This window comes from Zophobas morio, unplaced genomic scaffold, assembly GCF_036711695.1.
Source record: "Zophobas morio isolate AGI-343-1 ecotype UQ-CSIRO unplaced genomic scaffold, CSIRO_AGI_Zmor_V1 ptg000002l, whole genome shotgun sequence".
Classification (NCBI taxonomy): Eukaryota; Metazoa; Arthropoda; class Insecta; order Coleoptera; family Tenebrionidae; genus Zophobas; species Zophobas morio.
The window spans coordinates 24,609,161-24,753,339 of NW_026972107.1; the positions used below are offsets into that span (position 1 = coordinate 24,609,161).

Here is a 144,179-nt window from a genome sequence, read left to right on the forward strand (position 1 = left end):
TACTCCATAGGCCCAGTGCAGTACATCATAGTTTTACTTGTGGTCACCTACATTTAAAATTTCAAATTTGGCGCTACAACTAGATGGCAGCAGTGAGGAGGAAGCAGTACGGGACACGACGGTATCTAAACAGAATTTTAATAAACCGCTCGTTCGAAGAGTAAAAATTAGTTTTACTAAAAAACCGACTACAATTTCAGGAGTGGGATGAACGACCTTAACATCGAAATGACCAATGTCCGATTTGTGTTTGTGAAGTGCTGATTCATGGAATAGTTACACGGATAAATGGTAGAAGAGTCAAGCACGTGGGAAATGTGAGGTTATGTCAACTCATCACGTTTTTCATAAATGAGAAGATGGCAAGAACCCTCCAAGAAGTGGAGTTGTGTGACGACGCTATTAAGAATGGTCCTTATGCATCGGTACGTACGCTATACGGCCTTGCCTTTGACGACGGTAGTCGGTTGAACAGAAAGAAGCTGTGTCAATGGACGGGTTTCCCTTTTGAGATCGCATCAGATGACTTCAATGAGAAAGTGGATGAGGTAGTGCAGAATTTTACGATCGCAGAACTTTGTGGAGTCGGCCTTCTACTGGGGTTGAATTGTGCAGGTACTCACCAAGAAGTGGCCGAGAGAATTTGTTCAGTGTTGACTGATTTTGATCTGTTTACACAAGAAAGAGTTGTTCAAGAACAAGAGAGTGAAGACGAGGACGACGAAGATGATCCGGTAGACAGTGATGATGGTCGAGCAGGCGCGGCAGCAGTCCCTACGTTCACCATGTCTTTCAGAGACATCGAAGATTCCGTACGCACTTTTAGTGGTGATGACAATTATGCAATCGAGACTTGGGTCGCAGACTTTGAAGACATCGCTAAACTTATGAAGTGGTCGGAACTGCAACGACTAGTTTTTGCGAAGAAATCATTAACTGGGCTTGCTAAGTTATTTATTCAAAGTCAGAGGAATTTGGGTACATGGAAGGACTTGAAACGCAGGTTATTGAGTGAATTTTCCAAGAAGGTGAGCACTGCTGAACTGCATCGCATGCTGAATAATAGAAAAATGAAAAAAGAAGAATCTCTCCAGGAATACTTGTTGAAGATGCGTGAACTCGCTTCAAAGGGTCAAATTGAAGAGGAGTCAGTAATCGAATATGTCATTCAAGGTATCAACGATGATCCTGAACACAAATTTTTGTTGTATGAAGCTAAAACTTATGTCGACTTAAAGAAAAAAATTGAAGTTTATGAGAAGATTAGAAAGACCCGTATACCTTCGACTCAATCTGTTGGTCAACGTTTCCGAAAGCATAACGAAAACAAAGGAACTTATTCTCCGGGGTCTGTAGGAGCGAAGTACAGTAGTAAACCCCCTCCAAATCAGAACATAATTAGAAGATGCTATAATTGTAATGGTGTGGGCCATTTCGCCTCAAATTGTCCAATTCCGGTGAGGGAAAAGGGTTCCTGTTACAATTGCGGTTCAAAGGAACATCAGAAGAGGAATTGTCCAGGGAAGAAAAAGGAAGACAACACCACCAATGTGATATCAACCGAGACACAAGATCCCTATATGGTAAACGTTAAGATTAATGTTAAAGATGATTGTCAAACCGAATGTAGCTATAATTTGAATTCATTAATCGATACAGGTAGCCCAATTTCAGTTGTAAAAGTTCGGTATGTCACCGAAAATAATTTCAATGAAGGTCTAAATCCAAATTTAAATTTCGTGGGTGTGAATGAATCGAAGCTTGATATTTTGGGTATTTTTAACACGGAAGTATTTGTTAATGAAACTGTTTTACCCATAAAATTCTATGTAGTTCCTAATAGCACCATGTCCTTTAACGCTATATTAGGTAGAGATTTTCTCAATACCAAGGGTTTCACGTTTACGTTAGGAGATCATTTAAAAATTATTTCAAACGAATTTGAGAAAGTAAATAACTTTGACGAAATTTTACATGTCGATTTTAAGGTAGGTGAAGAAATAAAAAGTAACAAAGAAGTACAGATCAATCCTTGTTTAGATTATGATAAAAAAGTGGAAGTTTTGGAAGTGTATGATAATTTTTATTTATGTAATGACTCGCCAAAGATTGATTGTAATTACGAAATGAACATTTGTGTTAAGAATGATCAACCAATCTCTTTTAGACCACGGCGTTTATCCTTTTCTGAAAAAGAAAAATTACAAAACATGTTAGATGATCTATTAGAACGAGGCATTATTAGACCTAGTAGCTCTGATTACTGTAGTCCAATTGTACTGGTAAGAAAAAAGACAGGTGATTTAAGGCTTTGCGTTGATTATCGCGAATTAAACAAAATTACTATTAAAGACAACTTTCCTACTCCTTTGATAGAAGACAATCTGGATCGACTTCGAAACAAAAGATATTTTACGACCCTTGATCTTAAGGATGGTTTCCATCATGTTCATGTAGCAGAATCGTCGATTAAATTTACTAGTTTTATCACACCTTTAGGGCAATTTGAATATCTTAGAATGCCTTTTGGGTTAACTAATGCCCCAAGAGTTTTTAACAGATTTATTAATTTAGTTTTCAATAAATTAATTCGAGCAAACAAAATTATTTTGTACTTAGACGACATTCTAATAGCGACCAACAGTTACAAAGAACATTTAGATATTTTGAAAGAAGTATTTGGTGCAGCCTCCCAACACAATTTGCTTTTTCGAATTGATAAATGTGCTTTTCTTATGTTTGAAATTTCTTATTTAGGATATCTAGTAAACAATGATGGCATCAGACCTGATCCGAAAAATGTCGAAGCAATTTTGCAGTATCCAATTCCTACAAATGCTAAGGAAGTTCATAGGTTTGTTGGTATTGCTAGTTATTTTCGAAAATTTATAAATGGGTTTTCCGTCCTTACAAAACCTTTATATGACTTGTTAAAAAAGAATGTTGAGTTTCGGTTTGGTGAAAAAGAACTTGAATCCTTTGAACAAGTAAAAAATCAATTAGCTTCTTATCCTCTTTTAGCTGTGTATGATCCGCATACCCAAACAGAGTTGCACTGCGATGCATGCACATCTGGGTTTGGAGCTATTTTACTTCAAAAACAGTCGTCGGGAAAGTTTCATCCTGTTTTTTATTTTAGTCGTAGGACGACCGAAACCGAATCTAAATATCACAGCTTTGAATTGGAATGTTTAGCCGCTATTTATGCTATTAAACGATTTCATATATATCTCTTCGGTATACATTTTACGATTGTCACAGACTGTGATAGTTTTAGGCTTACTCTGAATAAAAATGATATTAATGTTCGAATTTCTAGGTGGGCACTATTCTTACAAAATTATGACTACGAATTGCAATATCGTCCGGGAACACGGATGATCCATGTTGATGCTTTAAGTCGAGCCAACAATATTTTAGTACTAGAGGAAAATACACTGGAACAAAATTTAGCTATTTCTCAAAATTTAGATTCGAGTATTCAAAAGGTTAAGTCTGAACTCGAAATCCGCGAAAGTACAAAATTTGAACTTAGGAATGGACTAGTGTATAGAAAGAGCAAAGGAAAGCTTTTATTTTACGTTCATTCGTTGATGGAAAGTCAGATCTTAACTATGTGTCATGATAATTTCGGTCACGTTGGCGTGGACAAAACTATGGAGTATCTAAAACGCAGCTATTGGTTTCCTAGTATTAAAGAAAAAGTGAAAAATCATGTTCGAAATTGTTTGAAATGTATCACCTTTTCACCCATTGGTGGCGCTGTGCCGAGTGAGTTACACAATATCCTTAAGGGAAATAAACCCTTTGTCACCATACATATTGACCATTATGGTCCATTAGAAAAAACTTTGACAGGTAAAAGATATATTTTTGAGATCATTGATTGTTTCACTAAATTCGTAAAACTGTATGCAGTCAAGAGCACCAAAACTTGTGAAGTAATCAATCAGTTAGAAAATTATTTTAGGCACTATAGTGTACCGTTACGTATTGTATCCGATCGGGGATCCTGTTTTACCTCTAATGAGTTCGAAAAGTTTGTTCAAGAACATATGATTCAGCATATTAAAGTCGCGACGGGGTCACCAAAATCAAACGGTCAGATCGAAAGAATCAATCGAGACTTAACACCAATGTTGTCAAAATTGGCTATTTTAACAAACAAGTGGGAGAAAGCTTTGGGAACAGTTGAATTTGCTATTAACAATTCGTTTTGTAGATCCACTGGTAATTCTCCATCCGTTTTATTGTTCGGTATTAGTCAAAACGATCCTAGCGATCCTTTAAGAAATTTATTGGGCGCTGAAGCTGAAAAAGAAGATGACTTAGCCGAGGTTCGAGAAAAAGCTCAGTCTCAGAATGAAAAGTTACAAGCATACAATAAGCGCATGTATGACCAAAAACATAGACCTCCTAAACCGTACAACGTCGGTGATTATGTGATGATAAAAAACATAGATGTTACACCAGGTATTAATAAAAAACTTTTACCTAGGTATCGTGGTCCCTACGAAATCAAGAAGTCATTAGGCAATGATCGTTATTGAATTACAGACGTTGAAGGTTTCCAAGTAACGCAAATCCCATTTGAGGGAGTATGTTGTCCTGAGAATATGAAGCTTTGGCTTCAATAAGTTACAAAGAGATTAGTTTCATTTGTTCATTATTTCAGAATGTTGTGTTTCTAAGTTTTGTTTCCACCTCGTTCTAGTTTTGACGCTAACATGTTCGTCTTTTAAGCCCGGTTTTAAGCGATTGGGTTTTCTAATCCATCTCTAATACCCTTATGATTTTTATGTGTCCTGATTACTTATGTGATTTATGTACTTTAGATACTTATGTGCGTCTTATCATTATGTTATTTAGGCGTTATATTATGTATTGAATTTATGTGACTTATGTTTTTAACATTTTATGTTTCACTAACTTATGATGTTTGTGTGACTGAAGTTTTAAGCACCTTATGTTTTCTGTCACTTATTATGTTACGTACCTTATGTTTTACTTTGTGTAACTTATGATGTTTGTGTGACTGAAGTTTAAGCACCTTATGTTTTCTGTCACTTATTATGTTACGTACCTTATGTTTTACTTTGTGTAACTTATGATGTTTGTGTGACTGAAGTTTAAGCACCTTATGTTTTCTGTCACTTATTATGTTATGTACCTTATGTTTTACTTTGTGTATATGATCGGGACGATCATAATGTCAGGATTGGCCGAATTGTGGTCACCTACATTTAAAATTTCAAATTTGGCGCTACAACTAGATGGCAGCAGTGAGGAGGAAGCAGTACGGGACACGACGGTATCTAAACAGAATTTTAATAAACCGCTCGTTCGAAGAGTAAAAATTAGTTTTACTAAAAAACCGACTACATACTTTACATTTATAGCCACATATCTTAGGAACAAAGCGTTTCTCTGAAAATCAATGAAGGACAAAAATCTTAAAATAATCCAAAGAATTACCTTCTGAACTTTTTCCGCATGTTCACTCTGTATATTGATACACTTAATAAGAATGCTCCAAGGCATGCACAATATTTTATTTTGAACCCGATAAAAGTTTTCAGTTTCATAAATATACCTACTTATTTTATGATCTGACTATCCCGGTCATTAATTTACTTCTAGATGTTATTTTCCTCAAAAACCTAAAATAACTTAATGAATAACGTTTTTCAAATATTTCTATGTTGAAGATGTGATCGAGAATACAATGATTCAGAATTGACTTGTTAGACTTTAAGTAATAATACTTATACAAGGTGATTGCGAAATACATGCAAAAAAAAAATGGGGAATAGCTCACAATATGATTATGTCACTGGGTAAAATTCACGGTCCTAAGTAGTAGGCAGTGTCTAGAAAAAATTATTTGAAATTAAATGTAAATTGTTGTACGCGCCGCTGGACTGTTTTGTGACCTACATAATTACTACAATGAATGGAACAGAGCGAGTTGGATTAAGAACCAAAAAAGTTACTTTATCAGGCACTTTTTTAATCGTAACGTGAAAAACACGAAAAGGGCCAGTTAGCATCGAGCGGTCGGTGAAATCGGTTTATGGTGGAGTTTTCCCATGCAGATTGTGTCGAAATGGTAATTGGTGTGCGTGAACATTTGCATCAGTGGTACAGCAACTCCGAGATCATGGTACCTTCAACTTCAAACTCACGATCGTGGCCGTGATAGGACAGAAAGAAGAAGTTCAGCAAAATTTTTGCGGTGGCGTCATCAATTTTTTAGGGGAGATGAGCAAATACATTTTGATCAAAATTTTACCATGCTTATGATAAATTCAAAACATCTCCAAGATTTCAAAGCATTCGGTTTTGTAGTTCCTGATTAAATCAATAAAATTAATTCACATTTTCATTAATTTTTTTGAGTCACCCTGTATATGCAAATCCAAAAAATATGAATGGAATAATAAATCACAACTACAGACTAATCATATTTTACACATTTAAGATAGGATTTATTTATTCAGCAAAATTTTGAGGTGACGTCATCAATTTTTAGGAGGGGATGAGCAAATACATTTTGACTGAAAATTTACCATGCCTATGATAACTTTAAAACATCTCCAAAATTTCAAAGCATTCGGTTTTGTAGTTCCTGATTAAATCAATAAAATAAATTCACACATTCATTAATTTTTTTGAGTCACCCTCTATATGCAAATCCAAAAAATATGAATGGAACGTTAAATCACAACTACAGACTCATCATATTTTGTACATTTAATATAGGATTTATTCAGCAAAATTTTGAAGTGACGTCATCAATTTTTTAGGGGGGGACGAGGAAATACATTTGGACTATAAATTTATTATGCCTATGATAACTTTAAAACATCTCCAAGATTTCAAAGCATTCGGTTTTGTAGTTCCTGATTAAATCAATAAAATAAATTCCCGCATTCATTAATTTTTTTGAGTCGCCCTGTATATGCAAATCCAAAAAATATGAATGGAATGATAAATTACAAGTACAGACTCATATTTTCTATATTTTCGATAGGATTTATTCGGCAAACTTTTGAGCTGACGTCATCAATTTTTTGGAGGGGATAAGTAAATGTATTTTGATTAAAAATCTATCATGCTTGTTATAACTGTAAACCATCTGCAAGATTTCAAAGCATTCGGTTTTGCAGATTCAAAAGTAAATTGCAAAATGTTGTTTCATAATTTTGATTTTTTTTCCAATAATCTGGACCTTTCGGGTAAAAACTCAATTCGGAGTCATAAACTATATGTATAGGACTATGTTATTTTATACAATTTAAAACTCATTTATTATGTACAATTTTGAACTGACGTCTTCGCATTAGTGATGGGGATGATTAGACAAATTTTGGTTAGCGTTTTACCATCTACATGATATTCCCAATATAAATACAAAATTTTGCAACAATCGGTCCAGTACTTTCGGAGATTATCTGTCGAATAAAAATCCGGGACAGCAGACAGACGGACAGACGGACAGACAGACGGAAACGGGAGACCTATTTCTTCGTCCTCTAGGGTTCATGAAAGGCCGAGAAAACGTAAAAGTAGAGAGTCGGCCGACGGACTCGATTACAATACTTCCTTTGCTTAAGCTCGAGAAGTAAAAATATATTTTGGATCATAATCGCACGGTACACTTATACTTTTCAACGGTGTAATACCTTTATTAACAAACGGTTTATGTTGCAATTATTTACGAGCTTTTAAATTCGCAATTCAGTCAAAAACACATAATTAATTTAGAGTGCTTACATTGTGTTAAGTTCTATCTATGTAGACAATCGTACACTATAACGTACATAATTCCTAAATGGATTATTGACCCTAAACTGTTACATGAGAACTGAAGTTAGTATTAAAATAACCCGAGAAATAACCCAATGAATTTTTGCCATATGTTTAGTAAACACCCTGTATTTCATACAAGCAGTAGGATACATTTAGTTTAACCACTAGAATAAGTTTCGTTCATTTACACTCGTTCGAAACAAATTCTGAGGTTCTTATCATTATTCTTGTGTAACTTCACAACTCGTAAATATCTCATTGTATTTCTCCATTTGCAGTGTCAGTTAAGTACTACCTACGACATGCGACAGTGGAATAAATGTCATTTATCTCACTCATTTGAGCAGTTAACCAACTAGCTCTTCATATAATAATATATTTTTTTAATTAGTTAATTTAATTTTCATGAAACTTTTGAGTCCTAGATAAAATTTTGTAAATTTCGCGTAAGCTAACGCGTTATTATCATACTCCTGTTATTATACATGACCGAATGTCGTCACACTGGTATGGTAATAGTATTTTTATCGTACTTGTAGCGTAAATGACTATTTAACAAAATCTCTGTATTTTCATTGATACACTTCACGTAGATTCTAAACCGCCTTGAAGATTGCACAATTCGTATCGTACTTCGTTTCATTGGCAGCTTGAAGTAGCTCATGGCTTTGAATCTTCGGTTGGTCGCTCAGCACAAGTAGTAATCGGAATTTTATGTTTTCAGTGAAACCTTCAGCGGTGGTGGAAATACGGAAAGAAAAATAAATAAAACAGATGCAGTAATAGCTGGTAGAAAGGGTTAGCCGCATAGGCGTTTATCATAATAATAGTTCAGTGAACTAGTGAAATTAAAAGAAATAATTATCGGTACGACGTACCGAAGAAAGTGAATATCTTAAACCAAACAGAACTAAAGGTACCGCCGGTGCAGTTAAACGAACAGATCCTTGCAAAAATGCTGTGCCATAAGCTGATAATTTTAACCTTTTTTGTGTACTTCAAGTCATCTTCATGCCAAGACAACAACGTGTGTCCGACTATTCGCGATTATATCACTATGAAAAATAACAACAACTGCTGGTACAACTTTGCTGCAGACATTAAAGTGGTAAGTGATGCTAACCAATCAATCCTCGGTCACCTACATCAACTAACTGGTTTCTTAACATCTGCCTTCACGCAGCCTGAAATTATTCGAAGATCTGGATATCCCTTTATGGAATACAGAGTTCAAACCAAAGATGGTTATATCTTAAATGTGTTCAGGATACCTAGTGTTCGACAGGACAAGGGTCCTGTTTTTATGATGCATGGGGTTCAGAGCACTTCTGGCATTTTCGTTAGTTTGGGACCAAACTCTCTCGGTAATGCGCCCCTGAACTATTGTTTATATCAGCAACTTTAATTATTTCTTGTAGCCTTTCTCCTCGCAGACGCCGGTTATGATGTTTGGTTGGGTAATTATCGTGGCACTGAATATTCTGAAGGTCACATCCGTTTAAATGTAACGCAAAGGGACTATTGGAATTACGGGTATGTCATTTAACACACATTTTCTACAAATTTTTACATTTGCACATTTCCGCATTCATTTACCTAATACAGTTTTTTGAGACAGTAAAGCAACAAATTTTGCGTAACTGTCATGTTAGAACCTTGGATTTATCAGTTTAAAAATATAACTTAGTAAGTAAAAACTACCTTAAATAAGTGCAATTAATACCAACATAGAAAAATAAAAATATAGGACTACTTATCTATTAATTATCTGTGAATGATTTTGTAATTATGTCAACTATTTGATAACATGCGTGTATAGTTACACGCAACACATACAGAGTCAAGTAAAAACTTGTAAAATTAAACATAAATAGCAATAAATGTCGTAACCACCTTTGAGAAAAATAAATATGCGTATTAAAGCTTTATACAGGGTTAGTCACGAGAGAATTACTTCTGAAAATTATTTTTACGCAACCCAAAATACGAATACCATATACCATTTGATACTAACTGAATTTAAAATGAAATGCTTAATCCATGATTGCTTTGAGTTTGGCAATCTCATTTTGACAATTGTGGAAAATGAGGTTACGCGAGTGTCCATGGTGGTACCGCAGCCAGTCGGAAATCTCCTCCGGCGCCGCCAATAAATTTGTCAGTGTGCCTCTTGATCTTTTACAACCGATTAATCATGAGAAAATTATTTCTAAAAATTCCTTTTACGGCATTTTATTCAAAGGTTACAACACAAACTCAAACAAGTAAGTAAATAATTTAACTACTAATCTGTTAAAAATGTTGGGCATTTTGGGGAGATGCTACGGCTTTTTTGTAAATGGATGGCCGAAGAAGTGCAGAGGTTGCAGATTTGCACTTCGAAGAGGCTCTAGGTGACGCAGAGATGGCGAATTAACACATGCACATTAGCGGCGAACAACATTGGTAGAGCACTTACGGCTTCAGTATAGCCCAGATTGATCTGACTGTATGTCGTTGATCCAATGGGGCTTTAGAGGCGAGTCAACGATGAAAAAAAATGTTAAAAATTAATTAACGTCAAAGTGACACTGCCAAAGTCAAAGCAATCATGGATTAAGCATTTCATTTTAAATTCATTTAGTATCAAATGGTACATGGTATTCGTATTTTGGGTTGCGTAAAAATAATTTTCAGAAGTAATTCTCTCGTGACTAACCCTGTATTTATGCCAACTATTCGCAAATTTCATTGTAACCTTGTGTAGGTATTTCGCTTTTCTTACATACGACGCGACGGTCTGCTCGAGGGGAGGAAGTAGAAAACAAGATGTTTCTTTGAAAAACAAAGAAAGTATTTCTTTTGCTTCCTCTGCGGAAATGCTTTCGTGTATTTGATGCAATTAACAATTTAATGCATTTTGGAATAAATGAATTTCTTTGGTTCGGCATGCAGACTTTGTAATGCATATCACCATTTACTTCGTTGCAGTGTTCATTTTAAGGAAATGCATTACACTGACAGCCTAAAGAGCAATTACATTTTCTATCATTATAGCCTACATTTTAAAGGAATGTAATAACAAGCAACTACGATGAGTGCCTAAACAATACAAAATTAATTTATCTATTAGTTTTTATTCTGGGTTAGTGCGAAGAAAATTTTCGCAGAGGTGTTCGCGGTTTTTTCCAAATTTCTGCTAACGCATGACTTTGGTTGTTCAACAGACCGTAACACCGTTCATGACTTTCATACACATCATGGGTTTTGTCTATGAATAATCCAATTGCTATCCACTTTCGCTCCATTTTTCTCATTACCTAAACGCAAGTACACACCTTCAGAACATTTCCTTCCTTAGACGTATTTACCGTACCACGCTATTAGGACTATTTCTCAAATACCACAATTGCATGTGGAGGAAGTGTTGCATGAAATCCTTAACAACTACAAATTCTCACGGCTGGTGGATTCGGAACGAGAATATCTGATTTTTACCCTAGGTTTTGCACTAAGAGTTCGACTGTTCTTACAGTTATATGCAATGCCAACTGCATGCAGATTATTTTTATTATTGCTGTAGGTTATTCCAGTTTGAGTTGGCAACGTGTAAAACCCATAAACATGTATTTTACATGAGAGATTTTACGGAGGCGTTGTCAATTATTAAACACATACTGATTTTCTTAAGAAATTGATGCACGAATCCATCCATATCTACCACTATTAAAATTCTCTTTATATTTATTAAATTAAATTTTTGATGATTCTAATAATGTAATTTTGATTGCATGAATGTCTTTAATTTTTTAAAAAAGCTTCCTTTGTTCTTTTCATAACACGTGTTTTGCAATTTTCAGCAGGCACGATTTTTTTTAGTGGTGAGAATTTTGAAATTAATACACTACAAAATTGTAATAAATACTCAGAATTTTTGGAAGTACAACATTGATAAAATGTAACAAATAGTCGACCGCGATATGGTTCGAATGTCAAAATTTTTACTTCATAGAAAAAAAAATCCTAAATAAATCGAAATAATCTTCCAAATTAAAAATTTTACTTACAGAAAATTTCAAAACACGTTAAGAGTTTGGCAAAAATTTTAATAAACAAGAATGGAATTTTAACAGGATCATATTGACTATTGTACAGATTTATGTATGTACCGCCTTGTTCAGGCAATATGTACGTTGTTGAAAGTTTACACCTCGTTACGTATGTTCAACTCTTTATACAATTTTATCTTACATTTGCTGGCAATTTATTTTCTTAACAAAGTATGCTTAAAAATGACGCAATGAGACAGCATTACGTTTACAAAGTTATACTTTTAATTTTTAAATACTTTAATTATAGAGTGATAGCAAACGGAAGTATTGAAAATAGGGTCATTTTGATTAATTAAGTTTATTACACTAATAGTAAAATATTCTCTGACACAATGGGTGCTGACTGCATTACTCACGTGCTTGTCGCAGATACGGAAAGAAAGTCTGTTGTACTACATTTTAAATATTTCCAATAAATAGTACAAAAATATTCATGAAAAGTAAAATAAAGATTGGTTGGATAACACAACGGCTCGTACAGTTAGTCCGAATCTTTGAATTAGTGATTAGTACTTACATTATATAATTAATATATTTATCCTACTAAAAGTTGCTAACTTCAATTCAAAAATTTATTAGTACATAGTTTAAAAATTAATATATTGGTCAAAATTGATTATGCCTGTTTCTTGTTACAGTACTATACCACGAAGTTACCGTTGTACAATCTAAGTGCTGTGCATTATTTTATTCTTTTAAGCTTTTAGAATTGGAGTTGATTTATTTCAGTAAAATTAAAAAATGTGCAGCGTTCTGACACTTTTGCTCTGATTAAATGGTCATAGTTATATTACCTAAATAGTAACGTATTACAGTCGCATTTCAATTCGTGACTAATTAAGCTTAAAGTGATTATTTCCTGTAGTTGACAAAAATTATTTTAAGTTATTGCACACGCAAATTTATTAGATCAACCTTGGCATATTTTCAAAATAATGAGTACATATTATCGACAACTGCAAATTTTCTAGTTGAAGGAACTAGTTTCGCATTTTTACAACTTACATGCGTATATGGAAGTAGTTGCATGTGTTACGAATCAGTCTCTAAGGATGGTGCGGTTATAGTATTATTTGCTACATTATCCATTTTTTTATAATAAAAACAATTTAAAAATATTTGGGTCGTTTTGCTTTTACAACTTCGCTCGTGTTTTCCTTGAGATTGACCTATTTTCTCACTTAGACTAGAATATAATTGCATATCCCAAAATACTTACAAAATGGTTAAGCATAATTATTACTCAGGACTAATTTGTACTAAATTAAGAAAATAATGATGGTCTTAAGTTAATATTTTTGGATCATGTGTTCCTAATTTTTATTGCTGTAATGGATCAACCACAAATAAGCATTAAAACAAGTGACATAATATATCTGCTAAGAAAATATTTGATAATACATCATGTGCCACAGGTGATTTTTAAGGGAAAGATAGGAGTATTTATTAAGACCTTTTTGTTTTTGTGTCTACACATAAAGGTAAACTGTATCTTTGTAACTACGTCTCCTTTGATTATTTTTTATATAAAATATCTAACTGCAACAATTACTTAGACAATAATCCTTTATCTTAAATATGTTTCTGACTTTTGTTTATTTTTATGTTAACCTAGGCTTAGTACGTTCTATGTACTCATTTGCTTTTTTGCTGCCTACCATATTGAGCATTCTATAAAAATTTCCTATAATCTGTCTAAGTATCGACATACAGATGTCTCGCCTACTTACTTATTCAAATAGTAGTACTTCGTTCTGAATTTAAAAAGTACAGGTAATATTTTCTTCGTTAATAGATGTAATTGAAAAATCTAGGTGGAAGTCATTTACTTTACAGTCCTTTATGTTGTCATGTTAGTTTTCCATTTGACCACATTTGTCGTAACTTTTCTCCTTAACTTCACTGTTGATTTATTTCTACAGGGTCTTCGTTATCTATCTATTTTCGCCTTTGATTCTTGAACCACATCTGCTGCTGTTGATTAAATTTTCATTACCGTGAAACATAAGAGTTATACTTGAACATACGCAACCAAAAAATCTGTGCAACATTTTTACATCAGCTAGACTATTTTTGGTCCAATCAAGTCACTCATGAATTTGTAGCATTTACAAAATGAAACATGTTTAAACTTTAGCACTACATTATGGTATATACACTAGTGGAGATAAATTAAGCAACTTTCCAAAAACATACTTTATTTAAAACAGAAGGGCCAACCTGAAACGGTGAGCCAGTGATTTGACATATTGTAGTAATACACTAAAATAATACATTAAAGAGTCAACGTCGTTTAAGGTGTACACTATCGAAATGCAAACAAGAATAAACGAAAAATGAATAATTTGTTGAATAACCTTTTTTGTCTTATTTCTTACTTCACGATATACTGGTGGCATAGAATCATTCAATTTTGTAATTATTTCTTTGCTAACGCCTTTCCACATAATTTCTACACCTTCAAATAATTCGTCTCTTGCAGAAAATGTTTTATCAATTATCAACAAGTTTTCTTTTTACCTCCTCCCACACGTGTTGGATGATATTTAAATTGAGTGAATGAACTGGTCACTTCGCCACTTCGACGTGTTTAAATTTAAACAAAGTCTTGTTTTGTATTTCGAGCGAGTATTTTGCTGAAATACGAATTTTAGTGGCATATTGTCTTCTACATATGGCAGCATTATCTCATTAACAACGCGCGGAATTGTGTTTCATACGCTCGATCCAGTGCTGTCGCGGCGATAGTTTGATTACAAATATATTTTTCTTTTGGACTATATCAACATAATATAACATTTCAAGATCACAAATCTGTGGTCATGTGTTTGAAAAATTAAAAAGGGCATCGAGTATTTTTATTTGAAGTAATATAGTAATATAGAAGTAGTTTTTTAACAAGCTGTAAACACTCCAAGCGACGCACTGGCTACGACCTTGTGGACCAGATCAAAGCGTCCCCGCTACTCGCCGTAAAACACACCTTGCTTCAACTGGGGAATTGCATCCGTAAGATATTTTTCCGCCCAGTGCTCATTAAGTATCTTTTCGTACACCCCAACAGCCGTTTCATTGATTCAAAATACTGAATAGAAAATCGTTTTTATTTTGCTGTATGGGCTTAAACAGATTCCCAACAGAACATATTGCAGTTACAATAAAACAAATAACTACATAATATTAATTATGATATTTTCTCGTAACCAATGCTAATCCCTGCCTTTCTTTCTTTTTCCTCCCTGTATCATCCACGCTATTCTTTTCCCACCTGCAACCAAAATGTCTCTTTTATCTGTCATACGCTTTTTCAACAAGTATTCTACAGTTTCTTCCATACACAATCTATACAGTCTATCGTTTTCATTCAACCACTGTTTCCTCTTTCTTCATTTCCACACTGGAATCTCGTCGGCATTTTTTTCTCTTTCCTGCTTTCTCTCTCCAAGCACCAGGATAATTCCTTTGCTACAACAGCTTGATATTTGTTATTCATCTTTTGCTCATTTTCATCCGTTTCTCTCATTTTTACTTCTCGTGCTATCCGCTGTCCTCGGTTTCTTTACTTGCATTGCGGATCCACTTCTTTCGTAATAATTTTCACTGTCACTCTTTACACCTTCCTCACCTTTTTTTACATTTTGTCCAAAACATTCGTTCTCTCTCTCTCTCTTTGTGTGTATGTGTGCGTGTCATTTTCTCTTCATATTTCACTTTTAATTTACTCGTTTTTGTTTCTTCTCGCACTAGACTACCTAGCGTTGCCCAAGCAACTCCTAAAACCAATTTTATATATTTCTCTTGCACACTCCACGTTTACTAAGCTATCAAAACGATTAATTTGCTTTCTTACGTTCCAGCCGGATTTTTTTCTCCTATACCTACCTACTCCACAATGTATTGCTTTTTTACACATTTTCTTTCACTTGTCTTTTATACATTCGTATTCGTAACACAAACTTCAAATTATTACTCTATTTCACTTCTTCTAGTACCATTCACTCTTTTCCTTTCTTTTGCTCTGTTCCTAAAAATCATAATTTTAGATTTATTTGCATTCACCTCTAGGCCCTTTCTATTCACATACCTTCCTCCTAGCCTCATAATTTCTCTCAATCCTCTTTCATCCCCAACTGGTAATACCAGGTCATCTGCGTACGCCAAAGTCCATATTTTCTCTGTACCCACCTGCTTGCGCTTTCTTTAATACTTCATCAAGATCGCGTATATAAGCACCAAATAGGCTGATAGTCAGTGGGCAGCCTTGTCTCATTGCCTCCTTTGTCCTTCGTCTTCCTTTTTACTGCTGTGACCATTTCTTTATAGATTTCTTTAATTGTCCCCACCAAACTTGCTTACACCTTTTTTTCTCAGACACAGGACTCCTACAAACGCCGCTTTGATGTATACGAACAGCGTATACATTCTTCTTTATTTTTGTGGCAACCTTTCTTTCGTCACGTTGTCTATCACCCCTCGCTTGTCCATCCGAAAGCATACTTCTTTGATTCATCCCTTCGTCAATCTTTCTTCCAGCACCATTGTATACAACTTATACGATGTGTTCAGAAGGGTTATTCCCTGGCAGTTTGTCTTTTTACTCCTATCCTCTTTTTTATGGATGGACCAAAAGAGTCCGTCTCTTCACTTCCTTTCTCTCCCACATATCATTCATTACTTACACAAGACTATCAATCATACTTGAAATTCCGACCATCCATACTTCGTGCTCAAACCCATCGTCTCCTACAGCTTTTTTCTTTATCAGGTTCTTTAGTTGGTCTTCAACTTATTTTTCTGGAATATTATTAAATCCTGTTTCTCGTTCTGGTGGCGCCCCTTTTATTTGTTGTTCACCTCTTTTTTCCTTCTGGTAAATTCATAAAATAAATTATTCACTTTTCTGGTATATCAGTTTGCTACTTACTGACTTTCTTCCTGATACTTTTTTCCTTATTGATATAACTATTGCGATACTTCGTTTTCTGATCTCACCATTTTTAGTTTTCTTTCTTATTCTTTCATTACTCTTTTTTCCCGTTTTTTACATATTTTAGCTTTATTTTTCCCCATTGTCGCAGGGGAGGCCTTAAGTTCACAGCACTTCCGTTGAACCATCTTTCTCCAGGTTTTATCGTTTTTAAAAACTTCTTCCGACATTTTAGGTTTAAAGTTCTTTACCACTTCTTCATTCCGAATTCTGATGTCCCTTTCTTGATCATCATCTTCTTTCTCTCTTCACAATTGTCTTGAATCCTTGAGTGTAACTTTGTCCAATGGCATATGACCCGCACCCGATTCAATTCTTTCTTCTTTCTTAAAACGTTATCACTTCCTCTTCTGTCCCAGTATTTACAATTGTAGAATCTATCACCGTTTTTATATTTTGTGCTACCCATGTCCATTCTCTATTTTCATTTTCCTCTTTATTTCCATTTAGTATTTCTCACCTCATGTTTTCTGCTGTTTTTTGTTATTTCCATGATAATTTTTGCTTATGAGTTTTCTTGTATATGTTTTAATTTTCTTCTCACATATTTGTGCTCATTTTCAACCCTCGTATCTTGGAACCTTACTTTCGTCTCTTTTCATTATACAGTTTCTGTTATTTTCTTCTATTAATTTATCTGTTTACCTCTTTAGATTTTTCATTTCTTTGCCGTAAAGGGTAAATATATTCCCTATTTCCTCCTTAATCACTGTTTTCCTTTGCATAATCCTCTCCTCTTCTTCTTCTGTGTTAGATCTACTCTTTTTTCTAATTCTTTTTGTTGCTTGTCATTTTCATCACAAATTTCCTGGTAGTGAGGTCCTTATTTTTTCCCAGTGGTTATCATCTAGCCAGATTCTATTTAACCGTTTAACTTATAATATCAAAGCGTTTTATATAAAACCAAAAACCAAAATTTTTATTCATTAGGACCTCCACATTCCATTGTTCAAAATCTTTCGTTTTTTTCCTGCTTTTTAAACTCTCCCGGTTCTTACTACTCTGGTACCGTAGCATTTCACTTCATCTCTTGTATTCTCTTATAACCTACCCCACCAAATTCCCTTTTCCCTTCTCTTCCTTCACAAATTCGATGACTTTCTTTTGTATTTTCGTTATTTTTTGTTAAAACGTCATCAATACATATATTCACTCATTTTAGCTTGTTTTTCTCTTCATTACCTCAAGTTTTTTTTCAAAAATAATTTTGAGACGATCTTCTTTTGGTTGCTCACTCCCATGGTGTAAATATCTTACGAGTATATTTTCACTTTCAGTTCCAGATATCCTTCTATAAAATGTTTCCATTAATTTGTTATCGGCACTTTGCCTAACCCCGAGATCACTGTGTTTTGTCTTTTATCTTGTGTTATTTGCCTTCCAGTTGGTTTTCCTAAGTTTGCAGTTTTTTCTCTTGGCCCTCGTTTTCCCAATTCCTTGTCTTAATTGCCTCTTTATTCTCGTTGAATCCATGATCCGTCTCTACTCGCATTTCTCATACTTCTCTTAATATATGCTTATCATCCATTGTTTTTATATTTTTGACTTTCGCTATACCATTTAAAAACGTTTGCTGCCTCTTCTGTGTTTCGTTATTCTTTTGAAATCAGAAGCTTCGTGGTCGGATGTTATCCTCGTATAGTAGTGGAAAATACAAGTGCGGAGCTAACTTTTAAAGCCCCCCATAGGATGACACCTACAGAGGAGCGTGTTGAAGATGAGTACAGCTTAACGGTACTGATAATCGGACTGTTTATATGTAAAGTCTCCCAAATACTACAAGGTTATATGGCTGCTGTAAAATTAGGGTGTTGTGAAAACGACAATGGAACAGTTAATAAGGAAAACCCACAGTTGTAAATCTTTGCGAGTGTACCTGCTCCCGACTGTTGAAAAGATTGAGTATTTTTCGAAACATGAACAGACAAAATGTTTTAGTGGATTACCCGGAGTGGATTACACTGAGGCGACAAGATATTGAGACTAATCCTTGATTTATGACACTTGGCTTGAACCAGTAACCAGAAGAAATTATAACATCGCATTATTAAGTTTAGTGGGGCCATATAACCTCGTAGTATTTGGGAGACTATACACAGGTACATTTTTGTAAGTGTTTATTAGTAAATAGAAGAGTAATAAACATTATTTGACAAAAATTCATATGTATGTTTATGGTAATCCTACGGCGGCTTAAAATTTAGATCTGCCACTTTTGCTTCCAAGGAGTATAAAACCTTTACTACATAACGGCGATGGATAGTTTTTGTAGGCACACATCTTACTCCTTTTTTATCCATTACAACTTATATTTTTTTGCGATTTTCCGGGGCTAAATCGTCTTGTGATTTGTTCCGTTTTGCTTAAATTTCAAAAATTTCTTTGCTGAAATTTGATGACGTCATCACAAAATTTTAAAATGGAAAAATTCACGTGTAACATATGCATACTATGCTTTTTTACTTTTATTTTAATGATACACATATCTTTATTTTAAATTACAGGAGTTGCAAAATCAAATTTTGTAAATTTTCAGAAAAGCTGTCATAGCAAGGGACGTTCTGTCTAAATAAACTTAGAACAATTTTTATTACATGGTTTAAGACGAATTTACAGTATTAAAATTAGGTACATATTCGTAATCTCACATCACCAGTTGCTACCGATTATTGCGGCAACCATTTAATTTTCAGATTCAAATATAAAGTTTTCAAAAAGAAGGCACACCCTCGATCTTATTTAAGGTACAAGTGATTAATGCACGTTGGTAAATGAAATAAATTCAAGATTTTAGTGATGGTCTTATGGTTCGGAAGTTGAGTTTCTATGACACTTTCAACCCTGTAACTCTCAATTTGAATATCTTTCAGGAAAAATATTTAAGTAAATCGCTTCTACCATAGCTAATTTCAATTATCCTTATAGCTACGCTTATCATCTCAATTTTACAGTAGAACTTTTTGTTTAGAAACAATTAGTCTTACAATTGCGTTAAAATTCTCCAATATTGAATATTGAGAAAAGACATTCGATTACTCGATGTGCTATGCTATAATAACTTATAAATATTATAAACTAGCTGACCCCGTGAACTCCGTTTCACCTACAATTTAATTTTGAATCTGCAAAATCGAATGCTTTGAAATCTTGCAGATGTTTTAAACATATGATAAGCATAATAAATTTTTATTCAAAATATATTTACTTATCCCCTCCAAAAAATTGATGACGTCAGCCCAAAATTTTGCCAAATGAATCCTATCTAAAATGTCCAAAATAGGATGAGACTATACTTGTGATTTATCATTCCATTCATATTTTTTAGTTTTGCTTATAGGGGGTGTCTCAAAAAAATTAATCACTGAGTCAATTTATTTTATTGATTGAATCAAGAATTGCAAAACTGAATTTTGAAATATTGCAGACGTTTTGAAGTTACTGTTTGACATGGTAGGTTTTCAATCAAAATATATCTGTTTATCAAGCCCAAAAACTTGAAGACGTCATCTCAAGATTTTGCCGAATAAATCCTATCTAAAATGTGGAAAATATCATCAGTATATTTTCGTAATTTATCATTGCATTCATATTTTTTAGATTTGCTTTTACAGTGACTCAAAAAAATATATGGATCAGTCAATTTATTTTAGTGAATAACTCAAGAGTTGCAAAAATGAATACTTTGAGATCTTGCAGACGTTTTAAAGTTATTGTAAGCATGGTAAATTGTTAAGAATATTTATTTATTCCCCCCAAAAAATTGATGGAATGGCTCACTCGATTTTCGCAGATAATTTTGGGAATACAATACAGTTATTTTTAGTATTACACTGCACCAATCCAAGGTGGTATATCTACGTGTTGATAGTAAATGTTGATTAGGTCATCGCAAAATTGTGTGAAGAAAAGACTCAACTCGAAAATGCTGAATATGTTTCATTATACTTTTGGTGCGAAGGAAGTTCTGTCGAAACAACGTTCGATCAATTTTTTGACAATGGTTGATATAAATAAAACTCAGTAGATGCTCATACTCGAAATACGAAGTATCTACTCGAATATCAAATCAAAATATTTCTAGTTTTTCTAGATGATACTAATACTTCAGTAAGTAACAGTTGATGCTCAAGTAGCATCTCGATACAACAAAAAAGGACAACAGTGACAGTGTTCAACCATCAAGGCAAAAATCGAGTCACCAAAATATAAGTTAGTATGGGGTAGACACCTTGAGATGGGAATCTCTATGGCCAGTGTTAGAAAAAACGCACTGCACAATTTATGAATAAATAAAAGTTAATTACATGAAAAGTTTTCGATATTCCTGCTCCTAATGTGTTTTTCAAACTGAATGCACCTTTTGACGACGTTCCACATTCATGAAAGTCACCATGTTTAGTTAAAATTCACTCTTACAACGATCCTACTGATTTTCTAAGCTACTTTACAGACAGCTCAGTTATTTGCCACGCCGATGTTCATTTCTAGATTAAATGCTCACAAAACGCGTAGATGTTCAGTTTGTGTTCGGGGAGATACAATGTTTCCCAGTAGGTACTCAGTACATAGAGTAGATGCTCAGGTATATAAGAGTAATAATGAAGTAGGTACTTCGTACTTCGAATATGAGTATCTACTCAGTTTTATTCATACCACTCAATGTCTCGCTTCAATGTTTGATTATGTTGATTATGAGCACAACGCTGATCAACTTCCATATCCGAATTACCCATGAAATAAATCATTGCGGTTTGCACCTGAGGTAGTTCGTCGCACATTTGATTGACTTCGTGGACCTATGTGAGGTTGTCGTCTTCTCGGCATTTTAATGAACTTCATAAAATGACACAGAATTATTTTCACAGTCAATCAAATCTGTAAATTTTGTCTTGAGAATTTTAAAATATTGAAAACTTCAAATTAAATCCTCGAATAACGGTAAAGTTTGAGGTTTTGTCGAAACCAACAAAGTGAATGTAGGTAAATAGAATGGCAGATCAAAATTAATAAGAAACTTTCGCAATGTGTAATTAAATTCACTTTAACCAAGACTTTTCTTAAAATAAACGACGTTTTTTTTTACGAAAAACAAAGAACGATTGGAAATTCAATATACTTTTCACAATTGCACGGAAGAATTAGTTTTGTATGACACGTCAGTTAGACGACAGGTCCGTCAGAAACGCCAACTATTGAAATTAATTCGAAGTGGAGATTCCCATACAAAATTTTTAGAATTTTTTTATTTTTTAACTGTTCTTTTAAGTTTTCCTTATTTTTTTATTTATAAACCATCTCCGTAATATAAAAAAATCTTCAAATCGGTCAAGCCGTTTTTGAGTCTTAGCGAGACTAACAGGAACAGCAATTGATTTTTATTATATAGACGATTCAAAAATGGGGGTTGGTGGTAGAAAGGTGAAAATTTAGGGTTATGTGTATTTTTTGATGCCAATTCTTAAAAAAATAAAAAAAAATTTGTCCAAAAAATAGACAAAAATTTTTTAGGGTAGGCCACCCTTATCACTTAGGGGTTTAAAAAATAGTTTACAACCTATTGTCAGACCTACCGAATAGACACAAAAAATTTCATACAAATCGGTTTACCCATTTCGGAGAAGTTCGGTTACAAACATTGTGACGCGAGAATTTTATACATAATGCATTATCATTTTAGAACAAATTTCATTACCATAAAAAAGGTTATACTGACTCGACCTTAAAAGATAGACATATGCTGTCGCGGACTTTTCTTTAGAACTTTTAGAGGGGAACAATTTCGTCATACATGATTTTTACGTAACTTTAACCGTTTAAGCAGCGTAAGCAACGGAAGCTGTGAAAGGAGGAATAATTTTCCCGTTTTTCCGAATTTTTCATTGCTACTTCGCTCCTAATGATCGTAGCGTGATTTTATATAGCCTATGTGTAGATATGATACATGGACTATCCAACACAAAAAGATTTTTTGAATTTGAACCAGTAGTTTCTGAGATTAGCCTGTTCAAATAAACAACAGCTTCAGCTTTATTATATAAGTATACATAAGCGTCTAGTTGTAATTTACTTTGAGTTTAGTTTTACCAACTTATTTGGCAAATCACGTCGGCAAATATTTTGTGTGTTTGGGTGTTGTGGGGATAATAGTTTTATTATTCGTATCATAGGAAAGAAATAATAGTATTCACAATATTTTCGAAAAGAAAGTTGCAGCAATGCAACAAGCATAGATTCGTTGGGAAAAACTTAAAAGTTAATGTTTACATATTGTGTTCTCGATTAGAAAAGTCTGCAGCTGTTCAAAAATAAAATTATAGCGTAAATTGTTAAATAACACATCACTGTTCCATTTTTGCTTAGCATTTTATCACTGTTTAATATAAAACATACTTATTTTTACATTTAACAACCGTTTTAAACAAAGACACTGAGATGTAAATTCCAACCGCAAGATTAAGAAAACCACAACACACCAAAAACTAAATAATGTACGACGTCCTCTTAAAATGTAAGTAAATGACCACAATATTGAACGCTTATATTAATTTCAGACCACGACAAAAGTGTCAATGATTAAAAACACCACGCTCCATTTCATAGTAAAAAACAAGGTTCGGAAACACCCAATATAAATAATTAATGCTGCTTGCTCTACTAAATTTGTTTTGGAAGTAGTAATTCTGACGAAACAGAAATAGTAATTTAACGTGTATAACCACGTTTGGTTGTGTCTAGAAATATAAATTCACCTTACATTATTATTATCATCAATAATAATCTGTCAATAAAGCAGTAGACTACGCATCATAAAAACTTACAAAACCTGAATAATGATTCATTTTTGAGGTTTCCCGAAGACATGCGTTAGATCGAGATTTTTTTCTCGGTTACTTACGGTGGAAAATTTGTTTTAACTATTAATTTTATTTCCATTATATGAAACAAATTTTTAAATCTGCGTCTGGTATGGAATAAAAGATATGAACTTTCCTAACCACCAGCTGCTAACCACTAGATAATATCTTTTGTTATAAGACCTAACTGTAGTTAATTAGATCGGATCGTGCTTATTCATTTAAAATTGCAAAGCAGTGTAACATAGTACAAATAAGGGGACATGAAACTGCAGTTCTTCCGGTATGCCGTGTTATTTCTAGCCAGTCCACTTTCAACTCAATTGTAAAAATTCGTTTTAGATCAATATTTTCCAGCATTTGATTTCCGTTGCGATCAGCGTGCTTCACTTTCTACGTAAAGTAGAACCATTTTTGAAGCGACATCGCCTCGCCTTTCTTTTGTATTTTACTTCTCATTGCAACAGATTAGAGATTAATGCACTCATTTACGTAACATACTCACAAAACGGTAACTGGAATACAGCGTCTGCTACTCCCTTTTCCGATCATTGAAAAATTTGGAATTGCACAAGTGAGAATTTGTAATGGAACTGTGGTTTGCGTAATTAACGAGCCTAGTTTGCGTTTTTCCTTAATTTAACATTTACTTATTTTTGTTGATCCATTTCTACTTTCTTGAATATTGTACCTGATTAGCCTTGCGCAAGTAAATAATTGTTAATAAATTTGCAGAGTGGATGAAATCGCTTTAATCGACCTTCCAACAATGCTGAATTTGGTGAGGTACAATACGTGGAAAAAAGGTAAAATTATTTATATCGGACATTCTTTGGGGACAACGGCAGCCATGATGTATGCTTGCGAGTACCAAGAACATGCCAAAGAAGCTGTTAAATTGTTCATATTTATGTCTCCTGCTTACAAATTAAATAGAATGAGGTCGCCTTATCGTATTTTTTTCCCATTGATGAAAACAGCTTTGGTAAGTAAATAAATGTTTACAACTGTTTTAATATTGTCATCATCCATTGTACTTCGGTGATTACTTTACCATTATTGAAAAAATTCAATTGGAGCATCCATTTTCCTTCGGGAAAAAAGGGAGGCAGTACGTCACTGGTCGGGGCCATGTCATTGATATAGTACACATCCTGCAACAATTTATTTGTTATTCAAAATTTAAATAATCATATTTACCTTAGGAAATGGGCAACCTGTTAGATTGGAATCCTTGATAAGACTAAGCGCCCCGAATTTATTTGCTTTGTACAGAGTGCAAATCCCCATAGAAAAATCCACAACGGTTTTTTTAAACTCGTTTCCACGTAACTGCCAAGCGCTTACCTTTAACTGTTTTGATTCGAATTATTACGTACCTATTTAAATAACCAAATAATATATTTTACCCTCACGTGTTCGTCTGAAGTTATGTCTTGAAAAGTCGTGTATGTAACGTTAAGAGCTGCAAAAGTTCGACTTTTCTTGTAAAACTTGAATGAAGTGAATTTGATAAAGCTCTCATCGCATCTTACCAATTTTGCGAAGTCGTTTTGTAAAACGACGCCTGCCTAGAATTAGCTTATTATTGTTTTGATGATTTCAGGAACTTTTACCTTAGTTTCCACAAGAAAACTTATACCGTCGATAATTATAAGAAACAAAATCTGTACGAAATATTTCATTTCAATTAAATTATATTTGCTGGTATTTAGAAAGACTGAACAAGTTTGAAAATCCAAGCATCGCTTGTCTGTTAATTAAAAACTGACATTATAAATGTAATGTTTTTTTAATGTTCCGTGATTGCTGATAAATCTAATCGACAATTTCAGCCAAAATAATTGTCATAAAATTGTTGATTTTTATCAATGTATGACAAATTATTATTTTATTCTGTATTATTTAAATTAAAAAATCGTGTGGTTTTGCAGACTGCCTCGTATTTATTTTAAAATTATTTGTCCTAATATTTCCCTCAGTGAGGTGCAAAGTTTTTGAAAAGATTTTCACACGTTGTCTGATAATAATTCCGACGGCTCATGTAGAGAACCAAAAGAATAAAAAGTTATTAATTTTTTTTATTATAAATAAAACTTTACCACACATTTTCAAATTCTAACCAGATTGAATATAAAAACAGAAACAAATTTTAAAAACCTCATTAAAAAACAAAATGCCAGTAAATTTAAATGTTAAAGGATTTCAAAACCCAGTAATTAATTGCTACATTAATTCCAGTTTGAAAAACTTACAGCGCGCAATTAAAAAAACAGAAAATGAGACCGTGTTTCGTTGGAAAAATGCAAAATGAACCTGAAGTATTTAGTGATGTAAATACCAAGTGGCTATTAATGTTTGTGGCTTTTTTTGTCGGGTTGGTAACATATTTAAAATTTCATGATCTCATACCTGTTTATCAAATTGAAATTTTGCTCATCAAGTTAGTAGTGGTCATCTTCTCATCACGCTTGTTACGCGTCTTCATGTCAAGATTGACAAACTGTTGTGAACTGACAGGGAACATTACTGCCAAGGATTCAGAATTGGCAATAAAAAATTTTGCTTCAATTATTATTAATAAGTAGTCACCCGGTAGTTTTATCGTTTATTTTTTATTTTCTGAAATTTTTGAAACTTATAGTTCAAAAGTATACCTCATAAAGAAAAAAACAAATTTTTCGTCTGTGAAAAACTTATTTCAGAAGATATTCGTTTCTTTTATTAAAAATAAAAAAAAAGAAAGAAAAGCTTCGATTTAGACAGAATTCTTTATACTCAAATCGTATAAATAAAAGCGACAAACTCGTTCGCCAAAAGTCACATAGGATCAAAATAGTATATTAAAGAACGAGTTTCATAAGGCAAATATTGAGGCACGAATTCAAGTTTATAGAACGAGCGGCGAAGCCGCGAGTTATATAAAGGATGAGTGCCTCAATGGCCTTATGAACGAGTTATTTATACTATTTTTTCTACCGCATACGTTTTTTCCCAAAATTTAATTAAAATTTGCATTTTTTTTAATGTGGGGACTTTTGTCGTGGTTGGTGATGGGTTGGTCTGACACTAACCACGAAATATTTGAGGTTCGAATTTTCACAACAACAATTGTAATTCGCATCAATTCGAGTTTTCGTAATTTAAAATTGGTTAAAATGTCTTGCGAAGAAGTTACGCGTCCGGAAACGTGAGAAATTTTAAGTTTAGATTTGCCACTGACATTCACCTGACATTTCTCGTCATTGCTACCAATCTTACCGATCTAAATTACAGCAGATCTATTAAAGAACGCCTTTCGGCTATTAACGAACTGCTGTGACGTCATTTGCGTGCGTTAATAGCTCTATTAGAAAACCAAAAAACGTGGGCGGTAGAAAAATGTTTTTATCTACAACTGCTTTATACATGTACATCCCATTTCTTCTATTATCTGCCACAACATTTTCCCTTCTTTGTTATTTGCTTTATCTTTTGATCCTCTTTTCTCTCCCTTTTCTTTATCTATTATTCTTGTCCCCTTGTCGCCCAATCTTGCGTTAAAATCCCCTCCTATAAGTATTTTTTCATCTCCTTTTTCTTTTGTTTCCTTTTCTATGTTTATCTTGGTTCCCTTCATTTTCTTGTTATAAACGGTTATTATTTCCCATCGATTGTTATCCAGCTGTATTACTTTCTTCATTAGTCCGTTTTTATTATTACTTCCCTTTTCCAATTCTTGCTTTTTTTTTCGAATTCCCATTACTATTCCCCCGCTTGCTCCCCCCTTTTTCTTATCCTTTGTCGCCCCTTGACACTCCCACACATATTCTTGTGGTAGTGTCTCTTCCAATTTCTCCCAGTTTTCTCTTTGTAGGTACCCAAATCTCTACTAGCCCCACAACATCAAATTTTCCCACGTAGTCCCAGAACTCCTTTTCCTTTTTTTACAACCCTTGGACATTCCAAAACAGTACCTTCACCCATTTTTCTCCTAATTTTGTACCAGCTTTCCTTTTTCCGATTTCCCTATCTGCATCCTTTATTCCTTTTCCTTTTCCTTTTCCTTTGCCTTGTTTGCTTCCCTTTTTCCTCGTTTTCTTCCTTCTCTTTTGGCTCTTTACTAAAAATTTTCTGCCTTCTTAAGTCTGCCCTCTTCTTCATTCCATTTAAAATTTCTGCCGTCTACAGTTAACTTTTTATATCCCATTCGAACCATTTTTCCTTTATTTCTCTCTTTTGTTGCCTCTTTTTTATCTTGTTTTGAATTTTTCTTTCCGTTTTCGTCAGATCATCATTTATGTAAATTGACGACCCTTTTAAGTTCTTCTTGCTTTTCATTACATTTATTTTTTCTTCTCTGTTTCGAACTCCACTACATAAACTTTCTCTGCAATTTTGTACGCGCTTTTAACTTTACTCTCTACTTTGATTTTCTCTTCTAAAAATTTTGTCACTTTTCGAATTATCTACTTCAGCTCTCCTGTTTCTATTTCCAATAAAAGTTACAAGTATCCAAATTACTAAAATTTATATCAAATTGACACTGAATTTGACGCTGAGGTCAAGGCAGACCTTTTATTATCTTATTAATGATTGTTGATGATGGTTTAATGATTCTTCTCGAAATTTCGAGTTTATTATTCAGAGAATCCTCTATGTATCCTTCCACAACACAATTCGAACACTAGCCATCGTGTCTCTTTACAACTGTTAAATCTGCCACAGAGTCTGCTAATAGAGTTGCACTCGAACGCCTAAAACTATAACCCGTGTATTCTTCTGGATTTTGAAGGCCCGGAAATTGTCAAATTTTTCTGGGAATTGTTAAAAATGTGTTCAATCTTATAGCTTGCACCATGTATTTTTTGTTCTTGTAATTGATGAACAACAGTTTGTGTGAAATCTTTTAAGGGCCGTAATATTTTGTACTTCGAAAAATGTCAATAGCAGGAACAGACTTACTTCTATTAATTATAATAAATGTTCTGGGTTTATGAATCTTCGTGTCCGGAATTTGGATTACAAGTATGCTAACGGTGCCTTCAACATCGTCGACTGACATATGAATCTCTCCATTTCTTCGAATGTGACGACCTTAGATTTCTTTGATCTGTGCCTTACAGACTGTTGTTTTAGGAAAGCTGATACTTGATGAAATCTATAAGTTCTATTACAATGTATAGTTTAAACCTCATAAATAATAATCATTGCGATGCGATGTCACAAACCTGCTTATATCAGTATTTTCCTTCAGAGATAACATTTTCTTCAGTTTGGAATAATACCACCATAGTGGCGAAGATTTAACATTTTAGATCGTTTCGAAATATAAGCCAAAATTATTCTTTTGTCTACTTCTTTCGCTTCCTCCATTCACAAAAATTCTGTTTTTCATATGCATGCTTGAATTTTGCTGGCACCACTTTAGTGATAGCTTTCAAAGCTTCGTCCAGGACTGCTGAGGTTACAAAAACTTCATTTTCGTCTTTATCTTCTAAAATTCGAGACATTTTTGTCTCGTAAAAACACAAATGGCAAACAACTTTAGAGTAATGTAAACTAGTTGTTAAACTGGTTGTCACGAAAATTAGTTTTGCAGTCTCCACGATTTCTCGATTGAGATTTTGATTTTATGCATAAAATTCGTCAAACTAGAATAAAAACATACAGGGTTATTCAGCTAAGATGACCTATTTATGTTTTTAACCACAAAAATTGGTCGGTTTTCTCGTTATTATCGTAAAGAATGCATAGGCATTTTTCTGACCCTGACGTTTCGATACATGTAGCAAAGTTTGATAAAATTTAATTTTGAAACATGTTTTGTAATCCAGATTCAGGTGGAATCGGTATTTCGGGTTGCCTATTTTAAAAACATAAATGGGTCATCTTAGCTGAATAACCTTGTATATATGCCGCGTGAGTTAAACATATTTATTCACTCAAAGAAATGATCTCACTCCCACTGCGTGCTCTGGATCTCAAGATCTTCTCATTAATAAACGTATGTTTAATTCACTTGTCGTATAATATTGTTACGATGAGCGGCGTGGGTAAAAGTCAACATTTTTTTTCTTAGTAACTCGAATTTACACGACTAATTACATAGAAATTATGTATAAAATAAACCCGCTCCAGGCTTGTCTTTATGCGAACGCCGCCCGGCCGCCGCACATACTAGAAAGGCCTCGATAAACCCATAGACGTCGTACCGGGGCGGCGTATGGGTTTATTTCGTAACAATATTTATTAATGTTGTTGTGGTTATTATTTTATTTATATCTGGCGATTTTGTTACAACTCTGTGTTTGGTAAACTGTTACCTAAGTAATTTAACTGAATATATAAAATTCGTAAAATCTTCATAAGTTTTTTGTTATATAATCAGAAAACACCTATCTTCATTTTATTTTTGATATTCTTCTTTAGATTCAAACTCACAGCTTCATCGAAATACAATTATAGGTGAACATTTGTTTTGATAGAACGGTAAGTTATATTTGAACAAAAGATTCACAAAATTATACTTAACTGTAGAAGCTATTTCTAATAAAATTGATTTCATTTTCCTCAGAAGTTAATTGGGTGGAAAGTTATGATAACCATTAGACAATTTCTTGAAAAATACCACACAGAAATATTTTGTGTCGGTCCTACAACTGTACTAGAAATCCAAAATTTTTCAAAGTTTTTAATTGAAAGGCCATTGCTTGAATTATATTCATGAAAAGAATTTAATGTAGGTATGTATCACGTATTACATATACATGATACATACATATTTAACGCAATAATAAGTATGTAAATAATCAAATATTTAACGATTTAAAGTAAGGCCTACAATCATGACAATATCCAATATTAACAAGAACTTACTCTTCTCGTCTTTCTAGCCTGAAAAGATTGTTAAGTGAGAATCCCATATCCTAAATAAGAGTGTACCAGGTCAGAAAATGTAACTTTTAAAATATTATGTACGATGGACAAAATTGGATAAATTTTTCTTCGCAAAAATGTATGTTTCAAAATTTTACTCACTATGTAGTTTATATGTTTATGTCATGGTAACGTTGTGCCTAAAGTAATTCCGAAGAACTTGGTGAATTTTTTTTAGAATTTAAAAATGAATTATTTCTCTTTAGAGAAAATCACGTTAACCGATTTATTTTTTCTAACAAACAATTTATTAGCTAAAAATCAGAGCTTTGCATGAAAGTGTATATTCGCTTTCGCATTCGCTTTTTGACTGTTAGTAGTGACTTAAACTTTATTTGAAGGATAGGACAGTGTTAGCTTAGTTTCAACTGGATTGAAATTATAAAAATTTATGTATGCGTTCATAAACCATCCATCCGATCGCAATGCAACTTTGGTGAGTTGTTCAAACGTCCGCCAAGGTTTTTGAACTAATACAATCATTTTCCAATGATTCGTTGGTGTGGTTTCTGCATATGAGTGCGCATGCTCGGTAGAATTGAACTGACACAAATCACATTTCGATTGCCGTTGACACTAGATAGGTAGAAAATAAATTATACGTTATCACACGCATTACTTTGTAATTAGTTATAACGTTTAATACTTAATTGATCAGCATGTCCCAGATAAATTGTTTTTGTAAAAAAAGCGTTTTCCTATTTACAGCACTTACATAAATTTTTACATAACACTGGTTTTCTTATTATTGTACAAAGTTCTATTTCTACTTGGTTAAGTAATGCAGGGTTTTTTCTTAAAACAAATAAATTGCCCTTTCTATAAACAAAAACCTAATTTACAATGTTCTAGTTTTTTAAAAAATAGTACACTATGACTTGTAGTTTTTATTTTCTTTGAACCTATTTATTTATTTTTAACGCATTGATTGTTCTTTTGAGCGCATATGTTTATCTTCCCTCTTTCTGATAAATGAATAATATAATATTTGTGTTAACCTCGTTTTCTTTTTTGTATTTTAATCAACTTCACTTTTCTTGTTAAGTCTCTGTTGTAAAATTTCTATTTGTAGTAACAAAAATAAAATATATTAGGCCGATTATAACTGGATGTTGTCGCTTTGCATTAATTTCGAAGAGTACGGTCTAACATTTTGTTGTAGTTATACATTTTCTTTTGAAACGTTTTCCGTTACTGAAAAAAATCATTGTAAAAACAAAATAAAAACAGGAACATTTTCATGCACCATTTGATAATTTTCAAATATGATCACCTGAATTTTTTTCAAAAATTTTAATAAAAAGTGTGACTTATGGTGATTCATTGCCTATTACCAAAGTGACGGGAACATCATCGGTAAGGAATAAATATCCTCAAACTTGCGGCTATAAGTATATTGTTTACTACGTAATGATCAAAATTGCCACAACATGTTAAGCTGTAACTTTTATTATTATAAAATAGCTTTCTTGCATTTCTTTATTCATGTTTCAGTAATTATAGTTTGTCCTTTTGTACACCCATTCTTTATTTTACACTTTCCTTGAATCGTTATATTTTATCCATGTTATTATTTTTCTTGTAAAAGTCTCGTGTTTTTCGTAATATTTACAATTTATGTTAAAAAAAAACTGCATAATATTATATCAAATGCCAGTCAAGTACGAGTATATATTAAGTCATGTACGGAATAAATGCACTGTATATACACTCAGATAGTAAGAACATTAAATCTTTCACCTTTTTTTGGCCCAGATATGACAACGAATCCGAAGTAGTTGTAGCGATTATAATTTTTGTTTTTAAGGTCAATTTACCCACTTTAAAGTCTAACAAATCCTGTTGATTATTTTTTTCATATTTATTTACTACCGTACATTTTCTGTCTATTTTGTTTTTTTTTTTAATACTATGTGACCTATTTGACAATTCTTAACAAGTTAAAGTATAGGGTCTTTTTTTTATTAATTAAAAACAGTAAAAACTAATGCCGAATCTAAAATAATATTGTTGATGAGTAAATAGCAAGGTCTGTGTGACAAAATTTGCAAATGACTAGTTGAGTGCGGTCATCTCTTTTTGAATTTTCTTTTGTCTATAAACGTCCAACAACGCTTTCAAAAATTTTCGAACATTATTAACCTAGAAAAAACGTCTAAACAAAGGAAATGAAGCAAAAACAGCTATAATAAATAATAACTGTTGTAGTATAGGACGACTTAAAATGTTATAAAATAATTAGTAACAAAAATTACAAGTGAAAGATATTAGCTAGTATCTGATCTGTTACGTTGTTAAATTAACAGCAAATGCCTGTTATAAACATCAAGTAAAATCACACAACAGGTGCGGAAATCTTTTCATGGATTCTAAAGTAATAATTTCCAATAATGTCTGTGTCACGCGCTGCTGGCGTTACACACATCAAAAAGTACTAATATAATCAAGCAAATTACTAGTTGGATTAATCGCATAGACACATAGTATATGATTATTGATGTAAAGATTTATACCTTTTCAGTCACTCTCCAACAACTTGAACGTTGTACAAGTATTTTCTCGAGGATACTCTAACCAGCTTACACGACCGACATGTCTCGCTTCCACATCTTTAATGCTGTTATGTCTCAATATGATCAACATGTTTTTGGGTCCATTCACGCAAATCGCTCCGGTAAATGTGAAAAGCTACTTTTTGCCCTAACATAATTAATTACTATTCGATAGGAAACCATTCCAGTGCTTTTTAACCAGTTACCAGGCGGCACTTCGCTAAAAACTCTCACTTACCTATCAGAGGCTGTTAGAGGTAATTTTAGAAAATTTGATTATGGTGGAAGAAATTTGTTCATGTACGGAAATTCAACTCCTCCTGAATACAACATCTCTAGGATTGAGGTTCCGGTGTTTATTTTTTACGCATCGCATGACTGGGCGACGTCTAAACCAGTAAGATTTTTGTACATGTAACAGCCTTATAAGAGAAGGAATTTTAATTTTTTTAGGACGCTATGAATTTATATAAGGAGTTGCCCCCGGCTGCTAAATTTGGCATACAAGAAATTTCGAATCTGAGATTTAATCACTTTGATTTTCTTTTCGGCAGAAACGCTAAAACTTTAGTATACGATAAAATTATTCAGATTATGGACAATTTTCCAAATAGGGTTACTTTTAGGTGATTACATTGTACGAATTGTGATTTTTAAATAATATAAGAATTGTAAAGTAAATATGAAGTTAATAAATATTTCATTTGTATTGAGTTCATCATTCTTTCACGATAAAGCATCCATGATATGTAAGTTTGCGAAATAAGTCAAAGAAAACAGTAGGCGCAACTTTTCTAGATAGGTTGTACTATTTTTCTTATAATATAATTATTTATACTTTCACTGTACGAAAAAGTTCGTTATAGAAACACTGACTTTTTTTCTGGTATTTATGTGTGTGGTTACCATTGAATCATGTATTTTAAGGCAAAAATTAACAGAACTTTCATCACTTTGCGTTTTCAGATATCGCTGTACCATAAAAATTTAAAGGCGCAAAATAAATTAGAGCTGTATTTTTTCTTTTAATCAAAAGCATTATAAAGCGAGTTTAATCAAATTTGGAATAAAGTAGACTTATAACCATTAACGAATAAGTACTGAAAAAAAGCCCGTCTTAATTTGTTTGGATGTTTTAACTCCATTAATTTTTGTCAGTACCAAATCAGAATATACTCGTACACACACAAAACACGGATTATAAACGCACTAATTTTTGAAACAAGTTTCCAGATAAATTAAGGCGGGACTCATTATTTTAGAGATAATAAAACGCTAAATCCCTGAACACATAATACACTGTTAGGAATTGTTAACCAGGGGTCAAGAGTCCGTTTTGAGAACCGTTCACGAATCTTTGATGGACACTAACAGTTGCCTGAATGTTCGTCGAAAACTTTTCAACCAATATCAACTCCAGCCTAGCGGAGATATCCGGATGAGTTTCTAAAAAAAATATTAAAATAAAAAATTGGTCTAAAGAGTTTAGACAGTACTTCCCTCGCTTTCAGAACCGTTACAGACTCATCATATTTTGCACATTTAAGATAGGATTTATTGAGCATCCTATCTTAAATGTGCAAAATATGATGATTCTGTAGTTGTGATTTATCATTCCATTCATATTTTTTAGATTTACATATACAGGGTGACTCACAAAAAATAATGAATGCTTGAATTTATTTTATTGATTTAATCAGGAACTGCAAAACCGAATGCTTTGAGATGTTTTAAATTTATAAGCATGGTAAAATTTTGATTAAAATGTATTTGCTCATCCCCCCTAAAAATTTGATGACGCCGCCGCAAAATTTTGCTGAAAAAATGCTATCTTAAATGTGTAAAGAATTATGAGTCTATAGTTGTGATTTATCACTGTATTAATATTTTTTAGATTTGCTTATACGGAGTGTCTGAAAAAAATTTATGACTGAATCAATTAATTTTATTAATTAAATCAAGAATTGCAGAACTGAATACTTTGAAATCTTGCAGACGTATTTGTCTTAAACTGCAAGTACTATACAGGGTGTTCCTTTTATCTGTTTACGCTTGACAATTTTTGCCTAGGCAACATATTATACACCCCAGAGACGACTTCGTCCAATTTAATTTTTTTTTCAATAAGCAATCATAGCAATCACAAAGAAAATGACAAAGATGTCAATGCCAAATAATGACAAAATTGAAAAAATTAATACTCGTTTTATTTTAAATTACCCCGCTATAAAAATGTAATACGAAAAAAACATAATAGGCATGCAGTCGTCACATTTCCGACAGGGAGGGAAGTACTGTCTAAATTCTTTAGACCATTTTTTTTTTCTTAAAACTTGCTATACTCCTAATATACATATTGTTAAGCAAGTTTTACTTTAAATTTTAGTACAGTTAAATGGTTTGTGTATGACTTAAGAATACATCTGTATTTTTTTATTTTACAATTTTCTACAATATCAACAATTATCTCTGAAACTCCTTAACAGTGTTGATATTTTGATAGAACATTTACTACCACTGATCTTAGTTTTTTATTTAACATAATATTGAGGACTACAATAGTAGAATAATGAAAGTGGAACTGAACGTAAAATAAAGCCTATTAACAAGTTAAGTAAATGGTATCATACTCTCGCTCTCTCTAAATTTATTAAATTTGTTTTATTCGTTTTTCAACATATCTTGGTTAAACATTCATTATGTTGAGGCCTAATCTCAGGTTTATAAATGCCTCAGAAAATAATGCACTAGTAAAGTGCAATGAACCTCAGACACACGTTCTTAGTGACATTAATGCTCGGCCTACCCAAACGCAGTTTCGGGGAAGATAAATACAACAATGTGTGTCCCACTTTTGAAGATTATTACACCATTAAAAACAATTCTAGATGTTGGTACGATTTTTCTGCAGAATTTGATTGTGTAAGTTTGATTTGCTTTCAGTCACCTATTAAAGAATATATTTTAGCCGACTGTTATAAGACTTAACGGTTATCCTGTAATTGAATACAGAGTTCCAACTTCAGATGGGTTTATTTTGACAATGTTTAGAATTCCACCAAAGAAATCAACTGCTCGAAAATATCCTGTTTATCTGCAACACGGTTTATCATCCACTTCTGATTATTTTGTAAGCATAAAAAGAAATTCGTTAGGTACGTTGATATACGCTTTTATTTTTTATAACATTTTCGTTCTAGCTTTTGTGTTAGCTGATGCAGGTTTTGATGTATGGTTAGGTAATTATCGTGGAACTCGGTATTCTCAGACGCATCAAAATTTGACAGTTTTTGATCCAGAATATTGGGACCACAGGTACTTCTGATAATCCAGAGTAGAAAAAATATACACACAATTTTTGTAGTATGGATGATATAATAACGTATGATTATCCTGCTTTATTTAGTACTATTTTATCAAACACTAATTCCAACGGAAAAATTGTTTACATTGGACACTCACTAGGTACTACTTTGGGTTTAATGTACACAGCTGAGTATCCTGATATTGCCAAAAACAACCTACAAATGATGATATTTATGTCACCTGCTTATACTTTAACAAATATGAAAGCTCCTTACAAGCTGATAGCACCTTTCGGACCGGCGATTATGGTACGTAAAAACAATGTATCAATAAAATAAAATAAAAAATATCATTTCGCAGAATATTGCTCAAGAACTAAAACTACTCAGAATTCTATCTCAAGAAGCAATCACGAGTGGTGTTTTTCGAGTCGTCTGTTTGGAGTCACCACCTTTAATGCAACTGTGCATGCAATTAAACAATCTTTTTTGGGGGCCAAACACACAGTTTACCGCAGTAAGATTAATTGGCAATAACATCTATATCTTTACACTTTTTTATGTAGGATCTTATTCCCACATATTTCAATCATATACCAGGAGGAACATCCCTGAAAATCCTAAATCATGCAGCTGATTTAGTTCTGGGAAATTTTAGAAAGTACAACTACATTGAAGATAATTACAAATATTATGGTAGATTAACACCTCCAGTTTACGATATCAAGAAAATGCAAGTACCGGTTTATATATATTATAGTACTCAAGACTGGGCAACTACAGAACTGGTAAGTTTTTAAAACAGCTTTTCGTAATAGAAAGTGTGCGATATTCATTGAATATTCTGAGCGTTTGCAGAGAAACTGACCTTAACAATGATTTGTGTGAATGAACTAATGAATACCTTTAAAAAATGTAGGTAAAGATCAACGAATTTTGAGTCGTGCACTGTGATAATACTTACTATTGTTAAAGGTATATGAAAACATTGTAAAATTGCGAAATCATCTGAAATCAACTTTAAACATTTTGTTATGTATATAAATTGTCCCTAAAATACGTTTTGTCTTAGCTGTAATATTTGTAAAAATCTCTAGTATGCTGTATGTTGATAAAGATTTTAGTTTTTTCAATGTTGACAAAGCAACTTTTTATTTATGCCATAAAAACTTTAAAGTAAATTATCTTTACAACTTCTGAATATATTTTAAGACAAATGCAGTATTGTCAAAAAACTTTTCCTTATAATTGAGTCGATTTTTAATTCTATTATTATAAAATCAAATCACGTAAAAATTAAAATACAGCCGTTTACACATATGTTGGTTAAGTACAAAGAAGTCCAGCAATGACTAGAGACAGTGCACCTAAATAAAATTTATTTAATCCATAAGTTTCTTGTAAGTACAAAAATATTTAGGTATTATAACAAAATAATTAAAAAAGCAAGTTACAACAATGGACTTTACCTGTAAAACTGGGAGATAATCTTTTACGTCTATGTGATTACTTATAAAGTTATTTCACAAACGTTAGAGGGTAACACGCGCTTGACACACATACAAATGTATTACTTAGTCTGCTAAATACTGGATTTGACATTTGCAAAAGGGTACCTACCCAATTTTGACGACAATTTTTAATGTTTCTTTTAGGATGCCCTAAACCTCTGGCAGCAATTACCAAAAGCTGCTCAACTTGGAATCAGGCGGATAGACCTCCCGGCTTTCAATCACCTTGACTTTGTATACAGCAGAAACGCGAAAATTATTGTTTACGATGAATTAGTGCAAGTTATAAATAAATTTATTAAAAGTTATATTTGTATTATTTCTAAATTTAAAACAAAAGAAAAAGAATTTTAGATGTTTTCAACTTTTTTTAAATCGAACTTCTGAAACTCGTGATTTTTTTATTGTTATTTACTCCGAATAGATAAATTACAATACATCTGTGCTTATGAAGAGTACGTAACGTACGGTGATAACAGTAACAACATGTGCGTATGAGTTATAAGTAAATGTGTCGTGTTTATTAAAAAAAAAACAAAACACGCGTTTCGATTTGTGAAGTATATATATGCTGAAAAATATTATAACTCACTCAGGGTAAAAACTCTACACGGACTCATAAATTACTTGTGTAGGACTATGTTATTTTACACAATTTAAAACCCATTTACTATGTATAATTTGGAAGTGACCTCATCACATTATTGGTGGAGATGATTGGACAAATTTTGGTTAACGTTTTACCGTTTACATGATATTCCTAATATAATTACAAAATTTGATAATAATCGGCCCAGTACTTTCGGAGATTGTCTGTCTAATAAAAACCGGGATGCCAGACCGACAGACAGACAGACAGACAGACAGACGAGCAGATAGACAGACAGACGGATAGACAGACCGAAACGGGAGACCTCCTTCTTCGTACTCTAGGAGTCATGATTGTCGAGAAAACGTAGAAAGTCGACCGACGAACTCGATTACAATATTTGACAATAAAATTGATGACGTCACCTAGAAACGTTGTTAAATAAATTTTACTTTAGATATATTATATAACACTTAAACGTCCTTTTATTTATTTATATACAGGATGAGGCACTAAATGGGATGATTGCAAATAGAAAAGAAATCTTAAGGACTAAAATTGTACTATCGACTGCAGAACGAAATAGACCATCACGTGGTCTGCGCATAATGTCAATTTATTTCGGTCGAGTCCATTATTCGTCCGAAAGGGAAAACGTCTGTTCAGTGAATATATGTATTATTTCTGTCCAATTAAATACATAATAGTATTAGTTTTAAGAATGTAATGTAATGATTATAAAACACCGTTGCTCCACTTTTCTTAATTTTTTTCTGGAATGGAATTATTTTGTAGAAAGATAAACAAAGGTACGCGTTTTGTTGTGGTATAAATAAAACTGAGTCTTAGTATAAGGAGTGGTTTTAATATAAAATTAAGTTAAAAATCATTAAAATCTACATTTAAATTTATAAAAAAATAATTTGACCAATTTTTGTAAAACATGCAGTTTCACTTTCAACAAACCAAAAAAAAATCTCCTATTTCTTATCTGTAGGTTGTTATTTCCAGCCGACCTCCCTACATAGAGATCGCAATGGCATAGTTTAAACGTTTTCAAAAACCGTGTCAAAATTTGTTTTTGATTTACATACATTATTTACATAAGATAGAAGTAACAACCGCCTAAGTAACACAAATTAGAATAAATATGGAGCTTCCGGAATTAACATTCAGCATGCAACAGCGTTTTCACAACTACATATTATATTAATAGTTTTATCGTGATTGAATGGACAAGTTTTGTCATACTTCTGACGTTTTAATAATTAATTACATTAATTCAAATAATTTGCTAACTATTAAGCTATTAGGTAAATACTCATTTAGAACAAAATATAGCAACTAATTTGCAGCGAAAATAATGTATTTCATATGTACTAAAATAGTTATTAAGTTATAAATAATTTTGCTTGTAAGTAAGCAAAATATTGTATTTCTCAGACAATTAACAATCTTGATGGGTCATAATAACCATGAAATTAAAGTTAATTTTTTGAAAATAAAAGAAAAGGGGTGCTAATACAAGCGCTTATGCTATAGAATATTTGTCCAATTTATCAACTGTCTTTTACGTTTTACAGACAAATAAACGAAATAATGGTGAAATCAAATGACGGTCAGATATCAAACACTGTAAATCAAAATTATGGATCTATAAATTTCGAACGGACGCTATACGCATTGTAAGAACGACAAAAACATCACTCATCATTAATCATTGTTCTGGACAAAATTATGTACTTTTGTTAACATTTTTACGCGCAACAGTAACCTGAAACAGCATAAATATCAGTGGCGGCTCGTGCCCTTTTAAAATGAGGGAACACAATTTGATTGGTACGTTAAATATGAAGATATAAAACAGGCTGTTATTACCAATTAATAGACGAAACTGTGTGACGGAAATAACTTGTCCACATACCTTTGATTTTAAATCGTTACTGAGGAGACACACGAAACAAATTGTTGTCCCTAAATTTTTCACTAAAATTTTATCGTCGTAAGACAGAGGACGATTTAGTATTCAATTAAATTCATTATTTTTATTTAAAATCAAACAATTTCACACGTACAGAATGAAAATGAAATCCCACAACTGAGTTACTGCTAGCGGTCACTGTTCGACCAGGACCCGATTCCAGCCAAATACAGCGACTAGACGCATGGTTTCTATGGCAACGGTGTAAACAAAACGTCTAAATGAGTCATGATTTGGTCTCCGTTTTTATCAGCAACATATCATATACGCAAAACACAACATCTTTAGATATAAGTTTTGATACATTTTATACAAATGGAGCGAGATAAAAATTTGTTTCGATAATAATTATGACATAAATTTCAGGATAATTTTTTAAATATTGAAAATTACTGTTTAACTATGTCCAGAGTGTTTGTAGACGTAATTTTGAGGGCGCAGATGCCCTTGTGCCGCCCCTGATAAATATTACTGATCTGTGTACACATTTCCGATAGCATTTTTCAAATAGTATTTTAATTAAAGTTTGAAAACGAGGCATGAAAAATCGTTCTCTTTTGAAAAGGATTAAATTCGTATAGTTTTGATTTGACGGAGCATAAGTAGTATAAATCTGAGGTTAAGATCAGTATTTAGAAATTTTTTGTATAAATAATTTCGGTATGGCAGGCCTGATGTAACGAAGCGAATTTTCGTGACGCGTACCGCGAGAGCCGGGCGTAAAGCCGCGATCGTCGCGCCGCCGCGGCGGAAGAGGATTCTGCCTTGAAGCCTCAAAGAGTGAAGAGTGTTGTGACTGTGTTGAGAAAAAGAAGTTTAAGTTTTTTGGGTCGTCTACCCGTCTAAGTAACAGTTTTTTTTTTAATCACCGCCCCCAAGCGAGAAACCGTACCACCGTCACAGGTTTTTTTTTGTCGTTACCGACTAAAGTCGAAACAGTCGTGCACGCGTCGTGTACCACCACCGCGCTACCCTCCCGGGTCGCCGTACCGTCCTCGCGCGATTTCTAGGTACAAGGTCTCCGCCCCCAAGTCCAGGAGAAACCCGACCTGAAGAAAGTCACCGCCCAGGAGGAACGACTTTTTGTTTGTTTAATTTTTCTTGTAGTTAATTAAGACCTAGACGTAAGTTTTATTATTTTAGCCATGTAGCTGGTGGGAGGAAATCAACCGTATTTTTTGTTAAAATATCTCTTGCCGTCTTATTTTATTCTCATGTTTTCGCGGGCGCTCACCACCTGAGATCCGTATCTCCGGCTTGAGAGCAATCCCGGCGCTCCCTCCCCCGGAGAGGGAGCTGGCGCCCGAGCGACCTCCGCTCCTGACCGAAGGCGCCACTCCTGGCGGCGTGAAGGTCACCGCATAAGCTTAGGTCGGCCAGACGTGTTTGTTAAATCAGCGACACTAGTCGGCTCAAGGCTTGGCACCCAAATACGCCGCCACCACACGTTGTACTTCAGATAAGTCAGTACATAATTTAAAAAAAAATCCATTCCGGGCTAAAGTGGAATCATTTTCCTGCACGACCACATTCAGAACAACTTCTTCACCCAATACGTTGTTAACACTCATTCGTAAAAGTAAACAATCCCTGAGGAAATTATATATACTCACGAAGAGTACATACGAAACGTCAAATTTTCCGAAAGTATTGTAAAAAGAGAAAGATCAGATTAGAAAATGGTCTAGTAATGATTTAAAAAAAAAGTAATTAGCACGTCCCGGAGTGTGAGGGAAAGTAACAGAAACGATTTCTTATTTATTCTATTTTATTGTTAAATATTACGTAAATATAGGTATTTTGTCGTGAGAGAATATACTATATATAACTGTAGTTATATTACCTTCTTGTAGTTCTAAGATTTTAAAATAACGCTAGAATATTATTCAGTTTATGTCACCCATTGTTGTGTATATTTTTCGACAAACTTTCCCGGTAAACAACAAACAAAGATGAAAAAATGTATTTATCTAATTTTTGAGGATATCTAAAAATCTTGTGGCAAGAGTGGATGTTGGAATTTGAACGTGACTTGTTCGTATTTCTAGAACCCTTTCGAAGGTACAACAGTTGTACAAAATATGTCTCACTAATAATAGTCCCAACATGATGTAATTTGAACTTCGACACTTTAGTTTGATTAATTTAAAAATGGAAGTTTGCATTTTTTTTAACAAAATAATCACACTTTAGATAAGTAGTTAACTAGCAAATTTTGAAATAACGTTGTCATGTTTTTGTTGGGGATGAACAAACAAATTTCGGTCAGTTTTTAACGATCTACATGATAACGTGTCTAATCAAATCGTCAACAGACGGACAGAAGATTTCAGTTTGGTTGCTGATTTTGTCAGCGTTATTGGGATTTCAGTATTACAAATAGTAATATGCTATTATATTTTTGCTTTAATAACCATCCCTTATTTTTTAATTTAACGTCCAGATTTATGAAAAAAATAAAAATTGTAAAAATTTCAAAATTTATGTTAGAAATCACAAGACCGAAATGTTGTTAACGACTTAATGTGTAAGATGGTAAATCGGTAATCAAAAAACCGGCAAAAAAACGACCACCCTGTTATTATTGTATTTATAGAACTATTTACTATGTACGTACAAATTAGCTAAAAAAAAAGAGACAAATGAATACAATCACTAGTTAAAATATCATTTTTAAAGAGGTTTTGCAAATCTAATCGGTCATATCTAAATTATGTACAATATTATTCGTCAACGCTAATAGCTTATTGGTGAATCCATATTTTTTAGAGTTTTACTTTAACTCAAAAATGGTTCGTCTAATTTTCTTAAAATTTTGGGAACACAGTTCTTAGCAATATTTTGGTGGTTTTCAAAGTGACCAGTTTTCTCTAATTTAGAAATGACTACCACTTACTTTACCAGTGATGACGATTGGTTTAAAAGGTCCACAGGGTGTGATTTTCTTAATTTTATGAAGACCTGAAGTAGTTCATAGCTTTGATAGTCATTATTCATCACCGGTCATGTTCGAAATTTTTTAAATTAAGTTTTCAGTGAAACCTTAAAGTTTACAAACCTGCAGTAGTGAAACTACAGAAAGAAAAATATGTACAAAATAGAACTTGTGGAAAGAGTTTTATGCGTAGGCATTTAATCATGTCATGGTTCAGTGAATTAGTGAAATTAAAACAAATAATTAACGATACGATGTATCAAAGAAAGCGAATATCTTAAAGCAGTGGAAATTAAATTAATAAATTTAACCTTATTTGGATACATCAAATTATCATCATATCAAGAAAATGCGTATGTCTAAGTATTTGCGATTACCTCACTATGAAGTACGACAACTACTAATACCACTTTTCTGTAAATATTAAGTGAGGTAAGTCACGTAATTTATTTAATATACGCTAACCCATATCATTTAACTGGTTCTCAGTAGTTACATTAACACATTCCTGAAACTACTCGAAGATCTGTTACATTTTTGTCGAATACAAAATGATTTTCCATTATATTATTACAGTATTTAGAACACAAACCGTCTAATAGGATATGGATTCTGTTTTTGACTTGTGTAATATTCTAGAATTCTAAGCCTTTTTGACATTTTTGTTAGTTAGGATCAAGCTCCCTCAGAAATGCGTCCCTGAACTATTAATTATGGTATCAACTATAGTGTAATTATTTCTTGTGGCCTTTCTCCTGACAGACGCCGGTTCTAATCTTTCATTGGACAATTATCGCGGCATTGAATATTTTGAAGGTCATATAAGATTATATTTACCGCAAAGAGTTTATGAGAATTGGAGTGTGGTGGTTAAAGAGTATTTTCTAAGATTCCTTGCACTAACATTTTCTCCGGATGACTAGTTTAGTAATGCGGGGTAAAAATTAAAAATCAGATTTCTATAGCAATTAATCTTACCGATTGCATTTCTTTCCTGCAATGACGCTCATAATCTTAGACAGAAAAATTACGTTATAAGAATAAACTTGCAACACTCTACAAGTTTTTCAGCTTTCGGTCTAGCCAATGTCAATAGTTATTTTTTCGTATTTCCTGATGTTCCTTGACTTTCACTGGAATTTGTTACTGCTTTTGTAATTGCTTGTACCAAGAATAATATCAAAATTGATTTGAGCTCTGAAACAAAAACAGGAATTTAGAGATTCTTAACTTTCAAAATTATTCAACTGTGTTATACTGGCTTGTCTTCTACAATGATTTTTACTAGAAATCAATAAATTTGTATTTAGAACCAAAAAATAAAAAAAGTTTTACTTTGTCTTACGCTTTACAATTTTCAGGACAATGGTTTTTATGTAATAAATATAATTCCAGATTTGATAATACTAACAATAAACTACTGCTTTGGAGAAATAATCTTGAAGGTGATCACAGGAACATAATGAATAATTTTTGAAGTTCGGTTTTGAACACTTGAGAGAATAAAGTTTCTTTGGATATTTTCCTTTGCAACGAAACGACTAGTGTCTAATGGCGTTAATATAACACGAAAAAGAGCAATGTAAAAAATATCTTTCTATGACAAAAAGTCCTTTTGAGAACATTTAATAAAAATGTCTTCAGTACATTTTCAAAAAAGCTAAAAAACACTATTTTTGTTTCTAAAACTAACAACTAGTTATATAAGATCTTTATTAAAATAAACTAATTTTCATAAAAAATATAAAATACTGACAACATTGTATGAGATATATACGTATTTCTGCGTGCTACAGCGACGATAATAAGCTAGCTTACCTTTTTTCACTTTTCTTGTGTAACTCTATTTTTAAAACAACACTGACTCTGTTTTGTTTTCCTTTCTTAATCTGCTTCAGATTTCAAACTAACACAGTAGTTACTTACGTAACATACTAATAAAACGTTTTGCAATTAGAATATAATGTCCCACGAGTCCGTTTTTCGATCATTCAAAAATATGAAATTGCACAAAACACAATTTTGCAACGAACATATATCTCATGCGTAATTAACCACTCTATAGCCTGCGTTTTTAAATTAACATTTGCTTATTTTAGTTGACCAATTCGTACTTTCTTGAATACTGTACCCGATCAGTGTTCCGGAAACAACTAACAAACAAATTTGCGGAGCTGAGAAAACCGTCTTAATAGATTTTGTAAGATTATGAAACCAGATTAAATGAAAAAATGGAAAAATGAAAAAACTTGTAATGAACATTCCATGAGAATAACAACCATGTTCTATGCATGTTTTACAAGAACGTGCCAGAGTAACGAATAATAAATTCATATTTACGTCGCTTATCTACAAATCAAGTGGCACGGACTCGTCCTGGTTATTAAAAAAAAATAGCTTTGGTAAGTGTAAATAATTAATTTTTAGGAATTTTTAAATATTGTCGTCGTATACGGTATTTCAGTCATAACTCATAATTTTAATAAAGCAGGAAGGACAATGATTTCATTTGTAAAAATAATTTTACTAATGATGGTTAGCTTAGATTAGAGTCCTTGCCCAGACTGAGAATTAAGTTCGCGTTAATGTGCCACAGAAAAAAGGCTATTATTTTAACGTAGGTACTACGACTAAAAACTGCTTGTAAAATCTTTCGATTTACTAAGTTCATAAACAATACACAAGGAAAGTAATAGTAGTGCATATTAATTTTATTTCACCTCTTCAAAATGTATTGAGGAATATTTTAAAATAAAGACGGATGTTCTTAAGTTGGTGTCCTTTTATGCCTTTTTTTTTTTGCTTCTAACAAAAGACAATTTTGTAATAGAACTAAGTATATATTTTATTAGGAAACATTTTAACAACCAAAACAAACAAAAATCGATTTGTGAATTTTGGGGTAACATATTCAAGATAATCAGATTGAGGACTTGGTTCAAGATTACAGAATTATAGAGTTAGATATATTTTATTACGGAGTAGTTTTAAACATTTATTTGCTAGGTAAATTATCATTTTTGTGATTCAGTTATATTGCTATTTTGAGTTTTGGAGCTATTATTATATGAAGAGGTGTTACAGCGCAGTTAGTACGGCTTCCTGATTTATTTTGAAAGCATAAATAAAAATTATATTTCTTGGTACAGGTTAAGGTACCTTCACTGTCTTTATTAATGCACATTAATTATAATATTTTATTGTTTTTGTTTTCTCTTTGATATTAATACTCAGCCTCTCTCTTCTCCGCTTGTTCCGTGTATATAGTGAATTGATTTTTTCAATGACAGATGACTGAAATGCTTGTATGCTTGTAGAGTAAGTATATTGGTATTGATTTTGAATAGTGTCTAATTTAAAATTATTTATTTTCTTGTTTCTCCGTGTATTGTGTATTAGATATGCTATTTATTTCTAAATTTATAATAGTGTTTAGTAAAGTTTCATTTTTAATATCAAAATACATACAATAATTAGTTTCTAATTGGAGTAACACAGTAATTAATGTTACAAGTCCGGGAACACATATTATGACAACAGTATGAGTGAGATGTTTAAGAACGAGGTGACCATGAGGGGCCGGTCCTGAAACGAATACTGTAAAAAAAGTGTTCACGGACGTATGTGGTTATATATTTTATTTCATATTGCCACCAGTTTTATTTAAATAAAATTTTGCAATAAAATATTTTCGCAATTATCTACCAGACAGGAAAATTGAAATTTTGTCATTTTTTGTGAATTTCATATCAACGGCTTTTTAGCAAATCATTTTACAATTTGGCCGAATCAATGTTCTTTAAATTTTATAGAATAACAAACTCCTATAAAAAAAGTAGCCATTCGTCCGATGGACTCGATTACTATACTACTTCCTTAGCTTACGCTCGGGAAGTCAAAAATCAAAATTTTTCTTTGAAATTGCAAACCGAATACTCTGAAATCTTGCACACCGAGTTTCTTATTTAAATAATAACATTTCATTGTGCAAATTTTATTTTTATGAACAGTCCTATATACGTTAATAGTAAAATATTTGGATACATTATGTAATTATTTGTTAATTTAAATAAAATTACGGGCATTAAACAAATATAAAACTTTGTTGTACAATTTTAATTCTCGTTTCCAAAATCCTACATGCACAAGGTTAACAACAAGGGTGGATTAATAAAATCTGTGTGTTCCCGAGCTTTGTAATACGTACGGCGTTGATGCGTGTCATCATTGCTGACCGTTTCTCGTTTCTCGTTTCATCGAGAAAAACGTTAGGTTTAAATTAAAGAACACGGTCGGGAACGATAATTATTCAGTCATCAAGTCGAGTCCACTAGAGTACAGTCAAGTTGCGCGGGAATTATTTGGTACATAATCATTGTGTGATCAGTTGTGTAAATCTGAGTTATTAAGAAATACATTGTTGAGTTTTACCCACGCCGATTTTATTCACCGTTCAACGTAACACTAGTGTCGAAAGTGAGATGTGAGATTAATAACTGGTTTTCTGATAACTTTCGAGCAAAATGGACAAGAATTCTGGATGATTTATGCCTGTTGAGACTAGAACTTAGCTGCGAAAATGGATAAACAAGTAAAGCAGATGATGGCTATCCTCACACAAATGGACGAGAAAATGGGCGCAATATTGAAAAAAATGAAAGAAGAAAAGGGCGCAAGAATGGACGAAATAAATCAAAAAATGTATGAAAGAAATGAAAAAAATTGATGAAAAAAGAATAGAAGAATTGAACGAAAAGATGGAGATGAGAAAATGAATGCAACAATGGAAGAAGTGATCGGAAAAATGGAAATGATGGACGTGAAAATAAATAAGCAAATCAGCCTAACTGAACAATATCAAAAGGATGTGTAAAATGTGGAAAATATTGTAGGACGAAAAATGGTCTCAATGGAGCATAAGTTAAAGACTGAGTTAGAAAAATCAGTGGAATGATAGAAGATAGAATGGAGAGTAAAATGAAGAAATTTGAAAAAATAACAAAAAATGGAGCAATTACAAGTTCAGGTTATGTGACGTCGGACGCCTTGGTAATAGCGTTGCGATGTGCAGCTACAGTTACAGACACAACAGTGTCCTAACGGCTGCTCTGGATTTGGGGATGAACATCTGAGACAGGTTTTTGCAGCCCAATTAAAGACAAGAATACAGAAAGTTGGAGAATCTCTACAAGAATTTGAGGCAGATGTCAAAAAAATGGTACAACTAGCATACGCCGAAGCACCACCGACTATTCAAGAAAGGCTTGCGACAGAAACCTTCAAAATGGCATTCGCGACATTGGAATTAAGAAGGTCTTACAACCATCAAGGTATCAGACATCATCTGATGCCTTGATTCATGCACTGGAAGTGGAGGCGGCCTACAGTTCTTCACTCCATGCTACAAAGTCAGTGTAGAGAAGAAAATTGCCAAGATAGGTACGATAGACAGCAGATATATTCTAAAAATTTTATTGGAGAAAACATAAAATCAGCAATTGATCAAATGAACGCCAGCACAAGTCTTCTTTGGCTTATGATTTGGAAGTCTAAATGCCAATTTAATTTTATCTATAATTATACTTTATAAGTAAACTTCTTGAAGTTTCAAAGTTTTAAAATGTGAATCTTTCTTGTCTTTATTTAACAAATAACTGTTCAATTAGTACAGATTTCGTAAAACTAATACCTACAAGAAATGTAAATTATACTCGTATTATAAATTCTATCAAAAATTAAAGCCAAATATTTTGAAAGTAGTTTAGCAATTACGTAAGTACAACTATTTGTCTCCTGTTGAACTAATGCAATTACTACATGATGTTACAATAAATCTTACCGTACTTAAGAATTTACCATTTTAAAACAATGTAATTATAGGAAATCCACGTGTATGCTGAGAAGTAATAATTCACTCGTACTACAATGAAACAAATCAATAAATAATTAATTATGTAATTGCAATTAATCATAACAGACATTAAATGCTAACACCATCTACTGTACGTCAGTTGTTTTTAGTTTATCGTAACCATACGGAATTAACTTTCACAATGTTTTCCCTGCGTAAGGCAAAAATTCCAGGCAATAATTATTTTTCAGGCTTATGTTCTCGCGTCATGCGATACTTACATTCATATTATTTACCCACATCAAGGACATTTCCACAACCCACTATAAATCTTTACCAGAATAATATTTATTAGTTATTAGTGCACTTACAATTGAATGTAAATGAAATGTATTGAACAGTAAAGTAAAGGGTGTAACACTCTCTCTCATATCTAAATTCGTTTTCCTACCTATCTTGGTTAAATATTCATTATGTCAAGGTCCAGTCCGAGCTTATAAATGTCTCAGAAATAATGTACCAGTAAAGTGCAATGAAACTAAGATAACATGTTCTTGGTGATAGTATTCCTAGGGTGCCTAGCCCACTGTTGTTTTGGACAACAAAAACCTAACAATGTGTGTCCAACTTTTCAGGATTATTACACCATCAGAAACAATTCCAGATGTTGGTATGATTTCTCTGCAGAATTTGACACAGTAAGTTTCTCTTGTTCGATATCAGCTTTTTAAAAGAATGTTTTAGCCGACTGTTATCAAACTTAATGGTTACCCTGTAATCGAATATAGAGTTCCTACTATAGATGGCTTTATTTTGGGGATGTTTAGAATCCCATCAAAAAACCCGGACGCTTGGAAGCATCCTATTTACCTTCAGCACGGTTTAGCTTCAACGTGTGATTATTTCGTAGGCATACAAAGAAATTCCTTAGGTATTTTTGTGGACGCTTTTATTTTTTTATATAACACTCAGTTTACAGCTTTTGTGTTAGCTGATGCAGGTTTTGATGTATGGTTAGGTAATTATCGTGGAACGCGGTACTCTCAGAGACATCAAAATTTAACGGTTTTTGATCAAATATACTGGGACCATAGGTATCTCTAATCTAACAGAATTAAAAATAATACATTTGAAATATTTTTAGTATGGATGATATAGTAGCATATGACTATCCAGCTTTGTTCAGCACGATTCTGTCAAATACCGATCCCAATGGAAAAATAGTCTATATTGGACACTCGCTAGGTACTACTTTGGGTTTAATGTACGCAGCTGAGTACTCTGACATTGTTAAAAGTACCATGCACATGTTGATACTTATGTCACCTGCTTATACTTTGGCGAATATGAAGGCTCCTTACAGACTAGCAGCACCTTTTGGATCAGCGATTATGGTAGGTCAATATCAATAAATAACCAGTAAAAAGTATTACTTTACAGAATATCGCTCGAGAACTGGAAATATTTCGTCTTGTATCTCAAGAAGAAATACTAAGAAATGGTGTCCGTCTCATATGTCTAGAGTCACCACCTTTAATGCAATTTTGTATGCAGCTGTATAATCTTTTTTATGGGCCAAACACTCAGTTTACTGCTGTAAGCCTCATCTTATGTAACTATAATAGTTTTCAAACTCTTTTATTCAGGATCTTATTCCCACATATTTTAACCATCTACCAGGAGGAACTGCATTGAAAGTCCTAAATCATGCGGCAGATCTCGTTCTGGGAAATTTTCGAAAGTACAATTACGTAGAAGATAATTACAAATATTATGGTAGCTTAACACCTCCGATTTACGATGTTAAGAAAATTCCAATACCGGTTCAGATATATTACAGTACTCAAGACTGGGCAACTACAGAACCGGTGAGTCTTGAAAAGTTTACAATGTTTACAGAGGAAAGGCCACATGTGTCCGACATTCGTTGAATATTATAGACACGCTACAGGACATTCTGAATGTTTAAAAAACTAGCCTTGACAATTATGCACGCATGTTTGTGGACAGAATAATGTGGTAACCACATGGGTGCAACAATATTAAGTGTCAATAATTTTGATTAATGCGACAACTGGAAATGAGAAAAATAACAAAAATTTTTGTCAAGTGAATGTAATTAGCTGCGTGATGTCAAATGTTTTGCTAAACAGTTGGGTTGGTCATTAAACTGCTCCAAGGACGATAGACACTACCTTCTGAGAATGGAATTCATTTTTAAATTTCAATTGATTATATATTATTAACGGTTTAGGAAAACAATTGCACGATAAAGAGGAGAACCAAAATCATTATGTAGGAATGCCAAGAAATTTATGCTTCTTTTGTTTTTTTTTTTTGTTGTTTAAAACCATAAAAGAAAAACTAACATTGTTGATTTTAAAATTTGGAAACTAAACAAATAGTTAAAATGAAGCGCTCCAAATAAACGTTCTGGAATAATAAACAAAACATAAATGAAATATATACGTTTTTAAGGAAAGAGTGTGGTTAAACATTTTCAACAAAAGTATCATTCCTAACTGAGAGTTTTGTTCAACGACAAAAACTTATTAGCATGTCTTAATAAAAATTACTTTGACAACCATTGGGAGACACAAAACACCAAATGTGTTTTGATTTTCATCACCAAGCAATAATACTTCCCAAGCGTAAACTAAGAAAGTATTATTATAGGGTCCATCCAACAAATTGCTACTATCATTCTTCTCGACGTTCCATGACCTCTATAGTATGAAAAAATAGGTCACCCGTTTCCATCTGTCTGTCTATCATCTGTTGTCTGTGTCGGTCTATTAGATAGATTGTTGTAACATGTTACCTGTAATATGCAAAATTTGTCTATTCATCTCCACCAACAATTTGATCACGTCACCTAAAAATTTAACTTGGTAAACGCTTCGATTTCGTCATGGGACAATTTTTTTTTCTTACACTGTGACTGGTATTAGCTATACATTTTTTAAGTTATAGAAGTTATCATAAAATAGTTTAAATTTCGCAAAATCAAATTTCATAATTTTTCGAAGAAACCGGATTGTCGGAGTGTACTTCAGGGAAAATGGAAACTCAGTATATATAACCTTAGACCATTTTTTTAATCTCAGCAAAATAAGATAAATGTTGCTTCACAGTTGATTAAATTTAGTTACTATTTCTTGGCTAATCGATATAAAGAAACATTTTATAAAATTTTCTTGATTAAAACTAATATTTTATGAACAACAGTTACGTTGTTAAGACGCTGTTGTGTTTAATTATGAACATTAAACTCTCCGAGTCTAATTCACTGCTAACCCGTTTTTAATCTCAACTAATATAGTAAATGTGTCAGAATACCAAACTAATTGCAATGCCCGGATGTTCGCCTATGGTAATCTGTTCATTAGAGTGTTTTATTACTTTTAAAGGAAATAGTTCAAACGGTAGTTACTTTTTACATTGTGAATAAATCATTACGAATAAAATTTAGAAATTCCAAAAAGTTATCACTTTAAAATATTAAATATTCGAATACTTTGCAGTCGTAATAATAATGTGCCGTTATACCACTACTCTAAGTAAACAAAAAAACTGAACCCATATTTGTAAAATTTATGTGATAAGTTTTGCGTTTCCCCCCATCGAGATCTCGTAAGCGACACTATCTCAAAATTTTTAATTAATTCACAACAGTCGATGTGAGATAAAGTTTTCAAAATTCACTTCGGAAACGACATATGAAAAAAAATTTTTGACCAGATTTTTAATTCGACGGCTTATTCTATTCAAAAGACAATTAAACAAAATTAAAATAAAAAATGCACTGTAATATTAATATCCATATAAAAAAAATATTGCTCCAAACAAAATTTATACAAATTTATTCAAATGTATAAAATGTATGTGTAAATCATGTCATTATTAATTAGTTTGTACTAATGGTTAGTAATATGTAGTAACATTGTTTATTTTCAAAATATGACGAACATATAATTTAAAATAACTGAACAAGACATTAAAAAAGTCAACTTCGCTATTAACAGCGATGCAGATGCATAATTTATTGTTTCACTTCTGACATGAAATAGAGTAACATTCGTGAAGATGGACTGAAGATTGTCTAGTAAACTTCTGTAATAACATTATGAGAAAATGGATGAGAAACACATTTTTTGAGCTTATAATACATTATTTCAATTCTAAATGGACCTCCAACAATGCAAACGTTTTCCAAAACAAAACAAATAAATGCTAAAATTTACAGGGTTAGTACTAAAAAAGAATGAAAATCTTTTGCGAACCTCTCTCTAAATGTTGGCTAAAGATTTGCTGACATAACGTATAAAAAGGACAGTATTTTAAAAAATTATAGAGAAACCTTGTACTTGTACTAAATTACCATGCCATAAAATAAGAAGTAGGTCTTGTGTTTGTGTAAGATAATTTCCTAATAACAATAAAATATTTGTATGCAGTTATGTTAATGACATTTTCACATTTCACCGCAAAGCAAGCAGAATAATCATCGAATTAAGGTGTCGTATTTTTTTTATTTGTATGGCAATGAAGCACAAACTAAATAGTTCGTCTTCGTAACAAATCATTTTTTAGGTTTCATAAAAATGAACCCCAAGGAACTTAATACTTACATAATTTTTCTGGATAAGAGACATAACAGAACCAGTGTAGTTTTACTCATAGATTGTAGTAAGGAAGAGAAGAAGTATGGAAAATTAGAACAAAAAATGCAGACTTTCCACATCTAGGAAAAAGTATATTATAAAAAATAGTACACCTTTTTCTTGTTTTATAAGTAGATGATAATTTTCTCTTGTACGACAATTCAAAAAAGTGGTTAATATTAAGAATAACAAAATCAAAAAATTGACAATGTGCCTCAAAATTTGATATAAATTATCAAAGCATATCGTATTCCTGCACTGTCCGATTAACGAGAAATTAATGTGATCATGAAACACTTTATTCAGCTGGAAGTTTGAGTAATTTTGATAAAAAATGACAACTAAAGTAAGTGTTACTTATACAGAGTTCTATATTTGGTTCAAATATACAAGGAATAATTCAATACGCAGGTAAGACTTATATCACACACGTTCTTTTCGGAAGATATCTGTGGTATTAAACAACAGGGCAAAAACATTTATTCAGTATAAATTCTTTAAATATTTTTATTGTTTATGGCAACAACCATAACATTGAACGTCGCACTAATACGCGAGGATAAGGAGGATTAGCATTTCAACATTTCCATCCATTCTCAAGATATAAGGTTGCAGAGTTTTATCTGGGACACCTCTATATGAAAACTTCTGTTTTATTCTAAAGTATATTTCTCATTTCCACACTGGCCGTATTTATATTAAATTTACATTAAATTACACTAAGTAACTATCTAAAAATGACATTGAACGACATTATTACTATCTTACATAAATTACGAAGCAGTTTATTAGAAAAAGTCGGTCACAAAGGACTACCATCATCTAGAAAGCACACAGTGATTGTCAAAGAAATTTTGTTTAGTAATTTTGGCAGTGATTTCATCAAATTTTGAATAATATAAATATATTACTAATTTTTACACGTACCTTACGACCAAAAAATTTTCTCATAAAGGAAGACTATGATCAGCGCCTATAGGGCATAAGAAATAGGATAAGCTTACATATATTAGTCACAGCTTCCTTTTTGAGAATAATTTTTGTTCATATGGTACAATGTAACACTAATCATAACCTTACTGTTTTCTCAGAATTCCAAAAATAGATCAACTTTTTCTATCACACTCGACATACTGTGTATCGATATAAATAGTTAGTATGTTAATCTGGAGCCAAGCTATACCGCATCTCATGTGATAATTTTTATTAAAAATTCATTTACTAATTTTTGACGATAACCGTTTGGCGGACACAAATAACTATGATTTATTTAGGGTGGGTTTTTCCAAAATGTAGTTAACCTCTGGTTTCGTAACTTTTAGTTAACTTTAACTCCAAGTTAACTAGCAGTTAATTTTGAATGCGTTTTTCCAACAAATTAGTAAATTTGGTTAGAAAACTAACAGTTAACTATGATTTATATTTGGTATCTATGGCAACGTTTCACAAATCTGTTGTTTATTGTGATAAATGTCATTCAAATTCTTCTGGTGTGATTATTTTGTACAAAAATGAGTAACACAGAGAAAACAAAGCGGTGTTCTAACTTTACGAAAGAAGAGGAAAGGATTTTGACCTAATTGGTTCATAAAAATAGAAATATAGTTGAATGCAAAAAAAGTGGCCAGGTAACATGGGAGCAGAAGGCAAATACCTGGCGTACCATTGCAGATGAATTCAATTCCACTGTTGGGGGGCAATTTAAAAGGGTCCAAATTTTAAAATGCAAATACGCCAATTTAAAAAAAAAGTTGCAAACGTTTATCTTTGTAAGAATTCTTTTCTATCCCATTTTTCAAAATAGTTTATACGGTCCCTTAAAACTCTTTGTTTTCGTACAGGCACCTTCTCATCGTCGCTATAAACGTTAATATCGACGAAATCCATCATTTTACTCATGACAGTTTTATAAAATCAAACGTCAAAATATGAAACTACTAGTTAACTGATACTTTGAGTTCTGGTTAAATGAAATTAGAAGTTAACTTTAAACCGTTAGTTAACGAAAATGGAAAAACACTGCAGGCCTAGTTAACTGTGAGTTAGGTTAAACCGTAAGTTAACTAGAGATGGAAAAACCCAGCCTTAGTGTTTTGCAGTCCGTAATAAACGCTAGTAGTTTTTTTCAAATTTTTGAGGTGAAGTTTTTATATTTCTTCGTTTTTCTGTGCTTTCCTATTTCTTTTTATTAGTACCCATTAGAAATTGCCAAAAATATGAAATTATAGATCTGCCAAAAAAATTATTATAGTGCTTTCTTCATCCATAGCTTGGAAGTGAAAATAAGACAGTGCCTTTTTTGTAATATATGCATAATTTTCTGTCTGTTTCCACAGCACGCAGGCTTCTGAAACCTGTATTGACTTCCAGTTAGCTCATCTTTCTGAAATTAATTTTCTTGTAAAATGGAATTGCTTATGATTTCAAAATCAATACAATGTAACTGTGGTAGAAATTTACTTTAAGTTGTATAATACTTACTATATTTTTTTACTGAAACACTTGAGCTATTCATGTAATTCTTAATCATTATCTTAAAAATATCTTTATAATTTATATACAGAGTTTCTATAAATGATTATAAGGTCGCAGTAGGTTATGTAAACGTGCCGCCTCTCAGATGTGAACTGTACTAAATTCCCAAGAACACATGACAAAGACCACACGCTTTTGTATAACTGGTTGCCCAAATGCTTCATATCTTTTTAAAAAATAAAACTAATTCATTACAATAAAAAGAAACAAATTTATTGCTGCTAAACATCACAGTAAATGATGAAAATCTTGTTCAAGGCACATGTTCACTCTCTTTTTAATTTCAAAAATATTCTGTAATCATTTCGTCATTGCCCATTGTTCAATTTCATGTTGCAACAGGAACTCCTGGCTGCGGAGGAAATTTTGGTAAAGATGTTTGAGGATTCTGCTCAGGTCGTCTCAAAGCATCAACAACTTCCTCAGATACTAAAGGTCTTCCATGAGATTTCTCTTTGTTAACACTGGCAGTTCGAACAAATCTGTTGATTTGTGATCTAATGTGAGCCTCTTACGATATTTCTTGAATTATTAAATAACGCTATTTGGCCAGATATTCTTGCTTACAAGCGGTCAGAGAATACACACGCTCGTCGTTTACGAAATCCCATTGCGATAACAAGACATAACAATGAAAATGTCTTCAACAGAATAAATCATTTTCACAGTCTTCGCTTCCTAGCACAAAAACAAAATTTTCGTACGCAACCACCAAGAGTTTTGAAAATGACTGCTTTGTTGTTTTGAGTTTGGATTAACGAGAACTACTGTAATTCACACTTGAAAAACGTCAAAACAATAAAAACGACGACTTTAAATGATTACAAGTGACATTAAAGACAAGTAAGAATGGTCACAATAAAGCATAATTTCAGCGAAGCGGGTTTTTTGAAATCCATGGCCAACTACACCCTTAGAATCATTTATAAAAGCCCTCTATTTAAAATAGAAAATACAGAATAGAATAAAATCAGAAAACACCGACACGTCTTATACCGGATTGTAGAAATACACGAATTTGTATGTAGATATGCCATCAATCATCATTATTTGGCAACTGTTGTTTTACATTGGTGCTTATCTTAATCTACAACAGTAACTGAAACTTTACATTAGGTAGTTCCTTCTCAAGTGCTGTATTTACCTTATTTATAAATGTTGGACAGAACCTCCACTGAAAGACTAGTTCACTTATTCATTTTACTTCCCGAGCAAGCGAAGCAAGTATGTAATTGAATCCATCGACCGACTCCATACTTTTATGTTTTCTCGACCTTTCATGACCTCTAGAGTACGAAGAAATAGGTCTGCCGTTTCTGTCTGTCTATCTGTTTGTCTGTCTGCCGTCTGTTCGGATTTTTATTAAATAGATAATAATAATTAATCTTTGAAACACTAATACTTCTCAAATTTTGTATGTATATTAGAACTATCATGTACATACTAAAAGGCTAACCAAAAGTTGGCTAATCATCCCCACTAACAATTTGATGACGTTATTTCCAAAATTTGAAATAGTAATTCATGCTTTATTTTTATAAAATAGGAAACTCCTGTACTTGTGGTGCACGAATTCTTGTCGAGTTTTCATCCTAGACAATTATCTTGATTTTTGGAAAAAAAAATCAAAATTATATAACAACATTTTTGCAATTTGACTTTGAAACTGCGAAACCGAATCCTCTGAAATCTAATAAGCGTTTTAAGGTTATCGTAGTCATGGTAAATTGTTCTTCAAAATTTATTTGTTTATCACCCCCCAAAAAATTGATAACGTCATCTCAAAAATTTTCCGAATAAATCCTATCTGAAATATGCAAAATATTATGACTCTCTACTTGTGGTTTATCAATGCACTCACAGTTTTTAGAATTACTTCTACTGCGTGACTCAAAAAAATTTATGAATGAGGCAATTTATTGTACTGATTAAATCAAGAAAGACTCACTCTATTTTTCCACAAAATTTAGGAATACAGTACTGTTACTTTTAGTTTGCACTGCATCTGTCCAAATTGATATACGTCACAAAAATGGAAAAACTCACTTGAAACAAAAACGTAATACGTTTCTCAAAATCAAATTTTATATTTTTTCGAAAAATCTGGACTTATTGTGCTGTATTTCAGGGGCGAGGGAAGTTCTGTTGCAATAACATTCGACTAATTCTTTCACATTTGGAAAAAGTTATATATTTAGTTTCTGTTAATTTTATTTTCCTTTAGGACGCTATCAACCTTTGGAACCATTTACCAGAAGCTGCTCGACATGGGATCACGCGAATAGACCTCCCTGCGTTCAATCACATTGATTTCGTGTACAGTAGAAACGCCAAAACTATTGTTTACAATGATTTAATTCAAATTCTAAATAAATTTCTAAATAGGTAGACCCTTGTTATTGTAGAATCTAAAAAAAAAATCAGGTACACCTCTTTTAAATCTCCTCTCTTTTAAAGACAATGCTCTCATACTAAAAGTTCAAAGATCGTAAACTTCACCTGCTACTTTCCGTAATGTGAAGATAAACAATGACGTAAGTTATGCTAAGTACTCGTCCTCGATGCCGATTATACATTGCACCGCTTCTTGAACGTCATGACTTAACAGTTACATACAAGAACAGGAAAATAAGGAGGTCATCGACTACCTGGTCTCACTACCAAGTTCACGGTCGTCGCAGAAACGTCTAGAACTGCTTTTCTTTGATGGCACAACCATGGGCAGAATTTTGGGCTTTGTGGTGGCTTGTGTTGTGATTCCATGCGTTTTACCAGCTCGTTACGTACCGAAGTGGAAGAAACAGGTATTGATTTGTCAATTCCCCGCTTCTTTCTAATTCTAATCAATATTTTTGAAAGGCTTGCGAATTACCGTCATCTCACAATGAGCATTCTCATTACATATGCGATGATGATGGGGAAGTGAAGTGTCTACCAGGATGGATTGGCGATTTATGTGATGTGCCCAAATGCCGACCTGGGTGTGACCCATTACAAGGATACTGTAACAGACCCGGGGAATGTTTGTGCAAACTGGGCTATTACGGTGAAAAGTGTAATAAATGTATTGCTTTGCCTGGATGCCAGCATGGGTACTGCAACACAAGTTTTGAATGCATTTGTCATGATGGATGGGACGGGATATTTTGCTCCGAACGTAAGTGATGTTTTTTGCAAATTGTTATAATTTCTGACAGCACGGTTGAAGCATCTAAGGAATAGCATATTTTTGCGGTAAATAACAGTTGTTAGTTGCAAGCACAATCAGAATTGTTTAATTTTTCAACTTGTAATGCTAGTTTCGATCAAATGTAACAGCAATAAGTATATTCAAATGCAAAGTGGCTAATAAATATTTCATGATGAAAAGACAGAAACCTATAAAACGAAATGGATTGCGCGTTGTTATTGATAGTAGGAGTTACTTACTAAGTAGTTTTAATATTAAAAAAACAAGATCATCGAAAAGGTAATTTTTCTGCATTAAATGACACATTTAAAAACTAAGACGTTTAAGAGGACAGTTAAGGAATCTGCGAACATTAGTTTTATTCCTGTTTTTTTTTAATGTGTAATTATTAACTCCTGTTTGAATGAGGTACTTATGGAAGCTACGACACATATAATCAAGCATTTACCTCTTTTTGTCTTACAAAGGGGCTATTAAGTTTTTATTACTCTACAAGCGTACGTTTGTAATTACCCCTAAAAGAAAAATGGTCGTTTCCACAAAACTATAAAGTTTTAAACTTAACTTGGAAGTAGTTATTAAAGTTTGAAAGCAAGGCAGAATGTCTCAGACTTGACGATGTATTACGATCAATATGTTCACATTATCTTAATTTCTGACCACTCCCCCTAATTACTGGCTTAAAATCGTAATAAAGTTGGAAATTACGCTTAAGCACACGCGACCAAACCTACTGAACAATCAAATCTGGTTAATAATTCAACAAGGAATGACGGGAACAATAATGCTTTAGAAACATTATACTACGATAAGATTAAAGTTTTAAAATTTATTATCTTGGATAATTTCTTTAGACTTCTTTCATTACGTCTATTAACTTTTAGATACATTTTCCTAATTTGTACAACTACACATAAATATAATTCCAAAAATTATTTTTATTTGTGACCAATTCCCTTTCCTTAAAATCTATTTAGGTTCTATTTTAGAAGTGTAATGTTCCTTGGGAATTTAATCTTTTTAATATTACATTCCGAAAAATGAACGAATGATTTAAATAGGTTTAGTTATGTAAATATTGAACTACAAAATATGACACTACAAGTTTTTTTACGGTCGTTCAGGTAAATAAGTACCACATTTTATTTTTAATTGTTACTAAATTTTTGTCTGGTAAACTGTTTTGTGGAACAGTGAAATATCTCGCAAATAAAAAGTATGAAATCAGATGTTAAAAAACCGTTTTTGTATGAAATGGCTTATTTTTTTTATTTTAAAACGGTTTTTTTGATTTTTGGTATTTTCTGTTGTTGCTATGAACATTCAACAAATTGAATTAAATAAACAGTTAAAAATCCCTTTTTCCGTAAATTAGTAAGTATTTGTTATTTAACAGAGTCAAGGTTTCCTTAAAATCTCAAAAAAATGAAAATTTGCATTACGGGAATTTTAAATACAGATTAGAAGAAATAATTTTGTTGATATTTTTATGGTACGGTATTTAAAGTATAAATTTATTTGATTACTTTGTATACTGTTCTAAAATTTAAAGAAAATTACTGTTTCTAACAAAAACTAACATCAGTCACACCAAACATAGAAAAATTATAAAATTTGATTTTGCGAATTTTATTTGTAATAACCTCCATGCATTAAAATGAAGTACCTTATGTTAGAGATATAAAAAATTATTACCTTTTTTAAGAGATTCTTGTGCGGCTTGTTTCTCTGCATTCGCTAATGTATCATACTTTAATCACTCATATTCCGCCACTGCCTTTGATTCGAACGCATTATGTTACGAAAACACTGTTGGTGTAGTATCCTAGATCATTTTTTGTCTTACGTTCAATCTAATATTTTTCTCTTTTCGATTATTTACCTTTTGCTCCTTTTTACTTCCCAAGCATAGCTAAGGAAGTATTATGATCGAGTTCCGTTTCTATCTTTGGGCCTGTTTGTCTGTCTGTCTACATTTTTAGACAGATAATGTCCAAAATTACTGTAGCAATTGTTATCAAATTTTCTATGTATGCTAGGAATATAGTGTAGATTTGCAGATGGGAAAATCAGAAAACTCACGAGAAATACAGGCATAGCCTTACCACTTCTCAATGCATTCCTATTTGTGAAGCAATTGTTAATCCGTTTCTTATCATGGGTGGAGGAGAAACGTCAGATCAAATATAAACAAGTCAACAGTGTGTTTTCGTATTTCGTAATGTAATGCGTTCGAATCTTAGATAGTGGCGGAGTATAAGTGACCAAAGTATGATGCATTAATAAATTTGAAAAACAAGCTTTATAAAAATCATTGTCATTAAAAAAAGTTAGATGTGGCATACAAACACCAAAAAAATTGAATGTGTCAAAACACATTTATAGGATGTTATTTCGCTTCTTATACTATTACTGTTGCTATCTATATTTGTTTTAATGTATAGAGGTTATCATAACTAAAAGTTTGCACAATCTTTTTTTTAATTTTTCAAAGAAAAATTTTTGGAAGGCAGGTGTTTCTCTTTGTAACTGAATTCTGTTTACAGTAAATACTTTTTAATTTTTTTTTGTTCTTAAATAAGTTTATTATGTTTTTCCTAATTTTCTTATTAGTACTTTTTGCTGTTAATTTTTTATTATACTTCATCTAGCTCTATACGTATGTAGAGCAAACTGTTTCACAAGGCTCCTCCGCAATTTTTTACCATCTCTTCGTATATTTCTGCTTATATCTAATTAGTTACTTGTTGTTTTTGTTAATAACGTTTGAGATTTAATATGTCTAACTTTAAAAAATTCATTACAATACAATACTCTGTTTCCAGGGTTTTAAGTAAGGAAAAAAAGATTTTTTAGATTTACCGAATAAAATATTATTCTGATTTTTTTTTAATCAACTTGTAGAAGCAATTTTAAATAATAGCAATGTATAAACAAATATATACATGTATAGAAACATGCTCTGCCTGTTCCAAATGAGATGCAAAATTTTGAAATCACGTCATCTGGTTTTTGAAAGAGATGAACATTAATTACCGATTTGCCAACTTTGAAACTTGTAGAAAATTTTTGCGAAATCCATATTCTAACTTAGAAAGCAATTTTTTTCTAAAAGCTTACATACACAATGTTAAAATTAAGACAGTATTAATAAATATGTAGGTATACAAATTTCATTCGAGATACACCCACATAAAACTTTATGACAGATAATAATAATAATAATAATAATAATAATACTTTATTCCCAACAGGTAATAATACACCCAGTAACAGGGAAAAAAATTAACAATAATTATGAAGTAGTGCAGTAAATACAAAGAAAAAGAAAAAGAAAAAAAATATATATATGTATAAAATATTAACTCAAATAAAATTAAGTAAAAATAAGTCACAAGTGAAAACTTAATCCAAAAACGCAACTTTTAATTAATGGTTCAATTATAATATTATGATCGGAACAAAAGACAAAATAAATTATTTATTACAGTAGACTTTATAAATGGTTTGAATAACAGTACCTAAACTATCAGCATTTATGTCGCAAAATTTAGATATATGATTAAATAGTTCACACATGAGAATTATAGGTGATCTACGTAACACATTTGTTCTGGTTGCTAATGAGTAAAATGTTAAAAACTGTCGAGAATGAACACGAGGTACAATGAAACGAATTTTATCTAAAAGAATTATACAGTCTATTTTGTTATTAACTAACTTATGTAGAAAGCTGATGGTATGAATAATACGCCTAATTTCTAAGGAAATAAAGTTGAATTGATTTAACAGTTGTAAGTGATCACACCCTCTGTCAGGATATACCCCAGATGAACGATATGACAGAAATTTCAGGAACTTACGTTGGACGGATTCTATATTTTTTATATGAATTTCGTAAATTGGAAACCATATTAGTACTCCGTATTCAAGTTGAGATCTAACTAATGCGTAATACAGATTGCAAAGAGTAGAGATGTTGAGAAAATCATTACAATTTCTGTAAATGAAACCATACATCCTGTAAGCTTTTGACACTATTTCTGTCATATGATCATTAAACATTAGCCTACTATCAAAGGTGATTCCAAGGTCTTTATACTTTTCTCCACGATTTAGGGTAACTGCATCGATATTATAATTGAAGATAATAGGTTCCTGTTTTTTAGTATACGAAACTACAAAACATTTATTTTTATTTAGTGATAAACGATTAGTGTTGCACCACTCGACTACAGTATTAATGTTGGTTTGAAGAATCCTACAATCATCAGTGGTGTTAATTTCAAAAAACAATTTCAAGTCATCTGCAAATAACAACTTTTCGGAAGATATATGTTCAACAATGTCGTTAATAAACAATAAGAACAAAAGTGGTCCCAAATTAGATCCCTGAGGAACTCCAGATGTCGGTGAATATATTTCTGAATAGAAGTTACGATATCGTACTGACTGCACTCTACCAATAAGGTACGACTTGAATAATTTAAGTAATGACTCAGAGAAGCCAAATTGGCGCAGTTTGTCTAGGAGAATAAAGTAATCGATTTGGTCGAAGGCCTTAGAAAAGTCCATATATATCGCGTCGACTTGACTTCTACTATCGATTAACTGAGATACGTATTGAGAAAAACAAGCCAGATTCGTCACAGTCGACCTCTTCTCAACGAAACCATGTTGGTATGGTGTTATAAAAGATTTCACAGATGAATAAATTAGCTTATACATTACTGATTCAAATGTCTTCACAAAATTACATAATAAACTTATGGACCTGTAGTTCTTTACATCAGCTTTATCCCCAGACTTAAATATGGGAGTAATGCAGGATTTTTTCCAAAGTTCTGGTACCTGACAATCTTTGAGAATAAGATTAAATATTCTAAGCAATGGAGTCACAAAGATATATGCACAGTCCTTGAGTAGAAAGCTAGGAATGCCATCAGGACCGGATGTAAATGTGTTCTTACAGTTTTTTAAGGCCAAAAGAATATCTTTTTCAGACAGTGAAGTAATGGTAACTGAAAGCTGAGCTGCTGTTTCATTCGTAGTGCAAAAAGGAGCTAAACAATCGGACTTTATATAAACATTACTAAAATGATGAGCAAAAGCGTTAACTATAGCTTGTGGACACGATAGTTCTCTGTCATCATAGCGCATTAAGCCAGGAATACGTGTGCTACCTTTTTTGTTATGAAGAAACATCCAAAATGACTTAGGATCTATAGAAATACTAGCTGACCCGGCCACGCGTTGCTGTGGCTAAAGTTTTTGTTATATTACATTATAGTAAACAATCTAAGAGGAACAATAAGAGAACATCAGTCACGGAGTCCACTATGCTTTTTCACACAGATGGTATTTGTAAAAAAATATGGTGATCTCCTTATTTGACTTTCTACTACTATAACCCTTTAGTACAATGAAATTATTTACGAACAAAGACGAAAATGTTGATGTTGGTATACAAATTCACTGGATTGAGATTTGAAGGGGAAGTACGTTGAACACAATTAATTAAAATGTCCTTACACTTGATATTAAGCAGAAATCAATAGGTACAAAATAAAAATTTATCAGATTTATTATTTCCATTTAATTTTATAACAAATATAAGTATATTACAGTATAATACAGTAAATAACGTCCATCGGATGCACGATCGCAAATTTTAGTTGCCCCAAATGACGTCATTTGGAAGCAAGAATTAAATTTGCGTATCTTACGCAAAAATAATTTGGAATCATCTGAATTGCCAGTAAGAAGGGATAATAAAGGCTCCGGCGTAGCGGGTAGAGGTGACAGCACAACTTTTCCTGATGCGCAGCACATGCCGGCTGCTTCATTCCGAAATTTCAATGCCTGACAATATTGACATACTTTATCCATTCCACCGATAGCAATTTTTTAATGCGCTGAGTAGTTAATATCTGGTGCATATTCAAAGGCAAGTCGAACGAATGATGCACGTGTTAATGAGCGGCTGATCCGTTGCCTTTGTCGATCTAGTACTCGTACTGTAGCTATGTTTCGTTCTCGTGCCGCTCTTGTTCTCGTAATATTCTGTTGCCGACGTTCGTCACGCTGTTCTTGAGATTCTTGTGCACGACTTTCTGCAGTCCTGATTCTTTCAGCTGCATTTCTTGTTTCGATTTGTTCTGGTAATTGCTGAGCTCTTTCAACACGTTTGCGTCGTGACCCTTTCCTGCTCGCGTTGTTGAGGTTAGATTTTTTCGGTGGCATTTGACTGACAATAATAATTTAATCGTTTAAATATTAGAAACCCAGTCGAAAGGTATCGACATCTGTTAGAATCATTTGGATTAACAGATAATTGTGACTGTCAAATAATAGCAGACAAATAATTAGCAATAAATTAAAATTGCGACTATAATTTGAGATTTAAACTATCCTATCTCTCAAGTTGGATCGAACTGCACATGGTGTGCGAATTTTATTATAATCGGTTAAGTGGTTTAGGAGTCCATTGAGGACCAACATTGTGACACGAGATTTATATATATTAAGATTATTTTCAATCTTACGCATGTACATTCTATAAGCATTTTGAATAAGTACTTTACATTTGGAACGATGGAATTTAAATAAATTATAGTAATGAGCAGTTTTATATTTTTTATACAGTTTGTGCAATGAGTATTTAGTACGTATAGCATTTCTTATTTCCTGATTAAACCAGGGAGAATATTGTCGACGGTTAGTACTCAATTTGATTTTAAATTTAGGAACAGCAAGATCAAAAATTTCATGGAGTTTGGCATAAAAAAGAGAACAAATTTCATCAACGCTACCATCGGTATCTAGGAAATCCCAGTTGCAAGAGTAAAGCATATCATAAAGAACTGGAAAGTTTGCCTTTCTAAAGTCATATTGTTCTAGATTATTTATAGGGAAAGATTGATCAAGGGGGATTACAGATTTTATAACTATACAAAGAGAAGGATGGTGAACATCATCATCGACGAAACTGAAATCAGAAGCCTCTACCTTACACTCGATATTAGAGAAAACTAAGTCTAGAATATGGTGATATTTATTTTGCACATTATTATGCTGCTCTAAATTAAGGAAAGATTGGAAATTATTAAGAGATAGAGTGAATTGGTTTATTTTACCCAAGGTGAAATCCGGAATGTTAAAGTCACCACAAATCAAAATTTTATTATTTTCTTGAATGTCTATTCTACTTAGGGCTTCAAGAAATAGTTGAAATTCATGTACTGATACCTGAGGAGGTACGTAAAGGACAATAAGAATTAATTCCTGCTTAACACTCAACAATTTAACTCCTACAACATCTATAGTCGGAACAATATCCCCTAAATAAGAAAGATCCAGAGCAGATGATTTCAATGTATTATTAATACCTAAAAGTACCCCACCTCCTCGAGAGACGCCCATCGCTTGTAGATCCCTGTCTTTCCGATAAACAACAAAATCATGAGGAAGAAATTCAGTGTTACTAATATCACTGGCCAACCAAGTTTCAGTTAACGCTATTATATCAACATTGATTAATTCAGAAACAGAATTGTAAAAGTTAGATATTTTGGATCTTAAGCCCCGAACATTCTGGTAAATACAACACAACGAAGACGTGCAACTGGGTGTTCTTTTTAGTTTACCGAGACAATTTTGGGTGAGCCATTTATATATTTTATTCTCAGATTTGTTTCCCCGTTGCTTATTCTAATGCCAAGTTGTTCTTTGACTTGTCTGTAGGATGCGTTTTGCTTAGGAGTGCGATCGAAGGACAGAGTAATGTAGTTATAGTTTACGTTGCTTTTCAGTACCTTGGCATTACGAATAAATTTTTGAACCTCGAATTCATCATTCAAGATAACTCTTATGGGTCTAGGTTTATTACCGGGATTTTGTTGAGAAAAGCGACCCAAACGTTGAATCTTAATACCAGAAACATCAGCATCAGGGCGGACTAATTGTAAAATATTTTCAACGGCAGACTTATCTATTGCAGAACGCTGATTATTATTATTAGTAGAAATCTGTGGTTGCTCTTCAACACCAAATACGATTAAGTTTTGTTTTCGATTTTGCCTTTCCATTACTTCGTTAACGATTTCTTCAAATTGATTGCTGGGGCTACGCTGGTCTTCATGAAGCGCGGACCGAAGAGTGGCTAGTTGAGTGTCAAAGTCTTCTTTCAGTTTCTCTATGGCAGTTGTAAACTCGGTTTGTAACGATGAAATTAAGGTTTTGAAATCTTTATACTGAGCCATATTATTGTTGCATGTATTGCACACTACTTTTATTGACCTAGATTTAGCTCGTGTTATCTTCACGTCATTTTCGGAGAGTCCCACACAGGCAATATGCAATATTCCTTGACAACCATCGCAAGTTATGGTATGGGCATTAGCTTTGCATACAATACCACAATTTAAGCAAATATTATTCATTATGATTAAAAAAAAGTGGAATATAGGATATAACAAGGGCACAAGTTCTTCACACCCAAGGGTCTGTTCGGGTAGCTAACTTTCGACAAACAGGAAGACCACGGGAGGTAAAACATAAGAGAACAAAGGATTAATTAAAAATGTTGTACGACCGCAGTCATTCACCTTAATGAAAGAAACACTATCGGTACGTAAAAACGTCCCCGTGGTAACAGCCAGCACTTGAGTAGATATTGGTATATATCAAATTAACCATCCGTTGGATTCAAAAACCGTTTTGGCCTTTGGAAAGATAACACAAAGCACAAAAGATTGGTATAGAATCCACCCTAAAACACTCGATGATACTTTAACACCACTGAAGGTCACTCAGAGCAACACTTTATACGTGTATTAGCTGCACTGACACTGAAATAATGAGTGAAACCCCTGCACAACGGCAACAGTAATTTATTGCTTTTAACACCCTTTGCGACCAGATATCGGCACGTTCCGGCAGAATTTTTCAGGGCCGTACTCTGTTAAAAAAATAAGGTGAAATAATAGACAAATTGTATTAGTTAAATAATATTTATAAGATTATAAGTCACTATAACGACCGACAAGTAAGACGTGAAATCAGTTATTGAAATGAAGACCAATTCAAATCTACCCAAAGTACCTTTTGGGAATTTGACTAAACAATTTCATTACCGAAAGCAGGTAAAACTTTCAACTCAACCTGAATACGGCTCTGTATAAAATGACCTGTCAAGCCCTTTTCATAATTTATGGTTGCGGTTTCAGGAGCACCGCTTTTTGAGTGATTGGTCCCATAAAAATTTATGTGGGTGTATCTCGAATACGGTTACAGTATATGAGCACATATTTTGCATATTTAAAAAAAAATTTGCTTAGACAAATTTTTAAATAACGTCATTACATGTTAGTGCGTATGAACAGACAAATTTTGCTGAGCGTTTTATAGTCTGTCCAGTACTTTCGGAGATTACTTGTGTAATAAAATTACCAACAGACTACATAGAGGCAAAAACGGGTGACCTATCTTTTCATATACTAGGATCTATTGAACGTCGTAAGATTAAATTAAACGGTAGATTTCTTAAATATCGGCTCTACATTGGTTCGTTACAGTCGTCCAAAATCTCCAAATAAAATTAGCTGGACACGGAACAGAAAAATTTCTTTCTGTTCTAATTCAAACACAAATTACCGTATGTTACCTAATTGATGCAAAAATAAACATCTTCCTTATCTACTTATTTAACAAAATTAGTTTAAAAAAAGTAAAATCTCCATGCACTTGGTAAAACTACAACTAACGTTATGTAAACATGACAAATTGAAAAAACTCTACGTATTAATTAAAAGCATCGTTTCCAATAACATTATATAATCATTGCTTAAATTTATGATAATTTGAAAAATGCAGCTGCAGATAGTATCGGATTATATTTAATAGTGAAACCAAAAACCCGTCAAGTTATTAACAAAAGGAATTTTACACTGAGCAGTGAATGATTTAAAATTTAAGAGATGTCACGGTGATTAGATCATTAGATATATTTCAACTTTAATGTATATAAAACCCCTAATAACTAGGTACACACGATATTTAAATTTCTCATGTTTTACACTATTTTCTGAGAGTTTACTTGTTCAGAAGGAAATTGGGACATAGGAAAAGTAAGTAATATTGGGTTTTAGAAAAATACAGGTGAAAAATATAAAAAGCATTAGAAATATTTTTAAATATTCAAGACGTCTAGCACAACTGTAGCAGACATCTAAAATCGCTAAATATGACTCATAAAATTCGTATTTTTTTTTATTTTGATACGATTTTCTGCATGCAGTACAGACAAATCAATATAAGCAGATTCATTTGTAACTGCGGTATTTTAACATTATTTTTCATCGTTTACACCCAAATTCAAATTGTGGAAACACCAAGAAGTACCTAAGCCTTTCCTCATTTTTCAAATTTTCTAAGCAAAAGTTTGCTTTTGTGCATCCTGCAACACAGCATAATATTTAATAAATAATTTCATTTAAAACAATAAGATTTCATTCAACTAATAAATCTAATGCCACATTTACCAACTTACAGCAATCTGCAGGCTTGACTGCCATTCAACTCGTGGGTACTGCGACAGTCCCGGCGAGTGCAGATGTCGTCTGGGCTGGGCTGGAAAGAACTGCAAAGATTGTCAAGTCCTTCCAGGATGCCAACATGGATATTGCGATAAACCTCTTGAATGTAAATGTTATCCCGGATACACCGGAATTCTATGTCAGACACGTAAGTCCTACGTTACATAAATAAGAAATAACCTAAACTCGTCAGTTACATCACGCAATGAAGAATTTCATAAAAATAATTGTTATTTACAGCTATCTGTTCAAAAACTTGTCACAAAGAGAGAGGCTACTGTAGAAAGCCAGGCGAATGTAGGTGAGGTCAATACAAAAAGGGGTTATTAAAATAAAATATGAATTCTTACAATCAATTATTTACAGATGCAAAGTAGGTTGGTGGGGAACTAATTGTGAGAAATGTTATCCTTACCCTGGCTGCGTCAATGGTAATTGTAGCAGACCGTGGGAGTGCAACTGCAAGAAGGGTTGGGGTGGAATGCTTTGCGATGAAGGTAGGTAGGATAAGTCGATGCGGACGAATCGATACGTAATTATGTTGGACTTTAATCCAGGATCTATCAGTTTGTAGTAAAAAGATTTCCACTAGTTCTAAACTTAATCTATGATAATCGAATAACCATATTTGCTTTTTTTTTCACTTAAGGAACATATTCAAATTCTTAACAGATATATATTATTATTCTATAAAAAGTCTTGCATAAAAATATTACAGTTAATCAAAAACAGCTACAAGCAGAAAATTAGTTTCACTTGCTACATGAATTTTAAAAATGTTTTTCACCGCTGAAGTCAGAGAACGCATAAACACCATTCGGCTAAACAACAATGCAATAAACGCTCAAGCTACTGTAACTAACAAATTATGATTAAAAGTTCTACACAATGATATTGCAGCGAAACCAAAGACACACAATTGTAATACATAACGGTACTGACAAAAGTAGAAACAGCTGAATTAGACAAAGTAGAACTTCAATTTCACTAATTACCTAGTTTGCTTACAATAAATGTTACAGAGGCAATTTTATTTAATGGAAGCGTATATATTATATTATATTTTTAATTTTAAAATCAAAACAGGTACTCGACAAAGAGCAACTAAACTAAAATTGTAGTTTGTTTTATGTAAACTTTATTGCCTTTTTTGTGTTACTTTACAATGAATATCTGTATTTAACCTAAAACTGTAGGTAGATATAGACGCTTTTTTAGATAATCCTGAAATTCTTTTTGTTTTGATCTCAGTAGAACCAATTTCTTTTATAATCTGTAATATATTACAAGTAAATTCTGTAACTGATTTTAAACAAATTGTACTAATGAATTGATTTTTAAATAAATGTTACTCTTCCTTATATGTCAAAGCCCTGTATTGAGCCTAAAATTAATTTTTACGTAGAAAATGATTATCTTTATACTTGACGAATAAAGGAGTGTTGATTATTATATATCATGCAGAAAGTGTAATTAGAAAGATAGAAGAAAAACATCTAAAGTAAAACTAACTACTCTGATAACAAAAGATTGGACTCTGCCAAATATTAAAAAGAGATATTGACGGGTGTGGGACACTGCACGATAAATACATTTTCTTTTGTAACTCAAGGAATTGTCTAATGTATTTGGACAAATTTATTAAAACGCAACTTTCCATACTGCTACGAAATAAAAACTAATGTTTGTCTCTCATTTTACTGTGACTTTAGCATACTGTTTTAACAGACTTAGAAAACTGTTTATGTATACGTATTCTACTAGAAATAAAATTCAAGTGGTAAGTTTTACAAAACTTTTGACAGTTGGTAAAAATTTCTGCTTAGCAGAGCACATGGAAATCCTCTTTAAAGATGATTAGATGAAAATTTTACAAGACTGCCAATAGAAAAATGTTTTAAACAATATTTAATGTAGTCATTTAGAATATTTCAAAAATAATTTACCTCACAAAATTTACTGGTAAATTTTATAGCTATTTGTAAATTTTAAGACAAAATACGATAAACTACGTTTAGTAGAATTCACTTGGAAATGTTTTCTTAATTTTTTCAATTAAAACAATTAATAAAGTTTTCGCCATAGCAATTATTGATACAACTTGTAAATAAATAACGTTTAACATTGGTCACAATGAAGCCAGTTTTTACCTTTGTATAAAAAAGAACTGATTGAATTTTGAATTTTTAAGTTGTTAAAAAGAAGAATTATAAAACTACTGGTAACAAACATTTCCCGCCAAAACTATTTACAGAACTGACAGTTAGGCTCGATAAATAAACAATTAGAATCACTCTTCAGTAGCTGCTTTGGTGGTAGTACATTATACATTAATAAAACTTTTTTCAGAACTCAACTACTGTGAAACGCATCCTGGAACTTGCAAGAATGGTGCTAAATGTATATCACTTATCAAGGAAGACGGTAATTACAAGTGTTTATGCCGGGAAGGAACGTCAGGAAGAAACTGTGAACATTCTGAAATTCCCACAACTGTAAGAACTCCGACAAGCACTGTGGCGGTTAATTCGACCACGCAAAAAATCGAACCGCTTTCGGTAGACAATGAGACATAAAGTTCCCAATTTTCGAACAAAGACTATTCATTAACATTTCTCTGGTAATGAATTAGTTCCATATTGTCGGTTTAATTCTACGATGTGACGGGTGTTATAAAAGAAAAACCACAACATAAAAATGTTAATCGTTAATGAAATTAACTTGAAAGGTGTGATGGGGCTTAATGACTGTTTGTTTTTCGCAAATTGATGATTGACCTCAGCCTGATTGTCAAAAGTGTGCTATATAAATATAATTAGGTTGATTTTGTTCGATTATCTAATTTGATAGGGTAATTATATACGTTAACGTAGTTCATTCGATACACATAACTTGTTGTGAACCCGTCAGATTGTATTCGTAAACTAGTGGAATCATGAGAGGAAATGAGAAAAAATGAGTTCGTCCCCATTTGCTTCTGTTTATAATTCAATTATTTATGTCTATTTATTATATTTGTTTTCTATTTATTTATGCCATATATATATATATATATATATAAAATAAACACATATTTATTTATTAAGGTCCTATTAAGCTTTATTAGTTTACGTGCTCTCCCAATATTTTGTTTCTACAAGAGGCTTTGAACTCAAAAGTGAGAACAATGGATACTTAATATTGAACGCAAAATTATTTCTGTATGAATACTCGTTATGGTTTTTCTTCCTCAAAGTCGGACGTCTGAAGTGTGACAATTTCAGATAGTATGAACCACTGTAGAAATATAAAAAACTGACAATATTAATAATAAAATCTAAATCCCATTTATTCTAATTTTTAAAAGTTTGTGTCAAAAATACCTTAACATATTAAATGTATCCCCCTCTCAACTGTAAACACTAAATTGTTTTATGATTTTTTACAAATAAAAATGTTATTCATATGAAGTTTTTTTGGATGATTCTTGTATCTTCCTAAATAAATCCTAATTTATTCACATATTTATTTAAATTTATTATTGTAGCAGTACTACTAGAGTTGTGCATATCTATTAACATTTCGTTGCTACTACAACACTTCAGTGACAAGGGTAAATAAAAAGTTCTTTAATCGACTGTCATTTAAGTAATGAATAAACTTTATATTTTAACAAAAATTTTGTTTTAAATCCACCTTAAGAGCCGGTATCATGCTGTTTCTATTTTTAGGTTAAAAGCAAAAACAAACAAATTCAAAACAACAGCTCTGAAAAACTAATTTATCAGTTCAATAAATATTCTAAGTGTTGCTTTCACTGCACTAACCGTTTATCAAAATTATGTCCGTTTTTTCGTCGTTTGAATATATTTTACATCAGTTCTGCCCAAATGTCACTTGTAACATGACATTACGTCAGTGTTGTTACAATAAAACAGATAATTATGTTTTACTTAAAAAAAAAGTGGTGTCAAGTATCAAAGATGGTTTTGAAATTGTATTTCTGGTTGCGTCTTAAGCTTTCTTAGCACGGAGTTTCTTGTGAATGACCATTTATATACAATTAATCTACAATTCTTTCTTTCCAATGAAAATAAAAATTAACAGTACGGGTGCACAATTACTGATGTCTTCGTTCTGGATGCTGTTGTTTTAGTTAGGCTTGAACTTCCTCTACCGGCTCGTTTGATTGAGTACTATGCAGAAACTGTTGTAATACGGCTTCCTTGATTTATTATTAATAAATCAAATACACAGACCGGGAAAAAAATCGGCCACCCTAAAAAATTAAGCAAAACCAAACTTTAAAAATTATTAATTTAACTAGTGATCGTTATTTTATTAAAGAACCATTCACTATTGACACATGATGTATAAATTAGCAAAAAAAAGCAGAGAAATAAAAGCAGAATTAAATTTAATTTAACAGAATAACAGAAACAGATCGACAATTTGAGAGACGTCTGTAAGAGTTAATGGAATTGTTTTCGCGTGAAAAGGTTTATTAGTTGCCAAACTTATAATCAAATGATGAAAAACACTGTTTACAACAACAGCCTCCTTTATTGTTTTTTTTTTTTTAAGAAAATATTGTACTTGGACTGTTTCTGTTATTTTGTTAAATTAAATTTAATTCTGCGTTTATTTGTCTTCTTTTTTTTGCTAATTTGTATCACGTGTAAATAATGAATGGTTCTTTAATAAAATAAAAATTACTAGTAAATTAATAATTTTTAAAGAGGTTTTGCGAAAATTTTCAAGGTGGCCGGTTTTTTTTTGCCGGCCAGTGTATATATGTCACTAACAAAATGTGCATTGCCGATGCTTCACCGCTTTATTTGCTGGCTTCTTCAAGGCTATACTGATTGTAAATAAATCGTTATGGTATCAACACAGCCACCAAATTAATTTTGTATAGCTGACTTTTCCTCCTATTAAATCTATTGCCAATGTTATTGTAGAAATGTAGTAATAACTTTGCAAAAAGAGTTATTATTAATATTACACTACACCTACAAAATGTTCGAATCGATTATGCAGAATATTGTCTTATGCTTATTGTTACAGAAGATTTCAGTAACGTGACTTATTCTAAGTTTTTGTTTTACTTTCTAGAGAAACAAAAATTTGCCTGAGGAGCTGTTGTAATGAAGCGATTCTTCTAATAACTATTATGATTTTTATTACTTCCATTTATTTTTTAATTTAAAAAGAACTTCTCAACGCAAAACACTTGTGACTTGCTTTTCAAAGGTTCGAAGATGGTGTTGTTTGTATTGATGATCAATTGATCAGGTATCGTCTAAGAGATAATTTTAATTTATTAATTTTACTTCAGTAATTTCCGTTAAGCATATTTGCACTAAAATGAGAAAATGTTTTCTAACCTAACCTTATTTGGTTGTTAAATGGCACCTTTAATAACCGTCAGTTTTTGACGTGACATTTTTTTTGTGGTTTAAAACTCGTCAACAAGTGAAATTTTTCCGCCTATTCCAAATATATTTTTTATTGTACAATCATTACAACGTGTTGGCCACGACATAAACTACAGAAAATATAGAAAAAAGCATGTGTGTTTCTACATAAAATTCTTTCAGCAAAACATAAAATAATACTGTTTTCTGTATTATCAAATAAACTGAAATAACTACTTAAAATAAATTTTATACGATGAAAATGTAATTTTGAAAACATACCAAGAGAGAATCATCAAGAGAAGAAATGTAATTACAGCAAAACAATAATACATCAAAAAGTAAAAACTCACCTGATACAATCTAAAATCAGGAAACGCCGTCAAAGGAAAACAAGTATGAGGGAAGTGTGGGTGTGGAGAGAGGAAGATACATGAAAAAAGTCCTGAAAAGTATTTCCTTGAATTGAAAAGGAAGTCTTACGTGCATTATCTTGTGCAATGCATTGAAATCCACTGCAATATCAGAAAGGAATGTAAATTACGTAAAAATCAATATGAATAAAGATAAAAACGGGCTTGGTTTGAGAAGAAAACAAGTAAATGCTTAGATGAATAACTCGTAAAAAGTTATTCAGTCACGAAGGGAAAGAAAAACATTAATTTGACGTTAGAAATAATTAATTATTAAAGTGTAAAGGAAAACAACAAAACCAATGAACATAGGGCTAAGAGATGGACTAACACGGATGAAAAAAATTTAAAGAAAAGTATCAAACTGCATTACAAAATAGACAAATATATACACGTTAAGGAAACAGAGAATTTATTGGATATTAGTATTTTGTTCTATATATTTTTAAAAATAAATCAAAAGTCAAATATCTATAAATTAATCAAAAGCAGCATGTGTTTCGAACGAAATAAATATTCATATGGTTTTAAACCGCTTTTGTTTTTTTCTATTATTTGCAAAATAGTTCATATGAAAAATTTTAATTCTAATAGATCATCTGCATCAAATAATATTAATAATTTCTTCATTTCTTGGCTGTTTCTGCAATGCAAATATATCCAGTAAAATTAATGAAGGAAGTAAAATCTGAAAATATACGCCACGTTAACGTAAGCAAAAATGTAGCATTTTCATTACCATAAGCGGGGCAAATTCTACTTCCTGCTTTTCTAACATCATCCTGCAGTATTTGACCTTTTTAGTGCAGCATAAAATTAACCATTTTAACTATGCAATAATTTCACAATACTTTTCATAAGATTTTACTTGTGATTTAATTACGTAAGAAACACCTGCGTCCGGACAATACTTTTATTAAATTATTCGTTATTAAAAATAGAGTCGCCTACCTTAAACACTTTCTTCTTATTCTTTAGGTTCTGTTACATATTCTGAACTTTGACATATGGCTGGTGGTAAAAGTAACAACATATTGGACGAGTCTGGTGTGTGAACAAATGCATTCACGCATTTAAAGAAAGTGCATTTTTGCGTGTAAATCATTTGGAGATGTTCATTAAGTCTGCTTTATATGCACGTGCATAATTTTAGTTTCCCCTGCTGTCAGAGTGAATAAATAGTGGAAAAATGTTGCTTGCAACATGGTGTGATGGGTTTTGCATTTTTAATTATATTTTAATGGAATGTCAGATTTACTTCAACTGTAACTGGCAACACAGCTTTTACAACGTTATTAACAGTTTAGACATACTAAAGGTACGCATGCACTCGTATAGATTTTTAAACTATAACAAAATTATACCAATTGATGCCAGAGTCGTAGTATTCGCATGCACGTGAACATTGTTCAGACAATATAAATTTTATTATCGGATGTAAGTCATTAGTAATAGCTTAAATCTTTGCACGCTTGTCACGAAAAACAAAATCGAGACTATTACTCAAATAGTTAGTAATCTAAAACATGATTGTCACATTATTTTTATAAAATTCTGGATTAAATTCAAATCTGACTCTTTATTATCGACAGTAACTTCCTAATCAGGGTCTTAAAAAGGAACATGTTTTGACATTCCCTTAACAATTTTATACCAAAAATATTGACCTAAGTATTTTATACAAAAACGTGACCTCCATTTACAATAATTAAAGATTATAATAAATTATTCTCATTAATTTACATACTACAGGAAACTTTTTTCAAATATTTTATGAGTCAATGTTCAAATACTTGTATATATTAATATTATAACAATACATATGTTAAAGAAAAGTTGTTATTAATTACAAAAATAACATCCTTTCTCGCTAAATAAATAGGCAATTAACTTGTCCACTTAGTGTTGAATACTCTTAATTATAATCTTGACCTTCTTCAACCCGCTTCTCTTTATGTAGTGAGTACAATCTGTTATACATATACGTCACATTAACTTCACCAGAAGAGAAGCAATACTTGAGCAGTTGTACTTGTGGTATCACTTTAGCATAAGTGTGTATACAATTTTTTTTCGTCGATGCCTTCCATAGGTGCATTTTTTCTCTAACAATTATTTAATCATTATACAGGGTGTTCATTTTATCTGTTCACGCCTGAATATTTCTGCATAGGCAAACCATTTTACGTTTCATAAACAGCTTTGATTAATTTTTATTTTTAAATAATATGAACGCATGGATAGCAATGATCAGCACCAAAATTATGACAAATTATTTCTGCGAGCCAAATATTTTCAATTTCCGTTTGCTTTAAAATGTTTTCGAATTCTGAAAAAACAGACATACTTTTAATATTGGGAAAGTGTGACAAAATTTTGATACTGCTGTTCGTCTCTATGCCAGGTAATAGAACAAGTCCCTCAAACCGAACGTTTATAAAACTTGAAAAAAAATTACGAGAATTAGGGCAATTCAAAAAAAAAGTTAGAAATCGAACTATAACAACGCCGGGTAATGAAGCTGCTCTAATTCAAATTGTAGCAGAAAATCCCCACATGAGTCAAAGGCAGATTGCAAGACAAATGGAGACTAGTTTGGGTTCGGTTTTCAACATCTTAAAGGCCGATTAAAACCGATTTCATCCATACCATGTGACAATTGTCCAACATTTAACAGAACGCGATCTTATCCGACGGTTAGTGTTTTGCGAATTCGTGAAGGCTCAATTACGAGACAATCAAGATTTTTTATTTAACGATTTGTTTACGGATGAAGCCACAATTACCAATAACGGGTGTGTAACCAGACACAACTCGCATTACTATGTCCAGCAAAATCCCCATTGGAATCAGGAAAAGCGCTTCCAAGAAGTTTTCAGTGTTAATGCTTGGTATGGAATTGTTAACCACGTCATTGGTCCACATTTTTTAAGCAAATTTAAAAGGACCTATGTATTTAAATTTTTTAAAGAATATTTTACCTGAACTGTTGGAAAACGTTATAAAAGCTAGACATACGAAGAATAATTTGGTTTCAAAATGATGGTGCTCCCGGTCATTGTTAGAGAGACGTTAGGAATTATTTACGCAGAGCGTGTAGACTAAATAATAGCGTCATGCAGATCTATAACTCCCGACATGTTAGATAGAGTTCGTAGAAATTTTGACCGTAGGATAGGACTTTGTGAAGATAGTGGAGGCAGGCATTTTGAACATTTACTATAAATTCGTTTTCGTTGTAATCTGATCCATTAATAAATTGAGTATTATTTTTTTCAATTTTTTCATTACTTGGCACTGACATCTTTGTATTTTTTTTTGTGATTGCTATGATTGCTTTTTAAAAAAATATAATTAAATTGGACCAACCCGTCTCTAGAGTGTATAATATGTTGCCTATGCAAAAATTGTCAGATGTGAACAGACAAAATGAACATCCTGTATATTTGCACATACACAAGATGAAGAAGCATTTTTTTTTTAATACTGCGATACATCGTTGAATATTTCAACTGATTCTAATACATACATACACGAATAGTGTTCTAACTTTTTTCATTTAACTTAACTATATATTTTTAGGTAAATCGATTACGAGAAAAACAATTCAACAAAAAATAGCTAATCTGTCACAAATGAGACATATCATACTGCCATATCGAACACTTTGGAAATGGTAAAATTAACAATATTTGGAATAACTTCAAATAAAAAAAGAAACTAAATCGCGTCTGATATACTGTATTTTCCATTAAAAAAAGTAATGGAAGCTTTTTTCGACTTAACAAAAATAATAAAACCGTTACAAATTATTGCACCAATATGTAATAGAATTCCATAAATCAAAATGAAGAAACATTATCAAAAAAGATCAATATTACAACAAGAATTAAACATTCTTTTTTAATGGTCATAAAAAAAAGTTTGTGTCACAAAAGATTTCTAATTGGAAATTCAGAATAGATAAGTAATAATAAAAAAGATTGATAGTCAACCATAGAATAATAAGTAATATTTAGAATGCAACGTTTTAACGCAGGAAACTAAACAGACTGTGACGTGTTAGTTCGTTTATTGCCCAAGACATTTTTCATAGTTTTTTTCCTTAATTTATTGTGTGAATACTATGAGAAATCATTGGGTTCGTGTGTATGTCTTGTAATTAGGGTTACGTTTTCAATGCTAACGTATTTGTTGCAATTAGTATGGTCTACATACATGTATTAACTACTATGATTTTATCAACTGTAACAGCTTAGTGGATTTTTAGCAACGTACGTATGAGTAAAGGAATTTATTTTTGTTTCTTTAAAAAATATTTACTTTATGATAATTGCAATTATCGAATCGATGTAAAACATTTTTTAGTGATTATATTATAAAACAAAATAAAACTGCAACCTATAGCAGTTTTAAATCGATAACAGCGTAATATAAAAAGTTATTAAAACGCAAGTGGAAAACACAGATGATTTTTTTTAATATATATAGTTGTTAATTTATTACTAAGGAATCCAAGTTTTTCCCACAAAAATTTTATAAAAAACTTTTTTATTTAGTCTTGAAGCTATATTATGGTGGAGTTCGATTTCAAATATAAACTACTTTACACTCGCGAAGTAAAAAGAAAAAATGTGGACTAAAATACCAAACGAAGGAAGAAAATCCGACGTACCTTTATGAAAATGGAGCTGTAAGATTTCAGTAACCTTTTTTCACTTTCCATGACAGTAACATGCAATAACATAACCTGAAGTAATTGTGCTTGATTTATAGTATTTGATGACCCCGAATCACTGGAAATTGAAGACGTTTATTTTTAAGGTAGAGCCACCTACTATTGTACATATATACTTTATGTTATATCACCTGTGGTATTGCGGTCTTGGAATTAGTGTGGAAACTGCATTTTACATTATATTTTGCTCATTTTTTACACTTGTACGTTATATTTTCCTTATATCTTCCATTTATAATATTTTTTGTTTGACGTGCCATTAATGTATGTTCTACAGGTAATGTGGCGAATAAAATATTGTTACCATTATCGCACAGCGTTTATGTACAAAATAATTCCGGCACAACTTGACTATACTCCCGTAGACTGAATTGACTGAATAATAATCGTTCCCGACGGTGGATCGAGAATGCCGCTCGAGGTTGTTCTGGGCCCCGCAATCGCGATTCCCGGTAACACGCTCCAAACTTGTCTTTATAGAACGCCGCTCGGCCACTGTCACCGATGATGACTCACCCATCATAGCCGCACAAACCAGAAAGATCTCGACAGCCCATAGGCGTCGTACTGTAACATTGCCCCCTCCTTAGTTCTGATCATCCCAATCAGAAACGTCAACGGTGGCACTGTTGTACTTCATCAGGCACTGGTCGTCGTCACATTTCAACGGTGAAACTCACGACGTGAAAAGTTACTACTGCCAAGATTGTAACTATCGGACTGTTCTGACCCTCCTTTTCAAACAACATCTTCAGGACCGTCATGGTATTAAAAAAGAACAAGAACAATACGTAATTCGAAAATATATTTGTGAAAAATGCAGCCTATAGAAACAAATTTCTCAATGAAGTGGTTTCAGCATGTCTTAGTATGCCTTAAAATTAGAAAAAATGGAATCATGAAGTCTGAAAGAACTGAAGATATAAGTTGGTATCATTGCACCGAATGTTCATACAAAAGCAAATAGAAAAGAAATTAAAAAATCCACATAAATGGACACCATTCGGATCAGTGGTATGAATGCGAAGAGTGCCCATTGAAAACCAAGTACAAGACGTCTTTGAAAAATCACACGAAAATCAACCATTTGGGTGAACAACATATTAAATAGTACACTTGGAAGAAGTGTCCATTCAAAACTAAACCAAACTACCATTTAAAAAGTCACATAAATGGACGCCATTCCGATGGACAAGATATTAAACGGGTCACGTGCCAAGAGTGTCCATTTAAAACCAAGTACAATCACTCTTTGAAAATGCACATCCACGTTAAACATTTACTACTAGTAGATAAAGAAATTAAATGGTACTACTGTGAAAAATGTTCCTACAAAGGTAAATTTAGCTGGGAGTTAAAGAAACACATCAACGCTCTTCATTTAGAAGAAGACGACATTAAATGGTATGAATGCAAAGAGTGCCAATTCAAAACCAAGCATAAACCGTACTTAAACATCCACATAAACCCCCGCCATTTAAACGGCGCCGACATTAAATGATACGAATGCCAAATCTGCCCCTGCAAAAGCAAATACTAATAGTCTTTAAAAACTCACATAAATATCATTTGGACGAACACGACACTAAATGATACCCGTGCCAGAACTACCCATTCAAAACCAAATATTACCACTATCTGAAAATCCACATCAACGTAAAACACTTAGATAAACCCGAAATTAAATGGTACGAGTGCGAAAAGTGCCCATATAAAGCGAAGTCAAGCTATGACTTGAAGAAACACACAAATTTAAAGGAGCAAGAAATTAAATGGCACGAGTGTGAAAAATGCCCGTAGAAAGCTAAAACCAGTCGTGATTAAAAAAACACGTGAATTTGCACCATTTGGACGAAGGGGAAATTAAATGGTACGAATGCCAAACGTGCCGTTTTAAAACCAAACATCGGTCGTCCTTGAAGAGTCACGTAAATTTTCGTCTTCGGCCCTCGTTGAATTATACAGGGTTATCAGTCACGAGAGAATTACTTCTGAAAATTATTTTTACGCAACCCAAAATACGAATACCATGTACCATTTGATACTAACTGAATTTAATATGAAATGCTTAATCCATGATTGCTTTGAGTTTGGCAATCTCATTTTGACAATTGTGGAAAAGGAGGTTACGCGAGTGTCCATAGTGGTACCGCAGCCAGTCGGAAATCTCCTCCGGCGCCGCTAATAAATTTGTGCCTCTTGATCTTTTGCAACCGATTAATCACCAGAAAATTATTTCTAAAAATTCCTTTTACGGCATTTTATTCAAAGGTTACAACACAAACTCAAACAAGTAAGTAAATAATTTAACTACTAATCTGTTGAAAATGTTGGGCATTTTGGCGGGATGCTATGGTTTTTTTATAAATGGATGGCCGAAGAAGTCCAGAGGTTGCAGATTTGCACTTCTAAGAGGCTCTAGGTGACGCAGAGATGGCGAATTAACACATGCACATTAGTGGCGAACAACATTGGTAGAGCACTTACGGCTTCAGTATAGCCCAGATTGATCTGACTCTATGTCGTCGATCCAATGGGGCTCTAGAAGCGAGTCAACGATGAAAAAAAAAGTTAAAAATTAATTAACGTCAAAGTGACACTGCCAAAGTCAAAGCATTCATGGATTAGGCATTTCATTTTAAATTTAGATAATATCAAGTGGTACAGGGTATTAGTATTTTGGGTTGCGTAAAAATAATTTTCAGAAGTAATTCTCTCGTGACTAACCCTGTATAAACGATTTCGTTGATTCTCGTCACGACAATATATGGACCTTCCCATTCTGGTGACAACTTCGGGCAACGACCTTTCCGTGTTCAGGGATTATAAAACCGTACGAAATCCCCTACGTGGAATCCCATTGAGTTACCTTTAAGATCGTAGCGTGTTTTCATTCTGTCACTCGCCACCTGGATCTTATGGAGCTACGTTTTCGTGAATGCTCAGCAGCTTCTCCTTCAAGTCATCGATATAATCTATGACCTCTTTTGCTTCTTCACACAGAAAGCCGAACAAGATGTCACAAGGTAGACGAAGTTCTTCACCGTGGACAACTTATCGATACGCCAGTAGGAACAGTGGAAAATGTGGATTCCAATCTTTCTCATGTTCGGCCACCACCTTCGAAAGATGTTCTTTCATGGTACGATTAAACCGTTCTACCATTCCATCTGACTGCGGGTACAACGACGTAGTCCGTGTATTCCGTATCCCTAGTACTTCATTAACCCTTTGGAATAGGTTTGACTCGAAGTTTCTGCCTTGGTCCAATTGTCAATCAGCATTTTTGCAATCGTCGTGGCTTCTTGGTTCGATATGGCATAAAGTTCGGGCCATTTGCTGAAGTAATCGCTGATGACCATTATGTACTTATTCCCGTCCTCGGTCACCGAGAAAGGACTTGCTATGTCCACTGTAATTCTTTCAAAAAGCGAACCGACGCGACGTTGTATTGTTGCGTCGGCCCTCTCGTCCTAGTCCTCGGTCCCCTGACCGCCGCACAGATCGTACATCTCTTGCACCAGCTCTCGACATCTTCTCGGCAGCCGACCCAGAGAATCTCTCCATAACTTTAGAAAGCCTCTTGTTGATTCCAAAATTAGCACCAGAACCCCCATTGTGTATCTCTCGAAGTACTTCCCTGATCCTGGTGGCCGGAACCACCAACTGCATGGTGGTATGTTTCTCACCAGGGAGTTCCACTAAGCCTATAACTCCTTAAAAGTAGGTGATAGATCCGACCAACTTGGTCGTTCTACCCCATTTTCTTGTAATACTTAAGAGTCTCTTATAGTTATCTTTAAGCCAAAACAAGGTAACTAAAATAATACATAATTAAATATTTATTCGTCACAAAATTCACCATACTAATGTTTCTTCATTAACTATTTTTTTATGATTTCAAATAATCTTCCAGACAACATAACATTTCTAACAGTTTCCGTATAGGATCGTTCGATTTTCTAAACTTAACCAAATATGTATTTTAATCTCATACCTACCGTAACACAGTCATTTAAACTGATTAAAACTTATTAAGGATCTGTTATTTTTGCAAAAAAAAAAAATACACAAATGACATCAGAAATTGTTAAGCATGGTTAATAACTGTAAAATGTATCAAAACTACTCCCGAAATGTCTGTCCAGTCTGTTTAGATCAGAATTTCAATTAACTATAAAAAATTTGCTGATGGCTTTAGCGCGGATATGATTTAATTTCGACTCAACTTGCGGTAATTTTTATGATTTCATCACAGTGAGGTGCAGGAAATCCCCTTGCCTGGGAGGACCTCTAAAAATTATTATACATATAGTCAAAATCGTAAACGCACTACTGATTTAGGTGTACAAAAAATGACACATTGGGTCAGTGCCTCACTATGTTTGTCCCTGATATTGGAAAATTAAAGGTGTATGCATGCTTCACGTTAAGTCTTGGATTTATATCATCATACTTACTTGTTATGCTTATGCATCGTAAACCTCGGAAGCACGAATCACCCAAATAATAGAATAATATAAATGATAATAATAAATTATAGAATTTGAGAATCTTCTAGGAGATTGTGAAGGCATTTCCAAAGAAAGTCAGTACCATGTATTTTTCTGCAGTCGACTAACGGTTGAGAATTGTAAGTGGCTAACGAAAAAATCATAATTCACATTTCTGTGTGGTACGTTCCATTAGTCATAAACTCATAAAGGATAGAAATTGAATAAAGTGATTTTTTTCAATGGTCAGTTGATGATGTACATAAACTGATGACCACATAAGACACGTATTCTAGTTTACTTAGCACAAAAGAAAAATACAAGGACTTTCAGCAGAGATATTAGGTTTTTAAAGAGTGCAGACATAGGCAATATAAATTCTAGAGATTTAGTTGTCGATAAGGATATACCTTGGATATGGTCGACAAACATTAGCCTTGAAACAAAATGTACTCCAAGATTTTGCATTATATTAACTTTGACAAGTGGATGACCATTTATATGATAGCAGGAGAAAACTGTAAGAAAGGAAATAGGGATGAATATGTAACTGTGAGGTACGTAAGAGGTCATTGTTGAATAAAACATAAAAAACCGATGCAAAGTTGGTTTTTTGAGGAACACCTGATGTCGGCATGTAATCTTTTGATTTCGACTTATTCTTCGAAAGGTATACGATTTGATAGACAAAGATATAACCGTATAAGTCCGAAGGAACTGAATCGAGAAGTTTATGTATAAAACATCTATCTGATTGTTAACGTCAAGTTGCTTACATTGTAAATAGTTGTTAAGTGGTTTTAGATCTTTCATGATTTATAAATTACCTGCTTAAATACCTTCGCAAGTTTGAAATAATTGTTATCTCCGGATACTTCTTATGAATCGGCACAATTCTGGCTCGTTTTCTCATGATCGGAAAAGTGGATTTTTTTATAATTTTATTGATGATCATTAAATACCTGGATATCTAGTCATTACAAGTCGTGGGCTCATTTAAAAAGGATGCCACACATTTTAATGATATTATCTGCACAGACTCGGACCTCGAGCTAAGGTGAGATAAATGAGATAAACTTGTGCAAAACCATTTACTCTTTAACCTGTGTCTCAAAAGATAGGTTTCCTTGATGCATTTTGCCAGGTGTTCGGTTTTGATTTGACCTCACATTTTCCATTATAGAACCATAAATTATGATATTACTCTTGGGCTTCGTTCTGTAACCTTCTGCACAATCTTTTCATTTTCAGTTAGTGAGGCAGGAGAATTAGAATTAAGCCATACTTTGTGTGGTTTTTTTTCTAGCGTTGGCTGCAGATATATTAACGCAGGTTTTTCCAGAAATAGTTAACAGTTTTGTGTGGCTCAGCAGCTATTCCACAACAATGACGATTTACCAAATTCATTCAATTTCAGGAAGAATGGGAAAAACTGTAATAGAATTTTTACGCTCGCGGTGCGTGCGGTGAAAAATCCCAAATTAATCACATTTAGATGTGAATCTTGAAATTTGAGAATCTAAGGCACGGACACTGTTCACATAGCTAAATCTATGGGAAAAACAGATCTCCTTACCTTTCATTCGTTTAGATTTACAGGTTTTTAGTTACAATAAAAATCACACTTATCTACTTAGAAGAAACAAATTGTAATTGTTCTTTTTATTTTGTACATAAATAAGTACATATATGTACTATAGATATGAGTTTCTAAATTTGCAGATTATCTAAAATCTATATTTTCATATAACAAAGCTGTCTATAAGTAAACTTCAGGAAATAAAAATTCTTTGGCAAATAGTTTGTTTTCGATTTTTCAAACAAGAAGAGTTGGACATTGCATTAATTGTGCTGATAACTCGTTGTAAAAAGTATAATCTTATTAATCAACTTTTAATTGACTTTTAGGTAAATGCCATAGAAGATTAAGTTGTTTTAACAGATTTATCAGTAAACTGTTAGTGAGTGGTAGTGATAAAACTGCTCATTCGTCCGATGGACTCGATTATTAATATATTTCTTTTGCTTACGCTCAAAAAGTAAAAAAGTAATAATAAGATCGTTGATATTATTATTTAACCCTTCCCGAAATATTGTGTACCAATAACATACCAGTTAACAAAGTTAATATTTTCAGACTGATGTTACATTATTATTACTCAGTTTCATGAATGATGGGAGTCCAAATTTGTTATTAATTTTTTTTGTCCATCGTTATTTAATAATTTGTCAAGATATCTACAACTGAAAATTAATTCCTTACCAAAGCTAGACATATTAAACACACGCTTTTGTCGGTCTGTTCTTTATAGTTCCGGTTTTTTTATTTCAAAAATGAGAATTATAATTTAAGAAACCAGAAAATTAAAAAAATTAAATAAATATTTTAACTGTAGAAATAACTTCTTAGAAATCGGTAAAAAATGTGAAATACCTTAACTAGTGTCAAGACTTCAGACAAACTCTTCCTTTTATTTTATTAGATCACAGTGCAGTGCAAGGAAAAATGTTAGATAATGACACTACACATGTTGTTCTACCAACAACTGGAATACTACCATAAATAGATAAGTCAGTCTAAATAATAATAACTATTGATGTATTAAGGGCATAATTAGGTGCCCGACGAAGGAGGGTTTTTAATTTCCCGAGAGCCATAATCTACAATTATGCATGTGATACATATAACATTTTATTCTATTTTAGTTTCTAAAATATTTTTAACGAAATATTGAGTATTTCCGGCAAGATTGTGTGAATTGTGGCATTGCGAACTTTAATACATAGCTGGTTATTCTGATATTGTTATAAATACCACGTTGTTTATTTGTTAAATAATTCGTTTTTCAAAATCCAAATTGAAGAAGCATAACACGTTTATTTAAAATAAATTTTAGAAGAATTTGAATTCGTCTAGGGAATAATTTGACGAAATAGGATTTACCTCAACTTTGATAAAAATGTTGAATATCGAAGCTTGTTTAAATAATTAATTAATTTAAATGATTAACCAATCGTTGCTTAGTAATTTTGGATTGATGTGTGCCATAAACGCCAATTTATGCCCGCATTTGGGTGCTTATAAACAAGATTATGATTCTAAAATAGAATAAAAATATTTATGTAGCGATGACCACAACATTTAGACCTACATTTTAATTGATTTTTTAGCGTTTATTGTTTCTTGGTGCTTCGCTTTTGCTCTGGACTAAACATTTCAGAAAAGTTCTCTATTTTTACTTTACATTCGTTACGCCACCCATGCGAGACCGTGAGGGCCTCAGTTTGCTTTTTTTTGTTTATTTTCTATATTTTTGACTTTCACTTTACTATAGAAATGTTACAATTGTTCCGTAAAACCATACTTTAGCCTCTAATTTAATCGTGCTGCCCTCCCTTTCTCAAACTTAAATATATTATCAATAACAGTAACTACTAAATTTCATACCACCTATTATATGTTCAGATTTTCAATATCTAAGACAAAGAAATTATTGTTAATGGTTCCATTATGAAAATGCTTGCAGCGACATCGAACTGGTGAATTTCGTTGTTTTGTTCACTTCTCTACAATGTAATTCTTAATTCTATTTGTCACATTTTGTTACTTCAGTGGAAATTTATTCCAATATTGACGTCATCTCTTCGGAAATGTCTGTTTCTATTACGCTCTCTTTTCCTGCTTGTTTCTCTTTTTGAACATTTTAGCGGAAGTTTGAATTATTACACGAATTCAAAATTAATAAAAGTAGTTAGTTCCAATTCCAAATAGTTTTCAAAAAAACGGACACGTTTTAAAAATATTCTTTCGACGAAGACAAGGACAAGCCGCTTCCTGGATGCTTGTTAACATTTTTTTTGCTATCGTTTATGCTTACCCTTATTATCCTCTAGCATACATTAATATGTTACAAAAGGTGACAGAGCTATCAGCCTAAAAATGCTTCTCCACTTACATCAAATTACCATTAATTGAAGGTTACCCACACAAACTGCGAGCAAATATTTTCTGACGTAAACGATTTTCTAGTTACTTTGAATCGCCAATAATGTATTAATAAATAGCAAGACCTATTAATAAATAGTCCCAATCAATTATCGCGCAATAATGTAAAAAAAAACAAAACCAGGTTAAAACTTAGTACGAAACAACGACACCTCATTTTTTACTTTTTTATTGAAAACAAACATTCTAACTCGACCTATAATTAGATAATAATCAGTATTAGCTGCTAAGTGGTCTAACTTCACGTTCCAGCGGTTAGTATAGGTCATGGTTTGTTTAGACGCCTGACTTATGCCACTTTAATTAGGATGATTATCCTTTCAAACAGTAATTACCGATGATGTTAATGCTACTGAGTTCTCGCCAAGTCGGATCGTGTCTGATCCGTAAGTCGATATAATTCTCTAAAATGGGTCTAGTTTAAGTTAATTATTTATTCGAAAGCATTAACTTTGATGTTCTCGTGAAGTGAAGTAAGAAAGTAAATAAGTTATGTGTCTGTCGGCTATCATTATTACAACGGAATAATTTATAAGTGCCGTTCCTGAAAGTAAAAGTTTTGGTGGTGGGTGTGCTGTTTTATTTAAGAATCTTCAATGTTGAAATGAGACAACGCCTTATATTCACAAGTCAATAAACTTGAAGTTCATTCGATCTTAAATTATTTTGTATTGTTGCACTGTACAGTGTGTTCTTAACACCGGACTCTGAGAAATTGTATTGCCGAAAGCCACTTTCATTTCGATTTTTTTAATAATGTCGCTGCACGTCCAGTCAATAAATAATTTTTTATCATCTGTCGAAAACTGGATTCCTTTCCCACCGACGAAACAGAACGTGATGATCGTGATCGATTTATTGAGAAGCTCGGTACAAATGAGGATCATTTGGGTTGCGTAATTACCGCTAATATTGTCACAAAACCTTCAATAACTATAATAATGATCGTTTGCACTAAAACCTTTCACTGATAGTGGGTGTGTCGTCAAAAGGTATAATTATAACGTCTATGATATTGTGATGTGTAATTAATTTGAGGCATTTATCGATCAGTTTTGATTCATTTAGGTATTCTCTTATTTGAAATGTAAATTGGATTTTCATTCTTCCATTCACACTTTCTAGCATTTTATTATAAAAATTAAATCGTGTTCGAATTTTTATCGACAACTTTCCATTACTCTGTCGGCGTTATTTTTTTCAAGCGGTCTAATTAATTCACTTAGGCATGCTGCAACTTACGTAATTTTTATAATTATATTTAGATAAGGTGACTCAAGTCCGGCACTTATTTATTAATCATATTTATACATTTTCTGCTAATTATTGAGCATTTTAAATAATAAATCGAAACGAAAGCAGCATAACATAAAAACTACGATAGACGTAATCGTTTCTAAATAGCCAAAAATAGATAAAATATATTTCTGGCTGCAACGTTACGAAAAAACGCAGTCCGGTGCACTGTTACTAAATAAATATTTCAGCAATTTAATGGTTTTCAGCATGCAACAGTAGACAACAGGTGACACAGCATTATTTTTCTCACGCTCACCTGGCAAACGTTCTTCAGTGAAGTATGACTGTTTTTGACAAAAATGTCTCACATTATGATATTACGTTTTTACTGGTCTAGCAGCTGCTTGAGGAAGTCAATTACCGAAAATTGAATAAAAAGATGAACTTCAGAAAAGTCTCGACGCAGACGAGGAAAGTTCGGCTTGCACGTAAAAATGAATTATACCTGTAAGTGGACCATTTAAGTCGCGGTGGAAAGAAATATAATTAAAAATTGAGTTTCCATTTAAATAATACATGAGAGATAAAGTGATAAGATGCAGGCGATTATAAAACACAAAATCAAAGTATGACTAACTACTCTGCGTATAAATCATTTTGTAACGATTTTTTGTTTGGCTGTGGGCTGTGGGACTGTCACTGTGATTGTAAATACGTACCTAATTGTTAAGTCCCAGAACTAATTAATTAAAATTTCTAAAGTTGTTTTAAATATTTTAACTACTTAATTACATTCGCAATTATTAAAATTTCATCGTAGATAAAAATTTTAACAGTTTTGCTATTTATTACAACCTGTACGAGTATTAAACAGCGACACTGATACGGTATTAATAATGTTTTGGAACTTATACCACTTTTGATATTTCCTGTTACCGAGTATTAGAATAATGTTACAACTGCTTTTAGCGAAGTCCTAATTATAACTTTGTTTTCTAAAATTTTCGTGTAAAAATCATCAAAATTCTTTGATATTTTGAATAAAATCCAAAACCTAAATAAAAAAGTGAAACAACAAAAGACCTTACTTTTTAATAATACAAGATTTTAACAAAATAAACAGAAACGATGAATGGCTGCTTTCAATGGACAAATAGTTTTATTTCGAAATTATAAAGGGCTCTTACCACCACTTTTATCATTTTTTGTCCCTTAACTATACATAGAATGTTATATCTAGTTTTAGTGGGTGACAAAAATTACCGAAATACTTTAAGAATTTAATCATGACATGTTCAAATTATTAATAAATAATAATCAATAAGATTTAAATTTGGTACGAATATTGATTATTATTGAATATTGATTAAAAAAAGGTTTTTTTATATGAAAAAAACAAAAATGGCAAAACATTTGCAGTGGCTGATATGAACAACGGGTTATATCCCGTATATTCAGAGACAGAAGAAAAGAAAAAAATAAAAGAATCTAGTATATATAATATAACAACACTTGAAGGAAACAAATGTTTTCAAATGCTATTAAAATTAAATGGCGTTCAATTTAAAAATCACTTAGAACGCCTTGGAATTTCATTTGACACAAACGGCATGCCTATTACAACATCCAGTTGGCAGAAATATAACCAATCCAATGTCTACTCTGAATGATTTTTCAATTAAACCACCATTCAATTTATGTAGTTTAAATGACAGTCCTGAAACAACCGGCATATGTTAATGTACCAAGGGCGTTGTTAGGATTTTAATGCCTAGGCTCGAATGCCAAGGGCCTCCATCTTTAGATGAAGTTGTTTCAATGTGGTGAATTTTCCACTTATGGTTAAAAGTTTTTCTTTGTAATAAAAGATATTTGATAATAGCTTTGATTATTATTTTGCAGGCGTTATAAGAGGGCCTTATGAAAATTAACGCCCGCTGCTGCGCCAACTGTTATTTTCAAGGTAGAAGGTGTTACTTGCTCATTAACACACCGGATACTGAGACTGTTACAGTTAAAATAATAAAATATTTTAAAACATGCAGCTTTATTTACGAAAAATTGCTATGTATTTATTTTTCATTAATGACTACCAAAAACCTCTATAACTTAATTATATAAATTAGCAAGAATCTGTATTCCTTGCATAAACTTATTAGTGTTCTCTAAGTTCTTAATTTAGATAAGTAGCACTCGTACTTAATACAATATATATTAATTTAATAGAGGACATTATAACATTTTTCATAAATGTTTTTGAACTAAACTGTGGTATTATTAATATAAAAACTGAGTGTGCCTACTATTACAAACAAAATTCCTACTAAGATCCTTTAAATAAAATTTTAAGAATTGAATATTACATAATAAATCATAATATCATAATAAAAATTGGTCTAAGGTTATTTAGATAGAACTCTCCACGTCCCTCAAGTGCAGTGCAACAAATCTAACTTCTTCGAAAAAATTATAATACTTGAATCTGCGAAATTTTGACTCAAGTTAAAAATTGTATATAATAATACCAGTCACAATGTAAGAAAAAAAATATCCATGAGGGGATCGAACCTGTGACCTCTCATTCTTCGTCTGCTATTCTCACCAATGGGCTATTCGACCCTTACTACTACGTTGCTTTTATACTACTCCAAATGTTATTATATTGTTACGAAATAAACCCATACGCCGTCCCGGTACGACGCCTATGGGTTCTACTATGTATGGCGATGATGACTCCTAGTCGATGACGCGGCCGGACGCCGTTCGCTACAGAAAAGCCTGGAAACAGAACTCGCGACTGATATTCCAGAAAAACCCCGATCGCCGCATATCTAGAAGGAAGTATGGGTTTAAATAGAGACCACATTCAGGAACGATCATTATTCAGCCAGTTGAGCCAGGAGAGTCCAGTCAAGTTGCACCGGAATTATTTTGTGCATAATCGCTATGCAACCAGTCGTGTAAATTTGAGTTATTAAGAAATAAATTGTTAAGTTTTACCCACGTCGATTTTATTCACCGAACATCGTAAGAATATAATCTGGATTTTTTTGGGAGACTCTGGATGCCTAGGGTAATCCCATGGTAGATAGATTCATAAAGTCCAGTTGAGACGTGGTGGGGGATGATGGAATAAATTTTAGTTAGCGTTTTATCATTAGGGTCCGGCCTTTGGGTTTTTTGCCTTTTTGTTCCTGTTTAAGGCATTTAAGTACATGAAACTTAGACATAAATGTGTTTCGCAAAAAATAACGTTATTTGAGCCTACTTTATAATTGCCTAATTGCCTAAAATGAGAATATATGACCTAAAACTGATTTTTGTGACCTAAAACGTCCTAACTTGCTGCTTTGCGGTAATTTCACAAACATCCGCATAATGGGTGAGCCGAAAGCAGACCTTTCCAGGAAACGACACCTATAAAGTGCGGCAGCTCTTTGAAAGACGTTTTGCGCCTTTTTTTTCGATTGTAATACTACGTCTTACAAACAAGTTTGTAACACATTTTTATTAGTTCTTTTGTAAATGTACTTCCGCTAATATCGCTTGCCATATTTCTGACGTTCAGTTAAAATTCACAACTCCTTTTGTGGGAGTGAGACATCAAGAAAGAGAAAGGTAGCTCTACCTGTAGAGGTTTGGTTGGTATCGTGGGCAGCAAATTACGTTGGTTGCACTGATAAGTTCCTAGCAGTTCTAGTCCTAAGTTAGGTTAGTATTTGTAGTTATTATCTAGTTGCCGGTAAAAAGATCGAAGTTTTGCTTCTGTGAGTCCATTTGTAACTTCCAAAATGATGATGCCAACTGTTCTTGAACCTGAGGATGTGCCAGGTACAAAATTAAAGTTCCCTCGAGTGAAAGATCATTCTGTGCAGGAATTAAGAAGATGGTTGGAGTGTCGGGGCTTAAAAATAACAGGAAATAAAGAACTGATCTTGAGGTGTGTACATTTAAAAGTTAAAAATGTAGTTATTAATTTGTTTTCTAGGGTTCAGAATAGTTTGGATGCTGGACGGCCCCAAGAAATTTTTATTGGCGTTGATAGTGGTATGATTTAAAACGCGCCCTTTCAAATATTTCAAGTCTGCAACATTCATCAGCTGGATCAACTAGCATATTGAAGGATGGAACGTTCCCTTCAATTAATGTGCCATTATATTTTATTAAGGGTCACATATATTCATATATTGTGACCTAAACATTTCACAGTGACGAATATGAATTTTTAAATGAAGAGTCTGGGACAACAGAAAAACCTTCCCAAAAGGCTAAGCAGTTTGTGGACAGTGGACACCTTGAAGATGTTCAAGATGCCTGTGACGATCAATTTTATTATGCCAAATGCCATGCATCTTACAAAGATGTTATTTATTTGGTCAGCATAAAACTAAATAAATATTCTGGGGCTGTTGCATGTGGGAGCTGTGAATGTTGCCAATCAAACTTAGGCAAATGCAGCCATGTAACGGCACTTCTAGAATTTATTTGGAGGCATGTCAGTGAAGTAGGATACAATGCAGGATCAGAGTCGTGTACAAGTCGTCTTCGACAGTGGGGATTAGGTACCAAACACGGGGATCCTGGCAGTATAAATGTCAAAGAATACCCATTTAAACGATTACGCCCCATACTGCGAAGAAACTTTGATCCAAGGCCAGTTAGATATGAGAGGCAGGGTAACATCAACAGCCTTTTAAGAGATTTGCAGACAATTGGATCTAGGAGCGTCATAGCGAAAACATTAACATTTTTATAACCTAATTTGAAGTTTTTTAAAGCCCATTTTAGGCGCCTTGTCCTCATTTTTTGTGGCCTAAAATCCGGGCCCTATTTATCATATTCCACGATAGACCTAACATACATGTACAATTTTAGAACAATTGATCTGTAGTTTCTGAGATTATTTGTATCATAACAATCAACACGGAGGACAGACAGACAGAAACGAATGACACATTTTTTCAAACTTTAACGGCGAGAAAACAGGAAAGTGGGCATTCACCAGATTGGTCTTATTACAATATTTCCTTAGCTTACCCTCGGGAAGTAAAAATTTCCGTTTTACAAGCTGTGAACCGCTTATAACACATAAAATTAGGCTTTTGTAGAAACGTTGTTTAGTTGCATATGTTATACCTGAAAATTTAACATTATATATAAAATGAGTGAAATTTTTTGTCCTAACGCTACAGTGTCTTTGTTGATTGTTTGTACTTTTCTCTAAAAATAATAACTGTATGTTGTATCTCTCACTGTTCACTATTTTACAAAAAAAAGCACACAAATTCTTGAACTTTTGTATTTTATTCGTTGCCCTATTTAATTTTAATAACTCTAACATTGAAAATTCTGTGAATTATTTGTAATGTTGTAATTTTATTTTATTTCTATTAATGATAGCATAATTTAAATGGATTTGTACATCTGTGCATACTTTGACGCATTTTTTTTTACAACATTTTTAAGAAAATCTGTCAAAAATTAGAGGCGATCTTTCTAAATACCACAGTTGGGAAAATTGCATATGTTTTGTTATAAAAATACCGTACATAATATTTATAAAAAAAAATTATATATATACCCAGATATATAATTATGTGTATAGAAAATCTAGGCCTTTTAAAATTTTTAAATCCTTACTTTATACTCCTATGTTTTTTGTTTTTTTCTGAGAACGTTTTATAAAACGTTTATAAATTGTTTCACTTTTTCATTTTTAAAAATTGTACGTCTTTCAATCCAAGTTAATAAGTCATGCATCTCCATGCAAATTGCAGAAAAAGAAATAAAATTTACATTTCATCGAAACTACAGATTCGACGAGTTTATGTTTTGACTCTGAACGAACAAAATGTACAACTTGTTGGATGTTGTTTTCCTTTAACGACTTGAAATTTCTTTATGCTACTTTTAACAGATAAATTTTAAAGACTTCATTAGACAGCCGATTTTATCACAAGCTCACTCTGTTATGTTTCCGAAAGTCGTCATAGAATCTCAAATCCGCTCACGTCTTCACCTTCAGAACCCTTTCTCACTGGCAGGTTATGGAGTCATGTAAAATAATATCCTACCTCACACACCTGGCAAGGATAAATTCAAGCAAACCTTACTTTTGAAGAAAATTAATAACAGTTCCTTGATAAAACATTTCGTAATACACAGGAACTTCGGATAAACGCAATAAAAACGCAATTAATTTACAAAATTAACAGAAATTGCAAAATTGACGAGATCTTAATCCTTCTTTGTTTTGCGATTACAGCAAAAAATTGAAGACCGAGTCATTCATGTATAGTTCCTCACATAGTCCTTGTCGCTTTCCTTATTCCATCTTATTTGTTTAGTGTAACAATGTAGCCACGAAAATCAATATGCTATGAAATAATTTGCATAGACAGTTCACCTTTACCCACTTTATAAGGCTTTTTCACCCGTCAAGACTAAACCTTTTTAAATATTCATATACGAAAAAATAACGTTCCACTTCTTTGCAATAATTATATGAAAACAGTATATGCTCATTAAAATTATAACTAAAAGGTATGCGGTGGGTGTTACACAAAAATCAGAGCTCGTAATCAGGGTCAGTTGATTGCAATTTGGACTACAATCACATCTAGTAAATGCAAATTATTCATTAATTAAAATAACAAATTTCTGATCTAATTTTTTTGATAACGTTACGCAAAGTCAATTTTTTTAGACCCAAATATCAGTCGAAAATTTATGGTTAACTTTTTAGAGAAACGAGATTTTACGACCACAAACCGCGCTACGGAATGTATCTAAAATTATTATTCATTATGTAAGTGTAATGCTTGAGTCCGCACACGATTTTGAATGATATCAATATTACTACGACACAGATTTACTGATCACGAAGGTCACGTTACTGAGTCGTATTATTTTCTGATCGGTATAGAACTGCATATTATTATATTTCATTGCATAGCACTCTCACAAAGGATAATAGTTTTTAAATTGTTCGCTTACTCCTTAAGGCCACGTATTTTTTTACTAGGACAATGTCTTTGCACGTTACTTCCTCATGCAGCTGAAAGTAAAATTTTGATCTGAGATTGTCAAGATTAAAATGTTAGGAACCGATAGACGTATTTGTTTGTTAATAGAGTCGTTTAATCCTTGGAGACGTTACGAAATATTTAGTAAGAAAAATTGCCACATTAATGAGGACTTATATACCAGCATAAATTACTCATAATCCTTAGACCTATTGATTTTATTATATGCACAGTTGTGATATTTTCTTAGAAGACGTCATTACTACGCGATTTCATACAGAAATGTCACAATATTGATCTACTTTCCACGAGTTACCATAGTTGGAATGCATCATGGAAAGTTTACTAAGAAACGTACGAAAATTATAGCTATAATAAATATACAAAGGAAAGTTAACAGAGTACAGTAGAACAATTAGAACATATGTATGATTACGAGATGCATGTTAATTGAAAAATGTTTTTATTCTCTGCATTATTTCTTGTTTTTGTCTCATCTTTTACATGTTTAATAAATAATTTCTCTTTAGTTCTTTTCACATTCATACTTTTTTGCGAAAACATTAACTTTATCATTCTTGTTTCTTTTGTTTTTTGAAAACTGCACCTGCTGTTTTAACTTTGTACAATAAAAAAAAAATATTTTTTTAACTGGATGTAAATGTATGTCTTAACAGGAACTAAAACCTTTCTGAAGTTTAAATAAACATTGTAACAGGATAATAATACTCCCACTGTTAAGGCCGACTGGTATTAAACGGTATTTTGCTGCATTAAAATAATCTTTTCTAAAAAATTAATCTCAATCCTGTATAATTTAATTGATTATTTGCCTCATTTTAATAAGATTTGCCCACTTTTCATAATGACATAATTTGCCAGCTTTTTTACAGGGAACTTCAATATTCAAAAAAGAACACATTTCCATTCATCTTACGTTTTTTTGTCTACAACGTCAAAATTATAACAAAATTACTAGTCACCTTGTGTCTGAAAATGTTTAAATATTTTTTCAAAGAATTTTTTGGAATAGATGAACACATGAATTCTGATTAGCGATTTACCCTAAAATATGTACAGAATTTAAAAAGATCGATTTTAAAGTTAAATTACAAAATGTTGTTGCAGAGCTATACGTTTAAATAGAGGCCACCGTCGGGAAAAATCCTGTCAAGTTGCTCGGATATTATTTTGTACATAATCGCTCTGTAATTGGTCGTATAAATTTGAGTTATTGAGAAATAAATTGTTGAGTTTAACCCACGCAGATTTTAAATACCCGTTCAACGCAACAGTATTTATGCAGTTTTGAAGTCAGAATTTTTTGTTAAGCGAGCTTCGTTCTCTTTTACATAAAGTAAACGATCCTCAATAATTATACTTGGCAAAAAAGGACTACTGCATGACTTTAAAATGTATTCAATAGCATTTTTTTGAATTCTAAATATTATTCTTATTGCCTCACTGCAGCCTCTGTAAGTTTGAATAATAAAACTTGATCTAAGGTTATATAGATAAAACTTTCCTCAAGCTTGAAGTACGGTCTAATAAATCCCGCTTAATTAAAAATTATAAATTCCTTTTGCCACTATTAGAATAAAATGTTATTGTAAGATCTGATTTTTTTGCGAAAATTTCGATGCCTGGTACAAGAGTACGTTATTTTATGAAACATAAATTAAAAAAATAGGTAACGTCATTACATTATTGGAGGGGATGATCAGACAAAATTTGCTTACCGTTGGTTAAATTTGACAACAGTTGGTCCAGTAGTTTCGCAGATTATGTATCTAATAAAAATCAATCCAGAGCACAAATGACAGATAACAGACAGACAGACGGTAAATAGATATCGATTGTTTCGTAGTACTCTAACGCCACAAAAACCTGAAAGTTTCTCTCTGGATGAACCCTGCTACAATAGTTCCTCAGAATGAGAAGAAGTGATCAGAATGTAAAAAATAGGAAAAAGTTTACTTTATTTTCTAGAAGCAAATTTTACAGGCAAAATATTTAGCAACTGAAAGAACATATTTACACAATATATGTATAGAAAAAAAATCCTAATTTTGTTCTTTTTTTTGTTAATTTGGTATGTATGAAGAAACAGAAAACAACAAAACTGCATTTTACGTTACTGCGTATCTTCACACATTGTTCTTTGGCCAGCGAGTCTGTGGTATCAATAGTCATGTATTACACCAGTTTTGCTCTAGTAGGTAGGTTTTAGATTAAATCAAACCCTAAGGTAATTACCGTTGTTTAATTCTCCTATCGAGTTCCATATCAACTTTGTAATTTATAACTTTACTAATTACTATAATATATAGCTACATTTTTTCTGCATTAGTCGAGTTTTTATTTTAGTTGAGTTCAATCGATTATGAAATTTTTCATTTATAACTTGCTTGGATTACAAAACATTTCCAGTTACATGACAATTTTCGAAAGAAATGAGTTTAAGACGGCAGAATAAAGGCTTCTAATTAAATTATGTGTCACAAATTTATTCAAAATTTCCTAGGAACTTTCTGTAGATTTAATAATAAGGCTAAAACAAATTTCGTACATACACTTCACAATCTATTTTTTTATAGTAAAAGAATTTATCAGTTTCCAGCTGTTTGCTACAAAAACATGAAATAGAAAGTTTTGCAAACAAGATTTGTCAATTTTTGGTGTTTTGTCAATCAATATGATGGTATTTGTTTTTCTGAGAGATTTGATTTGAAGAAAGCAATTTCAAAAACGAAGCTTAAAAATCGATAAAGCATTTTTGTTCTGGTAATGTTAATTTATACGATTTTTTGTACTTCGTGTACAGCACTTGAAATAATTACCCCAGGTAAATTAGGGCTGAATATTAAAACTTGACTCTGTCCACTTAACTTTGCATCATGAACTCGCCACACTTTTACACAGCTAGTTCTCTGCCCCAGATGTAAATCATTGTCATCAACTTTTTTCAAATTACTAAAACCTTAATACATTTTATTTTTAGAACACTTTTTCATACCTAAGGGGCATTTAATCAATGTCACAATAAACCCCAAGACATGCGTTATTATGTAATAACTAGATTTTAATCTGCAAAAATTCATGTATGAAAGGTGCGCAAAATTTCCAGAAGCTTCGTTTTTCCCTGTTCAGAATTATTTTCCATTTGTTATAATACAGAAAAAATCACCATTTATGCAAATAAATATTTCTGTTTAAATTTCAACATTCGCTAACATTATATCTGCATATATTCCTGTAGGCACACTTTTTTCTTTCGCAAGCATGCACGTGTTTACTCATACATTAAAACATTAAAGTAAATGACACCATAATCTTCAACCTTTTGAATTTTCTTACTTATTGGCATTCACATTTTTTGCCCTGTTTTTGATTTCTACAATATTGATTTCATAAAACAAATTATATTTTTTTTACTTACTATTAAAGTAGTGATACGTACTCGTACAATTTCCTTTCTTATAGCAAACTTATGTTTGTAACCTGAAAATGTTATGATAATGAACACCATAGATTTAAACATCCTACATAGTCATTTAACTATAAAAGAACTCAAAACGCGAGGTTTGAAATTTTAATAATACATTTTTACCAACCTTCCTAATAAGAAATCAAGCAATACAGTTTTTATCCTTGAAAAAAAATGTTTGTTTTATAAATTAAACTAATCGATCAAAATAGTTTCATCTAAACTTTCGCTAATCTCAAGATAAAATCCTATTTAATTAAATTGAAAACACAAATACGTAATGGTTCAATTTGTGTGTAATGCTGTTAATTAACGAAATTTTAAATTAGCAAAAATTATATGTAATACTATTATTCTAATATTCTATTGGTAATTCAATTTAGTTTTGGAAAATCACTAGGAGTGTTATAATTATTATAATAATGGCATAATTATGTAATATTGAATTGAAATCCAAATTTCTACACAGTGAGTGAAAATTCGAGGGTCTAATTTCATAAGCTTTTATAAATTACATTTGAAGGATACTTATTATTAAATTGTCAATAATGTATTCCTTAAAATGTGTCTATAATTTTATGTGGGCGACTCTACAAAAATGTTTCTGTTTCAACACTTAAAATGATATCAATGACTTAGGTTTGTCTTAACTGAATGAGGAAAGTGCTTTGAATATGTACTGAGTTTACAGTACAAATAGCTAATAATGGTACGCTACTAAATGAAGACTGACTGAATATAGAGATATAAAAGAAATTACAAAAGTTTTTGTAGATTATTATTTACAGTGCTTCTTTATTAGCTACAATGGAAAAAATACGATAGTGAATGTACCGTACATGGAACAGAGCTTTTGAATTACGTTGTACAGATTACGTATCAATAGCAAAAACTTGAATTGAAAACGCGTGAGTGCGATAAAAACAAACCTCTTAGAAGAAATAACACTAATTACCTTCTGGATGCTATAAATTTATTAATACATTGATTTATTAATGCAGAATTTACGAAAGTTTACAAGTTTTCGGTACAAATATGTAAACCATCAAATGCAAAATAAAAGAGATTGTGTTGAAATTTATGTGAAACAGTTAAAATAGTAACACAGTTATCTTGCATAATTAACCAATTTACTTAACAAAAACATCAAAATCTCATGATTTACCTCCACATTTCAAAGTTTATTTCCTTTTACAAAATAAAAGAGTAAAGCACTAAATCTTCACATAAAACAAACGTATCAATAAATTATGACAGTTACTCCAATAATTAAAATTTAAGACATAAGAGTGAAACGCCGAATTTTTTGCTGTTATTAGAAGAAAGCTGAATAATTTGCCAATCACGATTTCATTTAAATTGGTATTATGACCGTGACCGCACGTGACCAACAAGCTGGCAGATATACGCTTTATTTAAGCGTCTGCATTAGATTGATCGCATTGTGGTCTTCCGTTTAAAGATTTTTTTTATTTCATCTAAATAGAACCAGCAGGTGAACCAATCGTTAGACACCGATCCAATAACCTTGTACTGCACAGCAATATATCGTCATTCACTTTAACATTTAAGTAACGTCTTGTCATCGTTTAAGGAGAGTCTGCAGTTAGTTCATCTAGAGAACGAAAGTCAAAAATAGACTGGTAAATGTAAAATGGCCTGAAAATGTCAATCGACGTAAAGAAACACAGAAAATGTAACAGTTATTCTTGAAAATACAGAATATAGATTCTTTTGTATATTAATTTTAATGTAATAAACAATTCGTAAAGTTGATAGCGTTATCATAATTTAGTTGGCATTTAAAGAAAGCGTATAAGCCAAGAAATAATATTATACATTATTAGCTTAATAAATTTCTAATTAAATTGTAACTAAACAGTTAAAACTATAACAGTATAAATATTGGACCTGCTGAAAAAAATAAACATCAATATAGAGACTGACTTAACTCTTACTGACCTTTATACAATTTTTAATAACCTGTTGTACTTACTAAAATGGCTAGAACAACTATATACTTATACAGAATTTAGTGTTGATATATAAGTTTAGCAGTTGTATATTAAAAAAAGTAAAATTATTATTTAACATTGTAATAAGTGATCTCATTAAAAAAGCTGTAGCATGCTGTTCAATTTGTCACCAAACTCTACTTTTACCTGTTGTATATATAAATATTCTAAAAAACATCAGTTATTCATTCAGAGTAATGGAACTACTTACTTAGTTTCAATCATTGTCAACAACTATGTTTTCTTCTTTCTGAAGTGTAAATTTCAGAAATCTTTTAAGAACAATTTCAAGTGTGCTTGAATTGACATCCTGATTTGGAAAATTGTATCTATTTCTTTTTAAGAAAATTAAAAGCGTATTTAAAACATAAACATATCTGTGTTGTCTGGAATAAAACGAAACTGCTAGTGTATAAACTTTAATGTCTTGCTATGTGGTATTATGAGTTAAGACTGTGGTTAATGCTATTTATGCTTCAAATAATATCAGAATCTAATCAATTCAGTAAAAATGAAATAAATAAAATTGTATTAACATTTTTCAAAAGCAATGACACAGAGAATTAGTAAAGGTCAATTGAGAAAATAACCAGCCATTTTATTCAGCGCCTCAAGGAATTCTGCAAAAGTAGCTGATTATATTCAGTTAATTTAACTTGCTGACAGTAATAACAGGGTATGCTAGAACTAATTGTCTCTTTGCATGTTTTAAAAGTTAAACTTTAGAATAAAAAAATTGATATAAAGACATACCTACTTCAAAATTTTGTGTTCTGATCTGGTACAATCAAAATAATTATTTGAGCCTTTTTCACGATTTGCTTCTTAGAATGCATCTAGCTGCACTTAAAAACTTTTTTAGTAACAACTGATACAATTTCTTCTTATAAATTAGTTTTTTAGTTAACACAATTTTTGCCTGATATTTAAGTTAGGTAATTATTTTTGTAAATACTTTAGAGCACTACAACCAAGTTTAAAAAATTTCTAAAAAAGCATTCCCGAGTGACCAGAACATTTGTACAAACGCCATTTAACAATAAACTAGTTTTACAAAAGAGTGTTGTGTAATTTTTTATTGTGCCTTGTTGTTTCCCGTTAATTAAATAAAACTCAAATCATCATTTCGTTACAAATTGGTTATTTCCGCACTTTTTGGGTTAAATGTGAACCGTGAAAAAAGATCGTAATTACTGTGGAATTACGCTTTGGATCGTACAGTAAAATACATGAGTTTTAACATTGCAGTTAGTAAGGTTAGAAAAAAGTCGTTGGAAAAAAATTATGTATACTGACTGATAAATATTGGCATGAAATTCCTACTTTTTAATTTTGTTAAATTATTTGTCAAATAAGATAATGTCTAGTTCTTACTGACCACTAAGTCCTATTTATATTGCAGAAAGAACATTATTTGATATTCGTTGCCCCTGGAAATTTTCTCGCCTGTTATTATTGTATCTATCTTTTTGCCTGGAGTTCATATTTTTGAACTCAAAAGGTTATTTAAAGGGGTTGTAAAGTTGACAAGCATTGGGTTCTTCGTTAAAACACCGTACTATTTGTATTATGTTATTAGTGGTAAATAACATTACCTTGCTGACTTTACTTTAAAAATTTGAACACATTAACGTAATTTTTGTTTAGAATATAGGTACACCTCCAAAATAATTAGTAAGATATATTGTAATAAGGTAATTAATGGCATTATAACATTATGTGTAGAGTGTTAATAATGATTTATATCTAGAGAGTCGTGAATACGGCTTGATAAAAAAATTTGCCGCTTTCGAAAAATACACTTTTTTGGCGACAGAAGTGAGTATTGCCATTTTCTATCAGTTACTTGACCAGACGGAAAATAAGCTTGGCTGATAAATTTATCTTCTCCTAGAGTCAACATTTTTCCATATCCTTTGTGATTTAAAGACATTAAAATTTGATTCAAAGTTTGAGAACTAATTGTCATAACCTCATAACCTACTAAATGTAAATCATTTATTAACACCCTGTATTCTGAACATTACAAAGATTAAAAATACAGTTATTCAAGTTCGAAAATGTTATGGAGCCTGATTTTATTACCGCCATATTTTGGAACATATCTTTTTTTTTTAATACGCGCTATTGGAGAAAGCGATGATGCAGTTTCCAGTTGTACTTGTTAGTCTTGTTTCTCCGATACGTGCAGCTGGAGGAGCAATTAAACATAATGATTGAGCTTCGAGCCGAACTTGACTTGTCGATTATTTCCGACTGGTGAAATATTTTTCGGAAATTTGAACTTTGTTTTTCACGTATCCCTCGGCTACGCTACTATTACGCCACCCTTCATGACTTTTTAACATCCGTCCCACTATCGATATCGGTGAGATAAATTGCCGACGTTCTTTTCATACAGTGTCCCGTGTAGCTAACAGCGCCTAGAAGATGTACATGTACATGCTACACCTAATTTGTCAAAATATCGAAGTTTAAAAGTGTATACGTATTTATGTATTTAAGATGTTTAAATATATTGTTAGGAAATAAACCCATACGCCACCCCTGTACAACGCCTATGCACCGTCGAGAACTTTCTGGTCTATACGCCAATGATGATTCATCGTCAATGACAGCGACCGAGCGACGGATCGCTAAAGAAAAGCCTAGAAACGAAAGTCGCAAACGGCAATCGCCGCATATCAAGAAGGAAGTATGGGTTTAAATAGAGGACACCTTCAGAAAAGATGATTATTTAGTCCATCCATCCATTCGAGTCCATAAGAGCACAGTCAAGTTGCGCCAGAATTATTTTGTGCATAATCGCTGTGTAATAATCAGTCGTGTAATTGGAGTTATTAAGAAATAAATTGTTGAGTTTAACCCACGCCGATTTTATTCACCGATCAACGCAACACTGGTGTCGGCATTGAGATTAATAACTGGTTTTACGACGACTTCCGGGCAGATTGGACAAGAATTCTGAAGAATTTATGACTGTCGAGACGAGAGCTCAAGCTGTGACAGTGGAGGAAAAGATCATGGCTATGCTCGCAAAAATGGACTAGAAAATGGATGCAAGAAATAAAGAAATGAAAGAAAAAATGGGCGCAAGGAAGTGAAGATAGGAAGTTTCATCAGAGGCAGTAGTCCAACTATGCCGGGGAAGATTAATGGAACTCCCATAGCAATCACGATCGATACTAGCGCTGAGGTATCAATTATACGTCTAGCACTCGTGACAGCGAAAGTCCTAGCAACTTCATCCGAAACAATCAGACTGAACACGGTGTCTGGAGAGTCGGCGCCAATCATGGGCCAGGCAGAAGTAGAAATCGACATTGGTCAGTTGAAGATAAGTCATCGCGCTCTCGTGGCTGGCATGGAAGATGACTTCATTCTGGGAATGGATTTGATTAGCCGCCATGGATTGACGGTCGATCCAGTGGAGAAGGTTCTACGTCTTGGCAATGAAGAGTTTACCCTGAATCAACGCAGTATTGAGTCCAAGCCTGTAAGATTGATCACGTGCCAGAATATGAAAGTCAGAGAGTTCCAGTTAGAGCAGAAATCAAACCCGGATTGGCCCTCGGCATTATTCAACCACCAAAAAGAATCTCATGATTGCTAGTGCTTTAATCAATACCGAAAATGACATACCTGTACCCGTCGCCAGTGCGACAACGAATAAACACTGGAGATACCCAAGCGATTCTTCAAGCTCCGCGAAGCTAACCTTTGGCAAAACAAGAAGAGGCCGAAAAACTTGTCCAGAAAATACTGGATGACGGCATTATAGAGGAATCAAACAGTCCATGGCTTTCGGCTGTAGTTCTAGTCACCAAAAAAGATGGGTCAACGAGATTCTTTGTAGGTACATTACAGGAAACTAAACGATGTAACCAAGAAAGACAGTTACCCGCTTCCACGAATTGATGACACACTCACAACATTATCAGGATCCGCCTGGTTTTCCACGTTACACCTAAACAGCGGCTGCTGGCTAGTTGGTATTCGTCCAGAAGATAAGGTAAACACCGCTTTTGCTACCGGGAGTGACTTGTATCAATTTACTGTAATGCCTTTTGGACTGTGTAATGCTCCGGCTACTTTTGAGAGACTAATGGAGATGGTATTGCGAGGGCTAACTGGAAAACATGTTTGGTTTATTTAGACAACATCATGATAATGGGAAAGACATTTGAGGAGCGCTCGACCAACTTGGAAGAAGTATTTAGCCGAATGAAGAAGGCAAATTTGAAATTGAATCCGAAGAAGTGCCTCCTCTTCCAAAAAGAAGTAGAATTTCGAGGGCATACTGTTTCGGCAAGCGGGTCAAGACTACGGGAACAAAGTCAATGCGATTCGCCATTGGCCAAGACCAAGAGATAAATACGAAGCCCGGAGTTTCTTGGGATTGTGCACGTACTACAGAAAGTTTGTCAACGGGTTTGCTGCTCCTCTGACCGGCTGACGGATTGGAAGTCTCATTAGTTTAAATGGACTGCTAAATGTGAAGCAGCCTTTAAAAGATTGAAGAACGCACTATGCTCTAGTTCTATTCTGTACTATCCTCAATCATTGGAAATGTTCATCTTGGGCACGGACGCGAGCAACATCGGAATAGGTGCTGTATTGTCACAGGTGCAAGACATGGAAGAAAAAGTCAAGTACTTCAGCAGTGTACTTTCCAAAACCCGAGAAGAACTATTATGCTACGAGGAAGGAGTTGCTGGCGACTGGCAGGAGTTTTGAATACTTTCATAAGTATCTCTATGGACGAGAATTCCTGATTAGATCTGATCACGCAGCCCTCACATGGCTCCTTCAAATGAAAAATCGCGAAGGACAATTGGCTAGATGGCTTGAACGACTCCAACAGTATCATTTCAAAATTCCACACAGAGCTGGTAAGCTCCACAATAATGCGGACTCGTTGTTGAGAAGACCGCGTAAGAATTGCAAACAGTGCGACAAGATCGGGCAGCGTGAAATGTCGTTCAACTGTGGGAGGACAGTAGTTGTGGAAGATGAAGAATGGACTATGGCCCAGCTTAGAAAAGACCGAGAGGAGGACGTGGATATAGGACTGTTGCTCAAATGGAAAGAAGATGGGGTTGAACGGCCAAGTTGGTTGGAAATATTAGACGAGTCATCGACTTTCAAGGCGTTATGGGCTCAGTGGGACTGCCTGCGTGTCTAGAACGAATGGGAAGCATACCACCTCGCAGTTGGTGGTTCAGGCCATTAGAACCAACAAAGTACTTTGAAAAATGCACAACGGTGGTTTTGGAGCTCATTTTGAAATCAAGAAGACGTTTTCTAAAGTCAGGGAGAGATTCTACTGGGTCCGTTGTTGAGAAGGTGTCGAGAATTGGTACAAGCAATGTACCACCTGTGCGACGGTCAAGGGCCCGAGAACTAGAGTGAGAGTGCCGATGCAACAATACAATGTCGTTTCGCCTTTCGAAAAAATTGCAGTGGACATAGCAGGTCTTTTCCCGGTGACCGAAGACGGGAATAAGTACATAATTGTCGTCAGCGATTACTTCAGCAAGTTTATGTCATATCGGACCAAGAAGCCACGACGGTTGCAACAACGCTGATTGACAATTGGATCAGCAGGTTTGGGGTCCCAATGGAATTACATTCAGACCAAGGCGGAAACTTCGAGTCAAATCTATTCCAAAGGGTTACTGAAGTACTAAGGATACGGAAGACACGGATTACGTCGATGACTTGAAGGAGACGCTTGAGCGTTCACAAAACGGTGCGCCACAAGATCCGGGTGACAACTGACAGAATGAAAACACGCTACGACCTTAAGGGTAACTCAGTGGGATTCCAGGCAGGAGATTTGGTATGGTGTTATAATCTCCGAAGAAGAAAAGGTCGTTTCTTAAAGTTGTCATCAGACTGGCAAGGCCCATATGCTGTCGTGACGAGAATCAACGATGTCGTGCACGGAATTCGACGAGGGCCGAAGACGAAAATGAAGATCATCCATTTAGTACAATAATGACACCGTCCACGTTTCTAATCGAGACGATCAGAACTAAGGAGGGGGCAACGTTACGAAATAAACCTATACGCCGCCCTGGTACGACGCCTATGGGCCATTGAGAACTTTCTGGTCTATATACCGATGATGATTCATCGTCAATGACAGCGACCGAGCGGAGGATAGCTAAAGAAAAGCCTAGAGAAACGGAAGTCGCGAACGGCAATCCAGAAAAATCCCGATCGCCGCACGTCTAGAAAGAAGTGTGGGTTTAAATACAGGCCACCTTCGGGAACGATGATTATTCAGTAAATCGAGTCCACAACAGTACAGTCAAGTTTCCTCCGGAATTATTTTGTACATAATCGCTGCGTAATAATCAGTCGTGTAATTCGAGTTACTAACAAATAAATTATTGAGTTTAAGGGAGCAGTACGGCTCAGATAGACCCTAGCGCGGCACAGCGATAATGCTCATGAAGCAACGCTGTCCGCAGTCACTTTGTGGATGGGTGGCCAAGATCGCCATACCTATCTGAGCGGCTCGGTGCGTCTCCCCCCTCTACACCCAATGGGTAAAAGAGGGTAACAGATTATATATATATATATTGAGTTTAAGCCACGCCGATTTTATTCACCGATCAACGTAACTATATTATCCTATAAAATTCAAAAAATAATTTATCCAACTCGTTAGAAAAATGCTTTTTTGTACTCCTCTATTCAAAACCAAATCATTGCGCATCATATGAACGACCGGAAACGTCTAATTTACACTCTTGACGTTTGTTCCTAGTGGATGAAAGAACAGAGGAATTTTTATTAAACTAAATAAGAATCAGTTCAAAACATGTTATTCATGCGACGTGCGGAAACAGTTTTGCTTGATTCGTGCGACGTTCATCGCAGTTACCCGCACTTACCATGTACACGTAAATAACTGATCACTGCACTCAAATGGCTGTTTAAGTTACTTTTTCTACTGTATTCCACTCGTACTGACACAAGTTATGACTTATTTAGTAAAATTACACTTTTCTAAAACTTGTTATGAAAGATATATTATTACTAAGTATATTTTAATCATTTATATCGTCTATACGATTTTTTTATATGAACTAATTTTATTTTTCTCATTTAAATTCTATCTAAAGAAGTCTATTTATTCGGATTAGGAATAGTTTTCACTACTAGAATATGGCCAAAGATATAGTGCGGTTATAGCTTAATTGCTACTCAACTTGACGTAATTTTTACGACTTCGTCAAAGTGGGCTGCAATAAGTCTGTTTGTCCGACCAGACCTTCTTCTACTATAAAGATAACAAATAATTTTTTTTCAATACGGCACGTGGTTTACCCAACGTCTACTTAACGTGCCATGGGGGAGTCCGAATTGTGTACATGACCTGAAAAAGACAGGAGTTGCCCCTTTTACCACTCGGGAAATGTCCGAATTGCGCTCACTACCTGACTGCTCCCTTACCGCGTTCTTAGACCCAATTAATGCAGATAAAAATTACTTTTCATTGGAAAATCCAGTGTTGTATGACGTCAATATGGGAGATTTCAGTTACGTAGATATAAATGAACATAGAAATGAAAATAAACAAAAATAAATTGACGAATGCGTAGTTTTATTGTGGTGCCATTCTTACAGTAATATTAGGAACTCTGTCCTACCTAAATTGTACATATAAAATGTACATGTAGAACCTATTCAATTCATTTAAGTAGTAGGTAAATTGTGTTAACCTGCTATAGACTCAAATTTTCCTTAGTATGATTCTAAATTCGTGCATCTATTTATTTATAATCCACACCCATGCTAATGGACTATTGTTTCCTGGTATCATGTGGGCACACAGTGAAAAATTTTGACGCAGAACAACAACGCTTGCAAATCGTTCCATTGTCATCCTAATATTTTTACCTTTTTGCAGTATTAAAGGAATTTGTTTTTATATAAAAATTTGTTTTTTTTTACTGAAGAAAAACACCATACTTAAAAATTATGAATACAACTCTCCAACAAAACTGTATCTATTTCGGGCTAGGTATGATATAGTTCCAGGTAGCGGGCGCAACTCGGATACGTCCGATGCCATTATTTATTGAATTTTATGAAAGATCCGCTATACAATGTATATGAAGTCGTAGTCGTAAACACACAATATCTTTAACGGAACTCTACAAGTCAAGTTCTACATATTAATTCTTTGGTCAGTTATAGTATAGCACGTTATTTAATACACCTGTTGTTTCCTTATTAGTTATCACTATGCGATGCAAATGTAGAATTCAAAGATAAATATACTGTTATATTATAACTTAATTTTTTCTGAAGATTTTGTCCTAAAAATCTATTTTTTCCTGTTTTTTATATTACCCTATTTTGACAAATAAATGTCTGCGTTTAATGATTTTTCGTACATTTCTAAACAATACTAACTGCTGAGTCATTACTAGAAAAGATTCCGCAAATTGACTTCGCAATTCGATACCAGTGACATATGATTTTTTAGATTTTTCTGTTGTAATTTTTTTCTTCACAATATAAATAAGACAGAAAATTAAAATCATAAGATTAATTTAAATATATATGTATATACATAATTTTATAAAAAGGTCAAAAACATTAGATACATACATACCTACTGAAAAAAATTAAACATTCAACTAAGTTATTTATTTTTATCAAAATGGTCCCAAATTATAATCGAAAATCTATACCTCAGCATCTTGGAAATCCAAATAGGTTTATTTTTTCTTCGTAAAGTTTAATTTAATATGTAACTTTATAATTTTAAGTTTTTTTACTATGCAGCTAACAAATTTTTACAAATTACAAAAGATGGATGTGTAATTTTAAATACCAACATAAAAGAAAAATAAAGTGAATTTTATTGAAAAAGTTACATTAAAACTACATGACAGTCTAAACCCTATGGGTAAAAAATCTTTGCAGAGTTTTTAAAAGTTTAAGCAAAAATAAATTAATATTTTGCTTTCTATTTTGGGCCTATTTGATATCGCCAAACAAATAACTATGTAGAACGTAACAGGCATGTAAGTTTTAGATATAGCCTCGGGTTTTTTCGGCGAACCTGCTTCCTGTATCCGAATTCTGTTCTAATTGAGTATTATGATAATTAATTATTCCGGTTAACCGGAAGAGGCGACTACAGCACAAGCCAAGATTACCGCAAGGGTGGAGCTCTTTGGCGAAAGCGCTCGAGTTTAGACTTCGAGCAATGCCCTACCATTATAAACTACGAATGACTATACAAACACCGCCGGTTCAAACTTTATATTACACCGATTGTAGTTAAAAGTGAAGGGGTATATAAGCCTTCTTCCAATTTGCTGTTGAACTATTCGACGTGTTAGCAAGTGCAATGAGAACGGTAATTTTTACATTTTTGTTAAGTTTTTGTGTTCTTTGATTTTATTTGTAACATTTTTATTAAGTTATCAAGTGCGCCGGCAGTGATCTTAACTCTAAAATTAAGTCGTCAATTGTGAATTAACTACTTTGTGCGTAGTACAAGTTTTCATGCTTCAGTTCATGCAACAAAAATCGAGTGTCGGGTGCAATTAGAGTAATTGCACCAAATTATGGTTGTATTTGACGTTTTACACGTGATGTGACCTCAATCAAGAAGTTATTTTGAAATTTCAATTAAATCGGAGTGATTGTTTTTGATGATAAGTTTACGACTTCAGGTTAATTGAAAAAATGCAACGATCAGTTTTAAGCTTGGTATTATTGGGTGTAATGTGAATTTATTGATCATTTAGACTTACTTAACCAAGACCATTCTAATGTGAGCTAATTAAATGTTGCTTTTTCAATAAATCTGTCACGATTTGAACACAGTTCCGTAGATCACCTGTTACACGGTCGCTTTACATACCTGAAGTTTTCATATCGGTAATAGAAATGTAATAATTAATCGATAACGGAAATCTATGACGATTATAGATATTAAGCAGAAAGTTCTGCAGCCGAGAAAATAGAAATTACAGACTTATAATTTACCTTTCTGCATTTAATTACCTGCATAAATTATTATACAATTCCACACATTTATTCAAATTCACGCACAGTTACTTAAACGATCTGTCAGTGGGAATAGTAATTTTTTATTACAAGCGAATCATACAAAGTTTCATTGCAACGCAAATTATAATTAGGAACATCCATATGAGGTTTGGAATGAATGTCACTGTGTGAAAACAAGATTCAATAACTAATTATATAAAAGGTGTGATTCGTTATTATTCTGTGACAGCTGTAAAGAATTTTATTTGGTCATAACTGATACAGGTTTGATTCTATGATTAATGATGTTTAAATCATATCTATTAACTTCACTAGGAATAACATATGTGTGCAAGGGGTCAACTGGCTTGTCAAAATTGCTTTAAAAAATTCATAACACATAAATTTAACGGAGAATTTATCCAATAAAATATAGTTTAGAACGTCACAACCTTGATTGCAGCACTTTCATTTTGATTAATTAAGATAAATTTTGCTTATTTTTAAAATGTTTATTTTTTCTAAATACGCTATTTTGAAAACTGTAGTAGACTGTAACCAGTTCTGAAAAATTTTTCAAAATTTTCCAAATGTTCGGAACTCTTTAAAATAAAACTGCTAATTGTTTCATAAAAAATAATAATCTTAATTGAATAACAGTCTTTTGAAGCAAAAAAAGTAAAGAGTTGGTTTAACCGAGAAATGAAAGTACTGAATCTATTTTAAGATGTCTCTAAACAGATTGTAATTACGGACTTCCTTTTGCAAATTTTATTTTCTTTGCAGGTAGTAGTTTTGAAGTAATTTTAGTTGACCAGTTAAGACAAAATTTCTTGTACATTAAAAAAGAATATTTTGTCCCTTTTTTTTCATTTTGCAGCGAATTTAATTTCAATATTAGTTTCAGCGATAATTATAGAGATATTAGATGCGGTGGCCTCGAATCATGACAGTATTTATTTTCACCTCATAATTACTAGATCAAATTCCAATTGAACATTGTAAAAAAAATGTCGTTCTTAAAAATTTGGCGCCAAAAAGGGTACTACATTTATGTTAATTAAAAATCATGAGGCCGTTTTTGTGTCAATTAATGTAAAAGCTATTTTGTTAAAAATATTAAACAGATATTTGTTCATTTTAAAAGTTGATGGAAATTCCATGCCAAGTTTAATATTAAAAAAAAAACTTGAATAAATAATTTATAAAACTGTTACTATTAATTTGCTTTCCCAAAAATAATTATCGTAACCCCAATTTTCCAAGCGATCGTTTGCAGACATTTGTTCGTCAGTTAATAAAAAAAAAAACTGGTAATAAAAATACATGACACCCATGTTTACATTTGACATAATTAATATTTGAGTAATTAAACTGCAAAATTTTGGACACAACTTTCTATTGAAGTATATAATTTGCCGTCTTTTTCAAAAAAAACTTTTTAATATAAGTAAGAGAATAATTCAGTAGTAATATTCTTTTATTATTTAAACATTTGAGACATATCTAAGTTTTATGCAATATAATAAGCTAGCATTGTTTCTTGCATCAGAATATGTAAAAAGTCTATAATCTTAAGAATACAAAAAATCTGTAGCAAATATATATAAAAATTTATATAACTAAACAATTACTCAGTTACATTCAAACATGTGTTGCTTATATAATTTCTTCAACTTTTAAACTGGTACAGTCTGAGTGTAATAACAATTTCTTGTGATATTTCTTGCCATAGATAAATTATAACTAACCATTACGCTAACTGCAAGTGAAATCAATAAAAATGTGTTATTATTACCTAAATATTGCTGTTAGATAGTAATGCGTATTGGTCAATTAATACCGACAGTTACAGTTTCGACATTTCTTTATTTAAAATTCTTATCATGTATCTTTGCTACGTATACATAAACAGCTCAGCAAATTTTGGGACAATAACACATTTTTAATTATATTTTATACAAGCTTTGTTACCACGTTCTTATACTGAAATTCGATTAAGAATCATGACTTTTGCTTCTTAGAAGTGTAATTATAATTAGTCTACAAAAATTGGTATTGGTAGCAATGGCTATTCATATTAATTAACACGCAATAAATATGACATCAAATTAAAAACCATCTCGTAACATTATGTTTCGAACAGGTTTGAATCAATACTTTTCCTTTCATTACACGCATGAATAATTAATTGTAGAATTATTTAATTAAGAAATTAATTCGAAACTAATTTTTGTGTAACACTGTTGATTCTAACAGAAGTTGCATTCTTCTGAAGTTAGTCATATATGACTTGGCAAATTGTCTCCAAATTAAGTCCAAATTTTCCGTAACAATCAGCACAACCACATAAGACGCAGGTTTGAAGACAAGGTCGATATTCAGAAGCGTAAATCATCAAATTACCACAAAAACTACGTAACGAATTTAATTAAATATGGATATTTCCTAATTACTGACACAGGATAAAAGTTTTTCTACTATAGTTCAATGGGAACTTAAGTTTGTAGTATTTAATTTAAAACCTTGAACTCCTTCTTTTCGTGTACGTGTGGATCTTACTTCCGAGAATATATTATGTTGGAGCAAAAAACGACAATTTCGAATAAATAATAGCCATTCCGGTGAGTAATTTGCTTAAGATAGAATAGGTGAAGCGTGTAGTTTTCAAATAATCAATAAAAAAGTTCCTTCATTACTTAATTATAGTTCCTCATGAATTTATAGTGAGATTTTCACAGAGCAAGCATTTTTTACGTAAGAACTCAATTAATTTTTCATAAATAATTTCGTACAGTTAAAGTAGTTTAACGAGAGTAATAGAAGTGAATTTAGTGAATGGGGCCGCTAAATAATGGTTATATAAAACAGCAAAAAGTTAGACCCATAAGAATGCATTATGCATGAAATGTTAATTATTTTGCAATTTAGAAGACATTAAACGAACTGACTTTAATCGAAGTGAATCAAATTGACACAGTGACTGTATAAATCTGTTTATATAACGTAATCGATTCTGCTAAGACAAGTGGCAGTTGCTAGGTTAGAACTTTTGTGAACGACTGTCAAGAACAAATTAATGAGGTTAGTCATACGTGGTCATAAGTAACTACGCTTGGGATTAAAAACACTTGTCCTGTTTTATTTGCCGTCGCTGTACGGGATTATTGAATATTGCAACACTATAATAAAAGATAGGAAAAATACTTGTGAACACACATTTTAATAAAACCAAGTATGCAAGGTAAACATAGCAATCACTCTTATAATTGTTTAAAAAAAAACACGACAGTAACAAATAGCACGCATATAGCATAAATCACAGATTCGAAACAAATTTTTAAATACATCGTTTTTCACTTTTAATTTAGGATGTCACCTTCGGTTCTGAACTTTAAAGTAAAAGTAACTCATCTTTCAAGTTCACAAATGGCACGGAATTTTGTCCTATTGAGACATCGCTAATAGCAGTAAACTTCACAAATTAGACATTTTCTAAAAACCCCGCAATTACATCGTGTATATTAATTAAAAACTACTTTTGTAATTTAAAATAATTAATTGCGGCCAGGCGTTACATTTAAATGACACGTTTACTTTTACTCGTAGTTTCTTAACATTCACAACTGCTTTATTCACTATTTGCAACAATCAATATTGGTCAATTGTTCCCAAAATTATACCACTTTTGTACTTACAGCAAATGCTTACTTTCATTCCAATGGGTAAATGCTTTATCAGTATTCCAATTACGGAGTGCTTTTAAAATTTAATGCAATACTCTGACATAAGTATATTCAATTCATGCAATCGATGCATGTGAAGAGATTAAAAAACTTTTATAGTGCGCGGAATGAAAAACCTTTCAGTTTGTGCACTTGAACTCTTTTTATGTAAGAGCGTTAAGATCACTAGTTCAATGTTTAAGACCTCGCTACAAAAAGAACAAAATTTGATTGAATGTTTTCACAGTGAGAGTTTGATGCCCGACGAGATTTGAATTTTTAAATTTGTCCTCCAGCTTTCCCAAGTGTTGTTTTTATGAATCATTTATGTTATTAGTAAAAGGCGATCGAACGCATGATGGATACATGTAATTTTGTTATTCTTTTTTTTATTTTTTATTAGCATTAATTTACATTCTACACTTAATTGCCCAGTTAGTACCTTATTACATTCACTTTTAACAAGAACGTAAAATTCTGTAAAATTTAATTAGGATGATTTGCGTTAAAACAATTATTACAGTAGAATGGTTTCGTTTCTCCATTTTATTGACTGTAAAATGTAATTTTCTTCTTTGGACGTATTTTAAGCGGAAAGTTAACGCATAAACTTAACTGATTACTTTACTAATTACACGTCTGCTTCGAAATTGTGGTCACAATGAAATGGTCGTTTTATTAAGTTCTACAACTCCAAATTGCGATTGAACTATACATCCATGTACTATGTTGTGGCTAAAATTGAAGTTTGCCTCGACGTCCGTCAGAATGTAACAATAAACCCTCAGTATTTCTTCCTTGAGCTTGTTTTTATTTCTATTTTTGTTTATAAAGGATTGCGTAAAACGGAACCTGCATTTTAAACGAAATGAATTATATTACATAGTAATCATAGTAGTCATTAACTGAGACAATTTAGCAAAGAATACAAAGCTGAACGACATTTCCTTTCAGATAAAAGATTACTTCATTTGTGACCTAATTTGATACTTGAAATACATGAAGTTTCGTGTATGTAGCGTAAAATATTGTTTCGTTTACGACAAATTATAGTGGAGACTTGAATGCGATTACGATATTGGTTAACATTCTCTTGAGCACGTATGTTCTTACGGTACAATTGTTGCGGTCTTGATTTAGAACTAAGATCGCCTGAATTTTGAATGTAATTTTATTTAATATGTTCATTCATGCTTGCGTTCGAAAATATGTAGTTTCTTTTACACCAAGTGTATTTAATTCCTAAGTCATGAAATTATACCATTACTTTCTCTGAACTCGCAGTAACTGATGATGACTTTGAGGTTAACTAACACGAAATATGTCTGTTAATTTACCATACCACATTTCAGTATTGTAGTTTAAGTTGTTGAAACTTAATATTCATAATAAAAGACAAGAGCACGATAAATCCATTAAAGCAGAACCAAACTCATGTTTATCTGCACTTTATAAAATCCTGATTTCACACATAACACAAAAAGTGTAGTGTAACATTACATTAACATCCAAACTCAAAGGATATATTTAAGGATCATTTCGTTATAAAGAATCGTCAATAACCATCTACGAACCAACCAGAAACAGAAACAGGATCATATACCGATGTCTAAGATAAAACCCCGCGGCCTTCTAACTTGAAAACGGAAAGAAGTATTAAAATTCTCTAAACGTTACTGGTTTTAATTTGAAGCGAAAAGCTTAATTTAGTATGTTCATGTTTGTAATGTACTAGCCTCCACCTTCAAGCTAAAAACAATGGCTTTTACAGAATTTCGATATTTCTGTTCATTCCTAAGATATAAGGAAGCTGAGTTGGGACGCTATAGATATACTCTGTGTTGCTAGAGACACTAATTCAACGCCACAATGTGGTTGCTCTAAATTCTTAAATATACAGAAACTGACAATCTAAAATCGATTCTTTCTTCAGATTAGAAGATAAAAGTATTTAATCCGATTAATAAAATTGCAAAATTTAAGCGATCACACAAAAAGTTCCTTATGTATGGTGATATGAATATTCAAAGTTGATCATAAGAAATTCAAAAAAGAGTGTTTAAAGAACGATATCTAAAAATTCTCTGTTGACAGATTTGCTAGGTTTATTAAATATTCAAAATCAAGACAAAATTAAATGTAACAACAAGAAAAGTATTCATCCAGCTAGAAGACATTATCCTACAAAGCCTTCTAAGGATTAATCAACTTGTTAGTAAAGCGTTGACGTTGCTAGCTCGATTTATTATTAACCTTTGACAGTTATATTATCAACTGTTTAAACTATCAAGTACTGACGCTTAATTGTTGATGGACACACCAACTACCTGCCTTTGCTGGTTTAAGCGTCAGTTTAACTGATTACGACTGACAATGTAATTATTGTCGTCTGTTGCCAGTATAACTGCCGTCGTGTCGTTATCAGTTTAACTGTATCCAAACACAGACAGATAGAGTATAACGCGGTAATTAACTTACCCCAAATTATAATAAATCGTAGGCAATAACTAACAACGTGTTCTAAATTATTATTAACATTACAATAGTTTATAGCATGCTATAAACAAGTAAAATCGAGTAAGAGGGACTTAAAAGATAACTTAAATATTTAACTTAGTGACTGCGTTCAGTTATTAGGGCAAGAGTAAGTAAACAGTTATTTAATTTCTCAAGAGTAAACGCTTAAACTGACAACGACAGCGGCTGAAGTGTTAACGACACTTCATAAAATATGCACATTAAAAAACTCAGACCATCTAATCCTCAAACAGTCTGCAAAATTTTCAGTAATTTGGCGAGAAAAATCAAATTTATATTCAAAAGTATTCAACAAAAAAACAACATTAAGAGCAATCGAAGACATAAATGATAAGGGACTATTTTTCGTTTCTTAATCGTTTTATTTGAATGTCCTTCACTTCTGAAACAGTGTAATATTATTTTGGAAAATTATTGCTATATCTAACCAAAAAACGATAAGTAAAATCAACGTTTCACTAGACAACTGCATACACCGTACATAAAAAATATATTCACATTTGGAACATTTAATTCCTAAATTTGGTTTTAGTACTCCTAAATGTTTAAATTTATTAACTGCTTTATATTATTTTACATTTTCAGCACAATGCGAGCGAAAATTTTAATTTTATTTTAATATTGTTTAATCCAAGTATCGCTTAATCTCTTTATTTTTACAAATAAATTCCCGTTAAAATATATTTAGGTCTGAGCAATAAACTTACCCTTGCCTTGTAAGTTTTCTCTTAACATCGGTACTAAAATTTTACATTTAGGTAGATCACATCTACTGCAGATATTTTAAATTTTAATATTTTTCGTCCTGGACCTACCTTTTAAGACATTAGTCTAAAACAAAAATGAAATAAGTCCTAAAATAGTGGCAGTCTTTAACCAAAAGTTCTTAGGGATATTTGTCACAGCTTCGTGTTATTACATGCTGTTTCAAAGTTATTCAGAAACTTACAAAAGACACAAGCGACAAATTTTTTAATATCCAATAATATTCCAAAACTCCTGCAGTGCAGAGAAAGTATCGTAAACTCAAATGAACCTAAATTGTTATTAAATTAATATATTACATTTCAGTACAAAATTATTAAACCTAGATAGATAACAGTATCCGGAGAATGTTGAAAAACCAGAAGTAACAATAACTGGTCGATAATTTTAAATTTGACGTTTATTACCGTTTATGTGCCTGGGACTATTTATCTTCGTTTTAATTTTTATGAACAATTAGCATTTACGAGTAAAACGTTTGCTAGTTAATTATGAACAGCTTTATTACTTCAGCACAAAGTTATGAATGAAGTTGTGCCAAAGCATTTAATGTTTTTTTAATTCTAGCACAATTTTATTAAATTATGTTACAAACAGTGTTTTTCGTAAGCTTGGTCTTGTAATTAAATCTATTATCAGCTGGCTTAGTAAATTTTTAATATTGTCATTGTCGTATTTTTTTAAATTTCCATGATCTATTTCCACAGGATCACCACTAATGTATATTAATTATATAATATTTTTTCATTGACTTGTCAGGAAATTAACAACATTCTAAAGTGTTCAGTTTTTATCATGGCCCACCTCAGTTTTATTGTAACAATTTGATAGTATTGATTAATTCTTTATTTTTCTTTGTGGCGAAATATAAAAAATAATAGGTATGTCTACAACGCTTAAGTAAAGAAATAAATCTTTTACCCAGAGAATTGAAACTCCTTATATTTTGGTTAATGTAAGTTTCTAAATTTGGTTTTATTTATGGTTAAATCTAAATTATTATCCCACTTCGTCATTCGTAAACGCAGTAAAAAATGTGTTCCATCCATTTCAGGGTACTCTATATGAGACATTTTAGAACTAGGTATCACTGTTCCCGATGTCAAACCTAGTCCATACGCACCAGAAATTTCTGATAAAATGGAAGTCCATTTTTCAACGTGCAAACAATTAAAACCTGACAATTTAGTGGTGAAAATAAGGTGTATAAAAGTTTCATTTAATGTAGGTTATCGCCGATTCATTTGTATTTGCTCTCGTTTGTCAACATTAAGGACAATTAAGTTTGTTCAAAATACTTTCGTAGTATTTCGAGTCTACCTTGACGTAAACGCTCCCTCAGAAAGGAACTTGAAGGTCTCATGTCTTTAGAAAGGTTATTGAGCAATATTTTTTTACATTCAAACACCTACCAGCAGGTATTTGGAACTAGAGCTCCAAAGTCGTCACATGTTTTTTCTGTGTTAGAATTTATGCCAGTTGTATGACTCTTCTATTTAGAGCGGTTACTGAACTGCAGTCACTCCTTGGAGCCTTTCCTACAATACACTACACTACTTCTTCAGCCCATCATATTACATACTTAATTTCTGCAACTGCCTTTCTAATTCGGATCTTGCAAGTAATACCTACTGTTTGGCGTAACTTTTAGTAATATTGCAACAAAATTTCAAAAGGGTTTAGGAAACATTAAATGAACATATTCAAGTGTCTCTAATATTCAACTTCTTGTAGCACTAAAACAGACTATTGAATGCAGCTCGTTTTTAAATTGGGGCTCATATTTTAAGGATATGCGACCTCAATAGTTTAAATAAATTGTGACAGCAGAATTGTATTTTTCCTGTATCATAATTTGGAAAAACGAACTTTTGCAGTTGCAGCAAAATTTTATTTAATTAGCTATAGGGGTAGCAGCACTTTCAACTGAGAACAGTTTTAGACATTTTCTTTCATTTGTTCAAAATTCCATTTTCACTTTCCTCTCACTGTTTTGATATTACACTACGAGTCAAAGGACAATGTTTGCCTACTCTAAAGAGAAAATGAAGAAAGATTTCTTATAGACAATCTGAAACGAATAAAAAATAATACTCCTAATCTTGAAGATCTTGGAAGATCAAGACACACAAAAATCAAACAACAAAACAAATAATTTATCAATGTACAAAATTAAAAATCATTTGTTTGCACAGGTAAATACATAATCACTTATAATTTTACAGCAACTAATAACAATTTTGGCTCTCATCGGGCTACAACCAGCATATAATGCCAAACTCAAGAAATCGAAGCGGGGTTCTCTTCTAGGAGATTATTCTCTCACAGATTCGCCACCATCATTCACTTACTCTGACGACCTAAATATTGCTCCAACCGGATGGAAAGGTAGCTCCAAAATCACCATTTTTCTCCTCTTTAAAGTTTTATTATTTTTGCAGTGACAACAGGGGACTTCAATCTCAACGTAGACTTACCGCCACCACGCCACCTGCCACCCCCTGCCATATCTCAAACAATCATACCTCGTCCAGTAGCTTCTTACGGAATAGTCTCCAACTCTTTAGATAAACCCGTCATGGAAGGCCAAGAGTATATTCCTTCACCAGGCATAGGTACAGCGATCCTTCCTCAGATGCCCCAACCAGCCATACCTGTAAACGCTGTAGCCTCCAACATCCCAGCATCCAGAGGCGCGGTATTTCTGGGATCAGGCTCGATCGGAGTAGTTAGTCTAGGCAATGGAGCGTATGCTTTAGGTTCTGGGTCTCTTGGATATTCAGAAAATCGTAGTCGTCCCAGACCAACAGCCAACGTACCAGTGTACCCTCCTATTCGTGCAACCCCAGATTTACTCCCAGCAGCAGTTCCTACTCCCCTGCCCCCACAACCTGCACCTCCAATTGGGGGATTTTATCCTGGTAGCATAGATTTCGGAGGTCCGTTCCTTGTTCCTCAAAAGCCACAATTAGACCAAAATGGTTATGAATATTTACCACCTAATAGGGTTGGTTTTGGACAACCTAATCCACCTAGGCCACCAAGGACCAGGCAACAATTTGCCACGCCTACTACTTTGCAGATTCCACAGGTGCCACAGATTCCCAATAACATTCAATTTTCTCTGCCGGTAGGACATCCCTCTTTGCAAGGGATTCCCATACTAGCTTAGAGCTAGAGGTAATAATTTATTCGTTAATATATTTAAGTATTATGCGCTGTTGGGATATAGTTGTGAATTATCAATAAAAAAAGACTCTTGTACAGAAATGTGAGCTCCAAAGTGATAAACCAAATAGGTTGACTTTTCACTATTGTATTAATCAATATTTTAAGTTACCCAACTAGAATAGTTATTGTTGTAAATTTATTTATTTTTTCGAAAATTAGGTGTACAGTTACTATAAACTTACTATAAAAAGTGTCTTACGTTTTACTATATCAAGATTTATTTTTGTATGTTATGTAACATATTGTAAGTTGTCTAAGCTCTTAATAAATAAAGCTTTATTTTACCTTACAAGCGTTTATAGATCCATTAACCTTAAAAAGCGTCGACATCGATTATGAAAGCAGTTTACTACTCCAAGGGTCATGAGTCATGACAATGAACCGTTACATGATTCAATAAAAATCGAACGAAAGTAGCATTTCCCTAAAAGAAAGTAACACGTCACTACCTACAATGCGTTCACCAAAACTTGTTTCCTTCTTTTTGCAATACTGATTTATAGCAGCGCAAGCATCAGAAACCGAAAAAATCTTGTCAAGTCAGTTCCTGATTTTCCATACAAGTCCGTTTACAAAAACGTGATTTCCTAACAGCGGTCTGAATAAATTATCACTGAACATTTAAAATCTCTGTAATTATGCCACAAACCTTAACTGTGATAATTAAACAGAGCTTCATTAATCGTCGATTTTAGTTTATTAATAAATGAACGTCGGTTTTGTCGAAACACTAAAGAAATGTAAAAAGGTGGAATTCTGTGAAATCGATGAGAAAACCAGCAATTGTGAACGAAACGTAATATTTATAGCAGCAGAGCAGCAGAGCTACTGATCAATTTATTAATAAACTTTAAATTATTAATTATCTCGTGTGGGTGTAAATATGGGGCAAATGTTTTATCTATTAATTAAAATAAAAATTACTGTAGAAACTATTTTTTAAGTAATGAAATTCTTACATAATTTAATAATAAATTAATAATCAATAATGTATAAGATTACAAAAGTTTTAAACTAACTATACATATTGTATTAAAGGATCGATAGTTACGTTGATACATATACGAGCAAATCATTTATTATATATTTCTAAATTAAATTATCTTCGTAATTACTGTAATAATGATTTTAGTATGTATTAAATATAAAGTCTAATGTAAAACTATATAAAAATAATTTTGTAGATACAACTATAAAGGTTAGAAAAGATTTTATATCACATTTGTCTGGATTTGAATTTAAATACGCAATACTAGGATATCACTGTGCTCTCCTTTGAACCTGCCTGACTTTGCCTTTAGTATCCTCTGAGAATTTACGCAACTTCATTCCCAATTTTATTTTGCCTAATCGTGTGTAGATCTTGGAGTTCCCCTTTGCTTGTCCTTCTACTAATAATTTTTTCACAGTAATTTTTTAATTTTATGCCAAATATGTTTCATTTACTAAAGGAGCATCTGCCACTTTTGTTGTATCATAATCTCTCCATAATCAACTCAAAATCGCATAGCAACTTGTAACCAACGCAAGGTAAAATTTTTTGGGATAAAATGTCAGAACGAGCAATTTCAAGAAGTTATTATGAATTAAAAATGTAGAACCGTTTGACTGTTAGTAATAAATGCAATACTAGAACCATTAAACAGAAGTTATACCTACTGAACTCTTTGTAGGTAATGACGTGTTACTGCTTTCTTTTAGGGAAATACCGCTTTCGTTGGATTTTTATTAAATCATGAAACGGTTCATTGTTCTACTTAATAACGTTAAAAGTACTTGTTATTTATTTATTTAAATATCCACACAGATATATACTTAATACATTTCTGCATTAGTTTTTTTTTTTTGCAAACATCGTCTACTCCAGGCGATTTGGAAATTTTTTCTATATTTTGCAAAATATTTTTTGCAAAGCCCATTTTGGCACAATTTTGTAACAACAATTTATTTTAACAGACGTTGTTTATTTTATTCTTTTGTTATCTCAATATTTACTTTTAAATGAATTCTTTGTATTCGTTTTAACTGCTATGAACTTAAGTTATTAATTCTATTCTAAAAATGTTTTTTTATTGCATAGGGGTTTCGCTGAAAATGTAAGCCAATATCTATTTCTGTGGTACCTATATTTAGAAACGGTTATTATGAAAATTTCACCTGTTACCACTGTGATTAAAACAATGTGTTTTTTAGTAAAAGGCGCAATCGAAAAATTAATTGTTTAACTTACACCTAAATTCATCTTTGAAGCTTATAGTGTAATGCAACGTTTATGATTTTTTTGGAAATGTCGTATCATGCTTCTAAAGAAAAATTGAATTTTCAAAAAGATAGTTCTTCGTTCGAATATTACTGAGAATTTATTTCGGTGTATTTCAATATACAAGTAGATTATAATTAATACTCCCTCTGTCACAAAATAACTGTCCGATTTCTATATTTTGCTAAATATTACCTTCATTTTTAAAGATGAATTTGTATTGTTTAAGATGTTGTTGGTGTGTATTAAATGCAACAGTTTGATTAAAAAAAAAATTGCAGATGGTGCTTTTTGGTAGCGATAATTCTTTGTTTCTAAACGAATTTAAAGAAACTTTGTTTAAAATACTGATGTGGAGAAAATATGGCCCTGGCAATAAAATCAGTTGCCCCAATTCAACATGAAAAGCCTAATTTAATAAAGACAACTGGTGAGAGCATCACCAGTTCCTTCTTGAAGTAAGTGTAAATGGAAACGCCGTCATGCAATCTTTAGTTATAGAATATTCGGTTTCAACAAAAACTGTCGGTCGTATTTGGCATCGAGGACGGTAGTCCTTGCAACATTTAATAAATACAGATATGAGGTCAAGAAAAATTGGGAAAATCGATTTTGAACAGTTCTTTTTGTTTTCACTGTTGTGCACATGTTTCAGTAGCACTTTTTGACTTTACTTTGTCGAAAGTAAAGCACCATGTTAACATTGCCTTACTTGTTTTTGTGTGGTTCAGAAAAACAGAATAAATAAATAAGAAAAAAATGAAAATACAATTCAAAATTTTAATTGTGTATTTAAATTAATTATAATAAAAGTTCAATATTAAATGAAAGCCTATTGTAAGATGTTATATTTATTATAGCAGTAATAATAATTCAATAAAAAATACATCGTGCACTTAGTTTGAGACAAAGAGAGTATTTTTAAAACACCAAAAAAAAAGGATAGCAGATCGCTAGAGACATCATCTAACACCGAAGGCCGTGGACTCAGCTGGAATGAGTGACATACTATTCAATTCTCAGCAAACTAACATACACCATTATTGTGATGCCTTTTATAAAAAGATTTATTAGTAAACGTCAAAAGCTAAATATATATCTGCCAATCATATTTAATTGTATTCAGCTTTAATGGTTTGATTTTAAGACTAGTTTTTTTCAATTTCAATTAAATTTCTAATTTAAAATACCGAAAACGTACTCTGTTCAAAATTGTACTGGATTTTATAAGTTTTTTCTAGATTCATTTTTAAGATTTTTTCATATTCAGATATTTTAGTTTTCAAACAATTTGGATAAAAGCTCAAATAAAATAAATTGGTTTACAGTTTTCCCAAATTATATTAATTGAATTTATTTTGGGTAGTTTGTTTAAACGGTGATACTGGTAATTATTGATTAGTGATTATACAATACATTATACTACTAACGTTACGAATCCATAGATGTTACGAATCTAATAGCCAGAGACATCTAATGACAACATATCCATCTAGCTACTTTCTACAAACTTAAAAAGGTGGAAGCACTTTCCACGTAACAGTGCAGATAAAATCAATCTCTACAATGCATTTAATAAATTAGCATTTTCACGCTAATGTGTTTTTTGTACTAAAACATTATTTCGCAAAAGAGTAATTTCACAAACTAATTTACTGCAGTCACAACCACTAAGAAAACTGTTTTATTTCTTTTCTTACAAAATGTCAAATTTATTAAAATATTCCAGAAACGCTTTGTTTTAAGTGTTAATTCAACTCGTTAGCATACCTAAATGCTTATATTAGGCAACAAAAGCAGCTTATTATGTAAAATGAACCGTTTCTTAAAAAACTGACGATATACCCACAATATATTACATTGTCAAAAAGATAAGCAAAATTGTGCAAATTATGCACTCCTTTCGGCTCAACAGCCCATTAGGCAAATAAATTTTAATAGAACTAGACCAGCATTTACATAGTGATTCGATCATCTTATAAATATTTTTAAACTAGAAAGTTATTGTGGGCATTCGATATCGAAAACATAAAAATTTCGTCGACATCTTCATAACTTTTCATCTTAACGATGTGTTAAATTGGGACACGTGCAACTGCATTCGCTGATTGACGGTTTCAGTGAAAATGTTAGGAAATACGACTAATTAAAATCGAAATAACGACTACTGCCAATGCGTGTACCGCTGACATTTGAAGTGATTATGCATCGTGATGTGACCAGTACATTCATAGCACACGCCCTCTTAACAAATGTGTCGTCTGTTATCTTCCGGTCCCACGTGCTGAACCGGTGTTACATAAGTCTGAAAGTAGTCCATCTTTCGGGAGTACACCGTAGAAAGGCGACTCGTTTGTGCATATGAGCCATCAGCCCCCCTTAATAATGGCGGTACTTTATGATTTCTATCTCCTATAAAAGCTTTAGATGTCCGTCCAATCGGCACCAGTCTTCTGCTGTCCTCCGTTTAATAAAGCATGATGAAGACTACCGTAAGTATACCGAATATTTTCGGTTAAAGATCGGTCAACTTAAATAAAAGCTGTTTTAAATAAAACTACAGTAACAAGAGCAACACAAAAAAAAGATTACTTAAGTCATCGCTTGTGCTGTAGTTTTACAGTTTTATTGTTGAGCTGGTTTTACAGAAAAATGTTCACTGACTCTTTTCAGTCACACTTATTTCTTATTAAATTTAATTCACGCCATTCCAGGTGTTCATTGTTCTCTTGATCTCCGCCGCCTTTGCTGAGGAGAAGAAGACCACAAAACGTGGTGTCTACGGTGAATCCTTAGCATTGGGAGTTGGGAGTGTGGGCCTTGGACACGGTGGCATCGCTTTAGGCAGTGGTCTGTCGTCAGGAGCAATTCTGGGATCTGGGATACATGGTGGCAGTAGCGGACTAATTTCATCCCATGGATACGGTCTCGGTCTAGGAAGTTACGGTTCATCCCTTGGCTCTGGAATAGGCTTGGTCGGTTCCGGAATTGGGCTGTCCGGCTCCGGAATCGGTCTAGGTTCTGGAATCGGCATCGGCTCTGGAATAGCACATGGTCCCATCAACCTTGGAGCTTCTGTTTCCCGCCACATCACCGTCACCAACAGAGTCGGAATTCCAGTACCACATCCCGTACCAGTCACCGTACACAAGGACGTTCCAGTGCCAGTACCACACCCAGTCCCTGTCCCCGTGGACCGTCCTTATCCCGTACATGTACCTAAACCTTATCCAGTTCCAGTAATAAAAACCATTCCCGTGCCAGTAGACAAACCTTATCCTGTGCCCGTTAAAGTACCAGTGAAAGTGCCTGTTTCAGTACCCGTTAAAGTACCAGTACCTAGACCTGTGCCTGTACCTATCCACAAGCCTTACCCTGTACCTGTAGCAGATCCTGTTATTGTCAAAAAACCAGTACCTGTTGCCATCCATGGTCACGATATTGGTTTGTCTAGCATTGGGCTCGGATCTGGGATTGCGCTTGGATCTGGAATAGGATACGGGCATGGAATTGGAATTGGATATGGATCTGGAATTGGACACGGATCTGGAATTGGATACGGATATGGATCTGGAATAGGATATGGCATTGGAGGACACGGTATTGCTCTTGGTGGACATAGCATAGGACTCGGTTCTGGTATTGCGCTGGGATCCCATGGAATTGGATTAGGTTCTAGCTTAAAATCATGGTAATTTTCTGTGATGTTAGTCATCTTCATTCATTTATAAATATGCCATATGATACATGATAGAAACTAGTCCCCATGTGGTTTCACGTATTTTGCATTTTTGCGCAATAAAGTTATTTTTATAAAATATTAATTGACTTTTTACTATCCGCTCCTTCCTATCTGATAAGAGAACACATGTAAACAATTCAGTTGTCATTAAGCACTGATATCCTTATTAAGTTAACCTTATTCACTTTAAACTGGTTTATAATTTATTACCTCCACTTTCACTAGATGGTGCTCTGATCTTTGAAAAATTCGTCTTGGAAAGTGGAAATATTTAATTGTGTTTAGCAATGTTTACATTTGTGTCACTGCTTGTTTATCAACTTTTTATAAATTTAAGAAACAGATAAATCTTGCAATCGTTGCTAACTATTTTATAAAACAGGAAATCGTGTACCAGGCAATAAATTTTTACTGGTAGGTAATGGAATTTAATCCCAAAAAGAGACATCCGAATTTAGAAAATGAGAACAAAGCTGATGCAATAAATTAAAAAATGATGTTGTATTATAACTGAACAAATAATTCATTGTTTGCCAGTTTTTATGCAAATTAAAGTGGGACATATTGACTAAATTAATCTAGTACGAATATGTTTGGTTATATTCCGTTATTATTACCTAATGATTAAAACGTCTGGGCGCGATCTCCACTTTCAAATAATTTTATTAATGATATCAGTTTACTGTAAAATGAAATGAGTCACTCGGAGTTTCCGACACGACGAGACATGAAAGTAGGTAAATGTTTAAGTTTAATCTCACAAAAACGTTGTATATGTGACACCAGTGAGTGAGATTAAAATATATGACGGGACATGACTATATTTTGCAACCACTCGAGTTTCTTTTTCCCAGAAATTTTCTTTTACATGTTACTTTCGTAAATGGACAATTACCGACCAAGTTTTTTTACCATGTCAAACACATAACAATGCAGAAATAAAATAAGCATAAAATACACTAAATTTTCATGCGCGACGTTAACGAAATTTTAATTTCCAGTACTTTCAGCTACAACAAAGATAGTGGCATTAAATACATTTTTTTTAATACTCCGTGTTTTTTTTCTTTAGTTCTGGTCATTTAATATTCTGTAACCATTAAAAAAAAAGAATCTAATAAATTACTTAAACTAAAATACTAAATATGTATATTATGTACGAATGCTGATTTTGCCGATTATATGAAACTGATGCTTACAAACTGGGATTATCATTATCATTTAGTTTCAGTGGACCATATAATTTGAATTAAAAAATTCACTAATTTATTTTTAAACCTTATTAAAAACTTAATGAAATAATTCTGAAAGCCTTAAATTTTAATAAATAATTTTAAGATTACTGAACAGTCTTGGAAATTTAATTCTTTGTGCAACATTAACCCACAACCCTTTCTTCTTGTTAATCTATTTTATCGTATTAATTAAAAGGTTCAATGTATTTTGCTATTTGAACCTTGTCTTCATTGCCCCTTTTTGGTTGATCCTCAAAATATTTTCGGAAATCGCTTGATAAATTACGATTCATCCAGCCTTTGCTTATGAAATTTTCATAAATCTTTTTACTGAAACTTCAGATTGTCTTGAAGTTTACACTAAATGCAGCTACAACACGGTACATCACTAATTATAGATATAATTGTGAGAGGAGCTGGAGAGTGGTTTAAAAAAAAAATGCGAAAAATATTGATGAGAAGTTTCTAAAACCTCAGAAGGAATGGAAAAAATAGCCCAGTCTGTAACTGACCAATTTCTTCGCTGCTTTTGTTATATTTTATTAAGTATTATACTCGTATTAATTCTTGGTTATTAAAAATAACATATTTTTTCACTTAGCTTCGGAAGACGTCATTATAATATCGCGTTTGATGCTTAAGAAATTAATGTTCTACACAAATAACAGATTTTTCTCTCCGACTAGTAGAGAATGGTATGGTTAACCTAGACTGCCGTAATTGACTTGATGTGCTGACTCGACATTATTTAAGTTGTCACTTTTTATACATTGTTAATAATAGATGACAGCTCCAAAATGTAAAACTGGAACACAGATATAAAATTTGACAACAATCAGTCCTGTAGTTTTGAAGAATATCTGTCTAAAATCGACACAGACTGCGGACACAGATAGATAGACAGGCAGACAGACAGACAGACAAATGGAAAGAGATTAATTTTCTCGAGAAAATATAAAAGTAACCAGTCGCCCGATGGACAATACTTCCGTAGCTTACGCTCGGGATGTAAACAGGTGAAGAATTAACCACTGTTATTCATTGTGAACAATTTTTAAACTTTTGTAATATTATAAAATGAAAAAAGTATTGATCAGGGCTTGATACTTCCAACATTATTTTGAATAATGAAAGTCGGATCGATTTCATGTATACAGCACGAAGTAGTAAATACAAATATGGTCAAATATCTAAAAGAAAAATTAAACTTTGAAGGACTATGCCTTGTACATTTGGGTCCAAGGATTTTTGAAATTACTTTTTCTTTGCTCAATAACACTAGTTTACAAATTTAAACTTTTTTTCGTATCCAAAAATAAAAAAAAATATTTTTTACTTCTAAATTACTTACTGATAACAAATCCTAAAACGGATTATCCTTATCACGTCAGGTTTTTTCATAAATCAAAAATAATGAACTTTGCTCTTACCTTCACGTTAGTATCAAACTGATTCATGTTAATACACCATTGTCACATAAAAATGTCTTCGAGATCGTGCAAAGTAAGTGCAAATCAGTTTTGTTACGTTTATGGTAAAATTATAGTACCTAAAGCAAGACCTGTTCAAATATGCTTAAAAAGAAGGTATCAAAGATTTTGGGACGAAAATGTGTTACTGTTGGTCTATTACAAGGGAAACTGTCAGTACTGTCAATAAAAGAAAAGCTACTGTTTATAATTTTTAATTCATAATGTTTATAATATATACTGGGTGTTGCTTTTATTTGATACAACCCCTGTAACTTCTTTATTCTTCAAGATAAACCTGTATTTCTTTGAGCAAATTTGTATCATTTTAAAAGATCTTTGTGAGGCCAACCTCACATTTTTATTATCACTTCCCGTAGAAAAATCAAAAGCAACCAATTATTCTAACATCAATACTTGAAAAATTTTAAATAAAACATTGATGACAATCTAGTAGCTTGAAAAATTGACACTCATGTTATTTATTTACGTAAATGATCTTTTAAAATGATACAAATTTGCTCAAAGAACTATATGTTCATATATATTTAAAAATAAAAACGTTACAAGAGTTGTATAAAAGAAAAGAAATACGGGGTATGTTTATATAAATATCTCAAAAACCTGACGTGATAGATTTTTTCTGCTTTCACATTTGAATTTCCCGAGCCAAAATCCTTTAGATTCAGCTATTTTTGTCTTTGGATATAAAACCTTGTAAACTAGTGTAATCAGTCCTTAACAACGTGTCATGGAATTATTGCTCCTTTTTGAAGCACCTTGAATAACAAGTCAACAAAATACCTAGTGGTTACATTGTTTTTGTTCCTCATTTATGTCATATTTCTCAGACCATTTCTCATAAAAATTATGCGTCGTTCTAAATCAATGTATTTATTAAAAATACTCAAGTCACAGCATTCCAAATAAAACTCAATGACCTTAATCTTGAGAACGGATAAAAATATTGAAATTCAATAAACGCCATTGCGTTTAGCTTGAAGCGAAAACCCAAATTTAGTACACCACACAAATATGAACGCATATATGGATCGGCCTCGCGACCCAAACTTATATTTTTGTAAATTACAATATACATTTGTTTTAACGTATTTTGATAGAGCATTAAATTAGGATTCTAGTGATATAAAACACTAACGGCCAGTTTATAGAATATTTTAACTGAGATTAAGTTAACGACACATTTAACGAAGCGTTTAGCTACGTCTGATTGGTGTAGAGTTGGTCACGTGGTATTTAATACTGTGTTAAAAATTTAATCGCAATCAAATATTTAACTGAGATTGTGTCAACCGGATCTAAAGTGTTCATTTACGCCGTACGGACAATGTAAAATATATCTAAAGCGGTTAACCAATGGGAAAAAATGGTCCCTCAGCTTGAGTGTTTGAAGTTTATACATCGGAAGAATGTCAAGTTATTTGATTTGAATAAGATTGTCGTCTAAAAATAGAGGACTAAAAACGTTAATTAAGCCACAATCCAACAGAATGTTCTGAATAATGTTATTATAATTCTTATTAAATAAAAACGTGCGTATTCTCACATTTTCAATAAAGAGAAAAATAGAAAATAAAGAAACGGCTAAATGACTGGACCATGGACGCTACATCGTGCGTCAGTGGTAAACTGTTATTAATAGTGGCTTATTTTTTGTGAACATTTGGACGTTTTGGGAAAAAACTCAAAGAGGATTCATACACCACAAGGATAAGAGTATTTTGTCGCATAACATTTAAATTATAATTATAAATAATTAATAAACAGAAATAATTTAAGAACAAATTTTATCCGTAAGAGTATTTTCAAGATCTCCAATCAACACTTGCTGCAACAATTTTGATCAAAATGGATCTGTTTATCAACCCTCAAAAATTGATAACGTCATCTCAAAATTTTGCCAAATATATCCTGTCTAAAGTGTGCAAACTACGATCAGTCTGTACTTGCAATTTATCATTGCATTGATATTTTCTACATTTGCTTATGCAGGGTGACTCAAAAAACAGTTGATCAGTCAATTTATTTCATTGAATAAATCAAGAATTGCAAAACTGAATACTTTGAAATCTTGCAGACGTTTTAAAGTTATTCTAGGCATGGTAAATTGTTAATCAAAATATATATCTATTTATTTCCCCCAAAAAATTGATGACGTCATCTCAAAATTTTGCCGAATAAATTCTACCCAGAATGTGCAAAATGTGATGAGTTTTTACTTCTGATTTATCATTGCATTCATATTTCTTAGATTTAGTTATACACGTGGCTCAAAAAGATTAATGAATAGGTTAATTTATTTTATTGATTAAATCAAGAACGGCTCTCTCCATCTTCTCAGAAAATTTTTGGAATAGAATACTATTATTTTTACATGTCCTTGCGAAAATGTTTATGATATCATCACAAAATTGTGTAAAGAAAAAACTCAACTCGAAAGTGCTGGATATGTTTCATTGTATTTCAGGAGCGAGGGAAGTTCTGCCGAAACAACTTTCGACAATTTGTTTTAAGAATGTATAATTTCAAGTTTTGTTCTTACTTTCTTTTTCAATATCTAAAACTATCATTATAAATCATTAATTATTTTACAACCATAAAATTTTTAGTACAAAAATAGACATCTTGTGATTACCAGTTTCAGACACAAAAACTATACAATACAACGAACTGACAGGGTTTATTAAAATGTATGTAATCTTGTTGGTACCAACCCCATTTTTCTACCCCCACCCACACTGTTCACCATCTAATAAACAGCGATATATAATTCAACGAATAGTATTTTTTGGGATGTACCTTCGTACAAATCTAATCCAATTTTGTATAACTTTCATAAGTAAAGTGTAAAAATATATATTCAGCATTATCTGCAATAAAAAAAGACCTGAAACACAAAATAAACGAAATATATAAATTGATGCATTCACTTTTAATTATCTCAATTCGTACAGATTTTAAAATATTGGGTTGGCATAATGACTATAATCGACTTGAGAATTTTCTTTATTCACGACTGTACAGCTATAACATGTACCACTTGTCAATTGAAAAACTAGTTCGAGGTGCTTTTCTTTCTATAACCTAAAATGTTTAGTGCAAAGTCAATCTGATTTTTTTTATGTACTTAGTGCTAAAGTTTTGTATTCGACTTTGACAAAAAATTATTGAAAAAACTAGTAATCACTTTCTTCTCAACACTGCGCACTTTTTTCACTTTTGTTGTTCGAACTTCAAATTCAAACACCCAAATTCTACACTGCTGCTTTATTTCTGAGTCAAATATACTTATAAACTCAAGTTTCATGATCCTAAGAATTTCTGTAATAAATTTGGAAGATCCATCTTCAAAACCATCCAGCATGCAGTAGCACCAATTCACAAGTTCGTCTTTTTATTCCTGAGTCAAGTGTTGACGTAAAATAACGTCTCCTGCTGCCGATCCAATACTCAGCGTGTGCCTTATCTCGTGACATGTGTCTCCGATTTTTTAGTTAGTTTTTCTTCCGCCAATGATGACCACCCCGGTTAAATTCTCTATATCAGCGGTACCCCGTTGATATGAAGGACTTTCGTGTTCAAATGCCTGTTTTAATGTTTTAAGACAATGCTCTTCTGTTATCCATAGTTTAAAAATCCGAGTCTCTGATTAATTTCTTTGTAACGATCACTTTGCACTCCTAATACAGCCCAAAGGAATTAAAGAGGTATGTGAAATTATAGTACGATGGACACCAATAGGGGTACGATGTTGTTATGTAAACAACCAAGTCTCCTCGCTACTCGTTTCAGCATTTCTTAAAAGCTCTTGGAACGGCCCTCGTATATTGTTCTAAAATCTGTAGGTGAAAGTGTAGCAGTGTTGGTTGTCTATGCATAGACACTATACGCTAGAAGTAAATAAATTTTTACCATTTATCTTCCAATATTTAAATTAGAAGATAAGTTTTTGGACACATAACTAGGAGCATAACGCAGCGAAATAAATTTTATTATTTCTCACTCCTTTGAGTTCCCGTTAAACCTCATTATGAACAAACATAATTTTAAGAAAACAAAATAGTTATTTCATAAATTATATATTTATATAGTTTAAAATTTTATTACTAATTCAAAGTTCCAACATCAGAAGCCCATCCTGTGTCAGTGTTACCTAAGTAGGTATACAAAACGATTTAATTAAAGCAAGTGCAGTCTACTCTGAAGCAAGAAATAAATCATTCACTGCTTACAAGTAAGTTTAATTAGCAGTCGCAATTTCCGTTTTGTTTTGACAAATCCTAGGGTCACTGTAATCAATGCAGCTGACAAAGTACAATTTTCAGTTTCAAATTTTGCAATGTTAATGCAGAATCAGCAAGATTCTTTGAGATGGGGCACTGCAATATAGATAATTATATATATGATTCCATCATACTTCTGTCAACAAGGCCTCGGTTATGTAGGTTCACTTATTATGACACATCAGTCTCTTGAATGCCGAATTCTTACTCAAATAACGGATCTTTCAGTGGAAAAAATTTGTGCATTGTCAGCTATCCTCATCCCTCAAATCGAGTTAGTTGTGATCACCCTGTATCATGCGCCAAGTGGTGACTTTCAGGAGTTTCTCAACATTTTATCAGAATCCTTGACCTTGGTGGATACCGTCAACATGAACGTGCTAGTTGGAGGTGACTTTAATGTGTTGTTCAATACATGTGATAAAAATTGTCAACTTCTTTGTAATTTAATGTTAAGTTTTGGTTTAATCCAAATGATTCATTTTCCAACTCGACAAAATAACTGCATTGACAATGTTTTCTCTAATATTGACGCCTCTCTGTGTTCGGCATCACCAATAAATGTCACTACATCCGATCACCAAGGTATTAACTTGAGTTATGTGTCATCATATTGCAATCGGCAATCCCATTCTGCAGTATTAAAAACATATAGACCGATAACACAAGCGGTTAAAAGCAGGTTCTACCACCTATTAGAGAATGCTGATTGGACGTTTATCGATGATTTGAAAACAGAATTGAATGTCAAATTTTCCACATTTACACAGATTATAGGAAAAAATACGTTTGTGCTTTTCCAGAGAAATGTATACAAAAAAAACACGAAAATAATCATGTCAAAATTAAATGGTTTACTGAAAAATTGTACTCGTATGTAATGCGGGATAGATTAAAATATATAGACGATCTCTACAAATCTACAAATAACACTGATCGCGATTTAAGAGAGAAACGAAATATCTTAAGGTCGCACTATAGCCTGGCAATACAACAGGCTAAAACTGCTGCAAATAACAAATTTATTAATTGTGCTGTAAACAAAAACAAAGCTATGTGGAATGTTATCAATTCAAAAAATAAGCGTGTGTTAGCAATAAATCCAACTGTGATATTGATGTGAATCATTTTAATGATCATTTTAGTAATATAGCCTCTGATATTATAAATAGTTTACCGCCTCCTACCGGTGATCCTTTAGTGTTTATGTCTCAAAAAACATGTGTGATACTGATAAGAATTGTGATTATTTCACCTTTAGTGAAGTATCCATTTGCCACGTAAGAGATATCCTTTGTAGTTTAAAATCAAAAAAAGTCAAGGACATTTATGGCATGTTATAATTAGCCCGTTAACTAAATTCATGAATATGTGCTTAAGAACAAATGTATTTCCAAACTGTCTGAAACGGAGCCTAGTTATCCCGATATATAAAAAGGGTGAAGCCAATAACAAAAACAACTATAGACCTATTTCGATATTACCAGTCTTCTCTAAAGTCTTGGAGAAAATTATGACCATACAACTTACTGCGTATTTTGAAGATAAAAAAGTTTTTACAGATAACCAATTTGGCTTTAGATCAGGTCGTTCTACTACCGAAGCACTCTTATCCTTTACCAGCGATATATTGGGGGCATTTGACAGGGGCGAAGTAGTGATGGCAGAATTCCTTGACTTGTCGAAGGCGTTCTACTGTGTCAATTATACAACTCTACTACGAAAATTATTTTTCTACAACGTCCATCGAAACAGCTGTAAGCTTGTAACTTCATTTTTGACCAACCGTACTCAAAGAATTGTAGCCAATGGTAAATCATCTAATGATCTACCCCTACAAATAGGAGTACCCCAAGGTTCTATCATAGGTCCTTTACTTTTCTTGATATTCATAGGTAAATGATTTTCCCGCGTATATAGGAAATGCAAATGTGGTATTATTTGCTGATGATACCACAATTACAACGAAAGGAGAAGACATAGGAAAAGTGCTGAGCTGTGGCCGGGAGACTCGATTGAGGGCCCCCGATTGGTTCAACAGTAATAGCCTAAAGGTACACAAAAAAAAAGCGTCGAGATGTTGTTTACCCTGAAGAATTATCCAAACGATTACGCCACCGAAACCAGCTTCCTGGGCCTAAAAGTTGACTCCAAACTACTTTGGCATTATCATGGAGACCATCTCGAAAAAATGCTGAACAAGAAATTGTTTTTATTGAGAAATCTCAGCAAACATGTCTCTCGTAACACGCTGAAAACAGCATATTTCGGGTTAGTTCACACAAGTCTAACTTATGGACTCGCTGTGTGGGGACATGCTTCGTGCCGTCACCGCGTTTTTGCTCTCCAGAGACGCGCTATTCGTATAGTCGCAAACCTAGGTTTTAAAGAGGACTCTAGAAATGCTTTTAAAGACCTAAAAATATTAACGCTCCCCTCTTTACATACCCTTATTTGTGTAAATTATATCAAATCTAATTTAAGTTACTTCTCTTCGCATGCCACAATACAAGAAATAGGGATAAGCTATGCCAACAGAATATAAGACTCCTAAGAACGCAAACGGCAGCCAGATTTTTTGGAGTGAAATTTTATAATATTTTGCCTGCCGACATTGCCCCAAAAGCTGTTTAAAAATAAAGTTAAACAACATCTATTCAACGGTGCATTTTATGACACTGATGAATACCTTAAATATTTCCTTCAGTTGCAATAATTGTCGTGCATGATTGACCATTGTTTTATTGTAAGTTGATATGTGTTCTGTTATGTTTTGCTAATTTGACTTGTGTAAGACTATATTGTTAAAGCACCAATAAAGATTATTATTATTATTATTATTATTAGTTTTTAAAATAGTATCTAGTAGTTTATAAAAGGGGTCAACAGCAGTACGCTTTAGCAAAACTTTAGCTGATATTCAGCAATATAAGAAAAAAACAAATTTTTGTTGCGATATAATGTCCCGATGTAATGTTGGTCACCTGCACCAAAATCTGAAAAAAATAAAACAAAATCATTAATGCATTACAAGAGGCAGATACCGGGGTTGATAAGATACATGTATGACATTTTTTATAGATTAATTGATTATTATACAAACAGGTATTTTTCGTAGTTATTAGCACTTGGTAAAAAAACTCCATCTAATAAATTTTGGCAATTTATCCTAAGTACATTAATGAATGCATTATTTCGAGAATATTTTTCGGTAACAGCTAGTGATAAAACTTACACAGCATGTGAAATTGTGTATTAGAATGTCAACACAAAAGACAATAGAACATTGTGAATGAACTAATTTTCTATAGATTTTTTTGATTTCTTTATGATTTTTGTTTAACTGCTAATGCGTGAGTACCTTCTACTTGCTTTTTGATTTCTTACAACCATTGAAATTGGAATGCTCCTTTTCTATTGGACAATTTTCCCCTGGATAGATTCCACCAATAAGAATCCCAGTAAACCAGTTGTGATGTTGACGTGACAGGTACGTACTCACAAAAGAACAATAAGTACATCGCATGATTATGTCTTAACGATATACCTGGAACGTAAGCTATATAACATCACAATGGAGTACTCATGCTATGTAACAAACACGTAATGTTGACTACATTTACTACATATCTCATTATTATGTCGCAGCGATATAGCTTGCATATAAGCATTTAAACATCACACTGTGGTACCCCTGTTATGTAACTAACACCTAATGTTAACTGCATTTACTAGATATCTCATTATTGTGTCGCAGCGATATAGTTGGCAGGTAAGCCTTGTAACATCACAATGGAGTACTACGGTTATGTAACCAATAAGTAATGTTAACTGTAGTTACCAGATATCTGATTAATATATATATACATGCTTCGGAATATTTTATTTTTATTAGTTAATTATGCAAAGTGTTTTTCAGTTGATTTTACAAAATGGCATGTTAAATCGAAAATTAACGTTTCTGACAGGGCAACAGCAAAAAACATTTAAAAACATACATTTCGAGTATTATATAGCTCTATTTTATATTTATTATTTATGTTTGTGTTGCAAGTAAATAGTATATTCATAAACAAAAGATGCTGAGTCTTAAAAAAAGAAATTTCTTCCCTGTCTTAACTCTTGCACAACCGAGATGACGCCAATAGTGAGTTGCTCTTAATTTTTTTTTTCATATTGTATTTCCTGTAATTATATTTATTTATAATTTTATTTTTATATGTCCATAACGACCTGCGCTTTATAAAACAGAACAAAAGACTTAATGCACATAGTTTATGATCAGAATTAAAAAATGTTCGATCTAACAGGTAATACGAATTAAGACTAGTAATGAGACATTATTTTTTAACCTCTGCCTATGCGTCACTGCCAAAAAGGAACAATTATACATATACAGAATTTTGAAATGAGCTCGAAAAATAAAATGATATATATCATTATTTTATTAATTCTAATGCAAAATATGTTGATCGGCAACAAAAGCAACAAAAAGAAAAAAATCGAAATTAAAAAACTAATCTATTTCAAGGTCAGTGATATCGTTCTTAAATAAAAATGAATTAAATAATTTCTTCACTTTCATCGTAAGGAAAATAAATAATAATTTGAATACGAAACAATAATTGATCATCGAGTTTTGTGTATTGACTTTCGCACTCAGTTATAGGTATATCTGTTTAACATTAAATTTTCAAAAGTTTATATTTTTCCAATGTAATCTTGGGCTCTAAAATAAACTGGTAATGTATAATGTATAATTATAATTGAGTATTTTCGTGGTTGATCTTTAAATTATTATTTATTCAAAAAATTCACTTAATTTCATATCCAATATGTAACTAACTGAAAACTGATAATAAAGCAGCAGATATGACGAAATAGTGTAGACTTTTTTTAATGTCGGTAATAGAGTGTATGTATAATAACTAGAGAGCGGAAAATATGCAGCAAAATTTTGGGAAATATGATCGTATGACATGCATCAAATTTATGCAAATATGCAATAACTTTCTTAATATATGCAGAGATATGTAATTGCATATGCTCCAAAAATAAAAAAAAGCGTAATAACCGAACTAAATTTATTTACAAATTGCAAAAACACCTCACCTTTTATTACAAAAAATACATAAATCACATTGCAAAGTGTTTAATTAGATCTCACTGACAAATAAATGACATTTTTTAAGATAATATTCTTATATTCAAAAATAAATATTTGTAAACAGAACGAATTAAAAAATAGTAGTAATCGACTATTTAATTACTATTTTGGTAACAATTTATTTTTAAATATTTTTCGAAATATTCTAACAAAAATTTTTCCGGTGATTCTAAAGTATGTATTTGTAAATAGAAAAACTGCGTACTGCGTCCACAGATGTAAAAATACTTATCGGATTAGAGCAGTCACAACAAAACACAGTTCCTTCTTGAAGAATAAGTTCAGGAAAAGGTTTAATTCATAAATTAATTTAAGTTATCTACACATTGACACACATCTCTATCGCTTTAAATACTTAAATGCAAACTCACGATGAAAAATAATAGGATAACGTCCCTTCGACCATCATAAAACACCATTAATACAACGAACAAAAATATTGAAATTAATGGTATTTCCAAAAGTAATTAGGACCCGAATTTACCTGGAAGGATGGCTTAACGGCCGGTGGTTCCTCGAAACTACTATAAAACCCAAACCTTTCCCAGTTATTTGAAGCTCAGGACAATATTTGCAATATAATTAATGAAATTTCGTTTTTCTAGAAAAATGCCGATCGAATGGCATTTTTTTTTTTTTCAAAGTAGCACAAAAATTGATAAAAATGCAAAATATGGACCCGTTACGTCAAATATGCAGCAGAAGGTAAATATATGCAAATATGCAATTTTTTTATAGCTGTTACTTAGTTTATATCGTGGATTTCAAGCCGATTGACTCAGTCCGATCCGATTGAAACTATAATGGTATAAACGCTGCAGATCGAATGTTGAAGCGGATTGACTATCAAAATTCGATCCGACAAACTAGTCGGATCGAATCGAACCGATCGGATCTAAAACGGATTCAAATGCTTGAAGATGCGATGTAAACGGGCTTGAACTTTTATAGGTTTATTATTTATGTTGACCACTTCACAGATAAAAAGAAATAATGTTACACTATTATCTTTCTCCAAACGTCTAACTCAAACCAATTTCAAACTACAAATCAGTAGATCGAACGGACTGTTTTCCGTGATATAAACGCCCGTAGATTAAAGTGAGTTTGACAATTTCGATCGTCTCGAAATTCGATCGGATCGAAATCTACGATATAAACAAACTATGTATTCATTTTTAATTAGCATGATTCGTTCACATATTAAATATCAAGACTTATATGCAAAAAATAACTGATATGCAAATTTCATAAAATCCGCTCTCTAATAATAATAATCAATACATCGGGTATGTTTCTGTTGTTGTCTTCGTTGGACACCACTGTATTTACAGTATCTAAGCAGGTATACGTTTCCGCCCCTAAAATCCCACGTGCGGCATCCTTTGCCCACGTAAATACAGTACCTGGAATGAAAACAGAAACAGAAATAGTTTTACAACACCTTATCAAAATTTAAAAAAACCACTATGGTATTATTTGAAATTTATTGTTAAAGATTATATGGTCAATTAGATGTGGGTCGTCGTATTCTTTAAAAAGTGACCTTCGTCAGTGAGTTCGTAATGCTTAATTAATAATTATATTCAGAGCGAAAAATACAACGGCTTTATTAGAAATATACCAAAGACAAGTTTTTTTCATTGTAATAATTTCTAAGAATTATTTCTGTAAACTTGTTTACTTGAAATGTTATTTTGTAAGTACCTGCTTGGCAAATTATAAATAGAACATCTGTAAGGTGACCAGATTTCAGAAGTCCGAAATCGGAACATTAGTTTCCATTTCCATCGTAATCTGATATATAACTGCTTTGAATATTTTTAGTTGTAATATACTAACAGTACTGACATATGCTGACATTTAAAACAGTGCTGACAACCGTATCGATACAAGTTTTGTTCCCAATTTTTCACAAAATAAAAGTACTATTCATGAAAATTAGTGATTTATCCGAGGATTTATCTTTATTCTTATCAGATTTATATAGAAATCGGAACATTCACGGAACGAATGTTTTAATCGGAACATTTATTAGACGAAATTTGAAATAGGAATTATTAGAGTATTGAAATCGATACAGTTCCGATCACATCGGAAAGTCTGGTCACCTTAAACATCTGGGGCAATATAGGGAAGACCCAACGACACAAACAAAGCCATAAAAATTATTTGCCCATTGTCCCTGAAACGAGACAAGGTTTTGAAGAGTTCATTCGTCGAATTTTGATTTTATAAAGACGTTTATAAAGCGATGATGGGTAGCAAAAAAACTAGAGAGTGGTTAATTTTGATTTTATTCAATTTATTTTATCTAATGAAAAAATAACGCTCAACTTCTGCATTTACTATCCACCAGATGTTTGGGGGGTGCAGTCGGACCTTTGTTGGTTTGGTTTGTCTATGAGTCGGACGATCCCTTTTTTCCGCATTTATGGTTATTGCACTTCACACTCACAGTGAAGCTGTCGAATTCCATTTAGCCATTTCGTTTACAACCACCGAACTTTGTCGTGAATCCGTAACTCACTTCAT

General features: G+C 32.5%; 6 protein-coding genes across 6 annotated transcripts; all 6 read left to right on the forward strand.

The window, feature by feature from the left end:
- The first annotated feature begins 8,604 nt into the window (after positions 1–8,604).
- On the forward strand, positions 8,605–38,384 carry LOC135131220 (uncharacterized). The gene is made up of 14 exons (XM_064058878.1): positions 8,605–8,920; positions 8,996–9,176; positions 9,231–9,345; positions 24,480–24,729; positions 33,184–33,336; positions 33,390–33,611; positions 33,668–33,843; positions 35,971–36,136; positions 36,183–36,369; positions 36,415–36,529; positions 36,579–36,828; positions 36,881–37,036; positions 37,086–37,307; positions 38,175–38,384. Exons 1-14 carry the CDS (start codon positions 8,768–8,770, stop codon positions 38,382–38,384), a joined length of 2,556 nt encoding a protein of 851 aa, XP_063914948.1. The 5' UTR covers positions 8,605–8,767.
- Positions 38,385–49,914: 11,530 nt separating this feature from the next.
- LOC135131291 (lipase member K-like) lies at positions 49,915–58,974 on the forward strand. Its single transcript, XM_064058997.1, has 7 exons — positions 49,915–50,084; positions 50,131–50,317; positions 50,366–50,480; positions 50,531–50,780; positions 50,827–50,982; positions 51,033–51,254; positions 58,810–58,974. Exons 1-7 carry the CDS (start codon positions 49,935–49,937, stop codon positions 58,972–58,974), a joined length of 1,245 nt encoding a protein of 414 aa, XP_063915067.1. The 5' UTR covers positions 49,915–49,934.
- Positions 58,975–59,229: 255 nt separating this feature from the next.
- On the forward strand, positions 59,230–73,819 carry LOC135122756 (neurogenic locus protein delta-like). Its single transcript, XM_064047164.1, has 6 exons — positions 59,230–59,389; positions 59,445–59,742; positions 70,327–70,518; positions 70,611–70,671; positions 70,737–70,867; positions 72,720–73,819. Exons 1-6 carry the CDS (start codon positions 59,303–59,305, stop codon positions 72,944–72,946), a joined length of 996 nt encoding a protein of 331 aa, XP_063903234.1. The 5' UTR covers positions 59,230–59,302; the 3' UTR covers positions 72,947–73,819.
- A 4,916-nt stretch (positions 73,820–78,735) lies between these two features.
- LOC135131386 (zinc finger protein 142-like) lies at positions 78,736–82,418 on the forward strand. The gene is made up of 5 exons (XM_064059121.1): positions 78,736–78,778; positions 78,857–79,096; positions 81,398–81,481; positions 81,527–81,708; positions 82,029–82,418. Exons 1-5 carry the CDS (start codon positions 78,736–78,738, stop codon positions 82,416–82,418), a joined length of 939 nt encoding a protein of 312 aa, XP_063915191.1.
- Positions 82,419–112,462: 30,044 nt separating this feature from the next.
- Positions 112,463–123,681, forward strand: LOC135122763 (splicing factor, proline- and glutamine-rich-like). Its single transcript, XM_064047177.1, has 3 exons — positions 112,463–112,570; positions 122,462–122,624; positions 122,678–123,681. Exons 1-3 carry the CDS (start codon positions 112,562–112,564, stop codon positions 123,406–123,408), a joined length of 903 nt encoding a protein of 300 aa, XP_063903247.1. The 5' UTR covers positions 112,463–112,561; the 3' UTR covers positions 123,409–123,681.
- Positions 123,682–128,101: 4,420 nt separating this feature from the next.
- Positions 128,102–129,517, forward strand: LOC135131300 (tetra-peptide repeat homeobox protein 1-like). The gene is made up of 2 exons (XM_064058971.1): positions 128,102–128,219; positions 128,442–129,517. Exons 1-2 carry the CDS (start codon positions 128,205–128,207, stop codon positions 129,420–129,422), a joined length of 996 nt encoding a protein of 331 aa, XP_063915041.1. The 5' UTR covers positions 128,102–128,204; the 3' UTR covers positions 129,423–129,517.
- Positions 129,518–144,179: the final 14,662 nt, after the last annotated feature.

Coding starts and splice junctions, on each gene's coding strand:
- LOC135131220 (XM_064058878.1), top strand. CDS start 8,768: ATGCTGTGCCATAAGCTGATAATTTTAACCTTTTTTGTGTACTTCAAG. Junction 8,921..8,995: donor TTGCTGCAGACATTAAAGTG/GTAAGTGATGCT, acceptor GCCTTCACGCAG/CCTGAAATTATTCGAAGATC. Junction 24,730..33,183: donor CATTGATGAAAACAGCTTTG/GTAAGTAAATAA, acceptor ATACCTTTTCAG/TCACTCTCCAACAACTTGAA.
- LOC135131291 (XM_064058997.1), top strand. CDS start 49,935: ATGTTCTTGGTGATAGTATTCCTAGGGTGCCTAGCCCACTGTTGTTTT. Junction 50,481..50,530: donor CAAATATACTGGGACCATAG/GTATCTCTAATC, acceptor AAATATTTTTAG/TATGGATGATATAGTAGCAT. Junction 50,983..51,032: donor CAAACACTCAGTTTACTGCT/GTAAGCCTCATC, acceptor TCTTTTATTCAG/GATCTTATTCCCACATATTT.
- LOC135122756 (XM_064047164.1), top strand. CDS start 59,303: ATGGGCAGAATTTTGGGCTTTGTGGTGGCTTGTGTTGTGATTCCATGC. Junction 70,519..70,610: donor CGGAATTCTATGTCAGACAC/GTAAGTCCTACG, acceptor TGTTATTTACAG/CTATCTGTTCAAAAACTTGT. Junction 70,672..70,736: donor AGAAAGCCAGGCGAATGTAG/GTGAGGTCAATA, acceptor AATTATTTACAG/ATGCAAAGTAGGTTGGTGGG.
- LOC135131386 (XM_064059121.1), top strand. CDS start 78,736: ATGAGTCAAAGGCAGATTGCAAGACAAATGGAGACTAGTTTGG. Junction 79,097..81,397: donor AATTGTTAACCACGTCATTG/GTCCACATTTTT, acceptor TTGTCTTTATAG/AACGCCGCTCGGCCACTGTC. Junction 81,482..81,526: donor CTCGACAGCCCATAGGCGTC/GTACTGTAACAT, acceptor CATCCCAATCAG/AAACGTCAACGGTGGCACTG.
- LOC135122763 (XM_064047177.1), top strand. Junction 122,625..122,677: donor TGCTCCAACCGGATGGAAAG/GTAGCTCCAAAA, acceptor TTATTTTTGCAG/TGACAACAGGGGACTTCAAT.